The sequence below is a fragment of the Magnolia sinica genome, chromosome 17 (genome assembly GCF_029962835.1).
Source record: "Magnolia sinica isolate HGM2019 chromosome 17, MsV1, whole genome shotgun sequence".
Taxonomy (NCBI): domain Eukaryota; kingdom Viridiplantae; phylum Streptophyta; class Magnoliopsida; order Magnoliales; family Magnoliaceae; genus Magnolia; species Magnolia sinica.
This window is the reverse complement of record NC_080589.1, coordinates 55,575,186-55,719,364: the sequence shown is the minus strand read 5'-3', so window position 1 is coordinate 55,719,364 and position 144,179 is coordinate 55,575,186. Positions and strand designations below refer to the sequence as shown.

Here is a 144,179-nt window from a genome sequence, read left to right as displayed (position 1 = left end):
TATAAATTTTAGGTTGGGGTCCAGTGAGATTAGATGGATCTAATCAATGTTTTTCTTAGTTTTTGAGAAAAAATTAAAAAAAAAAAAAATTCAAATGTGTTGTTTCAAAACTCTTTTGGAAAGGAACATTCTGTGTAATTTTGATATATGTTGAGTATTATGATAAAATATAGAATAGTCTTTGAAACTCTAAAGTTTAGTTATTAGTAAATTTTTTATTAAGTTATCATAATTAATGGATTAATAGAAAGTTTAAACATCAATTAAGTCTAGTTTACAATTCACATCTAACTCATGTTCTGTGTAGTTACTTATATTATTAGTTTTAGCCTGATGATTATTTTAAAGTGAGTAGGAACCAAGTCTAAAAATCTTTATCTACCTAAAGTGTTAAAAGAAGAAAATGAATCAGCTAAAAAATAATTAAATCAAAATTGACTACCTATAGTATGAGTATAAAGAATAAATTAATGAAAAAAAAAAAGAAAAAAAAATGAAAATAGGTAAAAGCCGTCGATATAAAATCAAAAGCTGAAAAATAGGTGCAAAGAAGATAAGATCGGAATTAGTACTTGTGTTGATCTGTCCACTTTATAGTAATGAGCATAGCTAAGATTATGAAAAATAAGTTAACGTCTCGGAATTGTAAGTTGGAATCACTAAGCACACTAGGAACTTAATACTTGATCCATTCAATTGATTAATTGATAAAATATGACTTAATTTATTTGTTTACTAATGATATTAGAATCTAGATTATCAAGTTCTATTCTTATGTCCTTGACTTAACTCATATGTATAAGATTGTGTAGAAAAATGTTTTTTAAGGAAATGTTAGAATTTAAAACTTTTGAAGATTAGTGTTTGCATGTTTTGCTTAGGACTCGAAAAATGCTGGTTAGGGGGTGTATTGAGTATGAATTATTACATTCTCCCCTTTTATACCTTGGTTTTATGAACATGAAGGTGCTTAATTGATCTAATTACACTTATTTCCTTTTTCGAAGTAATTCCGAGAGCTAATGAGAAACAGACGCTTAAGACGATGATTTGATACTCAAAAATTACCAAGATGAAGAAAGGATCCCTGGAAGACAATATTGAAGAATTCAAAAGTTCAAGATACAAAAAAACCAAGCGAAGAAGGAAGAAATTTGAAGCTGCAAAAGTGTAGAAAATCAGACTATTGAAATTGATAGTTCGATGCCATCGAAGTAAGTTCAATCCCATCAAGAAATTCCAGCAAAACTTTATTTTATTTTTTTACTGGACATATCTGAGTACTCTTCAATGCCATTGAAGAGGTGTTCAATGCCATCGAAGGTGTGTTCGATCCCATCAAAGACAACTTAATGACATCGATGAATTCTACAATTACAGAGTTTGGTTGCTAAACATTTTTTAGCGATGTTCGATGCCATTGAAGGAAATTCGATGGCATCAAAGGAGCATACAAATTTTGAAAAGTTGGTTGCTGGTCAATGCACAAAACCATTCGATGGGACTTCGATGCTGTCGAAGCTCCCATCAAAGGTGCAATCAGTGCGAAAATTGACGCAGTTTCGAAGTTTATCTAGTGTAAGCTTATATATTAGGATATTTTTAGGATTTTAGTGGAGAAGGGAGATAGAAAGGAATTGTGAAGCTTCAAGGACTTCTTTCTCCTTTTCATATTTGTCGGTTATAATAATTTTCATGTTTTTATTCAAGAGTTTTAGTTTAATTGTGTATTTGGTTGGTTGAATTTCTTAGTTAGAGTTAAAAGGTGAAGCTTGTATTTGTTTTAATGTTTATTTCACTTTGATTCAAGTTATGAAGATTACATATTTAATTGTTCATGAATTTTGGTGTGAATGAAGAAGTATTTTATATTTTACTTTAATCCATTGTTGACTCCGGGCACTGTGGACGCTTAGAAAATATCTGAATATGTTCTTCTATATTTTGCAATTGTTAAATCTATAAAGTTCATTGATTTACCATTGACTACAGGCATGGTAGATGCTTTTAATTTCTAGCGATTATAACATTAAGGTAGTTACATGGTAAACCAATCCAACAAATGTTCAGATTCTGTTTCAATAAATATATGATGTTTTAATCGCTCCATTATCCGGCTGGATAGATTAGTACTTCGATTCCAGTTGCATTATATTTAATTGAATCTAGTAAAATAGCATTAAAATGGCTATAAGTGGATCCTTGGCGCTCTAACACTTTAAAATTGACAGTTTACTTCATAAACAACTTTTAGATTTAGTTAAATCTCTAGTTCTAATTCTAAGTAGTTCATAAAATCACACATCTAAACAGTCTCAGTGGTTCGACCTCGGTCTTATCAAGTTATTACTACTTTGTAGGCCTGCACTTAGTGTCAAGTGAATAATTGACTTAGAAGCCTTACAGTTAATTACATTGCTTAGTTTAAATTGCATATTAGTTTCAGTAAGCAATTGTATTTTAGAGGTGAAAATATTATTTATTCTTAATCACCCTCTATGACACCCCTCTAAGACATAACCTTCATTCCTTAGCTACGCCAAGATTCCGCACGTAGTTATGGTATCCTATTCCATGCAATTTTAATAAAAATAAATGACATATTATCTTCTTTTGAGTTTTTTATTTACCTTTCTAGATTAACATATTTCAAATTCATGTCTAGATCAACTAAATACCCATTTGAGTCGTCTATACGCACTCAATCACATTAGAAGACTGTCTCCTTGAAGTTAATATAGTTCAACTCAAGTATTTTTTTGACAATGCCGTAATAAGTGACTTTTTTATCCATTAGATCAGTATCCCTAATATTTACCTTTAAATTAGCTACAACCTTTATAAAGTGAGACCTCAGAGTTTTTTGTCGATGAGTTCATATTTCATATTTTAATGTAAAAAAAAAAAAAAAATCATTAATCACTTAGGCATTGCATGAAATGACATTAACTTGGGGCCATCACTAAGCTACTTTGTGATAAAGGTATTGGATTTGTTTTGTAAATTTTTTTTGACCCATGAAACGTAATTTATTAGCTTTTCTAATTGTGAAGTGGCCTTTTGATTATATACCCTTGATGTGTGGCTTTGAAGGTTATGTCTTTGAATTTATTTCTAATATTTATTGTGAAACATTATATGAATGCTCTTTAGAGTATTGAATATACACAGGTGTACGTGTAAATTTAATACAATAACCAAGATTAGAAGACTTCCTGATCTACATAAACCATCTCGCATGTAATGTATGAAATACATTATTGCTTCTTCCATGAGATATCATTCGGTAAGAGAACCCTCTAAAAATGTTTGATTCACTACATATCGTTTATAACTCTTCATCATCCTGATACAACTCATGAAAATCAGATTATGTTTAAAAGGATTCATGAAATATTAATGTGTTTTATTAAATTACCACTTAAAAGGATACATCCATCGATATCTGACAGGTCTGCACATGAGTGCCTCCTCCTCTAAGTGCACAAAGGCGGGTATCATGAAAATAAAAAATGTAGGAGGAAACTATTTTTCAAAGACATATTATTTTCGTAATGTGTTTTTTCATAATTTACATTTTCCTACGGATTATAACTTTAAAAAAAAAAGACATTAAAAAATATTGAAAGTTACCGAATAATGACACCCAATGGCTTTTGTTGCCGTGTCTTTTAAGCATGCATTGATAATATCGGTAGCAGTTATTGCATCAGGATGTAGTAATCATGTGACTTTATATTTTTTTTTTATTGAAGTTTGTGCAAACTTATATTATGTTTCTAGTTTAAATTCTACTCACAAAAACTTTCAAATTATACAAGGTTTTATGGATAAATTCTTTCTCCACTTAAGATAGTCATAATGAGCTTTGGGTAAAACCTCAACGCTATTAATGGTCATTTGTAATGCGTCAAATTTCAAGGCCTGAGTTTGGTACTTTGGCTTTGAAATCCCGAGTATTAATTTAAGAAAAAGCACACATATGTGTACTTTCTTACATTCGACATAATCACATTAACATTTACATAAACATCAAAATATAAGTAAACCACACATTGGGTTAAGTTCCAATCAACATCACGAAAAATCTAAATGTTCACCAATATAACTTATACAAACCAAATAGTTCAGTTCATCAAATCTAATGAAGGGAAAACTAATGTTTAGAGGAGAGTGAGTTGAATGCGCTAGATTAGTAGTATGTTGGAATGAAACTTGCTCCATTTTCTTTATGTATGATTTGGAGTTATTATAGTTGAGACACTTGGAATTGTGAATGTTTTAAAGTATTTGGTTGACTAATGATTTAATAAAACCTCAAATGGGTGAGTTGAAGTATAGTGAATGATATTTTATGAAGATTAAAGACATGTGGGTAGCGTGTTTATAAATTCTTTTGATTATTGATATATGTAAATGGTGGATGTGATGAAAACTTAGAATACAAATACTTGTATGCCTCTAATCAAATGAAGTGACTCATTAATTTAAGTACACTTAGTGTACGAGTCATGAACCATAATTCGGGTCTGAGGGTGCACACTCTTAATCAAAATTGTAGGGCATGACACTTATGGAGCTTAGAATTATGCCTACGTTAATTAAAATAATTTATCAATTTAAATAAATAACGCACAAAGGTCCAATTTCATTAACTAAACAAGATCCAACTAATTGAGCAACTACTCTATGAGGTGAATATGAAATATTAATTATGTGTGTGCTGCAAATTAAGTGCCTAGAATACAATATATACATGCATCCATAATAAACCATTCAAACAAAAGCATAATATAAATGCAACCACATAAGCAATCATAAATACAACGATGTATAGTGGTTCAGTTAAATATCTACTCCACTCCCGATGAAACATTATCCTCGAGTGTACCAGGTTTCACTATCTCGATGTTTTTTGTAAAGGGTGAGCTCTCAGTCGCCGGGGGGGTTGAATAGAACTATGCCAATTTAAAAATAAAGAACTAAAAGATTAAATAAATTAGAATTAATTAGAGATTTCAATTGTAATAGTATTGAGAAATTGATTCAAATCTTGTTCAAAGGACAACCTTACACCAAAAACAGATGTTTTAAGTAGGACAACTTGATTTCTTGAACGCAGTAAGTATCAAGATCGTAAACTAAAACAAGAGGCAAGGGAAGAAAGCTATCTATTACAAGTATTCACCACATGTACATGAAAAAATTACAATTATTCAACACATATAATTACATACATCATTCACCACAAAACGCCAAGAGTTATAGTGGTTTGGTATGTACACCAACTGTTCTCAAACAACCACACCGACTCCACTCCCAATAATCACAACCCACGTGATATTGGCATTCACTAATAATTAAGGTTTTCTCAGGTTCACTTTAAAACTTATACAGTTGTGTTTTCAAATGGGCTATCACAATCAAAGCCCCACGCTGAGATTTTCTGGCTATCTTAGTCAAAACTAATACAGAGATTTTTTTTAGATATCTTAAGAAATTAAAAATGAATAAAGAATACTTATCTTTTTCTGAAAACGCTCTTTGATGTAATCCATAGAACCGCTTTGCTTGACGTATAGATGTTCAATGTCTAATAAACATAATAAAGGGTTATAGGTTCTAAATAGATTTTAAATTAACTCAAACCTTGGGTTACTTGTTTGAATTCCTTAGATCTCAGAAAGTAGAGATTAAGGAATTACAAAAATAAAGATTAAGGAATTACAAAAATAAAAAGCTATTAAAAGATCTAAAATTACCGAGCTATAGCTTAAAAATGACGGGGACTTTTCTCTCTCAAAGTGAAGGCTTTTTTGTGGCTTTTATGAATGAATTCGGAGTGAGAAATGACTTCTATTTATAGGATGAAAATCGGTTCCTTCGATTGGTCTAAGGTCTCCTTCGATCGGTCGAAGAATCAACCAAATTTTAAATTTTGGGTGCGATCAGATAAAACCGTCCTTCGATTGGTCGAGGGGCTTGCTCGAGTGGCCTACTTGACTGGTCAAGTGGTCGAGGGAGCATAAATTCAGTTGCTGGAGTTCGAGTTGAGCTCCCTTTAACTGGTTGAGGATGTGTCCATGACTGGTCGAGAACCCTGCTCGACTGGTAGAGGAACTACTAAAAAAAAAAAAATCTGATTTTTGAGTTTGAATCTTGGATTGGTCGAAGTATTTCTTTGATTGGTCAAACCAGTGCATGAACTAGTCGAACTTAGGCTTGGACTAGTCAAATCAAAGTATAAAAACCTGTGAATGATTAGCATATGAAAGGACGTAAGTCTAAGGTCTTTCTAGGGTTGGTTATACCTGAAATTATTAGACATTGAAGTATATACCTTGAAATTACTACTTGAATCTTCAGTAGCGTTCAGTGGATCTTCTACTTGAAGTGGACTTGTAGTTATAACTTGATCTTGAACTTGAAGTGAAGTAGAACTCAACGTTGAAGTACTTTCTTCATGTCTTGCACATTCCAATTTCATGTGTTGATCTTGAAGGTGAACTTTCCATCTTGATTCACATGAATAAATCATACTATAAGCTGTTTTGTCTTATCGAAATTTGACAAATAAAGGTGTTTTATACATCATAGCACTTACAGTTTCAATAAGTTTACCAATAACCTTTAAAATAATTTTTAATAGGTTCACCAAAAACCTTTGATCATAAATAAGAACCTACATGTATGCACCTGTGTTGGTGGAATATGTACATACCCATGTTAGTGGACCATGTTTCCACCCGTATCATGGCTCCAGCGGAGACTTAATTGGTTTTCTATCAGTTCACCAATAACCTCTAAGGTCCTAATCGATGGACTTTTGTACACTCCCACCGGAGGAGGTCTTACATAAGGACTTACACGTTTACACCCATGTCGGTGGCCTACGTACACACTCATATCCGATGGCGATATAGTCCTACATAAGGACCTATGCAAGTTTAGGTTACAAACTTTGTACTCAATCTTATATAAGAAAATAGTATGTGGACTCTAAAATAATAATCTACTTGTTGGATTGAGCCTCATAATACACCTTCTTGAGATGCATTTTCTTTTCTTGAATCTACTTCTCTTTTGCTATCCCGATCTTTGATGTTGATCTTGAGGGGGGGAGGGGAGGGAGGGAAGGGGGGTGAATAGGACTATGTCAAATAAAAAATTTACTTAACTAAATATTCACCCAACATTACTAGTAAGCATGTCAAACTATAATAATAGATAGATAATGCAGCCTGCTAGCAGGCTGCGCGTTAGGAATCAATTATTAAATGGTGGAAATCAATGTAGATGATGTGATGTTATGTTCAACACTCCAGACTGTCCAAATTCTGGGTCGAATGATCCACGGATCATATCACCAAAAATCACAGCGGTTAGAGAATATGAAGGATCTGTTTTTATCTATTTCTATGTCGGGCCACTTACTGTTTTTTCTAACTCTTCATTTGATGGCCACCTTCAAACTCTTCATTTGTTAGCCACCAAATAGAGGGTTATGATCATTCAATGTGGCCCATGATTTGGACGGTCAAGATTAATTTGAGTATGATTGCTAGTATAGGGCGGATGGACTCTCAAAATGGTCCACTGATATTTGATTTGGATACTTACTGTCAAGCTCAAGTGCATTCAATGCAGACCAAACTGATGATGGAGCTGCGTGGTCCACTGTAACCTACCTTTGTTGAGGTGACCAACATCATTGATGACCTCGTTGGCCTCTTCAATGGATAGCCAAGATGGCCCACTCCTCTTTCTACAGCTTTCAATGGCTTTGGATTCAAAACTAAGTTGCCACGGTCCCTTTCAATCCGACCATATTGATTTTTCGCTCCTCGCTCTAGTCTCACAGGCTTGATCAGAAAAATCAAAACCACTTTGTGCAATGTACTTCATCACCATTTTCGTTTCTCAATTCCAAGACATCACTGCAACAATGGGCCCATGTAACGCCCCGGTTTTCAGGGCCCGAGTATATGACCCGTGTCCTAGAAACCCGAGTGTTAACTTTAAAGGATGGTCAAAATCGAGTGTACATTTTTTTTTCCTTCATCAGAGTAAGCAAATGAGCGTAGTGTGGACAAATCGACATAAAGGAAAATTTTATTATCATTCAAATTTACAAGAAGCTGCCCATAATGACTTATACAAACCAATGTCTCCAAAATTAACAAATACAAGAATTTCATAATCTAATACATGAAAAATAATAGAAAGCATATAAATATAAGCCGCAAGATCACACAACTCCTCCAAGCATACAGTCAAGCATTCCTGGTGATCGTACCCTACTTCTTATCAAGTCTGAACGTGCATATCACTTAAGCCACCTGTACTACCTGTACGGTTGTATATTTGATGGATGAGTGGCCAACTCAGTGTGAATTCCCCTCAAGATTACACACTGCCGCATTAGGTAAGAAATAGTATAAAACATCCAGACAACCAAAACAGAGTAAATGCAGTCTTATTAGGTGCATGGATGCATGAATGCAATCATCGACCCGGGTAAATCATCCGGACGGTCGGTGCCCCAGGAAAAATATCCAGACAGGCAATGGGGTCGTCACCCAAAGATGTGAGTGGTCATCAGCGCAACACGCAGCGTAATCGTATGGGCATGAGTGATCCAAGTCATCATCATAAATCGATCGGCTGGTCATTAGCGCAACTCGCAGCGTAATCGTATGGGCATAATGATCCAAGCCGTCGTAATATGCTATGCATGCATGATTAGCCAAGTCATTATTAGTCCATTTACAACCAGCCAATTTAGATAAGCTCAAAGGTCATTGCGGGGAGCACATGGCCCAGCGTAGGCCGACAGCTCGGGCATAGTGTCCCATTACCACCATCCCCGGCTCATGAGGCTACCATCTTAGGATGTTTAATGGAAACCCGTCGACTAGTGGCCAATCATATTACAGTATATGGGGCTTACCATCGCATGGTTACACAGTATAAAACCTCGAACCCATATAGGGAAAATATCAGAACAAAGCCACATAGGGCGATATCAATCAAGCCACATAGGGCAATTATAAAAATAGGCCTCATAGGGCGAGTGTCAAAACCATGCGATAAAAGACCATCCTTGAAAACCATTGGACACAACAACCCTGGATGGTAGGCCCACATCAATGATCCATTTAGACCACCACTCAATAACCACTAAGTCGAAGGTCCATTTTAATCACAACCAGTCGGGTTACATCCCAAGTATGGGTGTACATTTATAGGTGGGGGTTTTCCACTAATGTACCAGTTTAAAGTCTATAAGCAATACACAAATAATCCACAGGCATGAACAAATATACAGGATGAACATTAAGCAGGTAATATAACAATTCAATTTCCACCAGCTAACACATGTGATTATAAGAGAGAGATATCAATTATAATTTTTAATAAAAACTATAACTTAAGCTAATGAGAAGATGGAAAGCTCAAGGGGAAGAATCATCACCTTATGTTTTGAATCGCCTTCTAGTGTCGCTAAGTGCTTGCGCCCTTAGAATTATATCCTACCACAAATCATGAACTTGTATAATTAGGTCAAAGTTCTAATCACTCCTAAGGTTTAAGATCATAACCTAGGGTTAACTTTTAGGGTTTTAATGTAGAGTTAGGGTTTTCATCTTAGGGTTTAGTTATAGGCTTTAGATTCTAGGATTTATTATGCCAATTGATTGTACGATTAACCATAATTATACAAATATTAATATTCATAAAGATCGCCATTGATACTAGCGATATATGATTATTATTAGCTAACATGAAACTAATAACCATTGTGATGAAAATGCGTGGTACACTCTTAATATCAATGCTAACCTTTAATAATGATAACATGAAACATTAATATTTTACAATTTGTAATTTATCTATAGTAGTTAACATTAGTATAGGTAATTCATAAATGGTTATTCATATATAATATTAATAATTCTAATAAAAATGATAACAGTGCATTGAAACAAGTCCGAAAAGGGGGAGAGCATGTTGACTTACCTTGTTGACTTGGTTCGAGTCGAGTTGACTCGGCTCCACTTAACCGCCACCTTCCCTCATTCTTCTTCCCTCTTCCTTCCTTTCATTTCTTTCTCCCTTCCTATTTTCTTTCTCTTCTCCCTTTCGCTAAAAGATGTCCAGCGATGGACTCAATAAAACACGGGCTAACTCGACCTAGTGACTCATCGAGTTGACCTAGGAGCAAAGCATCCCATGCTCACTCTCTTTCTCTCTCTTTTTGTACTTCTTCTTCTTCCCATTTTTTTTCTCTCTCCAAACCTAATGTCCAGCAAGGTGGCTAGGTTAAACCAGACCCAACTTACTCAACCCAGGCTAGCCCCATGGCCGACTCGACCCAGCTGACTCAGCGAGTCAACCCATAACTCAAGCCAAACCTCTCCCTTCCTCTTTCCCTCTTTTTTTTTTTTTTTTTTCACATTTCCTTCTTCTTCTCCCTAACTCTTTTTTTCCCTATCTCTCTCCCTTTCCCTAGACTTCCCCCAAAACCTGAAATGAACTAAACCCAGCTAGCAACTCGCACCAGCGAGTCAGGGGTTGACGACTCGGATGGCTAGGTCGAGCTCCCAAACTCAACCCATTTCCTTCTTCTCTCATTCTCACTCTTCTTCTTTTTTTCATCTACCAAGGCCAGCAGCATCACTGGACGATCCAACTCATCCCGGCCTGAACCGAACTCGGCAGCGAGTCAGGTCGACTGGGTGCTGTACAAGGAGCATAGGCAGTAATGCAGCAAGGCAGCCCTACTCCTCGTACTCATCCTTTCTTCCTCCTCTCTATTCCTTTCTTCCTTTCTTCTTCCCTCACTGGGAATGCCCATCAACCAGCCTAGACCGGACCAGACCCGCACCCAATCTTGGCAGCGAGTCGGGCTCTTAAGTCCGACCCATTATCAGTGGTTGCATAATGGCTCCCACTACTCTTCCTCACCTTTCTGTTTCTCTGTTGTTCCAGAGATCTGATAGACCCCAAGGCTCAAACCGAGAAGCTTCACAGCTCATCCACAGCTCAGCTAGTATAGCAGGGAGGAGGCGGCTCCAACGAGGAAGAAGAAGCTGCCATTAATGGCAGATCTCAAACGGATGCTTCCACCTCCGATCGGCTCCTTTCAGAAGGTCCGTATGGACCCCTAAGAGCGTACACACATGTATTTTTGAAGCTTGGGAGAGGCCTGGCTAGTGGGTTCGCAGCTGGAAGTTTTTGGTGATTTTTTCTAGGTTTTCTGCAAAAAGGCAGGGAAGCTCCCATTACATTCGATCCTTTCCTCCCTTATAACGTTACCTTAAGCTATCAGAGACCGTCGGATTAAATCGGAAGGCTCGGATGTAATCCCACCATCTGGTTTTCTAAAACTGTGGGGAGAGAGCTATGCCGGTTTTCATACGGGAGCCCTAATCCGCTCAGCTGGGACGGACGGCTGAGATTTCCCTTAATGAACGGCTGAGGTTGAGGGAGAGGAGTTCACGCGGATCGCCCTGCTGGCGCATGGAAAGTAGTTTCCGTTTTTGGAAACTGATGTGTTTGTAGGGATGGTTTGCAGTGAAGATAGTGTGTCCATGTGTGCAAGAAAATCTGTAATGACCGTTGGGTTTTGGTCAGGAGGAGTTCCCTGATACGATGGACGGTTTGGATTAGAGATCCGACTTCATTTGGTGGGCCACCGATCAAAATCTCAAGGACATCATCCGTCCGTTGCCGTCGCTGAAGGAAGGAGAGGAAATTTCTCCTTTGAGAAGGCTCGGTCAAGGCAATTTTGACTGCCTTTGTGGGTACGGTGCACAACGAGTGCATCCACTGTGGTGCACAAGCGATGCGGGTGTGGGGTCCATCGTGATGATTGTGAAAAATCTACTCCGTCCATTCCATTTGGGAGTCCCCAGGCAGGGCTCGGGATCAAAGATCAGGCCGATGAATGTCTAGGTGGGGCCCACAGCTTGATTTGTAGTCCTAATGGTGGTTTTCCGTCAATCTAGTGGTCGGATGATTCCGAAATTGGACGTCAACGGTTAAAAGGGTCTTAATGGGCCATTTGTAAGGCTTTTGTCATATATTACTAACTGATACTAATATTAATATAATTTTTTATTATTTTTATATCTTACTTATAATTGCAATATTTAAAATCTCATACATATATATAAATATAATTTTAATATTAACATACCACTAATTACATGCTGCTGTTCACACATTCATTAATATACATAATTCTTAATATACAATATTATATTTAATTAAAACTATATTTGTATTTAATAATATTGTTAAATATAAAATTTCATTAAAATATCTAATGATTTTTGTATACATACGGATATAAAAATATTCACTGCTACATTATTATTTAAAGTTTGATTTTACGTTGTGAAATTATTTTTCATTGTGTTTATTTAATATAATATTATTTTCATAATGCCTTATATACATTAAATACATATGCATCATTTTAGCATGGAATTTTAAATCTTTACAAAGTATATACACTTCATAGTGTATATATATTTAGGTTGTATTATTCTTTGTATTTATATTAAATTAAATTACATGGTAACACTCGAGTACTAGAAAGTACGGGGTGTTACAGCCCAGCTATCAGAACAAGCTCTCAATGCAATTGGAAAAGTACTCTAAAGATATGCAGGTGTCTTCATTTTTCAATGTTGCACACGTGTAAGATCCAAGCTTCCCATTTCAGTGGGCCATAATCTTTACATGCCCCACAAAAATTTCAGGCCATTCCTTTCACCATCAGGTGGCCCACAGTGCAGTGAACAAATGGACGGCTGTGAAAGTCAGCCAATGGTCCATGTTGGATGTACATGGGGAAACGGTTGACAGCCAACTGGGATGATTCTTGGTTGACAAAAAAAATCATTAATCAGGACGACGCGATTAACCATAAGTAAACTCTGTGGGCCCACCATGATGTATGTGTTTTATCCATGCCGTCCATCCATTTTGAGGTCATTTTAGGGCATGAGCCCAAAATTGAAGCATATCCAAAGCTCAAGTGTACCACACTAATGGAAAAAGTAGGAATTGAATATACATTGAAAACTTCTCAAGGAACATGAAAGTTTTGGATGAAGCTGATATTTGTATTTTTCGTTGGTCCACGTGGACGGCATTATCCCCACTTTCCTGTGGTGTCGTCCACTTGACCTTTGGATATGCTTCAGTTTCCAGCCCATGTCCTAAATTGCGATGGAAAAACAGATGGAGGGCATGGATACTGACACATACATCACAGTAGGCTCCACAAAGTTTACATGCACTCCACGAGCCATGTCCCATTAATAATTAATAATCATTTATCAACATTAATAGGTGCATTTAATTCTATACACTCATTGTTGCCTAAGCAAATGATAATTTCTCTAATCCTCTACCAAACAGTAACAATCATCATCAAAATAGATATTATCAGTATAATTATCACTAACAGTATAATTAATCAAGATAACTATATATTCTTAGAGTTCATCTTTGCATAAGTTGCAGCCATACGGGCCCACATGCAAAGATGGTTGGATTATCGAAGGCTTCCATCTTCTGGCCACAACTGTGGTGGACCATCAATCTTCTTCCCGCTGATCTGTAGAGCGAAATGATGTTACTGTCATTAAGATGAAAATTATCTTTTAGTGGTCCACATCTAACTCTACACAACTCCAAGAAGATGGACGGATCCAATAATCAAACCATCTTTGCATATGGGCCCATGAGGCAATCTCTTATGGAAACCAAGTGGGCCACTTGGGGTAAACGAACTCAATTCTCACATGATCATCAAATATACACGTATAAAAGGCAATGTCCACAGCTTACCTCTACACACTTCATCTTTGCGAATGCAAATTGCAAAGCAGTGGAACTAGAAATAACGTATAATGATTCTTTTCAGGTTTTTTGGTGTAGGGAACGGAGTCTTTTATGGAGCAAAGGACTGTTCTATACTACCCTTATAAAGAGCTGGCCATGGGGTTGAAGGATCTATACTGCATGATGAAGTTTTGGCTACAAAAGCTCCACGTGGAAGATTCTGCACCATGGGAGGAAATTGGGCCCAGCAATTAATATTCGCTTGACCTTTTGTGCCCTTGTCAAGTCCTAGTGCTCCACCCATGAATAAATGTCCCAAGGGATCTTGTGCTCTAGTCTTTTCTTTCTTTACTTCTTCAATGTTGGATTTTAGATTGGAGACAGAACTCTTGTCGATTTAGAAGGTAGAATGAAGAAAAAGGAGAGTGCCCTTCCCTTGAATTCCTCTTTCTGGGATTCTCATCCTAAAGTTGATGAGGTTCCATAGCCTCACACACACATCCACACGCTGCATGCGCATGAAATTGGCGTAGCTGATCAGAACCATCCGTGCAGTGGGCCTCATTGCAAAGATGAGTGGGAAGAAAAGTCAGACCGGCCCGATGATCGGGTGGGTCCACCATCAATTGATTTTGGTTGGGTTTGCCACCGCACATCACGGAGTGGGCCTAGTTTTTGCAACAGGTTGACCCAGGGAAGGATGTGTAGAGGTCAAACACCGTCTTCCTCAAAGATAACTACTTTGAATTCATAGAGTTTCTTTAGACTCCTCACAGAGATGCCTCAAGTCCACGAGAAAAAAGTAGAAATTAATTTTAGAAATTTGAAATAAATTTATTGATGATTAAAAATGAGTTTAAAACTCTTTAAATAAGGCTATGAACCCTAAAGAGAAGTTTTAGAATCATACTATAACAAAAACTCCTAAAAATCATGATTTACTATAAATAGTAAACTTACTATTTATAAACAGTCATGATTTCGACTAGTGCTCAGGATTCTCAGCCAAAAATAGTAAGTGTGAACCATGATGTTCCCCTAACTATTCTAAGCACTTTCATGTTGGATGCAACTCCTAAAGCCCAATGGATGGTGAGTTAGACTCAAACTAGAGCTTACTATAAACAGTAAAAATGAAATTAAAGCGGGAATTCAACCGCTGATTTGATGGTATTTCACAAATTCGGCATGGACAACCCAGCATAGCGGGGTTGGGTGGCTAAAGTAGCTTGTCCTACCCAAAATCATATATGGTATGTACGATAGCTCATTCCAGTTTGTGAGATACATCCGTTTTAAGTTCTGACGGTCCGGATCACCTCCGGCTCTGATCGAGCCTTTTCTGGTCCATCTTCACCATGAAACTGTCTGCGACCCACTCTACATCACGGATCCAGCAACATTTTGCATGGATTAGATGTCCCACACACCCGGCGATCTTTTGCAGCCATGGAAATGTCTTTTTTAGGCTAAGAACCAGCTTTCAAGCTTCGCCTAATATCATCATCACCAGTACTACTCTTTATTATCTCTGCTATTGTTGTTGTCATAACTAATGCAGTGGTGGGACATGAACAAATTCTGATTGCCATTATCATCGGCATCGTTGTCATCATTATTACTGCTGAAATAGTTTTTGGTTTATTGTCATTTCCGCGGCGCAATGTTGCTGCTGTCGGCAAATATTTCATATTAGGAAAAAGCAGATTCTCATAGATGAAGATTAAAGAGGTGATATGTACTTCACGTGATCAACATGCATCTTGCGTGGAATCTGATTGATTCATCAGGTAGGGCCAACTTCAAGTAAAGGTTGGCAAGCTCACAACTTGACGGACGTTGGATTGCCTGTGAAAGCCTATGTGAGGAACTTCCTGCAATGGGAAACTGGGTGGGGCTGACCGCGGTGCTTGTCTGAATACCTTGTTCATTCTTTTTGCATGATCATGGTAAGATATGGGCTAAAAAATGAGGTAGATCCAAAACTCAAGTGGGCTGAATGACAGGAAACAGTGACGATTGAACATCCACTGTTGAAAGATTTGTGGGGCCACAAAAGTTTTGGATCAGCCTATTATTTTTGTGTTTTCAGTACATCCCAATAGGAATGAACTTGTGAACAGTACGGATTTACATATAAACATCATGGTAGACCTTAAGGAGGTTTCAATGGTAAGCATTTCCTTGCACACTTTTTCCTGTTGTGCAGCCTACTTGAGTTTTGGATTTACTTCATTTTTGAGCCTATATCCTAACATGATCGGCCAAAAAAAGTGAATTTCTCTCAAGCACCACGGTGGGCCCTACCTAGCTTTCCATTAATGAAAGTTATGTGAAAAGATTTGGCATGCAATCCACCTCCCAACTTGACAACTTGACAACTTGTCAAATTGTCCTTCTTGTCATTCTTGAAGGTGGATTGGTTCCACCTGCAGGTTATATATCACATTAAAAAAAAAAAAAAAAAAAAACCATTTACACTCAGAAAAGGGTAGTCCTACCTTGCTCCTCAAGGAGAAGTTAATCTAACTATACAAATCATGAAAAAAAAATGACATAAGCAAAGGAATTTTAGGGCTTGTAAATTAATATACCTATACAAAAAAAAAAGAAGAACAAAACAATCAAAAGAACTTTATGACATATTTTTTAACTAAAATAAAAGGAAATAAACAATTATTAAAAATTATTTATTTAGTGACATCAGCTATATTTCGCCAGAATAATGGCATCAATTATATTATTTGGTTTATCAAGATAAAAATATAATGATAGCAATTTTATGTTACTTCAATTCAAAATTAACACGAAAATAAATTGATATTGGTGTTTGGATTATAGTTTTAATTGTACATAATACAATATAAATTTGTAATGATTATAAATTTCTTTACTTACCTCCTATTATATTAGCATTTGATCTCGAAATATGTGTTATAATAAATATTTAAAAAATAATGTGAAATATATAGTAATTATAATTCATTTGGATTAATTTACCAAGAAAATTGGAGAAACAAATAAGACCTTAATTAGCTCAATCATGGTATTGGTCCCTCTTCTAACAAAAATTCCAATTCTGTGAATGGATGAAATTTGCTAGCAACTTTTAGTTCTATCGCTGTTGTTGCTGCTTATGCTAGAAGATCCAACACGCAATTTTAATTGGATTATAACTTGTGGTCCACCTAGTCAATAACTAGCAACCTTTCATATCATCCAATCAATCCAATAGTTTTTTTTTTCCCCTTCTCTTTTAACAAAACTCAGATTTCATTAAAGAGGCAAATTACAGAGAGGACGTTCAGGCAGAGACCAGGGACAAAAGGGCTGGCTTGCCTATGATATCCTATACAATTGGGACCTATTTAGCTTCCTACTAGAACTCACACGGGGCTTTTTCTAGCAGAAATCTACCTCTAGTCAACCTAGGGAGCTCAGAAATCTCAGAGAAGGACCGACCCTCATTGGACCCACTGCCCAGTTTGGCCAAGCTCAGAGAAATCATTCCAATAGTTTGGGCTCACCATAAGTTGTCTTATGCAAAAATCAGCCTCACTCCTTTATTGAGTGAACAGACTTATATTTTGCTATTTATCAATGGTTGTACATTGTTTTCTTTGGTGTGGACCACCGGATGAGTAAATGGGGCCAACTTTTCTACCAGATGATCCTTGTGAAGGGGGCAAGCCATTGAAAGGGTTGAATGTCACATTACTTAATAGGTTGGAAGTTATCTGCTGGGTAGACCATGACTTGTGGTACAACTGGTTAGACTTATGACCCTCTCATTAGGTGGGAGATGGTGTGGGCCTACAAACAGGGAGAGATGAAAACATGAGGAATACCATCAGCAGCTATAATCATTGCTACCAGTTTTAGAAAAATAAATGTCCCAACGGATCTTACACTCTTTCCTTTCTTTCCTTTCGTTGGCTTCTTTCCACTTTTACTTTTTGGGAGAATCTGATTTTAGAGCGGGGACAAAAACCTGGTCATTTTGACAAAGTAGAATGGAAAAAGGAGTGTGCACTCTTGAATTCCCCTCTCTGGGATTCTCATCTTAAGCTGAGAGGATTCGTAGCCCCACAAACACCTCTACACGCAGCATGCGGTGAATCTGGCGCATATGTGGCTGATCAGAGCCATCCGTTCAGTGCGCCTTATTGGATAGATGAGTGGGAAGAAAAGTGATGTAGAGCGGATCAAGGATAATTTCATGGCCAAGATGGACCAGAAAAGTCCTGATCGGAGACGGATATGATCTGGACCATCAGAACTTAAAACGGACGTATCTCGTAAACAGGAATAAGTTATCGAATGTAAAATATATGATTTTGGGTAGGACGGCCGGGTTGCACAAGCCGAATTTGTGAAATACCATCAGATCAATGGTCATTCCCTGTTTTAATTCGATTTTTACTATAAATGGTAAGTTTTAGTTTTATTATAACTTTTCATTTGTTTGGGCTTTAGGAGTTGCGCCCAACATGAAAAGTACTTATAATAATTAGGAGAATAGCCTGGTGAAGCCAAATAGGACACTTACTATTTTTGGTTGAAAACCTTGCGCACTAGTAGATGTCATGACTGTCTATAAATAGTAAGTTGCGCGAATTCTAGGAGTTTTAGTTATAGTTTGATTCAGAAATTTCTTCCATTGCTTAGTATCCTTATTTAAAGGGTTGTGAACTTGTTTATTTGAATCATTAATCAATTTTGAATTTTATAGAATTTATTTTTTATTTTCTTGTTCTTTTTCTCGTGGATTCGAGAAGTCTTTATGAGGAGTCTAGAGAAGTTTCATGGATTCGGAACAATTATCCCCTTGGGAAGATGGTGCTTGACCTCACGTCCTTCCCTGCATTAAAAAGTCGGACAGGCTGGATGATCAGGTAGGTTTGAACCGCAGGTTGAGTGTGCATCATTAGCAAGTTCTTTAAAAGCTTTAATTATTTTTGGTTAGGTTGTCGTCGCTCATCACTAGGTTGGCCTAATTTTTGCAACAGGCATTCTGCCTGATGACCTTTTGCATGTGGCATGTTACATCCCGAATTTTCATGGTCAGAATTTATACTCATGCTTGAGAAAATTGAGTGTTAATAATTGAATGAATTGGATGCTTCGAAATTGCGCCCTATTTTTTTTTTCCATTTAAATTGCATGTAGGTACATTCACGATGGTAACCATTCACGGGAGTAAATCAACTGTATTTATCATTCCATTAGAGTAAAAGAATTCAATAATTTATCAAATGCCCCCTCAATGGAAGTTTATTACATTATTAAGTTTGCAGCGGAAATATAAAACTAAATCATAAAACTATTTTCTTATTCATTCAGTATAATCTTCCATAGGGAGATAGTTTCTAAGTCTTCAATAGGTACATCACCTGCATCATCTGTACGGTTGGAGAAGGTCAATACCCTACTTATAATGGTGGTTATCCTTTAAGATTAATAATAATTCAAAAGATTCACAAAATATTCAAGACTTAGAAGATTCTAAAACTTTTCTAGTAACAAAAAAAGTGAGTTTAAAAGCCAATCATGTTCAACAGAAAACAATTTCCCGGTCTAAAAGTTGAAATATTCCAATCCAGATTTAGGATGTACCCTATCCACAATGGGTCCATCAAACAAACGGTTTCGATCACTGAAACACATCGCAACATTCATAAAATCTTGAACAAGGCCCTGTGATTCCCTGAGAAAGCATCCGAGAATGAAAGCATTATTAATTTCTAGTAAATGAATTATTTCATTGACTTAACCTAAATTCTAGATTTCTTGGATCAGCTGGTGTGGTTATAACGTGCGTGAACCACAGGTTGAAACTAATTGGGTAGACAGCAGAACCATCCTACAGAACGGTGGACCCAATTGACTGGACCTTCGGATTAAAATAAACTGGCAATTAAAATTACTTAGATTGAGAATTTGGTAGAATGGGTTGCACTCGACCATTTGTGATTCGACTTTATAGGCCTGTTTTTACGAGGAATCTGCCTATCGCTGTTGGTGGGTCATTTCAATCTTTTCAATAATGCTTTTTTCAGAGCCAGTGGATTCAGTGACCAGACGCGTATCATGCGCAGTAGAGATTGAAAATAATCATTGGGTAGGACTTTCAACGGAAGCGGATTGGCTGGTGTACCATACACCAGCTATATAGATGATGGGTTGACGTCAGTAAGTTCTGTGGGTCCCATTACGAGGTATGTGTTATATCCCATTCGGTGAGCTCGTTGTAGCGCTTGAACCTAAAAATAAGACAGATATAAAGATCAAGTGGACTACACTGCCTTTTGCAGTGGAGGATTGGACGTCTACCATTGAAACCTTTTGGGATCATAGAAGTTTTGGTTCAATACGATATTTGTTTCTCCTTTTCATCCGGGTCTTTGTGGTCTTTGAAATGTATCTCCACTGGTATTTGTGGTGTGGCCCATTTGAGCTTGTATACCATTCATTTTTTGGCTCACACTTTAAAATGATCTCTACAAATGGATAAACGGTGTGGATATGATAAATTCATTATTTTGGGGCCATGTAACTTTGATCTCCTTTTAAGGCCCTTTTCCTTGCACAACACATTCCCACACTAGCTATATTGTTGGGTGTGGTACACCAGCCAAGTTGAAAGGGAAGCGGATTGGCCGGTGTACCACACACCAGCGGTCTAGTTGGTCCTGTGAGTGTTATCACGAGGTATATGTTATATCAAAACCGTCCATCCATTTAGTGAACTCATCATAGGGCTTGACCAGAAAAATTAAATAGATCTGATGATCAAGTGGACCTCACTGCATAAAGCAGTGGGGGATTGAATGTCTACCATTGAAACCATTTTGGGGGTCACAGGAGTTTCGTATCGATATAATGTTTGTTTTTCCTCTTCATTTAGGTCTTTGTGACATTATGAACATGTTGAATGGAAAAGAAACTTTATGGTGGGACCTGCAAATGTTTTAACATTGAAAATCATTATTCCTACTGCTATTCGTGGTGTATTCTAGTTGAGCTTTGGATATGGTTCATTTTTTTTGAGAGAAATTGACCACCGTAAATGCCTGCTTTTACCCGGTGTCTTTTGTAAGACCTCTCAAACTAACTTTCCCATACTAAACTACCTATTCTGTCCTGCATGAAAATACCCATGCTTTTCAAACTCATTATTTGGCACCAATTTGCCTCTCTCCATTTCTACAAAAAACCCTTTCTCTAGATGAAAATATCTCTCCCTTGCATCGCACCATCCTCTCCACTTCTGCAAAACCCCTTTATTTGGATGGAAATACCCTTATATTGGATTGCACCCTCTTCATACATCAACATTTTCTGGATTTTTTGAAAATGGTCCATCAACTAAAGAAAGTACGCACCACAGGTATATTTTAATATATTGCTTTAAATTGAGTAAATATTTTGTGGGCCATTGAACTATTGGATGAAGCTTGCATATGGGTTTTCGGTTCATCCATGTATACATCATCCTATGAACATGATGGATTACAAATAAAACATCATTATGGGGCCCAACAAGGTTTCAAGGGTAGAATCACTATTTCTTGTGATATGATCCACTTGATATTTGGATATGCTACAATTTTTGGCTCAAACCCTTGAATTAGATGGAAAAATGGATGAACGTCGTGAATAGTTCACATACATTCAAGGCAGGCACAACTCAGTTAACTCAGTATGATAAGAGCGTACTGAGCAATCTGATTTTCAATTTGTGAGAGTTCTCCGTCCATTTGACCTACTTCTCGGCAATATGCTCGAGTCATTGCCGACATTGCCAGTGCATGATTGGTGAAATTCACTAACATTTCCATAGATTCATGTAATGTAATGGTAAATTTTATGAACCAATCGGTCAATTTCATGAACTGCTGGGTCAACTTCACCGAAGTACTCGTTGAATTTCATGTGAAGCTCCTTCAATTATGTGTTAGGCTAGTTCAATTTCATTTAAAGTTCATTTAAATTCATGTTAGCCTCGCTCAAATTCAAGTTAGCCTCTCTCAATTTCATGTTTCCCTCACTCAATTTCATGTTTCCCTCGCTCAATTTCTAGTTTGTCTCGCTGAATTTCTAGGTTGCCTCGCTTAATTTTCAGCTTGCCTTGCTCAATTTTAAGTTTGCCACGCTCAATTTCTAGTTTGCCTCACTTAATTTCTAGTTTGACTAGCTCAATTTCTAGTTTGCCTCGTCAAATTTCTAGGTAGTCTCGCTTAATTTTAAGTTTGCCTCGCTCAATTTCATGTTTGCCTCGCTGAATTTTCAATTTGCCTCGTTGAATTTCTAAGTTGCCTCACTCAATTTTCAGCTTGCCTCCCTCAATTTCTAATTTGCCTTGCTCAATTTTCAGTTTGTCTCGCTCAATTTCTAATTTGCCTCTCTGAATTTCTAGTTTGCCGCGCTCAATTTTCAGTTTGCCTGGCTCAATTTCTAGTTTGTCTAGCTCAATTTCTAGGTTGTTTCACTCAATTTTTAATTTGACTCACTTAATTTTCAGTTTGCCTCGCTCAATTTTATAGTTTACCTCGCTATATTTCTAAGTTGCCTTACTCAATTTTCGGTTTGCCTTACTCAATTTCTAGGTTGCCTTGCTCAATTTTCAGTTTGCCTCACTCAACTTCTAGTTTGTCTACCTCAATTTTTAGTTTGTCTCGCTCAATTCCTAGTTTGCCTCGCTGAATTTCTAAGTTGCCTTGCTCAATTTTCAGTTTGCCTCGTTCAATTTTCTAGTTTGCCTCGCTGAATTTCTAAGTTGCCTCGCTCAATTTTTGATTTGCCGTGCTCAATTTTCAGTATACCTTGCTCTATTTCTATTTTGTCACGCTAAATTTTTAGTTTGCGTAACTTAATTTTCAGTTTACCTCGCTTAATTTTCTAGTTTGCCTCACTAAATTTCTAGATTGCCTCGCTCAATTTTTAGTTTGCCTTGCTTAATTTCTAATTTACCACGCTAAATTTCTAGTTTGCGTCCCTCAATTTTCAATTTGCTTCATTTAATTTCTAGTTTGCCTCGCTCAATTTTCTAGTTTGCCTCACTGAATTTCTAGGTTGCCTCGGTCAATTTTTAGTTAGCCTCGATCAATTTTTAGTTTGCCTCGCTAAATTTCTAGTTTGCCTCGCTAAATTTCTGGTTTGCCTCACTGAATTTCTGGTTTGCCTCGTTGAATTTCTAGTTTGCCTTGATCAATTTCTAGTTTGCCTCGCTCAATTTTCGGCTTGCCTCGCTTAATTTTCAGTTTGCCTCGATCAATTCCTAGTTTGCCTCGCTGAATTTCTAGTTTGCCTCCCTCAATTTTCAGCTTGTCTCGCTTAATTTCTAGTTTTACTTGCTCAATTTCTAGTTTGTCTCACTGCATTTCTAGTTTGCCTCGCTCAATTTTCGAATTTAACTCGCTGAATATCTGGTTTGCCTCGCTCAATTTTCAATTTTCCTCGTTCAATTTTTAGTTTGCCTTGCTCAATTTCTAGCTTGCCTCGCTTAATTTCTAGCTTGCCTCGCTAAATTTTCAATTTGCCTCGCTCAATTCCTAGTTTGCCTCACTGAATTTTCATGCTTTCCTTGCTAAATTTCTAGTTTGACTTGCTCAATTTCTACTTTATTCTTGCTGAAATTTCAGCTTGCCTCACTTAAATTCCAACTTCCCTCGCTCGATTCCATGTTTCCCTTGCTGAATTTTCAGCTTGCCTCGCTCGATTTTATGTTTCCCTCGCTGAATTTTCAGTTTGCCTCGCTCTATTTCATGTCTCTCTCGCTCAATTTCTAGTTTGCCTTGCTCAATTTTCAGTTTGCCTTGCTCAATTTCCCTTGATGCTCGCTGAATTACATGTTTGCCTCGTTGAATTGCATGTTTGCCTCGCTCAATTTAATGTTTGTCTCGATCAATTTCATGCTTGCGTTACTTAATTTCACTTGAGTCATATTCGATTTCATCTGAAGCTCACTCAAATTAAAAGTGCTTGATTGTTTTTAATTATGTCTGATTTTTTACACTATGATTCACTAAATATCTAGTAAACTTTATTTTTAATATAGTTTGCAATTCATATTTGTAGGTGAATTTCTAGTTTGCCTCGCTAAATTTTCAGCTTGCCTCGCTGAATTTCTAGTTTGCCTTGCTGAATTACCAGCTTGCCTCGTTGAATTTCCAGTTCGCCTTACTCAATTTCTAGTTTGCATCGCTCAATTTCTAGTTCACCTCACTCAATTTCCATTTCGCCTCGTTGAATTTCCAGTTTGCCTCACTGAATTTTTTGTTTGCTTCGCTCAATTTCTTATTTGCCTTACTGAATTTCCAATTTGCCTTACTGAATTTCAACTTGCCTTGCTCAATTTTCAGCTTGCCTCGCTGAATTTTCAGTTTTCTACATGATTGAATTTTATATTTGCCTCGCTGAATTTCTAGTTTGCCCCGCTGAAATTACAGTTTACCTCGCTGAATTTTCAGTTTGCCTCGTTGAATTTTCAGAGAGTGACTCCTGGTACTGAACTGGCTTGGGTCCTACTGAATCGAAATCAACTCAGACAAGTTGTGGGTGACTTGGAGAGAAACTCGTGGTATTGAACCAGATCAGGTCTATTGAATCCAAATCAACTCATGGGAGTCTCATCAAACTCTTTTGAGTCATAAAACCAAGGTGCTAAGAAACATAAACGGCTTGCATTTTCATTGTTGGGATATTATGTAACTCTTGAAAGCCAAGAAGTAATATCATGAAATAAAACAGTGGAAGGTCCCAAGGACATGATTAAAGTTTCCTACAATGAAGCTTCAATCACACTCTCAATATCCTCTAATCCATTGATCTCTTGCATGGTATTCATCAACTCTTCTAGTGCATGGATGCCTCTAGTGCTCTCAAATGTGCTACTATTCTCCTCCTGATCTTGTGAAGACTCAGAAGTAATGTCCCTCTTTTGTGTAGCAATAAAAGTTGTCCCTCGCTAAATTTCTAGTTTGCCTCACTGAATTTCATGTTTACCTCATTGAATTTCCAGTTTACCTCGCTCAATTTCTAGTTTGCCTCGTTTAATTTCATGTTAGCCTCGCTCAATCTAATTGTCTCGCTTAATTTCCAGTTTGCCTTGCTCAATTTCATGCTAGCCTCGCTCAATTTCCTGTGAGGCTCGTTGAGTTTCAACCCTAACCAAACACAATTACAACACAACACAACCCAAATTGATGTTGGCTCAGTAGGGTTCGGGACAAACTGAACCCAAGTTGCAGTCCTATTTCCTACAAGATAAGACAAACAATAATATAAATTTGATAGAAGATTATTATGAAATCAAGTGATGTAACCTTTGAGGCTCATTGAATTTCATGTTAGCCTCGCTCAATTTTCCTTGAAGCTCGTTGAATTTCATGTTATCCCCACTCAATTTCCTTTTAGGCTCATTGAATTTCATGTTAGGGTTGCTTAATTTTATGTTAGGCTTGTTTAATTTGACATTAGGCTCGCTCAATTATCCATAGTTGTATGGACTTTTCGTTACAGAAGTTATGGCTACGGTTTAGATCCGTAGGCATAGAACTCATAGCTACGTATCTATTGGAGCGATGGCTACGCTACTAAAGGCTAAGGTTATAATCCATAGCCATAGATATTTAGCACAACCCTTGGCCTTTTTCTAGTATTGGACGGTACCACCGTGATATCCATGGTGCCGCTGTGGACAAGACAAAGTTCCACAGTGGCACCGTGAATGCAAGGGTATTTTCGAGTATATATGTCTACAAACCTATTGAAGCAATGGCTACACTATCAATGTCTATGGTTATAACCCGTAGCTATAAAGCTATGACATTTAGCCCTTTTTTAGGTGTTGGACGGTATGCCATGGTGGACAAGACAAAGTTCCACGGTGCTACCGATTAATGCAAGGATATTTTCAAGTATATCTTAAGATGGTGTGTTTGTACATTAAAGTTTAGTCTTAGAAGTAAAGTTTGGGAGCGTGTACAAAAGCTGCCGGGTGAAAAGTGGGGTTTACAGTGGTAAAAATCTCTTTTTTTGGATAATGACGTAAAATGATTTTGAAAAATGGATGAAAGGTGTGGATATAATAAATATATCATTTCGGGCTATGTAACCTTGATCTCCTTTGAACCGCTCGTGCATCTCGGAGCTCGGGGAGCGTCAGCGCTCGTCTCACACGACATCATACCCACACCATCTATTCGATCGCTTGCCAATCCGCTTCCCGTTGAACAGGCCTTCGTAAAAAACCATAAGCCTAGATGATTCTCACCTTTAAATTGGTGGCATACAAAAATAGGAAGTGGATTGGATGGTGTACCACACACCGGCAACCTTGGCAGGTGTGGCTACGTGTCGTAATGAAGAAGCTGAGGCTCCTCGAGATCCAAGTTATATGAACAAAATTACATGGGCCTCAAAATGATGCATCTATTATATCCACACCGTTAATCCATTTGGAAAGATCATTTTAGATCATGAGACCAAAAATGAGTTAAATGGAAAGCTCAAGTGGACCACACCACAAATATCAGTAGGGATAAAGATTCTCGCCGTTAAAACATTCATAGGACCCACCATAACATTTATTTTTCATCCAATCTTGTCATAGAGTCACACAAATCTGGATGAAGAAGAAAAACAAATATCATATTAATCCAAAACTTCTGTAACCCCAAAAGAATTTCAATGGTAGACGTCCAATCCCTACTTCTTGCAGTATGGTCCACTTGATCGTTGGATCTGTCTTATGTCTGGCTGAAGCCTTACAATGAGGTCGCCAAATTTGGGGATAGTTTGGATATAACAGTTACCTCATGATGGGACCCACAAAACTTGGCGACGTCAACACTCCAAGGCACCGAGGTGAATTGGCTGGTGTACCACACACCACCGACCTGGCTGATGTCAGTAAGTGTCCTGCGAAGACGAACGCTCCTCCAGCTCTGAGTTGTATGAACGGTTCACAGGAGACCAAAGTTAGATGGCCCCACAATGATGTATTTATTATATCCATACTGTTATTTCATTTGCCAAGATTATTTTAGAGCATGAGCCAAAAATAAGTCATATCCAAAGCTCAAGTGGACCACACCACAAATAGCAGTGGGGAGAATGATTCTCACCGTTAAAATATTTACAGGGCTCAGCATCATGTTTATTTTCCATCCAATCTATTCATAAGGTCACACAGTCCCCGATGAAGTGGAAAGACATATCATATTGATCCAAAACTTCCGTGACTCCCAAAAGGGTTTCAATGGTAGACGTTTAATCCCCCACTGCTTTCTGTAGTGTGGTCCACTTGATATTTGGATCTCTTTTATGTTTTAAGACAAGCTCACCAAAGGGATGGACGGTTTGGATATAGCACATACCTCATGATAGGACTCACAAAACTTGGTAGTTTTGTGATGCCAACACACCACCAGATCAGTGGTGTGTGGTACACCAGCCAAGGCACTCAGGTCTGTCTGGTCTGGGTTTAAAGTGTAAGTGCTAGGCAAATAAGTAATGATGATTTATTTTAAAAATTCATCTCATCCACTTCCACACCATGTTGATAGCTAGGGCTGTTTGCTAATAAGGAGGGCAAAAAACCAAATACTAAAATCTACGGAACCCACCATTACCCACATTGTCCATCCATTTTAGCACCTTATTTTAGAGCATGAGCACAAAAATGAGGCAGATCCATGACGCAAGTGAACCACACCAGTCCATCCATTCTAACACTTTATTTTAGGGCATGAGCACAAAAATGAGGAAGCTCCAAAATGCAAGTTGACCACACCATAAGAAACCAGGGGAATTGATTTTCTACTGTTTAAAACTTCTTGTGAACCACAAAAGTTTTGAGTCAAGCTGATATTTGTGTTTTTCCATGTCTGTGTGACCGTATGAACAAGTTGGATGACATGCACATCAATACGAGCTTTAGGAAGGTTTCATATTTCAATAATGGACGTCATTATTCCCTTTTTCCCAATGATGTGGTCTAGTTAAGTTTATGATCTGCCTCAATTTTGAGCTCATGCCCTAAAATGAGCTGGTAAAACAGATGAATAACATATATCAGACACATAAATCGCAGTGGGACCTACTGATTTTACTCATGCAATCTGTTCGAGTTAGTTGCATGCAAACCTGTTTTTCACGCATCATTAACACTAGTTTGGAAATTTAGTCGTTGTTAATTTACCATAATGTACAGTGGAAAATGGAAAAATAAACAGGCCTGGAGAGAAGGTCCATTCGCCATGATGGTCCAACCAAAGCATTTTTTATTTTTTATTTTTTCATTTATGGACCCATAGGGGCGGAGCCCACATGATACCTGGTTCAGATAACCAGACAACCGACACAAGTGCTATGTACAATGTACCCCTAGAGTTTGGGCTCGGATATGACGACCCACTTGAAACATACGAGGTCATGAAGATGATCACACGAAATGTCAGGACACTGCACTGATCATTAGGCAGGCCACAGGTACATGTGAAATGTGGATCATTGACAGATTTTTATCCAACGGTCCATTTTTATTTATTTATTATTATTATTTTTTTAATACTTGTGGCCCATTTAATAGATTGACTAGCATGTTTTCCCTGCATCTTTGTTAAAGTTCTCACAGTGGAGGCCACCTTATGCAGCGCTCAGGTGTCCCACACACTTGTTAGGTTGGCATGTGTAATGCATGTGAAGGTGCGTATGGAGAGAGACCCTTTTTTTTTTTTTTTTTTTCCCCGGAACGTGTGGGCTACCAACCTGAAATTTTATAAATATAATCCAAAATATACATCCAAGCACAAAGGGCAGAAGAAAAAAAGAACTGATATACATTACAAAATGAACCTGATATACAAAACAATGGTGGAAGGAAAGCCACAACCCTTGCCCGAAAGGAGCCTATGCTTCCAGTGCTGTTGATACACAGTCTCCAATGCCAACATTATCTATAGATACACAGTCGCTAGCTAACTTCTCCGGATGCTCACATTATCTATTGATAAACAGTCCCTTTATAACTTCTCTAGGCAGTTCTTCCTTCTCCCTCACACCCTTCTGCTCAACTCCCCGTTCCCAATAGAGGCCAGGCCATCAACTGCCTGCCGTATTAATTGCACTCCCTGTAGATTTGATTGGCCTGGTGATTACGGTCCCTTAATTAGCTCACCTTTAATCTCTTCCATTATATGCCAAATCTTTCTTATGTAGTCTATGACTACCTTACGTCTGACTCCACGATGACACTATGTGGGCCCTTGAAATGCAAAATCCAATCTTCCTATTTAAGGATACGGAAGTTTTGCACGTGTAAGTATACGAGTGATCATCCACCCATGCATCTGATTCTGTTTATATAATCATGTATTTCTTAGTGACATAACTATCTATCAAACAATCCATCTGTTAATCTACCCAATTAAACTCTTCATGTAACTGTTTAGACTCATCATTTATCCAGAGTCATGCTCCCCTGCGCACCTACGCACGTGTGCGCACCTTTGCACACATACCATGGGTGTCTAATCTGAACGGTCCATGTGATGCGGAATCCCATGAAATCCCATGTGACAAAATTTCACCCTGATCTAAAATTCTGATGGGCCATAGCGAAGAGAAATGAAAATCAAGGGAGGAAACTGTTTTTATTTTTCATGGCCCATCAAAGTTTTAGATCAAAGTAAAACTTGGTCTCGGGGGGTTTCACGAGGTGCTGCTTCACATGAATAGTTCAGATTTTGGATCAACTTCACGTATGATGGGTTCTCAAAAAAGTTCGTATGTAGTACATACGAACTGGTTCGCAGGTGAGCGTATATATCTAGTCTAACGTACATTTATTCAAACCGAACATGAATCTATCCATCCAACAATTTATTCCTTTAATTGATATTGAATCAACCCTCTGGTGTTGCTAATTCAATCAAACTAGGCCACACGTGTTAGCGAGGGCCTGGATTGGTTGTTCGTGTGAGGATAAGATTCGTGGGAGTGCTAGAGTCTACTTGACTCAAAGGTTTTGAATGAATAGCTGGTGTGCATCGTGTCGAGATGGACAAATTGGAGACTGGACCAGGATTCATTTATCCTCTCAAGCACTTATTTGCGCTCCATTAAGTCAATTTGTGAAAGGATAGGGGTTAGCCCTTCGAAATGAGTTCTTTTTACCTTCTAACAATAGATGTGACTCTACAACCCTAATGAGGAGACCTTTGTCAATATTTTCCTACACCAGGTTTCTGAACACGATGCAATTCGTAGTCAAATGTGTCATGGTGCCATGCCATTTGAAGAAGATGCCATTTTTGAGTACTTCAGCAGATTGCATTTTCTGATGGGCTGGGAGCTTGATAAATTCTCTCTAGCAGGGTATTGAATATCTCCTTGGCTTTGGAGATATCAAAAGTATATCAGATCCAAGACTCACTTACGCCCTTCCTTGTGCTTGTTGTGGTCGAGGCTCTGTACTCGACCTTTTTTAGGGTTGGACATTCGCATGGGCACGTACCGATTATTTTGGCCACGACTGCCTTATAACAAGCATCATAATCTTTGCATAGTCATGCAGGTATAATATCCGCAATGGCCAACTTATAATTTGGGTCACGATAGAACATGCCCTTGGATGCGTTCATTAGTTGTTGCTCCTCCCGAAGTATTCGCTTGTACCTAGTAGCCTTGGTTAAAAAGTCAAATAGGTCACCAAAGTATAACCCTTTGAACTTCTTACGAAACTCAAAGCCAAAAACTTCAAGGGCGAGCCGAGCGAACTCCTCCTCAAGTAGGAGGATTAGGCAGTGGTTTCTAGCCACCTTAAATTGGGTGATAAATTGTTTGGTCATTTCCTCCAACAATTGTCTTAGCCTGGAAATGTCAGCCATGGAAATTTCTAGTTCAATACGATGGAATTGCATATGAAACTGTTCTTCCATCTCGGCCCAGGTCTGAATTGAATTGGCTGGTAGGTTTATGTACCAAGTGAAGCCAGCTCTTCTCAAAGAGTTCTCAAACAACCTAATATTCAGAAAGTTGTTATAGGATGCTTCACCACATTATATGGTAAATTGGTCGATGTGTTCAATCGTTAAGGTCTCACTATCCCCTGAGAATAGGTGAACTCAGGGAACCAGAAGCGTGGGCGTGCCAGAGTCTACTCGGCTCAAAGGTTTTGATTGAATCGCCGGTGTCCCCCATATAGAGATAGACGAATGGGAGATTGGATCAGGATCTAATTATCCTCTCAACCACCGGTTTGTGCTCCGTTCAAGAGATTTATGAAAGGGTAGGGGTTAGCCCTTCCGAATGAGTTCTTTTTTCCTTGTGACAATAGACGTGAGTCTACAGCCCTAAGAAAATTTTCTTTTGCCAGTCTTTAGGTTTGTATGCCTCTCAAATGAACATTAATGTATAAATAAATGAAGTTAAACTAAACAATGTCCACTTTATTGATTTTTAAAATGTATGATCCATTAGAATCAACAAAGTAATAATCAACCAGAAACATCAATGAAATAAATCATAGATAAATATCTGATTTGTCTATCGGAATAGACGATCCAGGCGGGTGGTTAGCAAGATGTGACTGGATTGGTATGAATAATTGAATAAAACTCAATTAAACATGATCTTACAACTTAAGGTTGAGGAAATTTATTACTTCTACTCCTAAGGTACTATAGCGGGAGTCATTATGCAGTAGCTATCTATGCTAGACCAGGCTAAACTAAGGAAAATAAATGTAAAGTAGATAGATGTATTTGGCATGGAGCCTCGAGCTCTTCTTTGTTTGCTCCTTTTATAGCTTTTTAAGTCGATGAAACTCCTCGTTGGGCTTCCTTGTTGCTTCTAGATCTTTTGCACTTACGACGCAGTTCTGGATATGGGAATCTTCTTAATTGATCTGGAACTTGTGGCTTGCAATGGAAGGAAAGGATTATAATTAGATATGGACTCGTTAATTAGCTTCTCGTATCTCCTTCTCATAGTTGACCCTTCACAAAGATGTTCATGGCCTACTAGACTTCAGGTTTGCAACTACCAAAATTTCTCTGATAAAGACAACTAGACTAAAATTTATGAACCTCATGGGCTAGACATGTACCTATCATGGTCACTCAACATCTCTGTTGATGGCCAACCTTGTTAACTTCAAGGTGTTGGATGGTCTAGATCAAATCACCTCATGCATTTAACCATCCATAAGGTGATGGTTTGGAGTGAGGTGGGTTTAGACACCTGATATTGATTTGTCATTGAGCTAGGTTGGATCTAGTTCTCCCATTCTCTTAATTCCAATTAATGTATGGAATGAGCAACCTGATCGAACCAATGTGTCTGTCTTTCCCGACTTAGGTCCGAACTAGAGCTGGATTGGCTTGACATAGGTCCGATCAAATAATTTTCATAACCTCCTCGAGTTTCACTAGTTTTCCAAATGTCTTTGGAAAGAACTTCCTTTTTTGGAAGGATTGTGAGAGATGGCCTCACCGAGAATATCATCATTAGATTTGTGACTAAATCTATTCCATCGGCAAGCCTTTTATAGCCATGCCAAGTATGTTGCCTTATAAATGAGTACATTGATAGTGGTCATGTACCATGTGACAATTCATCCCGCTAAATGCATGTATAAGGCTTTGTGTTATCGCATTAACAATAGAATGTATAATGCGAATACGTCTTATATGTATGCCAAACATGTATTGTCACCACGTGGCTATTTCCTAATGGACCACGTTAGGGCGTTGAAAATGGGTGTAAACACCATTTAATTAATAGTTAAAATTTATTTTGATATTTTTGTATTTTAAGTTTATTTACTATATTACCACTTAAACGTACTTTACCACTAATTTTTTAGAAGTCCCATAAAATAATATATTAACAGTTTAATAATCTTTTTATCCATTTGTTAGTGCACTGATTTGCGTACCTATTTGTCAATCACATGTGTCTTTGTGTCAGTGAGTCAGTTGAGCACTTCAAAGCTGAAGACCAAAGACAAATAACGACAAAAAACATCAAGGACTCAAGAAACAAGTAAATTGAGGTGCTCTAGTGACCCTAATCTTAGATCTAAATAACCTAGCCTCTAAATGATCCTAACCTTTATAGGTAAACCTTGATTAATGATCACATAACCTAAGAGCCTTAATGAAAACTGATAAGTTAGGGTAAAAGAGGTGCAAAGCTATTGTAAAAATACTAGCCCAAAACGACAATTTTCAAGTGCAGCTTGATCTGATCAACAGATTGTTGATGCCTCTCGATCAGACCCTTCGATCGATCAAAGCTTAGGGCTCAATTTATCGAAGATGTCCAGAGATGTCCAGTAACCAACTGCCTATTTTCTGAATTTTCTTGATCCCATCGAGGGACCTTAGATCCCATCGAAGGGTCTCTTGATCAATTAAAGGCATCGCTCGATCGATCAAAGGTGTTGATTTCTATCCATTTTTTTTACCATTGGAACTTGAATCCTTTATATAAAGCACTCAGACCTTGGGCAGATGAATAGTTTTTGAGTGCGTGACTATCCCAACACTTCTAGGCTCTCACCCAAAGAGATTTAATTTATCTTGCATGTATTTAATCACTCTCATGAGCATTCCAAGCTTCTTATGAAGATGATCTTGTTTTCTTGCATTCTTTAGAAGATAGACATCAATCTAATAGGTAAACCCTTTCTCTTTCAAACCTCTAGAATGCCCGTCTAGGTAAATCTCTATTTGGAAACCAACTAAACCTTTAGTTGTAAGATATTCAACCAAACCACTCCCATTACCTTAGTAGACTCATTGGAGCATCAAGTGCAAGGTAGTCGATATAAGGAAATAGAAAAAGATTTGCTTCAAAGATCAATGGAGCATAAGAGAATCTGATTAAACCATGGGAGAGCATCTATCAAGCATATCAAGAAGGTTTTACAAAGGGGTTGAATCTCGCAAGTTGTTAATTGTAAGAGTCTACATACTCTTTCCTTTTGTAGGATTGAGTATAGAGTTTATGACCAAAACTTGCGTAGGTTCTTGTGTAGGAGCGTATCACCATCCACACGAGTGAGTATGTGTGTAAGTCTTTGTGTAAGCCTACAACAAGAGTATACATTTGTTAAATCCTTTTGTAGGCCTTTAATGGAAGTGTACATGTGTTAAGTCCTTGTATAAGTCTTCGAAGGGAGTGTACATTTTTAAGACCTTACATAGGGCTCTGGTTGGAGTGTATGCTTGTAAAGGTTAAGGGTGAACCTATTGAAAACTCCTAAGATAGTAAATATTGGTACATTCAAGGAGAGTGCGTCTGTTAGGAGTGGAGTAGGGAAATTGATCGAACCACTATATATGCTTGTTTATGTGATTGTCATTTGAGCACAATATTGTTCATACTTATTTATTTGATTATTTAAATTATATGTATGCTTGAATTGGATTGTATGCTAGACACTTAACTTGCAGAGCATACACAAGCCCACTATCACCTATAGATTAGTAGTTTGATTGGTATATCATTTGTAGTCTATATGATTAGACCCACTTAGCTTCGAAGCCCAAGTGTTAATTTGCCGTATTAGTTTTTATTGGTAAATATATTTAATTAGAAATTTTTTTTAAAGTAGTCCTATTCACACCCCTCTAAGACTTAGTCATAATTTTATAGCTCTTAAAAGCTTTCGCATGCGCCATGGTAGACTATTCCACATAATTTCACACACATGTGCCTAACCTATAGTCCATTTGGTGATCAAACCAGTCGATCATACTAAACCAAATACAATAACATTATATCCGTTAATATATATATATATATATATATATATATATATATATATATATATATATATATATATATATATATATATATATATATATATTCAAAATTTTATTCCATTAATTTTATTCATCACCTATGTATATGTCTAACATAAAATTAAGTGGTTATCTAATATGATAACACGACATGTAGAAGCTTAGAATTATGGCTAAGTCCTAGAGGGGGGTGAGTTGGACCACCTAAAATTATTTACCAATTAATGTAACTTAAGCCATAAGGCTAATTGGGTCAAAAATCATAGACTTCACATGATTTAATTATATATGCAAAGTAGACTATGAAGTGAGATAGAAATATCAATTATGTGTCCTCTAAATTAATCAACTAGCATATAATATATTCATGGATTTATACTTGTAGCGCCTCGCTTTCATGCAATGATTATACGCACACCTAGACATATATATCCACGTCATAAGGAACACAATGAAAAATTAAACATAATGAATTGATATAAATGGTAAAAGTAATTAAATTTCAGGGATGAAATTTTGTTTAAGGGAGATAAATTGTAACACCCCAAACTTTTCAATACTCGAGTATTAAAAGTTCTCGAGTGTTACCATGAAATTTAACTTAGTATATACATGTGTACGATACCAATCTAGTTATCCTAACCTTAAATCTATTCTCCAACATGAATCTGACCATTGGGAATAATCTTCATCCAAAGATCAAGCCACTCGATTGTCGATTTTGGGACGGGACCTTCTATCATATAGTTTAATATATGTACATTCCATTAATTAATTTGGTGAATAAGTCTTTATTCATAATAATTTAGATATAATTTCTTTTATAAGAATTGCTTAGAAATATGCCTATAATCATGTAGAATTATTAGATTTTCTAAAACTCTTAAATTATCAATAATTATGAAAATGCCATTAAATTAGACCCTTAAATTCCATATCACATAATTCCCATGATCCGTTTCATGTAAAATTTTATATCATGCCTATTTATTATAAATTAACTATACACATCGAATTTCAACCTTTAGATAATTGTAAAAGTGACCCAATTGATAAATTAGCCCGTAACTGTTGATTTTGGTGTTTATCAAGTGAAGAAACCTCGCGGGTAATCATAGTAGGATATTTCCCTTTATATGAATGACTTGGATTACCCATAATATGGACTAAGTGTGAAATATGAAGAACCCACCTTGATAGGTTTTTCCTTAGGCGCGAAGTTATCCTTTCAAGGCTTACCAACTCCTTATAAATCTGAATCTTCAAATTTAACTACTTATTGCCATCCATCGTAACTCAAATTTAGACCACAGTTTGGTTTCATATAATTATGATGTTATACAAAATTTAGACCCCGATCTATAATCGTACACCATTGAATGTGGAAGCCAATTCCTTCATTTTAACGCAAAAAGTGAAATTTTAAATCTAGGCCTTTTCCACCATCAATCAATCCCCAAATTTTTTTTAATTGTTTACTTATCTTGATTACACATTCCCTCTAAAATCGAGTCCTAATTATTAAGCATGAACCTTTAATTTAGATCAAGTCCATTTTGGCACCCATTAGGAGAGTTTTGAAGATAATCTAACCTAAGACTCGGATCTGCTTCATTTTTTGGACCCATGGCCCAACATGACCCCGTAAAACCAATGAAGGGAGTGGATTTATCGACAACTCATCGTAGTGGACCCCACTTATTTTGTACAACCAAACGGAAGGTGTAACTTTCGCACGCTATAATGACGCACGAGAATTCGTGCTCGACAGAAATCCCTCACAAAACTCCTCACCGACTATTCATGTGGCCCACTTGGAGGTCAGATCTACTTCGAAATCGGACCCATGTGCCAGCGTGACATGCCAAAACAGATGAAAGGTGTGGATCTTCTAACAAGATCATCAGGACCCCACCTATAACAGCCGAAACGCAAAAGATCCCGTACGCCACGTCATCTTCCAGAGAAAACTCCAACCGCAAGAAATCCTCCACTGAAGCCCTCTGACGCAACTCCTCTACCAAATCCCAACCATCCAAACATCACCTGTGAGAATTTCAACTCCAACGGGGAACCAGGAACATTCGCCTGTTACAACATCCGAGAGAAGTGCGCACAGAAGTTTTTTCCATCCAAGAACTTTGGCCACAGAAGATGCTTCAGATCTGGACCGTTCAACCTCTAGTGAAAGGGATTCTGACCCCAATATGGAATTCTACAGGAGTCAAGGAAAAACTGAATGAGATGCAAACGGCATTGCGTAAGCACCACTTCGCATGACACTTTCAACGTGCGAGCAATGGAAGAAGGATCTACAAAAGATCTAACTTATAAAACCTCCTCTTTCCGACCCTGGAGAGAGCATACGGTCAAGAAAGAAAGAGAATGAAAAGAGAGTGAGAGAAAGAGAGGAAACAACAATGTTAATGCAACTCGGGGCTAGCCTCCTTCCATCAGAAATCTTTTCCAAATGATTGTATAAACTCCACACATCAATCGTCTAGCAAAAGCAAGAGAATAGAGAGAAAAGGGGAGAGAGAGAGAGAGAGAGAGAGAGAGAGAGAGAGAGAGAGGAGGCATTGTGCATAGGTGACTCACCGAGTCACCAAACGAGTTCGGATTGAGTTATGCTTGCACAACACCGTTGAGGTAAGTTGTTCCATTTGTTTCTTTTCCTATAACCTTCAATAGATTATAAATCCCGAGTCCAAATTGTTAATTTGGAAGAACAAACATTTGTAGTTGTTTTTCAAGCTGAGTGGAACATAGTTGACTTCACAGACGTATTCACTAGACTAGTTTTGTCAAGTTGAACGATGATGCTAATAAAGATAGGTCACCTTCTTACGTGACAACTTATGTTAAAATTCTAAATTAGAATGATTAATTGTTTAACCTAGATGTGGGAGAAATATGAAACCCTAGATCTTAAGCCAAATCCTGTTATTCAATCTTACTTATGTAAGAAAGATAATAGAATGATTAACCATCCAAATTGTTAAAAACTAGGCTAAAATTCAAATCCTATGGCGTATACTTATACTCGAGGAAGAAACAACGTTAGAGGTGAGGGTTTTATCTCCTTTAAATTTTACATCCAAATTGATTTGTCTACATTTTCCTTGCATATTTTCACTATTGTTTATCTTCACTCTGTGAATCATTGATACATAATTCAAATCACTATATTAGTATCTCGCACGCAAGTATTATGTTGGAAATCCCATTTCTAGCGATCAAATATTTATCGTGGACATAATGCGTTATGGGTAGCAGCCCTCTTAGTTGGTACGTAATTCCGTAGGTTGGTTGGCATGGTGCACAATCGATGTAAGTAAATCATCATACGTGTTACATAACTTCTTGGGATTGGATGTCGCAAATAGTTGCTCCATGAATACATCGTGTCACGTAAATCCCTTAATCTCCTTGTTGTGTTGCCTTGAGATGTTCGTGAAAATCCACATTAACGTGGGACACAGTGAATCTCTGTAGTGTGAGAATGCGTGCGAGTAGGATATCTTGAATTACCTTTCACATTGTGACCATGATCGTTGAGTGTGATGAAATGCACATACTTTGTTATGTATGCATGTCATATAGAATGTTTGCACATATTGATACCCCTTGTATATGTGGAGTATGAGATGTATCGATACCTTTTCAATATCCTTGTGAATCATTTTATTATTGTAAAATTTAAAGGAATGACCATCACTATGAGTAGGGCGTTGACCCTCTCCAACCGTACAAATGATGCAGGTGATGTACAAATTGAAGACCTAGAGGACCATCTCCCGATGGAAAATTATACTCAATGAATAGGAAAATAGTTTTATGATCTAGTTTTATATTTCCGCTGCAAACTTGATAATGTAATAAGCTCCCATTGAAAGGGTATTTGATAATTTATTAAAATCTTCAACTCTGATGAAATAATAAATACAGTCGATTTTATTCTCATGAATGGAACTGGATGTGATCTAAATGAAATATATATATATATATATATATAGTGCAATTTTTAAAGTATCTGATTCATTCAATTATTAACACCTAAGCACGAGTATAAACTCTGGCCATGAAAATTCAGGATGTTACAATAATAAACAAATTAATCATAAGTATAAATAGATTTTCATACATATAAACAATCGCAAACAAAATAATGTATAGTGGTTGGGCTAAATCCCTACTCTACTCCTAGATGACGAACTCAAAATCAAGCTTTCTGGATTTCACTATCTCAATGGTTTTCTATAATTCACTATTAACCTTTACAATAATTTTCTATATGTTCACCACAAACCTTTATGGTTTGGACCTATGTACATTCTCACTAGAATATCATACAAAAACTACATACACTCCCATCGGAGGCTCACACAGAGACTTACGAAGGTTTTCTATAGGCTAACTAATAACCTTTACGTATACACCTACTGGTGGCTCACATAAAGACCTATAAAGGTTTTTTTTATAGGCTTACCAATAACTTACATGTACACACCCATGTTGGTGACTCACACAGAGACTTAGTCGACTTTAGGTTTTAAATTCTATACTTAAATCTACACAAGAATTGAGTATCCAAATGCCTCTCAAATAAACTCTTACTAGTTTGGATGAGCCCGTTATAACGTTGGTCTTGAGATGCTTGATCAACTTTGATATGGCTTCTCTTTAGCTCCCCTAATCAACTACCTCGTAATGATGTCCTTATGAGGATGCCAAGGTAATGAGAGAGATATGTTGGTTGAATCTCCCATAACTAATGAGATAATTGGTTTTAATTAGGGAATCACCTAGATGGGTATTCTAGATGATGATAGATATAAGGATTTACATACAGGATTAGTGTCCAGTCTCTAAAGAATACAAGAGAACATGTACATGTTCAAATCAAGCTTAGAATGCTCATTAGAGTGATGAATCACAAGGAAAATGACATGAATCTTTTTGGATTAGAGCCTACAGGTAGTGAAAATGAGTTATAAGCATAGAGGCTCTTTAAACCAAAAAAAAAAAAAAAACCCCCATCTATTTTCCTAAGGTCTAAGTGCCCATTTTATTAGAAAATGGCTCCATCAGATCTACAACGCTGGTTGTTCAGTCAAACCTAAGTAGGTTCGGTTTGACCGAAAATAGCTAAGGCAGGGTTAGTTTCAACCAAAATTGGCAGGGAGGTTCGAACTTAAGCCATACCAAAGTTTCGAACCAAAGTTCCTTAGGTTAGAATAACTTTACACAAAAATTCTCAGGTCAAATAAAAAATGTTCAAAATTTGTTGATTGCTTGTTGTACTCTTTTGGTCATTTTAGAACGGGCCAAAATTGGTCTAGGTCGAACTGAAATTTGCTAGAACACCTCTAAATCTTAGTTGAACTTGTTGTTCACACCCCAAGTGCAGGGTTGTGATGTAGTAATAAACTCGGTAAGACCGAGGTCGAATCCACAGGGACTGATACCTGTACGTTATCTGAAACCAAGAAGAACTAGAGCTAGTCGAAGATGCGATCGAAAACAAATAGAATTTAGGAAATAATTGTGGAATGATTATCTAAAACTTAAGTAACTCAGAGGAAGGAAACTAGGGATTCAGAGGATCCACTTGTAAAGATCAGGGAAATCTTATGCTCGTATATGGAATTCAAACTGAACTTACTTGATTTGGTTTTCAAGAGATGAAAAGTATATGAATTAGAATGGATTCCATCATCTAACCATGCCCAGGGGACAGAGCAAACAACAGGATTAGACTAATTACCAACCAATCAACAATGTATGAAGATCAGGAAGGGTACTGTCATCCTACCATGCCCATGGGACAATGATGAACAACAGGGGTTCCTGACTTCATAAACATAAAAAGGAAAAAAAAAATACTCAAAGCCATTGCAGATCTATCGTAATTTCAGTCACAACACATCATTAATAACTGAAAGTATTCCTTTAATTAAACGAAAACCAAATTCAGTTCATGAATTGAAATCAAATTAAAGACATATGAATAAAATCCCCCATTTCACTACAAGCTTCACCTCTTAGCCCTAGCTAAGAGGTTTAGCTACACATGATTGGCCTAAACCCCAAAGCAAATAGAAAATAAAAAGAGAAAGAAAAGGACAAGAAGGAAAGAAATAAAAATAACAGGAAACGAAAGAAGAAACAAAAAAACTTCACTCTCTCTCTCCAATCTTCTAGCTTCGTCCCCTGCCCTCTGGTTCAATCCTTCTCCAGCTTTTCTTCCTTCCTCTTTTTTTGCTCTTTTTCCCTTCTTTCTTATAGCCCCAGCGCCCTAGAGACCTCGTTTGATGTTCTGCTGTAGGTGGAATTCCTTACGCAGCAGCGTGCGCAAGCAAAGATTGCGGACCGAGCTTCGTTGTTGGTGGGGCCCACGATCAGTGTTGCGTGAAGAATCCAGTCCGTCCACTGGATTGTGCACGAAAAACCAGTCAGACATGACCGCTTCTACTCTAGTTTGGTGCAACCAATCAGGCTTTCAACTGTACCGTTTATTCTTGCGTTTACATGAGATTTGCCTGTGTGGGCATGCATTGAAGCAAAAGGAAATCTTGGCTGGGGTCATCCCCATCCCCTGGAGCCTGTGTACGGTCCAGATGGACCATACAATCAATGGTGGTGGCCCACGGAAGGCCGGACACGCGAACGCACGTCCCTGCGTAAACAGGGACTGCGTAACTCTTACGCTGTGATGATGGCGGGCCTCCATTCCCTGTCTATTTAGTAAATCCACGCCGTCCAATGTTTTCTTCGCGAAAAACCGGTCGGACGTGATCAGTTTCTATCTTGTTTCAATGTGGCCCACGTTATCTTTCAAGTCACCGTCCGTTTTCTGTTTGGACGATCAAAACCCAATCTCCGATTACATTGTAAAATTTCTCCATCTAGGCCCGAGTGGCATGAGCCATATGATTCTCCTGGACGGTCCGGATTTGTCATCTGGAGAGCGAGTGGGGCCCACTGATGAAAAACGGACGGCTGCTGTTGGTCCGCTGTTGCCGCGGGAGAGGAAGACGGGTCAGCCCGTCTTTGACCGGGCTGACCGTCCGGTGCACGGCTGGTGCACTTCAATTCATGTGCACACACTATACATGTAGGTCCTACGGAGATGTTTGTGACACATCTGCTCCGTCCATCCTCTTTAGAACCTCATTTACGGGGTTCAGAATAAAATTGAGACATATCCAAAGATCTGGTGGGCCCCAAATCATGATTTTAGCGGCTGATCTGTCCGTTGGGACACTTGCAGGGGGATCCAATGGCTGAAATTTGACATGTACGGTTTGTTTTTGGTTTTTAAGCCATATGTGAAGTTTCGAACCGAACGGATGGTAGAAACCCTGTGATCTTGCATTCTGGCTGACTTTCAGGCCGTTTGAGCTTTGGTTTCTTGATTTTTCCGGGTCCCTGATGTGTAATCTTGTTGATCTTGGATCTCTAGAGTCCATCCCATGCTTTGGTGTCATTAGAGCGTTAAGTCCATGCTTTAAGCACCCTTTTCGGTCCAGGCTCGTACAAACACTCTGCATTACAAACACGATTAATCAGGCCATCACACGGTATCATGCGTGTAAATCTATGCAACAACTGGGTCTGATATGCAATATTTGACCCTCAACACTTGTTCAAATTAATTCATAAGACTTGTGATAATAAAATAATTATTTTCTATTAAATCTAATTATCTAGAGGTGGGTTATTTTGGAACTAAAGGAGTTTTTAGGGCTAGGTTCACCAAAGCACCTCAATTTTCATGTATCTTTAAGCCTTGATGCTGCAAGTCTTCAAGTCTTTGTTTGTCTCAAGCTTCAAATGGGGGCTCAACTAACTTAAAATGCACAAACTCACATTATTGATTAATCAAGGTACTTGGCTGCCATAAAATTTACATTCTAATAACTCCTCATATGTTTACCATGAAATTACACGTGGTGGTAGGCCACATGCTATGCACGGAAGCTTGACAGAGCTTAGAATGAAGGCTATATCAAGCCTTTTAAACATACATTTACTTACTTAAACTAATTTTCAATTAAAACTAAGTAAAGCAATTAACTCTAAGGCTTTCAAGCTATTATAGGATCCAATAACATATACTACAATAGATGCAACATGCTAAGCAACTAGTCTATAAATGATAGTTGCATGTGTGTGTGGGATGTGGTAACTATCAACTCCTAGCATTTATCTAATAATGCATACATATAATTCATCAATCAATCACATAAGCATAATTACACAAGTGCTCAAATAAAAATTTCAAACAGAAGCATATATGTATAGTGTTCAGTTTCCATACTCTACTCCCGGTGGATGCGCTCAACCCACGACTGTACCAGATTTCATTATCGGAGTTTTTAAATCAGGTTCATCTCTAACCTTTACAATCTTATACAAGGTCCGGTTCCTTCGGAGACTTACTTGATTTTCTATAGGCTAACCAAGAGCCTTAGTCCTAGTCCAAGGACCTATGTTTACTCACACTGGAGCCTCCCATGGAGACTAACATATATATACCCATGTCCAATAAATTTAACCCTACATAAGAGAGCATAGGTCCTACACGAGAACCTATCAATTTTGGGTCACAAACTCTTACCATCAATCCTATACAACGAAAGAAATTATTGACTCATACAAGACACTTACTTTTCAAATTGAGCCCATTTGACACGCTATCTTGGGTTGCTTGATCGATGCTTGCTTGTACTCTAATCAACTACCCTTTTTCTCCCTTGATCGTTGATGCCGATGCATTGTCAGTGCTTTAGCTCTAAAATTAAACACCTTTCATGTGATGCTCCTTTGTGGTGACCAAAGTGATGAAAGGTTGGGTGAATCTCCTACAACTAATGAAATATTGTAATCCTAAGGGATTCACTTAGATGGGTGTTTTAAATAATTTAGATAATGGGTATACTAATAAGATTGGGTATAATCTTTAGAAAATTGTAGAAATTAAATTTATCTTGAACATTTATGTTGTAATCCTCGTTAAAGTGGTAAAGCTCAAGAAGATGAATGAAATCTCATGGGATTAAACGCTTGGGATGTGGAATATAAGTGGAGATTCTCTTAAGCTTCTATTGCACCAAAAACCCATTAAACTGCCCAATGACCAGATGTTCTATATAAACAAATCGAGTTTTAACGGTTGTAAGATGAGAAGAAACAGTTAGTCTCCAGTCGGACCGAATAGTGCTTTAGTTACACCAAATTAGAGAGCAAAAACCGTTGGATAGATTTTGGCACTTTCGGTTGCATCAAATAGGTCTTCGATCGGACCAAACATGGTCTTCGATCGGACCAAATGTGGCATTTAGTTGTAGCCGAATTACCTAGATTTCTATTATAGCATGTTTTCTTGTTTTAACCAATTTCAGTTGGACCAAAGTAGGGTTTGATGAGACCAAAAGTTCTTGAAATTTTGGAGTTTTTTCAGCAACTAGGGTTCTCTAAAGCCAATCTAATTATATTCAATTTAGGCTCCTAAGGGTAAGGGATTATCAATAAAAGGTTTTCCTATTAGCATTAAGATTATCTATAGGTTTAGGTTATTTTGAGTCAAGGGTTAGGGTCAACAAAGTACCTTATATACATGTTTTTAGCTCCTTGATACTTCATGTCGATTTGTATCTTCAGTCTTCAGCTTTTAAGGGCTCAACTGACTCTCTAATACAATGATTCATGTGATTGATAAATAAGGTGCACAAATTATTGTACTAACAATCTCCCCCTTTATCAATTACGTGACAAAAACCTAATGTAGATCATATCATATTTCATACCAATGACATATTAAAACAACAAAAAATATTACATATCAAATATAAATGATTTACAACTTGATATACTAAGACATGTAACACTTGCAATGCTCCCCATAATTGCTTCCCTTATCTTCATCAATCCTTAAAGAAAACAAACAAATCCTACAAAACAGAATTCATTATTTTGGTAGGACTTGATCTTTCTCCCCCCTTTTGTTAGTATTTGAAAAAGCGTTAATTTCAATAGATATATACTAATAAAAACATAATCCTGAAAAAACTCTATAAGTCATACGTGTTATTATAAGCATATACTAATAAGGGATTAACGGGTGCATATAAATATTAAAACATGGAGAGTGCATATTATGGACATTCAAAGGATATACCAATTGAATTATAAGGGCCTAATTACACAGACTATATAGATGCAATATGCTAAGCAATTAGTCTATAAATTACAGTGTACATGTGTGTGTTGGATGTGCTAACTATCAACTCCTACTATTCATCTAATCATGCATATATATAATTCATCCATCAATTATTAAGTGTAAAATATTGCACATTTCTCCCTTATTATGCATTAGTTTTATAGGCATAGGTGTGCTAAATTGATCTAATTATATGTTTTTCTCTATATAAGGTGATTTGAAGAGCTAAGATGAAAATGATAATTAAAGCGGTGATTTAATGCTCGAAGAATGAGCAAGTGAAGGATTGGAGATTTCGAGATCATTAATGAAGAATTCATGTGCCAAAGATCTAAGAAAAGAAAGTGAAAAGGAGAGATAAATGATTGAAAAATCACACAGTTCATTAACAGAAATAACAAACTGGTTAGTCCCACCTAAGGTTGGTTCGGTCTGACCGAAAGTGCATAGAAAAGTTTAGGGAGAAATTGTGATTTGCAATCTTAATTCGGTTACAACCGAACTTAATTCGGTTTGACCTTTTAGTTAATCGAAGGAGGGTTCAGTCCGACTTGAGGGAGATAGACTTTATAAGAGTTTTGGGGAAATTTGGCTACACCCGAGAGGTAATTTGATATGACCGAAGTGATGATTGTCTGCAATTGAAAGTTATCGTTAGTGTGACTGAAGCATAAAAAAAAAAAGAGGAAATTTTTAAATCGGTGCAAAGTTGGTGTGAACTTTTTTTTATTTAAATGGGTGATTTAGGCTCTTCTAAGTACAATTTAGGGATTGGGAGACAGAGCAAGGAGTAGCGGAGCGACTACGTAGCCTTTGATCTTCACAAATATTTTAGTTTTAAGTTCCTTTTCATGTCTTTTATAGAGTTTAGTTCAACTATGATTATGGTTAGTTATCTCTTAGCATGGGCTAAGAGGTGAACCTTGTAGTAATTTTTAATATTCTAGTTTACTTTGATTCAAGTTATTGGTTTGAATGTTAAATAAATCATTGATATTGGTTTGAATAAAGTTTTAGTTTTAGTTTACTTTGATTCATTGTTGACTCCGGGTACTTTGGATGCTCGGGAACGCTAAGATTAATGGCTTATATATTTTGTAAGGGATTAATTGATAAAATCCATTAATCTATCGTAGATTAATTAAGGGACCCAAACTCAGAAATTGGGCTCACAAAATTCTCGATCGCTGGATCTGGCTCCGACAGCCTCTGTAGTGTCCCATTCTCGGCTCCCGACACCCATACACCAAATTTCGATCCTGTGATCCTACAAGGAGGATTTCAAACATGATTTGATTCATAATAAGCATAACCATACGCATAGCTCATAAACAATAACCACAAGAACACTATTACAAAATCCACTATGATAAAAAACTTTGAGTAAAATGCGTATGAAAGGGAAATATAAGATAATGAAAATAACAGAAACTCCAGAATCTCGACTACACACTCCAACTGTGGCGAGGCTATGGTTGCGTCTAGGTGTCACCTTTACGCATTAATCATGCATAAGCTTATAACAAGCTTAAAGGGTGGTGTAAGTATGTACGTAGTATGAACGTGCTCAAAATGCAATGCCCAGGTAATATGGAATCATGTTGATGGCTACATGAATACAAATTAGCCGTATTAAGGCTATGCCGTGCAAGATATGAATGCTATCGGGTATATTAAGGCTATACGATGTGAGATGCAACTCATGTATGTCAATCCTCATCCAAATCCACATATTAATACAGCTCATCAATTATCAGTAAAGTTCTCATTTTGGATAATCACCGGGGCTATTACACTCTACGCCAGCTTGCCGCCCATATCCGAACGCACAACTAGGTGAGTGGAAGAGATCTCACAATCCACCTGCCAATATCGGGCCCGGCTCGTCGATAGCGGACCTATTCCTCAAGCTGGTCAAACTCAACTTAGAAATTACTCACTCACTCAGGCGGGTAAAGTCACACCCCTTTCCAACCGACTACGACACAGTGGGAGACACGGCCTACTGATATACGGCCCTCGTGCGCTCATGCATCCACTCAGTCTCGACGTTGGAGTCATTCTCTAGTACTATCAGGTTTAGAAATTTTCACCCAAGGACATATATGGCACCCCGATGCTAGAAACAGTATTTTTGGTATCCAATCTGACCATCCACGATGTGTCTGTGGAGGCTATTACCTTGATGTTGCTAGGGCATACAGTAATCACAATCACACAAATGCAAAGTGTATGAGTCATGCAGTCCAATCATGCATCAATCCTGCGCATGCTGTATGCTCATGTGAGATAACCCCACCTATCAGGGAGTCCCATAAACCACCTACACTATGGCATATGCAATGGCCAGTTACATCTCATAACAAACATACAAAGGATGCGTATGGGCATGTATCGTGATGCTATGCTGTTACAAACTCATAATCGGCAACGGTATCCGGTATCGGTGTGTGGCACCGATAATCGGCATTGATAATCAACCTTGACGCAAGGCGGGGTCCATAGATGGACAGCCGATGATGGATCAATTAAAATCAATGGGGCCCAAGCGTTTAAGTTAACCCACGAGAGAATGATGAGAATGGGCCTAATAAGGTACAATGAAAGGTCACAATGTAGACGTCCAACCATCATTGCCCATTAATGTGGACCTTTAACCAACATTGCTCCCAAGGAATGACCCACATAGGGCCAAACATACAGTGGACCTACGGCCTCGCACTAGGGCCTAGTATACATCATCATGGGCCTCAATTGCATCAAATGGACCGATCAAATGGGCCGAATAAAAAAGGGGCCTATTCAAATAGGCCGAATCAAATGGGTCGATGCAAATGGGTTGAACCAAAAGGGCTGATTCAAATGGGCCGAATCAATGGGTCAGGTCGAATGGACCGAGTCAAATGGGCCGATTTGAATGGGTCGATTCGAATAGGCCGAGTCAATGGGCCGAATCAAATGGGCTGAGTCAATGAGTCGAATGGGCCGATTCAAATGGACCGAATCGAATAGGCCGATCAACACAATTCATCGTATTAGAACATTATCAAAAAAGGAACCATTTCCAAAGGATCATCTAGACCATACCACCATTGGCAGTGGTGATAATGATTTTTTTTTTTTTCTTTTTACAGTTAAATCTTTCAATGGGCCCCACCATAGTATTTATTTCCATCCGGTCTGTTCATAAGGTCACAAGGACCTGTGCTAAGAGGACAAACAAATATCAGATTGGTCCAAAACTGCTGTAACCCAAAGGGTTTCGCGTTCAAAACCCTCCCTGTAGTGTGGTCCACCTGATAACTGGATCTGACTTAATTCCAGGCTCAAGCCTTGAGACAAACTTGCCAAATGGATGGACTGCTAGATGTAGCATATCCATAATGGACAGACGGCTGGCCAAATGGATGGATGGCTGAATGTAGCACATCCATCATGGTGCGGTCGCTGACCGTCCAGCAGATGGACGGCCAGACAGTGCCAAGAGGATGGACGGTTGGATAGACCGTATACATTAGGGTGGCGTCCACGTACGTGGCCCACCATAGGTTTGAATCTGCTACAAATTTTTTTATATTATATATTTTTTTTGTCTCAGGCCCTTGACGACCTCGTCATCTGGATAGACAGTTTGGATGTACCACATGTACATCATGGGAGGGCCCTATCCTGGCTGGACGGTAGGGACCCCACACGTGTGGCTGGGTCCCACCGTCCAGCAAACGGACGGACGGTGGGGATTTCTCCAGCCCACGATAGTGGGTAGCTGCCAAGATGGGTGGGTCCCACGTAGTGCACACCCCCAATGTGTGTGTGTGTGTCTGTATATATATATATATATATAGGGAAAAGGTACTATGCGCTCGACGTCACGAGTCCGTCCCATGAGGTCGAGCTGTGTGGGCCCCACCGTGATGCGTTTCGAACATCTAACCCATCAGTCAGATGCACCATTCCATCAAGAGCCTAGGTCTCAAAAATCAAGTCAATCCGTGACTTGTGTGGGCCACACCACATACAGAAGTGAGGAGGGTCCGTGCACCATTAAAACATTCATAATCCGTTTTTTGGGCCCACCGAGATGTGGTTTGCAAATCTAGCCCATCCATTATGTGTGTCCCACTTGCATGAGGGTTCAGACCAAGTTTCAGCAGCATTGAAAACTCCGGTGGGCCCCACCAAGTGCTTTTATATGTTTTAACGGTGTTTCACATGATTTTAGATGGTATGGCCCACCTGAGTTCCGTATACGGCTGATTTTTGGGATATCCCATAATTTAGAGGGTACCCATCAAATGCACGGTGTTGATGGTTGACACGCATCACGGTGGGGCCCACATAGCTCGACCTCATGGGAGCTAATCGTGAGGTCGAGCGCATAGTACCTTTTCCCATATATATATATATATATATATATATAAAATTTTAAAATAAATCCTGTAATGTCTAGAGGCTGGACGACCATCTACTGGACGGTTTGGATGCTCAGATACAACATTAAGGTGGGTCCCATCCCACATGTGCTACATAAGGTGGGTCCCATCCCACACGTGTAGCACATGTGGGGTGGGCCCCACACGTCCACAGAGAAATGGATGGATGGTGTAAGGTTTAACACACATCATGGTGGGATCAGTAAAAACTTGTTGACGTCTATCCAGCTAGGTGTGAGGTGCTCCACCTGATCATCAGATCTGCTCCAACCATTGTGATTTCAGGTGGGTCCACACGCCTCATCGTCATCATCACCATACAAGGAGAGAGAGAGAGAGAGAGAGAGAGAGAGAGAGAGAGAGAGACCCCGCCACTATGGGCCCCTCATAATTACAACACATACATCATAATGGGTTCCACCTATAAGTGGGCCCTCAAATGTAAATCGACGGTAGATCACCTACTTATTGGCCTTCTTCTTGCTCCCTTAGCCTCCTTAGTTCCTATGCTCAACTTTTGATGGTGGGGATAAGAGGTTGGGTGGTAGAGAAGTGGGTCACACTTGGCTTGCTATTGGAGGGGTTGGACGTTTGGAATTTTTTGTGGCTTGGAAAATGAGTTTGAGAAATGAGAGAGGGAGAGGTAATAGATTGATAAGAGATGGGTGTTGTAAGGAAAGGGGATGGAGAGGTATGGGTGTGTTTGAAGTTTTGTAAAAGGGGGATGGGTAGGGGAGAGAGAGAGTTGACTTGTGGAAAAAGGAGGGATGGGTGTGGTACTTGAGGTATGGAGTGTACTTGACTTGATTGATTAATTGATTGATGAGACATGTTGTAGAGATTTTCTTAAAATTCGTAACGAGCGATGTTTTCTTCGAAATGAACGCGGGCCCACATCTCTTGGCCCAAGTACCAGATCGGTGTGCGAGTCACGGCGTTGGAACCGTGATGACGGCGCGGTTGCTTAGGTACAAGTTTCGAGTCGAGTCGACTCTGATATGTAAGACTCCACTTAGGTTCGCACACAAACGTCGGATACAGGTCGAGGGTTGCCAGAATTCGACCGGGAGGACCGCGAAAGCCTACGGAATGGTACGGTCAAGGATACGGGTCTTACACTTTGAATTCCATTCGATTTATACTTTGGTACTTCATGTGAGAACTGAATCAATTAAAATTCAAATCTATTTTAGTTTGTGAATGATGAATTAACTGCTCTATTATCTGGCTGGATAGGATAGAACTTCGATTATAGTTAAGTTATCTAATTGAATAATGTGAATTAGGCATTCAGAATGGCTAAAAGTGGATCCTTGACACTTTAGTTTTTTTCTTCTATTATTTCTCCTCTTTAATTTACCCAATTACATCATTACAATTTCTAATCCAATTCTATAGTTAATTTTAGATTTAATTTTAGTTCTAAAGTGTTTTAGAGAACATAAAAATATAAGTCCCTGAGGATTCGATCTCAGTCTCATTGAGTTAAAACTACATCACAACCCTGCACTTGGGGTTGTCATCCTTTTAAATCGATCAAGTTTTTGGTGTGGTTGTTAAGGACTTAGGCCATGTTTTTTCTGAAATACCTTAGGGTTAGAATTTTTTTAGAAGTGGGATTAGTTTTCTCCAAGTTTTTAAGTTAGGGTTTTCCCACAATTCTAGATACTAACATTGTCACTTTTCCCTTCCCACTGGTTTCCTTTGCCACCCCAATACAATATAGGCTTGGCATAACAGTAGTTTTTATGAACGACTGGATAATTACGTACGTGAGAGAAAGATCTTCTTGGTTAAGTCCCTCGGAACATGTGGCATAAATTCTAGCTCTTTGGAATCGGAGTGGGAGAGTGCCTTTAAACATATGGGGGGGAGCGGTCAGAGGTGGTAGTCCAGGGAGGTGTCAGAGAGTGAGTGGTGTACGTACAACAAAAAAAAAAAATCCTAGCTTTCCTTCTAGAGGAAGACGGGATTGGAATCTGGTGTAGTTTTCACCTATGATAACCATGGCTTTAGTGCTTAGTTGTTCATTGTTTCATAAGTGCTGGCTTACTACTTGATAAGGTTGTTGTGTGTCTATCAATGTATACTAAATCATCAGTGTGTGTGTGTGGCCTAGCCCCAGAATGACTTGTTTATAGTCGGCATTCCTAACTAGTAGCGTAGCAGGAGCCAAGTGACTTCCTTTATTATAGCATAGTTAGCTTTCTCTTTCAGCATAAAAGCCTATCTCTCATAGCTGGATGGAGCAACTCTATTCACTTAGATGTATGGGGACTGGCCCAACTTGACACTTGACGTATCTGGATACCAGTTGCTCTTTATTGATGATCACTCTTAGTCCATGTGTATCTACTTCCTTAAGTAGACATCTTTACTATTGATGTACTTTAAAGTGTTTAAAACCATGGTTGAAAATCAGTTTTAACGATGTATTTCTATTAAAGTACTTCGCTCTTCTTCTCGGGTGAAATATATATATATATATATATATATATGTCCAATGAATTCTAAATGAAAAAACAAAAATGGGATTTGACATCAGAGATCATGCTCATATACTCCAAAACGGGAGTATACCTAGAATTGTTAATTGGGTATTATTCTTCTAACCCTCTTGCTTTAGTTTATCTCAAAATTCTTATTTCGTTGTAGAAGATTTATTTCATAGTAGAAGTAGGTTTAGGGTTAGAATTAGGTTTTGAGTTGTTTATGTCCAAATTGGTTTGTGATAACACTCTTCATCTCTTAAGTGACTGAGGACTAGTTGAAGGATTGCTTATTCATTGCCATGTTACATAATACCTAAGATCCTCTAGATTAGTCAAGAACATGACTGAGAATCAAACTCATCAACAAGATGAGAATGTTGTGCACAATGGTCCTCCAACTAGAACCCTACATGATTATTTATAACCAGGTAGGACGAGCACCCCTTCTTGCATAAGTTTTCCACATAATGCAAGGAGCGTGGACTTTAAACAGAAAGTGATCCAACTACTTCTGAAAGTCTATGGACTAGATTCTGAGAGTCTATATCTATATCTCAAAGAGTTTGATGGGATTGTAGCCACCCCACACTTTAACAACGTGTTAGATGATACCCTAAGACTAAAATTATTCCCTTTTTCATTGAAGGAGAAGGCCAAGTGATGGATTCACTCCTAATTAAGGCCGGGATCGATTGGGACATGGGCTAAGATGACTCGAGAGTTCTTTAAAAAATTCTTCCCAGTTCGTAAGAGTAACACCCTTAGAAGGGCCATCATGAACCTCTCACAAAAAGAGGAGGAAACCTTCTTCCGATGTTGGGATATGTTTAAGGATCATCTAAGTGCTTGCCCACATCATGGCTACAAAATTTGGTGGCTCATAATTTTTTTCTATGATGGACTGACTTCACCCATGCACCAATTAGTAGAAATTATGTGCAATGAGGAGTTCATGAATAAGGATCCTGATGACGCGTAGGACTACTTTGACATGTTAGTTGAAAACACCCAATCTTAGGATACTTCAGCCAAGTTGACCCATCCCAAGTCGACTCAAACTAGGAAAATAGGGAATTTACATCTTAAGGGAAGAAGACGATGTCGATGCTAGGGTGGCTAGCCTCATAAGAAATGTCGAGGCCATGGAATTGAAGAATGTGGAAGCAGTCACACCCGAGGAGACTATTAAAACTCTTTGCGGTATTTGCGCAAGTAACATACACTAAACATGAATGTCCTACAATTCGTGTGTTCCAAGAGTTGTTATATGAACAATCTAATGCCATGAGCAATCTCAAACACATACAATTCTAGTTGACAGAACCACCAGAATCTCAGTTGGAGGAATGGACCAACGTCCAATGCTGATAAAAATACTTAAGGATGTCTACCTTCGATCCTTATCTTGTTTTTAACACCAAAGATGACCGAAAAGGATCCGTTGTAGAAGTTCATGAACGATTAAGAGGATCCGTTTCAGGTGAGTGATCCCAACATCTTTCCTCACCATTGTTATTAAAAATAGTTATGTGATTGCTTTGTTTACTATATTCTTTTTTATGGATTGCTTTGCTAAATTGTTTAAACTTAAACAATATTGTTGAATCATGATGATATATGCGATTACTTTTAATATGACATATCAATCACTCTCATGCATCCACAACATGCATAGCATTCCTGCGTTGATTCCCTAGGGGCACTTCCTGAAAAAATTGTATGTACTTACAACACTGGGGGACTTAGGAGACAATCCTTGAATGCCCACAATGTTTGAATGCCTATCAAGATGGTGGAAGCCTACCCTAGAAGGGAAGATATGCATTGATGGAATCAAACTCAAACAACTAGATTCATCAACCCACTTGATGCATTTACGCATTCATACATTGCATAATATTCGTGCATTCCTGTTTTAATTATGATATGCATGAACCATGATGGGTCACTCACTGAGCTTGGACAGCTAACCTATATTGATGGAAAAACTGTACAAATAATGTTGAAGATGAAGCAGTTACCTAATTCCTAAGGCAGGAGTCTGAACTAGTGGATGATCCAAAAGGGTAGCGGCCCTATCTTGAAGAGGAACTGAATGCGCTAATTTAGTAGCTTATGGGATGAAACTAACATTAATTCTTCTAGTTTTGCTGGAATTCAAAATTGATTCAAGTGTGAACGTCTAATTTTGTTGACTATAATTGAATAAAGCCCCAAATGGGTGGGCTGTAGTACGATGATTCAAAATTTTTGAAGATACAACTATATATGAAATGAATGATTTTGAGTTTTTTAATTAGTTGATGTGTATGAATGTTTCGTATAGGTTGAACGGTTTGAATAATTGAACGTGAAATGTCTTAACGAGTGTTTGAGTTTGTGAACTTAGAATATATTTAAATTATGCCCCTCAAAAAATAGTATGAATACTCAGTTTAAGTACACATTGTGTAAAAGTTATAGTCGATAACTTGGGTATAAGAGTACACACTCTATATTCGCGGGGCGTGACACTTAAAATTCCTTTTAAGAAAAGACATTCCTTTTTATGTTTTCTAGGCTTTCTAGCTCAAGGTGTTGTCTCTTTATTAATAGCATCCTTGGACCATTATATCAAAATCAAATGATGCTCCATTCACTGAGAGACCATAATTCATAATTGAGTGGTCACCAACAATCATGAAAGGCAACATATTTTTATTTATTTTTTCCGATTTCATATATGAGAAATCCAACTTCTTTTTTTCTTTTATTTTGGAAAAACTCAATATCCTTCGTTCAATCTATCCAGGCATGAGTCACCTTGCATTTCTCTACAAATTATAAGAATGCACTTCCATCAGTTGGAGACTCAACATGAATACCGGTCACCGCAGATGCTTGTTGTGGAGAGCCCTTACCAAACTGTCCAATTAGCTCATCGAAAAAATCATCTTCCACAGCAATGCCATTATTTTGTTGGGTTAATGCTGATGGTCCGCTTTCACTCTTGGATTTCAAACTTTTGCTAATCTCAGCTTGGTAGGCGGCATTCCTCTTCTCCATCGCTACGAATTGCTGCAATGATTTTAAGGTTGCATCATCGATCTTTTGTTTAGTTCCCAACGCCAAGCTTACCTGGTGGGCTGATGATTTGTCGCAATGTTGTGGCAAGGACGAGCTCAGCTTCTTCAAATATGACCGGTACTTCTACATTCAAGTAAAGAAATCTCAGGTACACTGGCCAGATAACAAAAATGAAATAATGAGCATTTGTTGATAGATGAAATAATCAGTGTGTGTGATAGATACTCCATGCACTTTAAATAATCAGTGTGTGCGATAGATGCTCCACATACTAAGTGCATGGGAACCTTCCCATGCACATAGTTGCATTTGGGTTTGTAGTCAGTTACATTATCAATCTGGACTTTGCATATGGTCCACCCCATTCCCAATAGACGACGTTGAAAAAATCACATCCGTTGGATCATTCCAATGACAGGATCGATATAATGAAAATGGATGGTCCATATCATTTATCACAAAATGGATCCAATTTTAAATCGTCACCATTTTGTAAGGCTCACCTTGGGTTGCTTACGGTTCAGTTGCAACGTAGTGATGGATTCGATCACCATCTTCCTCAAGGGATAATTATTTGGAATCCACATAGCTTCTCTGGACTCCTCATAGAGGTTCCTCGAATCCACGAGGGAAAATAAAAAAAATAGAAATAAATTCTAATAAATTCATAAATAAATTGATTGATGATAAAAATGAATTCACAATCCTTTAAATAGTGATATCAAACTATGAAGAAGTTTCAGAATCAAACTCCAACTCAACCTCCCTAAAAAAAGTGACTTACTATAAATAGTAAAATTATTATTTATATATGATCATGATTTCTACTAGACTTCATCATTTTCAGCCAAAAATAGTAAGTGTCCAATGCGTAACCATGTTATTCTCTTAATTTTTCTAAGCCCTTTTCATTTTGTGCACGACTCCTAAAGCTCAAAGGATCAAGAGTTATGATCAAACTAAAACTTACTATAAAATAGTAAAAATGAAATTAAATGGATCAAGAGTTATGATGTAATCTCACAAATCCGGCATGTGGGAAACCCGGCATGGCAAGGTTGGTTGGCTAAAGTAGTTTCTCCTACCCATGTCATATATGGTGTATTGAATAAATCATTTTGGTTTGCAAGATATGCCTGCTTTAAGGTTCCGACGGTCCTCATCACTTTCACCTCCAATTGGGCCTTCTTTGGTCCATCTTGGCCATGAAAGTGTCCGCAACCCGCTCTACATCAAGTTGTGAACAATCTTGTTCTAAATATGATGTGAGCGATCCCATATATGGCCAAGAAAATGGATGATTATATGAAGAAAGACCCTCCTATAGACAGTCGGTTAAAGTAACCGAACGGTGTGTTTTTTGGGTTGTGCCACGAATTGAAAGACTCACCAAATTCAATGTCCAGAGACCATCCAATAACTGCGGGCAGAATGTGAAAAAACGTGATTCTTTAGGGCCACTCACAAATTTCAACGGATTGGAAATGCGGAAATTCCTCAAAATTAAAGAAATTGCAATGGTACACTTCCAATCTAGTTTGGTAAAAGGGGCACCCATGGAATACAACTTGGTTATGGTTTTTGTCCGGCAGGCCCACGTGTTTCTAGATAGAGGATGTATTTCTATAATTATTTTTGGATGGAGGAAAATTAAAATGAGAATGTGGAAAACTAAGATTTCTCTAGCTAGAATGGAGATTTGTAGTATCAACAACACTTTAGATGGTTTTTGGGAGTGATTTTTGTAGGAAATGATTAAGGAAACGAAAATGGGAAAGCATGGTTTTTGCTTAATGTCAATTTTATACTTTTTATTTATTTATTTATTTATTGTTTGGATTTGTGGAATCTAAAAGATAAATTTGGAAGGAAAAACATTATATTGGAGAAAATTAATGTCGAAGAATCCTAAAAGAACCACTTTTATTATTATTTTTTTAACATTCATGATATACACAAAAATGTGATAGGTAAATGGAAAAAAAAAAAAGAAAAAAAGGAGTCAGAGCTAGCTATCTTAAAGAACGTAGAAATCTTGTTTCAAAATCACCATTTTTTAAGGAAAGCATGGAAATGAAAATTGATTTCATACCTGATTTTTCTTAATTGAAATGAAAAATAAAAATAAAAACATATTTGAGGAAATCAATTTTATGGAAAAGATCATTCCATCGATCCAAACAAGCTAAGATAATTTGTTTTCACAGTAAGAATATGCTTTGTAACAACTCGGGAAAGGATAATGTATTCCAGATTGCTTTTTTCACAATGAGGAAGTATCCGCTTATTTTGTTCTTTACTGTTTTTCTGCATATTGTGCCACGCTGAATATCTTTCAGATCCAACTACATTACGATGATTCATATGGTTTGATTTCCTGGCATAAAAGTAAATGGGTCGCTCTCAATTGATGGTTGGATACGAGAATTCAATGGTCCACATTAAATGGGAAAACTGTTAGGATATATGGAGACCGATCATAAGAGGTGTACAATTCATCGAAAGGCCAATTTCATAATTTTACATGAAATTTTTATGTAAATTTTAATTTATTTGGGGTAGTATATATGATGTCGTGGGAAAGAGAGTTGTAATCTGTTTCTTCGTTTTTTTTGCCTTTTGGCATAGTAGATTGGTGTGAATCCATGGTCATACTAAAAGGAACTATATAAATTTTTGTTCATGTTTTGCCTCCTTTTCTGCTTTCTTTTAATTCTGATATGATTGTGTAGATCTTTCTCCCAACAAAAACTCCAGGGTCAAATCATCTATTCAGAATGACTTTTAGACCATGGTCCATCCATACTGCCCAAAAGATGGTTGAACCGCCCCATCTGGCTATGCACGACCATAATAATTCCCAATAGTAGACTACTATTCATACCGCCGAATGATTTGCATGCATGGACTCATTTTTCATATTTAGAGCAGAAATAGTACAAAACTATACTTACCATTCACATTCAAAGCATATAAATGGGTGCATGAAAATCAATAAATAAATAAAGTATAAATATCTGCTCTTTCATAGGAGAACCACAAGGACATACCAAGAAAGAAATGAGGACTACCTGCAAATGACTTGCAACGTGCTCTCTTGTGAGTTGCTCGACTTTCATGGTCTCTAAGATTTTCTTCGGAACAGTTTCTGCAAGAACAACGTTAGTAAATAGGACCTCTTCCATTGTTTCTTCTCTTTGTAGGACATGCCAATCAAGACATAGCAACCCTTGAAGAGGGAGAAAAGATCTAGCCCAACCCAGTGTACCAGATTTTATCTCCCACTTTATATACCATACACAAGGCATATCCTTATCATTCCAACCTTTTGTTCCTCATGAGATGTCATAAGTAGACCATAGATAAAAAACTACAGTAATTAGATGATGCAGTCCGCTCTGAGGACAGTTGTTCTCCATGATTGATTGTTGAGCAACTCATGATAATGACCCTCGTAGGCCCAAGTTTTCAACTCATCATTCACGGATCATTAATTCTAACCCTAGATGATGTTGATTGTTTTTGCGTAGGGTGGGCCACTATGGCAGCCCTAGATGATGTTGATTGTTTTTGCGTAGGGTGGGCCACTATGGCAGGTTCCACTTGAGGAGTCCTATAGCTAAGTGACTCCCACGTGTACATAGTTTGATTGGAGAATTCTATCCTTGTTTTTAATTGTTTAGATAGAGTTAACTCTCAACTACTTCTATAAATAGGAACACCTCTGATGGTGAAAGGCACGCACAACTATACGTATAAAAACCCTATGCTTTACTAGACCCAGATTTCCTATCTTACTTAGGCATCGGAGGATCTCCTGCTCTAGTCAGGGGCTCCTTTATCTTCTTCGAGTACCTAGATTATGGTGACCCTAGCAGGGGACCCTCCTATGTCTAAGTCAGACGAGAAAAGGCTTAGATGATGGTGATCTTGATGTCTATTTTTGGGCTACCAAATGATGGCAAGACCACATGAAATTGGTCCCATTTGGAAGCACAGTTCATGTACATGCCATTTGAATAAGTTTGGCTGATTTTTATAAAGGTGAATATGGCTATAATAGGTTACCAGGTATTTTAGTCATTTTTTAAAGTTCTACTAAAATTGATGGCTAGATTTAAATATAATGAATAGTTAGGATTATAATAGGATTTCTTTCCATTTTAGAAAAGTATGACCCCCACCATTGGAAACTTCTTTTGGGGGGGCCTACTATGTGGGGAACCTGTTGTGAGGACAATGTGCCCTGCACGCTGTGCAGCGGCAGCAGGTCCCACGCGCTTCCCCCCGGCCCTACCTATGTATGTATTTTATATTCACAGCATCCATCTGTTGTGAACCCGATGGGTCCATCAGGCTGTATGGGTTTTATCCACTCCGTCCATTAAGTGGACCAGATGGCAGGAAGCAACAATGGACATGATGTCCACCATTAAAACTTTCCCCGGGCCCTCTTTGTTGCCCCAGGCCCACCCAGGGCACGAGCCCAAAAGTGAGGCAGATCCAGGGGTATAGTGGACCCCACTACTTCAAAACAAAGGAAAAAGTTAAAAATATAAGAATATAAGAGAGCAAAAGCAGTGGGCTGTGGGACCCCACAGTTGGAACCTCGCTTGATCCACCGTAATGTATGTAGCCCCACCAGTTGGGAACGGTGGGGATGATGATGCCAACCGTTGAAACCTACCTGGGGTCCAGCTAGTGGGCCCCATAGCTGGGAATGATGATCCATGGGTTTTTACCACACCGTCCAGCCGTTTTGGCTGAGGTAGGGGCCCAACTGGATGTATACTTTGTACATCCAAATGGCTCATCCAGTGGGTCCTACTGCTATAGAGAGAAATAGGGACGATGACACTACCCGTTGAAGCTCCCTGGGCTACCGTGTTGTGGGATTTTTTTGTGTATCATTAAACTCATCAATGGGCCCCACAAGTTGTAATGCTCTGGAATTTTTGTCGTAATAGTTTAAGTTCATTGTATTGCTTGTTATGTATATTTTTCCTTAATTAATGAGAATTTTAATTTATTTGATGAATAATTCTTTATCGTGAAGATTTAGGTATGGGTACTTTAGCAAGAATTGCTTGGAAACGTGCTTAGAATAATTTATAATTATTAGATTTTTCAAAAGTCTCTGATTATAAATAACTACGAAAATGTCATTAATCTAGACATTAGATTTCCATATCACATGGTTCCCATGATCCATATGACTTGAAATATTATCTCATGCCTATCTATCATAAATTAATTATATACGTCAAATTTCAGCCATTGGATCGTAATAAAAGTTGCTCAATTGTCAAATCAGACCCTTAACCCATAATTTCAGTGTCCATCGAGTGAGGAAAGTTCTTCAGTAATTGTTGAATATTTTCCGTTATTTGAATGACTTGTATTTCTCCTAATATGGACCAAATATGAGATAGGAATGCCTCACCTTGATAGGACTTTCCATAAGTTTCAAGTTATTCGTTTTAAGTTTGCCAAATCTTTTCAAATTTGAACATTCTTATTTACCCACTTTTTACCGCCAATCGCAACTCAAATTTGGACTACATTTTGATATCATATGAGTACAAGATTATACAAATTTTAGATCCCAAACTATAATTTTACATTGTTGAACAATGACCGCCTTAAAACTAGTTCCTTTATTTTGATGCAATAGTTGAGATTCCAGATTTAGGCATTTCTCACTTTCGATCAACTATCAAATTTTTTTCAATTTTTTGTCTATCGTGACTATGCATTTCTTCCAATTTTAGGCCTTGATCATCAAGTGTGTACCCTGAAATCGAGAGTAAGTTTATTTTGGCACCTACCATGTCATTTTTTAAGATTGGCCAATCTAAGTTTTAGACCACCAAGAAAATTATGTATCCCTACTCTATTCGATGACTTAAATATCATGAATAGATTAGAATTGGATAAAGATCGCCCGAACCAAGAGAATTAGAAACCCACATGAAGTAAGATGAGATACAAGCCAATCACGCCCTGTTGAGATGTGGAGCCACATCTGGGGGCCACTTGACCAGTCGAGTGCCCTGCTCGACCAGTCGAGTGGCCCATTCGACCAGACGTGGATTGACTCGACTCATTTTTCAGTGAGTTAGGATTTTGGATTTTCGAGGTGCTGGACCAGTCGTGGGATGTGCTCGACTGGTTGAGGGTGATGCTTGATTAGTCGAAGACTCCACACGACCAGTCGATCTTACGTAGATTTGAGTCCGGATTTGATACGGACTATGGAAATTTGAGTTGATTTTCGCAGATGTGTGAAAGGGAAGATGCCTAAACTATAAATAAGTGTCCCTGGGGCTTTTCTAGGGTATGAAAAATAATTTTAAGGTGTGGGCAAAGGGTTTGCCTTGTAATCTTCATTTTTCTTCATAGTGGAAGTTTGCATCCGTGGTTTTTTACCCTTGTTGGGGGTTTTTCCACATATATATTGTCTTGTGGTTTGTTTGGAATGCATTGATTCTGTTTCTAGTCTATATTTCTTCTTGTTTATCGCTTGTGGGTGAGACAGGAGATTGGATCTCGGTTCACTGCGTTGTTGCCGTGCTACGCAGCAACTGGTATCAGAGCTATTAGTTTAGTTTTATTGGAAGCGATGACAGAAGAATGAAAGACTAGAATTGAGAAGTTTGATGGTTCAAACTTTGCCTTCTGGAAGATGCAGATAGAGGATTATCTGTATCAGAAGGACCTCTATATTCCTCTAGGAGGAAAAGAGAATAAACCAGAAAGGATGACAGATGATAAATAGTTTTTATTAGATCGGAAGGCTTTAGGAACCATCCGACTCTCTTTGTCTAAGAGCGTCGCCTTCAATATATTGAAGATGAAAACTGCAAAAGAATTAATGGAAACCCTAGCCACCATGTATGAAAAGCCATCAGCGTCCAACAAGGTTTATGTTATGAAACAACTATTCAACATGAAGATGTCAGATAGTGGGAGCATGGATGAACATCTAAACGAGTTCAATACAGTCACAAGCCAATTGAAATCCATTGACATTATTTTTTAAGATGAGGTTAGGGCATTATTGATCTTATTTAGTCTGTCAGACAGTTGGGATGGTTTGGTGATTGCTATGAGCAATTCTTCAAGGTCGACAAAGCTAAAATTTGATGATGTGACCAGTCTAATTCTCAGCAAAGAATCTAGAAGAAAGGCATCATAAGTTTCAAGGGATTTAGGGAATGCTCTAAACGTTGAAGGAAGAGGAAGATCGCTGAACAAAGGAGGCAATAAACACGAACGTTCTAAGTCGAGGAAGAAGTCCAAGGGACCGAAAGACAAAGACGGGTGTTGACATTGCGACAAGAAAGGGCACATGAAACGTGATTGCAGGGCGCTCAAGAAACAAGAAGGAAGCTTTCAAGGCGGGAAGGATTCAGTGAATCTACCTGAGGAGAGTGACACAAAGGCATTGATCTTGTCTGTTGATGCGAGGAATGAGTCTTGGGTTATAGACTCGGGTACTTCGTTTCATGCCACTTCATGTAAGAAAGTTTTGCGTAATTATGTATCAGGTGACTTCGGGATAGTCTACCTGGGTGATGATGAGCCATGTAGTATTGTTGGAAAGGGAGACGTTCATATAAATCAGAAAGACGGAACGACTTTGAAATTGAAGGATGTCAGACATGTACCGAGTTTGAAATGGAACTTGATCTTAGTGGGGTAGTTGGCCAATACCGGTTATGTGACGATATTCACCAGTGATTCTTGGAAGATCACAAAAAGTGCCTTGGTGATATCTTAAGGCAAGAATGAAGGTACTTTATACGTGACTGCAGGATCGTATAGTTCACTCGCAATTGCATCAACTGGAGTGAATGGGCAGTTATGACATCAGAGGTTGGGATATATGAGTGAGAAATGGATGAAAGTGCTATTGTCAAAAGGGAAGCTACCAGGGTTGAAGTCTATTGACTTGGAATTCTGTGAGGACTGCGTGTATGACAAATAGAAGAAGGTAAGTTTCAAGAAGATAGGACGCGCTCCAAAGACGCATCTATTGGAGCTTGAAGACACTGATGTGTGGGAACCGGCACAGGTATTATCTCTTGGTGGTTCACGTTATTTTGTTTCTTTTATTAATGATGCTAGTAGAAAACTGTGAGTCTATTTCTTAAAGCATAAATCTAATATATTTGATATATTTAAGAAGTGAAAAGTTATGATAGAAAACGAGATAGGTAAAACAGTAAAATGTCTTAGATCAGATAATGGGGGAGAGTATTGTGATAAGAAATTTGAGGAGTATTGTGCAGCAAATGGAATCAAACATTAGAAAACGATTCCAGGGACACCACAGCAAAATAGTGTAGTTGAGCACATTAACAAGATCATCTTTAAGCGCGCCAAGAGCATGAGGTTACATGCAGGGTTGCCCAAGACCTTTTGGGCAGATGCTGTGAATATTGCCGCATATCTCATCAATAGAAATCCCTTAGTACCATTAGATGGTGAGCTACCAGAAGAAACGTATACTAGAAAAGAAGTGAACCTTTTACATCTCAGAGTGTTCGGTTGCACTTTATATGTTTACATTGATGCAGAGCATACAAACAAGCTGGATGCGAAGTCCAGGAGGTGCACATTTATAGGCAACGGGCAGCATGATTTTAGCTATAGGTTTTGGGATACAGAAAACAGGAAAATCATCAGAAGTAATGACGTAATCTTCAATGAAAAAGTGATGCATAAGGACAGTGTGCAGGAAAATAAAGCCGATGAGAAAGAATTTGTAGAGTTGGAAGAGTTACCAGACACGAGTGTTACAGTACCACAGGATGATCATGCACAGGAGCCTTATAAGGCAGAGTGACAGACACCGGTTGTGAGGAGGTCCACTCGAGAGAGGAGACTCATACATTATCTACTGCTGACAGATAATGGTGAATCAGAGTGTTTTGAAGAGGCATTACAGTCGGCTACATGAGTTAAGTGGGAGCAGGCCATGGATAATGAGATGGACTCTCTTGAGTCTAATCATACATGGGAGCTAGTTACTCTACCCAAGGGTAAGAAAGTTGTTCATAACAAGTGGGTTTACAGATTGAAGGAGGAACATGATGATTCGAAAGGGTACAAGGCTAGACTGGTTGTGATAGGGTTTCAACAAAAGTCAGGTATCGATTTTACTAAAATATTTTCACCGGTAGTGAAAATGTCTACGATTCGCATGGTCTTGAGTATAGTGGCTGCAGAGGACTTACATCTAGAGCAGCTAGATGTTAAGAAAGCCTTTCTTCATGGGGACCTCGAAGAAGAGATAAATATGCATCAGCCGACAGGATACGTGGCATAAGGAAAGGAGAACAAGTTGTGCAGACTGAAGAAAAGTTTATATGGCCTGAAGCAGGCCCCGAGGCGGTGGTATAAGAAGTTCGACAGTTTCATGTCGGGAAACGGTTTCAGGAGATGTCATGCAGACTACTGTTGCTATTTGAAGAAGTTTGATACGTCATATATCATCCTTCTTCTATATGTTGATGATATGCTTGTGGCCGGTTCAAGCATGAAAGACATCTCAGATCTTAAAAGACAACTGTTTAGAGAATTTACTATGAAGGATTTAGGAGCTGTAAAATAAATCCTAGGTATGAGGATAAAGCGTGATATGAAAAATAAGAAAATAATTTTGTCACAGGCAGAGTACATAGTCAAGGTACTTGATCGATTCAATATGGGAGGTGCTAAACCAATTAGCACACCATTATCCAACCACTTCATGCTATTTAAGGAGTAAGGTGCAAAGACGCGGGAGAAACGAGACTACATGGCTAAAGTTTCATACGCGTCAGCTATTGAGAGTCTTATGTATGTTATGGTAAGCACGAGGCCAGACATTACTCAAGCAGTGGGAGTTGTTAACAGGTTCATGATCAACCCCGGGAATAAACATTGGGAAGTTGTGAAGTGGATCCTTAAATACCTGGTAGGTACTAAGGATATAGGGTTGTGTTATGGAGGATCGAAAATCAAGCTACAAGGTTACATGGATTCAAATTTGATAGGAGATATCGACAACAGAAGAAGCACTACAGGTTATGTTTTTTCTCTGGGTAGTGCTGCAGTCAATTGGGTTTCTCAGTTACAGAAGATAGTATCTATCAGTATAACAGAAGCAAAATATGTTGCGGCTATAGAAGCGTACAAGGAGATGGTGTGGATGCAAGGTTTCATGGAAGAGTTGGGTAAGAAGCAAGCGGATTGCAAGCTGTACAGTGACAGTCAAAGTCCAATACACTTGGCTAAGAATTCAGCCTTTCATTCAAGGACCAAGCATATTGACATCAGATATCACTTCATATGTTTTTTACTAAAAGATGGATTGATTACTCTAGAGAAGATTCATACAAGTGAGAATCCTGTGGATATGCTGACCAAAGTGGTCACATGGGAGAAGTTGAAGCTCTATTCAGCTTTGATTAGTCTTCAGGCTTGAAGACGGGGAGGTGATGTACTCCAGATGTAGAAGAGGGTGGTTTATATTGATGTATCTCTAAGTGTGAGATTGTTGAGATGTGGAGCCACATTTGGGGGCCGCTCAACCGGTTGAGTGGCCCACCCGCTCAGTCGTGGACTGGCTCGACTCATTTTTCAGTAAGTTAAAATTTTGAATTTTTGAGGTGCTCGACTAGTCATGGGATGTGCTTGACTGGTCGAGGGTGCCACTCGATTGGTCGAGGACTCCGCACAACCAGTCGAGCATATGCAGATTTGAGTCCGGATTTGATACGGACTGCGAAAATTTGAGTCGATTTTTGGAAAGGTACGAAAGGAAAGTTGCCTAAACTATAAATAGGTGTCCCTAGGGCTTTTTTATGGTATGAGAAATAATTCTAAGTTATGGACAAAGGGTTTTCTCTGTACTTTCAAGGGAGATGTTAGTATATTGCCTTGTAATCTTTATTTTTCTTCATAGTGGAAGTTTGCATCCGTGGTTTTTTACCCTTGTTAGGGTTTTTCCACATATATCTTGTCTTGTGGTTTGTTTAGAATGCTTTGATTCTATTTTTAGTCTATATTTCTTCTTATTTATTGTTTGTGGGTGAGACTGGAGATTGGATCTTGGTTCACTGCGTTGTTGGTGTGCTACACAACACACCCACCTCACTTATAAATGGGAGTTGTGAGCCCTTTTCTCCACGTAACCCACATGCAAAAATGCCCTCATGCCAGCCCTAAAATGAGAGAGAGAGAGAGAGAGAGAGAGAGAGAGAGAGAGAGAGAGCAGACCGTTTCATCCTAACCTATGTGCTCTCCAAGGTTCGTGTAGGTGTCGTTTTCTTCGAGGATTTTTAATTAGGGTTTCAAATTTGGCAAAGGTAGGGAATTCCTTAAAGTTTAGACACAATTCTAGCCTAGGTTTTTCAAATTCTACATCTAGGTTTTTCAATGATGATTAATGTCTGTTTTAATTACAAAACCCTTAATTTATTTTTTTAAAAAGCATGATATATTGTTGGAATTTTTGTGAATATTCAACATGATGTATTTTGAGACGCTTGGAGATGGAATCATGTAAACATGAGCATGTGGAAACTATCTGGAAACTATAAGGAAACTATGCTTGTTTTCATGGATATTATGTTATGATGATGAACATGGCACGACCATGTGTCATTTGGACATGGAAATATGTATTTGGATGTTATGTAAAAGGAAGCCCCCTTCCCCATGTGTTGAAAATATGGTTAAAAAAAAGTGGAAACCCATAATGGTTATATTGATATATTCTTAGGAATATCATGTGTATGGTTTATATGGAGGATCCAATTGTTGGATGTGGTTTACCTATGGTGGATCCATGAATAATTGATGTGGAGTATGGGCCATGTGTAGCATCATGACTAAGGTGTGTATGTCACTCCATGATTGACTATTATTCGAGAGTAACAACTACTTTAGGGTGTGGTGGACCTTGGGATGGGGAAGAGAGCAACCTATTGAGTGTAGGCATTGGTGAACTGGAATAATTAAAGGATGAAACTTCTCATGCGTTTATTGGCATCTGACTTAGTGGATCAAACCCTACGGGTGTTAAAATTGAAGGGTAACAAGGATTCCCGCTTCTAGTTGTAGACTATCTAAGGGAAGGGTGACAAGGATTTCTGCTTCTCGTAGTTAGGTCTATGGAAATATGAAGGGTAACGGGGATTCCCGCTTCACATAACTCTGGTGACTAGTTGCTAGTAAGTGAGGAGAAGGGTAACAAGGATTTTCGCTTTAGCGTCTTATGTAGTCAGGGTGCCTTCATCAGAGCATGCATATCATGCATTGCATTAATCAATATTCTTCTCATGATGGTTTTCTTTGACTAATTATGAGCTATTATTGTGATCATCTTTGAGAGGTACCCTCACTGTGTTGAATCTAGGCAGCTTATTCCTCTTGTTGGACAAACAATTGTTGGTGAGGCATGTGAATATCCAATAAAGAAATTTGAGCATCAAGATGAGGAATATGAATTATCATGGCAATAAATGGTAGATGATAAGGCTAGAGCTGCCTGAGAGACATCTACTTGTATTTATTTGCATTCATAGGAATTAGTTTGATTTTATTTTGTTAAAGATGTAATAATGTCCTCAATGGGAGGATAAAGTTTAAACTTATGTTTGATTGATTGTGGACTTTGTGTTGATGCCTAGATTAGAACTATTAATAGAATAAGATTATATTTCTATCAATTATGCTAAGAAAGCTATGCGAATGTAAATTGATGTGAATTGGAGGAAAATGCGGAATAATATCCTTAACATATTCAAGTTAACACATGTGAACTTGGCTCATCGTTTTATCCACGAGAGCCGAAATCTTAGGGCATATAAACGATATTAGAGCATAAAACGGGATCTTGGATATAAGCCAAACCTTGTTGCTTAATAAACTAATCCTAGAGTTTAAGACACTGGATTAGTGACAAAACACCTAAGTGCGTCCCTAAATTCTGTGTTAAATGATGATTGAACTTAAAAACTTACATTTATGTTTTCCCTTAAACTTGTAGGATAGTCATTGAATGTAGTAACTTGATTTTTAGGGCTTTAGAAAAGAAATTCATGTTCAACTTATCGTTTTTGGGGCTCTCATATATTCTACATGTTTACACCAATATGCTCATGGTTTAGAATAGGTTATAATAGCTGAAAACCTTGGATTCTTAATTTTCCTAGAAGTTTCTATCATAGGATATATATTTTGACTTATCTGTAAAGATTCTAATGGATAGTACCTGAATCAAAGTAGGAAATTTTTGAAAAAATTTCTGGACATCCCTCACCTAACCCTTAACTAAATTATGAGACTTTTTGGATGAGTTAATAATTAAAAAAAAAAACCCAATAGTGGCTAAAGTTTGGTGAAAGATTATGTTGACTTGCAGCAAATTTTGACCTTAAGTAGGGCAAAACGTAGGTTGTCTATTGAATTTAATTCTATAGAAATTTAGGGATGTTGCCCAACTAATCATTGACCTACATTTTAAATTTCTAAAACATCAGTTATCTAAGTTGGAAGATAAACTTTTGGGAGCGCTCGTAAACCATGAGTTCCAGAATTTGTGCTATCCTAGTCCCTTAGCATGATAATCCCTTGAATCCCCTTGTTTATGCTAAGATTTGCATGTTAGCACCCTTATAAGTGTTTCTTTAATGCCCATTCATATGTCTTGTTGAATTTTAGGCCCCACTTCATTAATTTATACGAATTCTTATAAATATAGGATGTTACCTACTACCTTCTACTTCAATCTTTTGCATATTAGATGACAATAGTGAGGTAGACATATAGGTAACCTTAAGGTGTAGGGATTGAGCCACCTAGAATCTAATAAGAGCTAGGTTATGGCATCCTCAACATCATCTATCTGTTAAGCCTCATTGTATCTTTCACTATTTGGGGATCATAAAAGGCATCTAATTCATTTAATTATCCGCTCGTGTATATCCATCTCTTCACTTGATTATTTGATCATGCCCTGTCTAGATCAATGGCCTTTGATTTTTGTTGAGGGTCAAATATTGCATATCAGACCCAGTTGTTGCATAGATTTACACGCATGATACCGTGTGATGGCCTGATTAATCGTGTTTGTAATGCAGAGTGTTTGTACGAGCCTGGACCGAAAAGGGTGCTTAAAGCATGGACTTAACGCTCTAATGACACCAAAGCATGGGATGGACTCTAGAGATCCAAGATCAACAAGATTACACATCAGGGACCCGGAAAAATCAAGAAACCAAAGCTCAAACGGCCTGAAAGTCAGCCAGAATGCAAGATCACAGGGTTTCTACCATCCGTTCGGTTCGAAACTTCACATATGGCTTAAAAACCAAAAACAAACCGTACATGTCAAATTTCAGCCATTGGATCCCCCTGCAAGTGTCCCAACGGACAGATCAGCCGCTAAAATCATGATTTGGGGCCCACCAGATCTTTGGATATGTCTCAATTTTATTCTGAACCCCGTAAATGAGGTTCTAAAGAGGATGGACGGAGCAGATGTGTCACAAACATCTCCGTAGGACCTACATGTATAGTGTGTGCACATGAATTGAAGTGCACCAGCCGTGCACCGGACGGTCAGCCCGGTCAAAGACGGGCTGACCCGTCTTCCTCTCCCGCGGCAACAGCGGACCAACAGCAGCTGTCCGTTTTTCATCAGTGGGCCCCACTCGCTCTCCAGATGACAAATCCGGACCGTCCAGGAGAATCATATGGCTCATGCCACTCGGGCCTAGATGGAGAAATTTTACAATGTAATCGGAGATTGGGTTTTGATCGTCCAAACAGAAAACGGACGGTGACTTGAAAGATAACGTGGGCCACATTGAAACAAGATAGAAACTGATCACGTCCGACCGGTTTTTCGTGAAGAAAACATTGGACGGCGTGAATTTACTAAATAGACAAGGAATGGAGGCCCGCCATCATCACAGCGTAAGAGTTACGCAGTCCCTGTTTACGCAGGGACGTGCGTTCGCGTGTCTGGCCTTCCGTGGGCCACCACCATTGATTGTATGGTCCATCTGGACCGTACACAGGCTCCAGGGGATGGGGATGACCCCAGCCAAGATTTCCTTTTGCTTCAATGCATGCCCACACAGGCAAATCTCATGTAAACGCAAGAATAAACGGTACAGTTGAAAGCCTGATTGGTTGCACTAAACTAGAGTAGAAGCGGTCATGTCTGACTGGTTTTTCGTGCACAATCCAGTGGACGGACTGGATTCTTCACGCAACACTGATCGTGGGCCCCACCAACAACGAAGCTCGGTCCGCAATCTTTGCTTGCGCACGCTGCTGCGTAAGGAATTCCACCTACAGCAGAACATCAAACGAGGTCTCTAGGGCGCTGGGGCTATAAGAAAGAAGGGAAAAAGAGCAAAAAAGGGAAGAAAGGCTGGAGAAGGATTGAACCAGAGGGCAGGGGACGAAGCTAGAAGATTGGAGAGAGAGAGTGAAGTTTTTTTTTTCTTCTTTCGTTTCCTGTTATTTTATTTCTTTCCTTCTTGTCCTTTTCTTTCTCTTTTTATTTTCTATTTGCTTTGGGGTTTAGGCCAATCATGTGTAGCTAAACCTCTTAGCTAGGGCTAAGAGGTGAAGCTTGTAGTGAAATGGGGGATTTTATTCATATGCCTTTAATTTGATTTCAATTCATGAACTAAATTTGGTTTTCGTTTAATTAAAGGAATACTTTCAGTTATTAATGGTGTGTTGTGACTGAAATTACGATAGATCTGCAATGGCTTTGAGTATTTCTTCTTCCTTTTTATGTTTATGAAGTCAGGAACCCCTGTTGTTCATCATTGTCCCATGGGCATGGTAGGATGACAGTACCCTTCCTGATCTTCATACATTGTTGATTGGTTGGTAATTAGTCTAATCCTGTTGTTTGCTCTGTCCCCTGGGCATGGTTAGATGATGGAATCCATTCTAATTCATATACTTTTCATCTCTTGAAAACCAAATCAAGTAAGTTCAGTTTGAACTCCATATACGAGCATAAGATCTCCCTGATCTTTACAAGTGGATCCTCTGAATCCCTAGTTTCCTTCCTCTGAGTTACTTAAGTTTTAGATAATCATTCCGCAATTATTTCCTAAATTCTATTTGTTTTCGATCGCATCTTCGACTAGCTCTAGTTCTTCTTGGTTTCAGATAACGTACAGGTATCAGTCCCTGTGGATTCGACCTCGGTCTTACCGAGTTTATTACTACATCACAACCCTGCACTTGGGGTGTGAACAAGTTTTTGGCGCCGTTGCCGGGGACTGACGGCTACGATTTTCTGAAATTAATTGGTTTTTGGATTAGTTTAAGATTAGGATTTTATTAACCTTAGTTTTTATTTATTTATTTATTTATTTGAGTTCAAAACTAACTTGTTTCCTGTTTTATAGGATCTGGACATAAGTTTCTCAAATGGTAATTCCTTCCTAATCTCTCTACTTTTTCATATTTTTAGAATTTAGGTTATTTCTTTCCCTTCTTAGAAATTAACTCTCTATTTTTGTTTTATTTTAGTAACTTTCTAATTCTAACACTTTTAGAAACTAATTTTGTTTCCTAATTTATTTTTCGAATATTTGTTTAGGAACTAACCTTCTTGTTTTGTAGGCCTTTAAGATAGAAATCTCTAATTCGGTACACTCCTTCCCTACTTTCTATTTTTCAACTCTCTTTTAGTAATTTACTTTCTAGTATAAGACTTTCCTAGTTTATTTTAGAAGTTTCCACTTTCTTTTAGAATCTAACTTATGTTATTTTGCAGGTCTTTAACTTAGGACTCCAATTTGGTAATTTCTTTCCAACTCTCCCTTTCTTTTTAGATTTTCATTTCCTTTCTTAGGATTAGGCTTTGAATTAGTTGAGGGTTGTGAGTGTTTCATGCCCAAGTGGGCCCATGACAACACTCGACGTCTCTTGACTAAAGGAGGATTGGTGGAGGGGTTGACTATCCATCGCAGGACTAGACACCGCTCAGAATCCCCTGAGTTAACTGAGGTTATGGCTGAAGACCAACCTCCTCCACTTCCACCCAGGGTGGAGGATACCCAAGATGAGAATGAGGTGCAACAGGCACCCCCGCCTCGTACTTTACGAGATTATCTACAACCGGCGGGAGTGAGTATGCCCTCATGCATGATTTTTCCTGAAAATACAGGACAAATGGACATCAAGCCAGGAGTTATCCAACTCCTGCCCAAATTCCATGGACTTGAATCAGAAAGTCCATATTTACATTTGAAAGAGTTCGATGAGATTATAGCTACATTATGTTTTCCTAATGTATCTGAGGATACAATTAGGCTGAAACTCTTTCCTTTTTCCTTAAAAGAGAAAGCTAAGACGTGGTTACATTCACTACGTCCTAGATCCATTGGCACATGGAACGATATGCAGAGGGAATTCATAAAAAAATTCTTCCCACATCATAAAACGATTACCCTCAGAAAAGCGATCATGAACTTTGCCCAAAAGGAAGATGAAACATTCTTCCAATGTTGGGAAAGGTTCAAAGATTTGGTCAGTTCATGCCCACAACACGGATTTGAAACGTGGCGCATTACAAATTTTTTCTATGATGGACTGACATCTTCCATGCGCCAAATGGTCGAGACAATGTGTAATGGAGAGTTCATTAATAAAGATGTCGACGAGGTATGGGACTACCTCGACAGTTTGGCTGAAAAAACACAATCTTGGGACTATTACCCAAAGTCGAACACCACGTCTAGGCCGACTCAATTAAAGGAGAAAGGTGGATTATATCTCTTGAAAGAAGAGGATGATCTCAAGTGTAAAGTGACTACGCTCATAAGGAAAGTTGAGGCCATGGAAGGAAAGAAGGATAAGGTCAATGAAATTGTTTGCGGCATCTGTGATTGCAACATTCACACAACTAAAAACTATCTTACAATACCTGCCTTTCGAGGAGTGTTGAATGAACAAGCCAATGCCGTAAATAATTATCAAAGACCTTTTACTGGACCTAACTCTAACACATACAATCCTGGCTGGAAAAATCATCCAAACTTCAGTTGGAGAAATGGACAAACGGCGACTCCTCCAGGTTTCTTCAATCAAAATCCAAATCAAGTGAAACCTCAAGAGGAACCGGTTCAAAATCCCATACAAGAACTGGCTCAGGCAATGCGGGGAATTACAGATTTTATGCAAAAGATAGATTCTCGTATGACGGTTATAGAAAAGGGGATGCTTCCTGCACAACCTATCCCGAATCCTAAACCGCAGTACGAGAATAATGATCCCAGCTCTTCAAATCAGATGGGGCATGCTAAATCCATCACCACTCTTAGGAGTGGAAAGATCATTGATAAAACTCTTCCGGTTAGGCCCGAAAAGCCTCAAGAACCAGAAGAGGACAACAATGATGGATCCAGTGATGCCCCACAAAAAGTAGAACCGGAACTTCTAGAGAAGCCAGTTGCTCCATTCCCCCAACGGTTGGTTTCATCAAAACCTCTCTCTAACTCTCAGGATATCTAAGAGGTGTTGAAACAGGTGAAAGTCAACATTCCTCTGCTTGATGTCGTTAAACAGATACCTTTATATGCCAAATTCCTAAAAGACTTATGCACGACCAAGCGACGGAAAATTATTCAAAAGAAAATCTTCTTGACTGAGAAAGTGAGTGCCATCCTGAAGCAAGACGTGCCGCAGAAATTCAAGGATCCCGGTAGCCCAACCATATCATGTGTAATCGGGAACCATCGAATTGATCACGCACTTCTTGACTTAGGAGCGAGCGTCAATTTGATTCCCTACTCGGTATACAAACAGTTAGGTTTGGGTGAATTAAAACCCACCCTAACTACACTACAACTTGCTGATCGCTCTGTTCGTGTACCAAGAGGGATAATTGAGGATGTGTTAGTCCAGGTCGATAGATTTTACTACCCTGTAGACTTTATCATCCTGGACACCGAACCCATCAATAACATGAGCACTCAGATTCCCGTCATTCTTGGTCGCCCATTCCTCGCCACGTCAAATGCAATTATCAATTGCAGGAATGGTATCATGACTATGTCTTTTGGAAATTTGACATTGGAGTCAAACATTTTTTTCAATAATGGCAGCAACGCAGAGGATGATGACGATTTCCACGACATTAACATGATTGACTCTTTCGTGGAAGATACGACACCTCTAACCTTATCCTCCGACCATCTAGAGACGTGCCTGGCCCACTCCCATGATTTTGATGATGACATGATTAGGGAGACGTGCGCCTTGCTTGATACTGCACCGGTACTTGAAGTTAACCGATGGAGGCCACAATTTGAAGAATTACCACAAACTGATGTAGTGCCTCTACCGTCTAATCTCAAGCCGCCGAAGCTTGACCTAAAACCTTTGCCCTCTGATTTGAAATATGCCTATTTAGGTCAGGATGAGACATACCCGGTGGTGATCTCTGCCCACCTGGAGAAAGAACAGGAGAGTATGCTCATATCTACTCTCATTGAACATAAAGGAGCCCTGGGATGGACGATAGCAGACCTCAAGGGAATCGATCCCTCGATTTGTACTCACCGCATATATCTTGAGGATAATGCAAAAACCGCTCGGCAACCACAACGTAGACTAAATCCAAACATGAAGGAAGTGGTTAAAGCCGAGGTTCTTAAACTATTAGATGTGGGTATTATATACCCTATATCTGATAGTCAATGGGTGAGTCCAACTCAAGTGGTCCCTAAGAAGTCCGGAATCACCATCGTAGCCAATGCTAATAATGAACTCGTGCCAACTAGAGTCACTACTGGTTGGAGAATGTGCATTGACTACGGAAAGTTGAATGCTGTCATAAGGAAGGACCACTTTCCTTTGCCCTTCATTGATCAAATTTTGGAAAGGCTAGCTGGTCATTCCTATTCTGATTTCTTGACGGGTATTCGGGCTATAACCAGATAGAGATAGCCCCTGAAGACCAGGAAAAGACCACATTTACATGTCCCTACGGCACCTTTGCTTACCGAAGGATGCCATTCGGACTATGTAATGCCCCTGCCACCTTTCAGCGATGTATGCTTAGTATCTTTTCTGATATGGTAGGGCAATATCTAGAGGTCTTCATGGACGACTTCTCTGTTTACGGTCCATCTTTCAGCAAGTGCCTGGAAAGCCTTAAATGTGTGCTGAAAAGATGTGAAGAAAAGAAATTGGTACTTAATTGGGAGAAGTGCCATTTTATGGTTCAGAAGGGAATTGTCCTTGGGCATATCATCTCGTCCAAAGGAATCGAGGTAGATAAGGAAAAAATCGATCTTATCTCTAACCTACCTCCACCTAAGAACATCAGAGACGTGCGATCCTTCTTAGGACACGCAGGATTTTACAGGCGATTCATAAAGGACTTTAGTCTTCTTTCTCGTCCTTTATGTAATCTTCTTCAAAAGGATGTTCCGTACGAGTGGACTGAGCAGTGCCAGGAAGCTTTCACCAAGCTTAAGGGCACGTTAACCACTGCACCTATCATGCAGCCACCCGACTGGAGCCTTCCTTTTGAGCTTATGTGCGACGCTTCTGATTATGCTCTTGGAGCGGTCCTAGGCCAGAGAAAAGATAAGAAGCCCTACGTCATTCATTACGCGAGTAGGACTCTAAATCCTGCCCAGGTGAACTACTCGACTACGGAAAAGGAACTCTTAGCCGTAGTGTTCGCCTTGGACAAATTTAGGTCCTACCTGATCGGATCCAAGATCATTATCTATACAAATCATGCGGCACTGAAGTATCTTCTTTCTAAGAATGATTCTAAGCCCCGCTTGATACGATAGATCCTTCTACTCTAAGAATTTGATTTGGAAATTAAAGATAAAAAGGGAGTAGAGAACGTAGTGGCCGATCACCTTTCTCGCCTTAATACCTCTGATTCCCTTGAGGCGACCCATATCAATGATATGTTCCCTGAGGAACAATTGTTTAGAGTCTCCCATTCACCTTGGTTCGCTAATATTGCTAATTTTCTTATCACAGGTTCTATACTAACACATTGGACTGCGCAAGATAAGAAGAAATTCTTTACCAAGGTGTGCAACTTTTTTTGGGACGATCCATATTTATTTAAATATTGCCCAGATTAAATCTTAAGGAGATGTATGCCAGACGATGAGCATTAGAGTGTCATCTCCTTCTGTCACTCAGAGGCCCGTGGTGGTCACTTTTCGCTAAAAAGACCACGGCCAAGATTCTACGGTGTGGCTTTATCGGCCCACTATGTTTAGGGACACTCATGAGTTTTGCAAAGCTTGTGAGCGTTGTCGAAAATTGGGAGCATTGTACCGTCGAAATATGATGCCTTTGAATCCCATTCTTATCATTGAAGCATTTGATTCGGGGCATCGATTTCATGGGACCATTCCCCAATCGTTTGGGAATCTGTATATTTTGCTCGCCGTGGATTATGTCACTAAATGGGTCGAAGCGATTCCGTGTCGAAAGAATGACCATCGCACGGTCATTAAATTCCTAAAAGAAAACATCCTTTCTCGATTCAGAACGCCTCGAGCCATCATTAGTGATGGGGGCTCACACTTTTGTAATAAACCATTTAAGAGCTTAATGAAGAAATACGGTATCTCTCATAAGGTGAGCACCCCATACCATCCTCAGACAAGTGGACAAGCTGAGATTCCAATAGGGAGATCAAACACATTCTGGAGAAAACGGTTAACCCAGATCGTAAGGATTGGTCAATCCGATTGACCGATGCCTTATGGGCATACCGTACTGCATTTAAAACTCCTATTGGAATGTCTCCCTTTAGACTTGTCTATGGGAAGGCTTGTCACTTGCCTGTGGAGCTGGAACATAAAGCGTACTGGGCGATCAAAAATCTTAATTTCAATCTGGACAACGCTGGCTCGCTACGCAAACTTCAATTGAATGAACTTGAAGAAATCCGGAATGATGCGTACGATAATTCGAGAATTTACAAGGACAAGATGAAAGCATTTCATGACCAACACATTTTGCGAAAATCATTCACGCCTGGTCAGAAGGTCCTTTTGTACAATTCTCGATTACATCTCTTTCCGGGTAAGCTTCGATCTCGTTGGACCGGTCCTTACATTGTTGTTACTGTTTTTCCTCATGAGGCCGTTGAGATAAGAGATCCCGACAATGGCAAGGAGTTTAAAGTCAATGGACATCGATTGAAACCATTTGTCGAGAAATTTGATTCAGAGGACATGTCCATGCCTCTGGCTGATCCTGTTTACCAGGATTAATCTCCTAGTCTGATGGAGGTATAGGTAAGTTTCCTGTTTTCTTATTGATTAATTCATGGTCCATTCTTGTCTAGTTGAAGACGTTAAACTTAGCGCTCCTAGGACGCAACCCAAATTTTCATTCCATTTCACTTTTCTCATTCATTAGTTCAATGTTTATGGGTAACATTACTGCAAACCCTCACAAGACTACAACTCGTCCACTAGGGGTAACCTAGGGGTTTAAAGGCTTGTTGCATGCGCTAAATGCAATCGAGAGCACCTGCGAAAGTGGTATAGGTAGGATTTTATTTTTGTTAGTTTTGTGTCACTTTCTCTCTCGTGCTGACCGGATTCCATGCTGCGATCTCTTGGAAAGTCTCTCACGATTCATCATCCAGGTACTATCTTCCCTTCACTTTTTCTTTACTTTTGTCCTATGCGCATTCCATACTCATATCCTTTACATTGAGGACAATGTAGCTTTTAAGTTGGGGGTGAGAGATTAGGTTACCTAATCAGTGTTTTTTTCATCTTGAGCAAAAAGTGTGAAAATTTTTAAAATGTTTTCTGAACATTCTTGTGAATTCGAAGTGATTTTGATGGCCATCTTGGATTTAGAATTACAAGATAAGTGAATGTTGGTGATTTACTACTCTTGGATTCAGTTGCTCGTTAGATTTCACAGTTAAGTTTGAATCATTAATCCATGATTAGAAGTTGTAAACATTGATTGAGTCATGATTTCACATGTCACATCTCGCTTACACATTAAGATTTCAGTTTGAAACTGAAGGGTTAATTTGGTAATCACTGAGCATGACAAAAACCAGCCTAAAAGATTTGGCCATCAGAGTATAAAAAAAAAAAGAGAACTGCACCATGGGTTTGCTCCCTATAGGTGAGGATCTGATCCCTCTTCTTGGCGTTACTTCTAATAAAAAGATCAAAAATTAAAAGAATAAAAGGATAATGTGTAAGCCAAGTTGAGTTATCGTGATTTCTCTTAGTTGTTACCAATGATATCCTTAAATATCGAGGTGAATCTTAATGTTGACAAGTCGAGATTAGACTATACATCCATAGATCTCAATGGGTAGAATTTTTCTAATTAATGGAATAATACTTTGAACTTGATTATGAAGTTTACCATGTGCTGGAGTCTAGGAGAAAGTAATATCCATCAGTCATGAATCTAAAAAATAAAAAATAAAAAAAAATGAATCTTAGAATTCTCGTATCTGGGTTTTTCAAAATATCACTCGGTTTTACAGGAATTGTTCTGTAATTCTCAACTTATTTTTCGCATACTTTGCTCGGGACTAGCAAAATGCTGGTTGGGGGTTGTGTTGAGGGTCAAATATTGCATATCAGACCCAGTTGTTGCATAGATTTACACGCATGATACCGTGTGATGGCCTGATTAATCGTGTTTGTAATGCAGAGTGTTTGTACGAGCCTGGACCGAAAAGGGTGCTTAAAGCATGGACTTAACGCTCTAATGACACCAAAGCATGGGATGGACTCTAGAGATCCAAGATCAACAAGATTACACATCAGGGACCCGGAAAAATCAAGAAACCAAAGCTCAAACGGCCTGAAAGTCAGCCAGAATGCAAGATCACAGGGTTTCTACCATCCGTTCGGTTCGAAACTTCACATATGGCTTAAAAACCAAAAACAAACCGTACATGTCAAATTTCAGCCATTGGATCCCCCTGCAAGTGTCCCAACGGACAGATCAGCCGCTAAAATCATGATTTGGGGCCCACCAGATCTTTGGATATGTCTCAATTTTATTCTGAACCCCGTAAATGAGGTTCTAAAGAGGATGGACGGAGCAGATGTGTCACAAACATCTCCGTAGGACCTACATGTATAGTGTGTGCACATGAATTGAAGTGCAGCCGTGCACCGGACGGTCAGCCCGGTCAAAGACGGGCTGACCCGTCTTCCTCTCCCGCGGCAACAGCGGACCAACAACAGCTGTCCGTTTTTCATCAGTGGGCCCCACTCGCTCTCCAGATGACAAATCCGGACCGTCCAGGAGAATCATATGGCTCATGCCACTCGGGCCTAGATGGAGAAATTTTACAATGTAATCGGAGATTGGGTTTTGATCGTCCAAACAGAAAACGGACGGTGACTTGAAAGATAACGTGGGCCACATTGAAACAAGATAGAAACTGATCACGTCCGACCGGTTTTTCGCGAAGAAAACATTGGACGGCGTGGATTTACTAAATAGACAGGGAATGGAGGCCCGCCATCATCACAGCGTAAGAGTTACGCAGTCCCTGTTTACGCAGGGACGTGCGTTCGCGTGTCCGGCCTTCCGTGGGCCACCACCATTGATTGTATGGTCCATCTGGACCGTACACAGGCTCCAGGGGATGGGGATGACCCCAGCCAGATTTCCTTTTGCTTCAATGCATGCCCACACAGGCAAATCTCATGTAAACGCAAGAATAAACGGTACAGTTGAAAGCCTGATTGGTTGCACCAAACTAGAGTAGAAGCGGTCATGTCTGACTGGTTTTTCGTGCACAATCCAGTGGACGGACTGGATTCTTCACGCAACACTGATCGTGGGCCCCACCAACAACGAAGCTCGGTCCGCAATCTTTGCTTGCGCACGCTGCTGCGTAAGGAATTCCACCTACAGCAGAACATCAAACGAGGTCTCTAGGGCGCTGGGGCTATAAGAAAGAAGGGAAAAAGAGCAAAAAAGGGAAGAAAGGCTGGAGAAGGATTGAACCAGAGGGCAGGGGACGAAGCTAGAAGATTGGAGAGAGAGAGTGAAGTTTTTTTTTTCTTCTTTCGTTTCCTGTTATTTTATTTCTTTCCTTCTTGTCCTTTTCTTTCTCTTTTTATTTTCTATTTGCTTTGGGGTTTAGGCCAATCATGTGTAGCTAAACCTCTTAGCTAGGGCTAAGAGGTGAAGCTTGTAGTGAAATGGGGGATTTTATTCATATGCCTTTAATTTGATTTCAATTCATGAACTGAATTTGGTTTTCGTTTAATTAAAGGAATACTTTCAGTTATTAATGGTGTGTTGTGACTGAAATTACGATAGATCTGCAATGGCTTTGAGTATTTCTTCTTCCTTTTTATGTTTATGAAGTCAGGAACCCCTGTTGTTCATCATTGTCCCATGGGCATGGTAGGATGACAGTACCCTTCCCGATCTTCATACATTGTTGATTGGTTGGTAATTAGTCTAATCCCGTTGTTTGCTCTGTCCCCTGGGCATGGTTAGATGATGGAATCCATTCTAATTCATATACTTTTCATCTCTTGAAAACCAAATCAAGTAAGTTCAGTTTGAACTCCATATACGAGCATAAGATCTCCCTGATCTTTACAAGTGGATCCTCTGAATCCCTAGTTTCCTTCCTCTGAGTTACTTAAGTTTTAGATAATCATTCCGCAATTATTTCCTAAATTCTATTTGTTTTCGATCGCATCTTCGACTAGCTCTAGTTCTTCTTGGTTTCAGATAACGTACAGGTATCAGTCCCTGTGGATTCGACCTCGGTCTTACCGAGTTTATTACTACATCACAACCCTGCACTTGGGGTGTGAACAATTTTATAATCCAAACATCAGTAATATCGTATCGCTAAAATTTTCTATCCATCTCATCATTTAATCAACATCTCACTCATACATCTGATCAATCGAACATGTATATAACCACATTTGAACCATTCCTTTTGAATCTCATGATCGATTATCTTAGTATTAAGCCAACATCATTGGTAATTATTTATCCCTAAATTAACCTTCTAAATCACTTGATTAGAAGAAAATCTCTTAGTTTGAACATATGATTAGAGAACAGACCTCTATGGTAGGTTGTTACCCTAAACCGAGTAAGAGACTTTAAGAGTGGTGCCTTTACTAACACCAAGACTTATCTCCATTTTGTGGATATAAAGTTTAATTGAGAATCATGGCAATATAATTTGACAAGTTAGATGACCATAGGATGGATGATAGCATTTGTGGATTAGGGTTACAATTTTTCTAAACTTTAAGTCCTTGTACATTATCTTCTTTGGATGGTGCATTTCTTTATAGAGTACCGCTTAAGAGAAATAGAATTTTTCCAAGAAGACTAATTGATGATAAGAAGGTTAAGTGATTGATTATGCTTTGATGATCCATAGCCAAATGTCGAGCAATGAAAGAATCAGAGTTCATAGTGAAAGCATGTTAGGTTGGAAAATAGGAAGCTTGAAGAACTAATTTTTTAAGGGGGGTGGAGTGTAATAACCTTGAATTTTGATAGATACCGGAGTGGATCAAAGATAATTAAAGGTAAGAAATAAATCGTGAACATGTGTTTTAAATTTCAAGAATAGTAGTTCACTTGCTAAATCCAATATTAAAGCATTTTTTTTGGACATTCTTATTATGCACCTCATAGTTAGGAAGATATTGATGAGAAAAGTTAAAAGGATTAAAAAATTTGTAAGTCATTCCCCTAGTTAAAGTCCTTCGATCGTTCTATAAAAATGAGGAAGCGAAGTAGGAGAGTAAGGTTAACATGAGAGAGAAATACACACAGCTTTTTTAAACTTTGGGGATGAAGTTTTCTTTCAAGGGGGGTGGCTTATAACGCCTCAGATTTTTCCATAATAGCTTAAGTTCATCGTATTGCTCATTATGTGTATTTTTTCTTAATTAATGTGAATTTTAACTTATTTGGTGAATAACTATTTATCCGTGATGATTTAGATATGGGTTCTTTTGCAATAATTTCTTATAAACATTCCTATAACCATGTAGAATCATTATATTTTTCAAAACTCTCAAATAAAAAAATAATTATGAAAATGCTATTAACCTATTCTCTTATTTCTAGATCACATAGTTCCCATGATCTGTTTGACTAAAAGATTTATTCTATACCTATATTCTATAAATTAACCATACACATCGAATTTCAGTCCTTGAATCATAGTAAAAGTGGCACAATTGCCATATCAGCCCTTTAAACCTTGATTTTAATGTCCATCGAATGAGGAAAGTTCGTGGGTAGAGTCGAATATTTCACATCATATGAATGACTTGAATCACCCCATAATATAGACCAAATGTGAGATAGGAATGACTTACCATGATAAGTCCTTCCTTAAGCGGCAAGTTAATTATCTATGTTAAACTTAACAAATCTTTACAATTTGGACCATCATATTTACCCACTTATCACCATCATTTGCATCTCGAATTTGGACCACACTTTGGATTCATATAACTACAAGACCATACAAAATTTAGAGCCCAATCTATGATCCAACACCGTTGAATGATTACTGCCTTAAAGCCATATCCTTAATTTTGATGTAATATGTGAGATTTCAGATTTAGACCTTTCCCACCATCAATCAACTAAAAAATTTAAACCAATTGTTTTTCTATTATAAATACACATTTCTTTTGATTTTGGCCCATGATCAGCAAACATGGATGTTTTATAAATCGAGATCAAGTTCGTTTTGGCATTCACCAAACCATTTTTCAAGATCAACCAACCAAAGTTTAGGATCATCAAGAAAATTATGTATCTTAATTTTATTCGACGACTTAAACATTATGAATGGATTATAATTGAAAAAAAAATTCTAAAAGCTATGAGAATTAGAAACTCACAAGAAGTGGGATGCGATACAAGCCACTTACGCCCACCTCCCTTATAAAATGGGAGCGTGTGCCCCTTTCTACCCATAACCCACCGCCCTCATGCTAGCCCTAATGTGTGTGTGTGTGTGTGTGTGTGTGTGTGTGTGTGTGAGAGAGAGAGAGAGAGAGAGAGAGAGAGAGAGAGATGTACACCTAAGGAAGCCCCAATCTATCACAACCATCCATCATGTAGGCCCTTTCATCCTAGCCCGTGTGCTCTCCAAGGTTCATGTAGATTTTGTCTTCCTTAAGGATTTTCAACTAGGATTTTAACTTTGGCAAATGTGAGGAATCCCTTACAGCTTAGACACAATTCTAGCCTAGGTTTTTTAAATTCTACATCTAGGTTTTTTTTTATGATGATTGATGTTTGAAGAACGGACGTGGACCCTACCCTACTGGATGTCATCCTTCATTTAGTTTCCCATGAGGTGAATGCCCACCTATTAGCCCCTCCTTCTATTCGAGAAGTTCATCAGGTAGTCCTATCCATGCCTAAGGATGGTGCTCCTGGCCCAGACGGCTTCCTTGCTAGTTTTTATGCTTCCTGCTGGGATATCGTCGGCCAAGATCTTCTCAAGGCGACATCTTTCTTCTTTCAAGGAGGGGATCTGCTTAGGGCCATTTTGGCTTCCCTCATCTACATGGTTCTGAAATCGGCAGCCCCAAAGAAGTTTTTTGATTTTTGTCCTATAAGCCTCTGCAATTGCTTGTATAAGATCTTCTCCAAAATCTTGTCTGCTAGGCTGAGTGAAGTGCTGCCCTCTTTGATCTCCTTAGAGCAAGGCACCTTTGTCTAGGGCCGATCTATGGTAGAGAACATTGTGCCAGCCTAGGAGTTGGTCAGGGAGATTAACAGAAAAACACGAGGGAGAAACAGTCCTTAACCTGGACATGGAAAAAGGCTATGATAGCTAGATTGGAGGTTCTTGAAGCTAGTGCTTTTGAAATTTGATTTCAGCTTTGCTTAGGTGAACCTAATTGAGAGATGTTGGGATAATGTCTGGTTCTTGGTGCTAGTTAATGGAGAGGCGGCAGGTTTTTTCAAATCCTCGAGAGGCATCCGCTAAGGAGACCCTCTCTCCCCTAGTCTCTTCATCCTGGCGGCAGAAGTTTTGAGTAGAGGGCTAAAAAATCTGGTTGATCACAGCCTGTGTTAGCCGTTCAAGATCAGGCAGGGTTGTCCATCTGTGCCTCACCTTCTTTATGCAGATGGCAATCTTCTTTTCTTCAACAGGGGCCAAGCATCTCTCCGTGTGGTTAAGAGTTTCTTGGCCTCTTACCAGGCAGCTTCAGGCCAAAAAATCAATTCTAGGAAGAGTGCTTTTTTCTGTTCTTGCAAGCTTCCTCCGTCTAGAGTTAGATCAATTGAAAGTCTTCTTGGGTTCTCTAAATCCGTAACTGGGATGACATATCTGGGAGTTCCCTTGGCTTTTGGAACGCTGAATAGAGGAGCGCTCCAATCATTGATTGAGAGGGTAGAAGTCTGTATTTTAGGGTGGCAGGCCCATTTCCTATCACAAGCAGGAAGAGTTGTCCTAGTACAACACGTTCTAGGAAGTATCCCGGTGCATACGATGTCGGCATGTCCCATTCCCTCCTAGGTTCTGTCCTCCCTTGAAATTAGCTTTGCAAATTTTCTTTGGGGATGGGCTGATGGTAAAAGAAAGCGCCATTGGCGGGGCCGGAATTCGATTGTGAAGACGAAGTAAGGAGGGTTAGGTATTAGAAAGTTAGAAGAATTTATGTCAGCTCTCAGGCTTAAGCTAGGCTGGTTGTTTAAATTTAAGGCCGATTCCAGCTTGTGGAGTAAGTTTATAAATGCCAAATATGGCCAGGCCCTCTCCCCCATAGGATCGAGATGCCCGGCTACTGTTGCCTCCCCTTTATGGAAAAGGATCTCCAAGCTGCTACCTATCTTGGACAGGAATGTCCAATGGATTCTCGGTCAGGGAGAGTGTAGTTTCTGGCATGATAACTGGTTGGGGCAGGGTCCTTTGATTCTTCTGGCTGACATTCCAGTTCCAGACGGGCTGCTGGAGCTGAGGGTGAACCAAGCATTGGATTTGAGTGGGCCCATTCCCCCTAGCTCGGTTCTTGGTTTCCTCCCTCAAAGCATTATTGATTCAATTTTCCAGGCAAGATTCTGCCTCTCAGAAGGCCCCGATAGATGCATTTGGTCGATCACCCCCTCAGGTGAGTTCTCAGTTTGTATGGCCTGGAGGATCAACAGGGTCAGCAGCCCCCGTAGAGAATAGGCCCATTGGGTTTGGCACCCCAAACTCCCTCCCAAGATTTCCATGTTCGCTTGGCGTACTCTGTCTCGTGCTGTTCTAGTTGATGGGGCTGTTCAGCGGCGTGGTATTCAACTCACTACCAGGTGCGATTGTTGCTCGGCCACCTCGCCCTCGGGCCCTTCAGATGAGTCTATGCTCCACCTGTTGATCAATAGCAAGCTGGCGTCGTTCACTTTGAAGCATTTTGGTTGAACTTTCAATGTCCTAATCAGGTGGGCTCTCCATCAAGGCCAAGCTGAATTTTTAGTGGAACTCCCCTCCCCCGGATGGCCTCGCTTCCACTATGTTCATGGTCCTCCCTTGCCTGATTTTTTGAGAAATCTGGAGGGCTAGAAATTCTACAAGATTCGACAACAGTGCTCCATTTGCCCCAGTAGTTATTACTAACGTCAGAAGGTGGCTGATCCTTCTTTACCAATGGCTAGATAGGGCCCCCAGCGGTGATCTTGGCTCAGGTCCAGCTTTAGTTGCTACCCGACCCCGAGGTGATCTCGTCTAAGATCGTGAAGTAGATCAGGCCCCCTCAGGGCTGGTCCAAGTTAAATGTTGATGGGTCAACCAGGGGCAACCCGGGGCTGTCTGGCGGTGGAGGAATCTATAGGAATGATAGGGAGGCTTTCATATTTGCTTTCGCTGAAGGGTATGGGGTTGGTTCTAGTATTAATGCGAAACTTTGGGCAATTCATGATAGGCTTTCCATTAGTTTGGCTAATGGGCTTTCTAAGGTGGTGGTGGAATCAAATTCTCAGCTATTAGTGGATATTGTTACTAGAAGGGTCAAGCCAGGTTGGAAATGGAGCTACTGTCTTGCCAAAATAGACAGGCTAAAGATGAGAGGCCAGGTCCTCTTTGTCCATATCCTTAAGGAAGGTAATGAGCCCGCCGATGGCATAGCCCGCTTGGGTAGTGAGACCCAGTTGCATTCTTTGATCCGGGACCGTAGGGAGCTCTCGTCCTAGGTTAGAGGTCTTTTTTTTTTTTAGATTCGATGGGCCTGGGTGCGGTCAGGAAGATTTCTTTCAGGAGGAGCATTTGAAGGTGTCTCCAGAGCAGTCTGTTATGGGGTTGAGCGCTCCTTGGCTTGGTTTTTTTTTTGTCCGCCTTTTTCCTTCTTTCTTGTTGATCATGATAGGCTACTCCCAGGTCTTTTTTTCCTAGGAAAGCCCGAATGTCCAAATCCATGTATATTTCTCCAACTTGAATGAAGGTTTCCTTATAAAAAAAAATGTTTGTTTTAATTGTAAAATACTTGATTTATTTTCTGTTTAAACATGATATATTACTAAAATTTTTGTGAATATTCAACAAGATGTATGTTAAGACGGTTGGAGATGGAATCATGTATGTAAACATAAGCATGTGGAAACTATGTGGAAGCTATGAGGAAACTATGTTTGTTTTCATGGATATTATGATATGATAATTGACATGGCACGACCATGTGTTGTTTGAAAATGGACATATGTATTTGGACACTACATTAAAGAAAGCCCCTTTCTCCATGTGTTGAAAGCATGATTTGCAAAAGTGGAAACCCATAAGGGTTATATTGATTTATTATTGGGAATACGATGTGTATAGTTTATGTGAAGGATCCAATTGTTGGATGTGGCTTATCTGTGATGGATCTATTAATGATTGATGTGGAGTATGAGCTATGTGTAGCATCATGATTAGGGTGTATACATCCCTCTATAATTGGCCATCATGGGAGGGTAACAACTACTCTAAGGTGTGGTGGACCTTCGAATGGGGAAGGGAATAACCTATTATGTAGGCATTGTTAAACTAGTTGTATGTTAAATCGGAATAATTAAAGGATAGAACTAATCATGCATTCACTAGGATTCGACTTAGTGGTTTAACCCCTTTGGGTGTTACAATGGAAGGGTAATGAGGATTCCTGCTTCCAGTTGTGTACTATTTAAGGGAAGGGTAACGAGGATTCCCTCTTCTCTTAGTTGGGTTTATAGAGATGTGAAGGGTAAAGGGGATTCCTATATTACATAACTTTAGTGACTAGTGGCTAGTAAGCGCATGGAAAGGGTAACGAGGATTCCCGCTTCACTGTCTTACGTAGTCAATGTGTCTTTATCATAGCATGCATATAATTCATTGCATTCATCAGGATTCTTCTCATAGATGTTTTTCGTTGATTAATTATGAGCTATTATTGTGATAATCTTTGAGAGATGTCTTCACAGAATTAAACCTAGGCAACTTATTCATCTTATTGGACAAACAACCATAGGTGATGCAAGTGATAATCAAATAAAGGAAGTTGAGCCTCAAGATGAGGAATATGAAGGATCATGGTAGCAAATGGTAGTTGATAAGGTTAGAGCCACCTAAAAGATATCTACTTTTGTTTGTTTGCTTTTCTAAGAATTAGTTTGGCTTTATTTTGTTAAAGATATAATAATGCTCTCAATGGAAGGACAAACTTTAAACTTATGTTTGATTGATTATGGACTTTTTGTTGATGCATAAATTAAAACTATTAATGGAATAAGATTTTATTTCTATCGATTATGCTAGGAAAGTCATGCGAATGTAAATTGATGTGAATGAAAGGAATATGCTGGATAATATCCTTGACATATTCAAGTTAACGCCTAAGAACTCAACCCAACGTGTTATCCACGAGAGCCAAAATCTTAGGGCATTACCCAAGTGGGACCCAAATAGGTGGTAGATCTAATGGTCAGGCAACCCTACCGCTGCAAACAGTGAGGACTGGAGGCCCCACAATTGAAAACATTGTAAGGCCCCTCATAATGTTTATTGGCCATCGACCTACGATGGGGCCCGTTGTGGACCCCGTGCAATGTTTATATGATAGTCATACCATGCATAAGGTCATTTTAACATGGATTAAGGGAAACCACAAATATCTGATGGGCCCACAATGTTGGGGACCCACTAGATTGGGACCCATTATAAGATTCATATGTCATCCACACCAATCATGAGGCCTTCCTACTAGGCAAACCAAAACACAAATATTAGCTTGGTCTACTCTTTAATATTCCACTATGCATGTGGACATGTTATATAGGGATAGTCGAGCCCACTTTGATGTATGTATTGTATATCCATGTTGTCGATGGGCAGCATGGCCACCTTAAATGTATTTATTATATATACAAGTTGTCCGTTGGTAGCAGGTCCACCCTCATATATGTATTGTATGCCCACATTGTCCTTTGGGCAGTGAGACCACTTTGTACATCTGCTCTACCCATTGGACAATGGACCCACTAAGAATCTGTTGTTAACAGATGTTTTAAATATGAGGAAATTCGACTAGTCCGAGAAAGTTCGGGTGAAAATCCAACAATAATTTATTCTGAAACTTCCAAGAAATTTGACTAGTCGAGGACAAGTTCGACTAGTCGAAGTATCCTTTAACTAGCTCGAGCTCTGGTTCAACTAGTCAGAGGTTATGCAAATTGTGCACGGACTGCGTAAATTTGAGGCAATTTCCAGATTATTCCAAATCCGTGCGAAAATTGGAGCTCCCTAACTATAAATAAGAGTTCCTAGGGTGCTCCTAGAGTGATTCTAAGATATTCTAAGGTTTCTTAAACTATTCCAGAGGTTTTCAAAATAGTTCTAGGGTTTCAAAGTGTGTAGCAAAAGGTGAGATTCGAGGTTATTCGAATCGGATAAGTCCTTTCTCTGTAATTTATGCTTTAATAGTGGATTTCTATTGCTTTGTGTCGTGGTTTTTTCCCGAAAGGGTTCTCCATGTTAAATTGTTATGTTCTCTTTGTGTTTGCTTGGTACTTTTGGATTGCAATCCTAGATTCATCTTTGTGTGATTTCGCCATTTATCCCAAGAAGTGGTATTAAAGAAATCGTTGGGGCACAGATTTGAATCTGCAGAATTAGAATCAATGGGAAGCACTAAGTATGATATTAAGAAGTACTCAGGAAAAAATAACTTTGAGTTATGGAATATCAAGATGATCAGATCCTTAAATAAGCAAGGTGAGGATGGTGCTCTTGAGGAGAGAAAGTCTACTATGAATGATGATAAATGGAATACTCTTGATAAGAAGGCCTTATCCTCGATCCGTCTATGTCTCACAACTGAGGTCTTCTATAATGTTTTGAGGGAGAAAACTGTAGCTGGTTTATGGGTGAAGTTAGAGGATATTTATGCTAAAAAGTCGCTGAGAATCGCCTACACTTGAAGCTACAGTTGTTGATCTTCAGATTGACAAAGGGTGGAGATGTAAAGACCCACATCAGTAATTTTAATAAACTTACAAATTGTTGGACATGGAGGAAGTGATCAAAGATGAAGATCACGCATGTATATTGTTGAATACTCTGCCACTATTGTATGAGTCATTTAGGGACTTATTGCACACCGAAAATAAAATCCTAAGTGTGGACACCATTATCTCAGCGCTTCAAGGGAAGGTCATGAGAAAGATGAAGGGTGGATTGGGGTCATCTTCTGATGTACTATTTACAAGGGGAAGAAATACTGAGTGACGTATAGGATCGTTAAGACCTAGATCCAAATTTGAGGGCAATGGCAAAGGAAAACTAAAGTGCTGGAACTGTGGGATGAATGAACACATGAAGAAGGATTGAACAAATCCTAGAGCGAAGAAAGAAAACTCAAAAGATTCTTCCACGAAGGCCAATGTTGTCACATCTAATGAAGAAACAAGTGGAGGTGATGTTCTGTCTGTGTCAATGGTCGGACACTTGCATGAAAATCTTAGAGATGAGTAGATCCTTAACACAGGAGCATCATATCACATGACTCCTCATCGGAGTTGGTTCGTTAGTTACAATGAATGCGATGGTGGACAGGTCTTTATTAGCAATGACAGTGCCTGTAATGTTATGCCTATTAGTACGGTGAGCATCAAGATGTTTGATGGGATGGAGCATACCTTGACTAATGTCAAGCATGTTCCTAATATGAAGAAAAGTCTAATTTCTCCCGATACACTCGAGGTTGCAGGGTGTAAGTACACTAGTATTAATGGTATCGTTAAAGTTTCAAAAGGGACACTCGTGGTTATGAGAGTGTAAAGGTACGGAAACCTTTATAGGTTGATCGGGAGCGCTTTAACAGGTGGAGTGGCAGTGGCTTTGCAGATTCCATGTCTGTACATATGTGGCATGCTCATCTGGGCCACATGAGCGAGCATGAAGGTACGATCTGATCATTGTTTGATTCTAGCTTTTAAGAATTTTGATTTAAATATATATGAGCATTGTATATATGGTAAACAATCTATATTATCATTTAAATATGGAAAACATGAATATAAGGGAGTTCTTGATTATGTGCACTCTGACGTATGGGGGTCATCGCCAGAGGTTTCCATTCAGGGATCGTCATGGTTTGTTTCATTCATTAACGACTACTCCAGAAAAGTTTGAGTTTACTTCATAAAACATAAATACGAAGTTTTCATAATATTCAAACAATGGAAAGTAATGGTGGAAAAACATTCAGGGCAAAAAATAAAAGTTTTAAGGACTGACAATAGTGGAGAATTCACCTTCACTGAGTTTGATGCATATTGCAAAGATGAAGGGATCATTAGGCACAACACAGTATGCCACACGCTTGAACAAAACGGTGTGACTGAGCGGATGAATCAGACTCTCTTAGAGAGGCCCAATGCATGTTAAGTAATTCTGCGTTGGGCAAGGACTTATGGACTGAGGCCGTTAACGCGGCTTGCAGCTTGGTGAACCGATCCCTGTCTACGACAATTGAATGTAAAATCCCAGAGGAAGTATGGAGTGGTTGTAAGCTGGACTACTCAGATTTGCACAAGTTTGGTTGTGAGGCTTACTCTCATGTACCGTCAGTTGAGAGAGAAATGCTAGATCATAGAATCAAAAAGTACATCTTTGTTGGCTATGGTATTGGTGTGAAAGATTACAAGTTATTAGACAAAGTCACACGCAAGGTTAATACTAGCCATGACGACAGGTTCGATGAAAGCTCTCTATTCTACAAGAATGATCAGGAAGGTGGCTATGGATAATGAGATGTACTCGTTACACAAAAACCACACATGGGAGCTAGTGGAACTTCCAGTGGGTCGAAAAATGATCGGATGCAAGTGGTTATTCAAAAGGAAATAGGATAGATACAAAACGAAGCTGGTAGCGAATGGGTATGCTCAGAGAAAAGGAATCGACTTCACAGAGATATTCGCGTTGGTGGTTAAGTAAGTATTCATCATATTCGTGTTGACACTAGTTGCCTAATACGATCTCGAGCTGAAACAGATGGATGTCAAGACTGCATTCTTGTACGGGGAGTTGGAAGAATAGATCTACATGAAGTAACCAAAGTGCTACGAAGTTAAAGGGGCAGAGGAAAAATTTTACAAGTTAATAAGGTCGTTGTATGGCTTGAAACGGTCGCCTAGGTAGTGGTATAATAAATTTGATTCTTTCATGATGAGTCAAAAGTTTACTTAGAGTGAATACGATTACTATCTCTATTACAAGACACCAAGGGATGACAAGTTCATCATCCTAGTATTGTATGTTGATGATATGTTGATCGTCAGTCATGATATGTCAGAAATCAATGTAATGAAGACTCGGTTATCAAGGAAATTCGAGATGAAAGATATGGGGGCTGTAAAGAGGGTTCTCGGCATAGATATTTATAGAGACAAGAATAGTATCAGGCTTTATTTATCATATGTAAAATACCTTGAAAAGGTACTGATCAAGTATGAGATGAACCAGGCAAAGCCGGTAAGCGTTCCCCACGTGGCTTACTTCAAACTTTCCTCAGAACAATATCCTAAATCAATTGAGGAAAATCAGGTTATATATTATATGCCTTATTCAAATGCGGTTGGTGGTTTAATGTATATCATGGTTTGTACGAGACCAGATATTTCACAGGCAGTCGGTGTTATGAGCAGATATATGTCAAACCTTAGTAAACAATATTAGGAAGCGGTGAAATGGATATTTCGATACATTCGATGTATAAAAGACTACATCTTAACTTTTGGGAAGAGAAGGACAAAGTTGGTAGGCTATGCAAATTCAGACTACATAGGCAGTGTGGACTCTAAGAAGTTGACTTCTGGTTACTCGTTTGTGCTAGCGGGTGGAGCAATTAGTTGAATGTCAAAGTTTCAGTCTATGGTAGTTCTTTCCACGACCGAAGTAGAGTATATGGCAGTGACACAAGTATTTAAGGAAGGTGTTTAGTTGAGAGGCATGATAAATCAGTTGGAGCTTCAACAGGAAGCCGTGCCGGTTAATTGTGATAGTGAAAGCGCTATAGATTTAGCTAAAATTTTCATTTATCACTCTCGTACTAAACACAATGATGTTCGTTACCACTTTATCCGACAGGTGCTTGAAAAATAATGTGTAACTCTGGAGAAGATTCATACCAGCATGAATCCAGCAGACATGCTCACTAAGGTCGTTCCTACAGAGAAGTTCAAGTTCTGTTCAACTTCTTTGGGCTTGGCGATGGTGTAAAAGGAAGATAGAGTTTGCATGAGAAGCAATGATTGAAGCTATGATGTGATGCAGAGATAAGAGAAGAGGTCAAGAAGCTACACGTCTAAAGATTGAAGACATGGTGGAGATTGTTGTTAATAGATGTCTTAAATCTGACGAAATTCGACCAGCATGAGAATGTTCGGATAAAAATTCAGCAATAATTTATTTTAGAACTTCTGAGAAATTCGACCAGTCAAAGGACAAGTTTTACTAGTCGAAGTGTCCTTTGACTAGTCCGAGCTTTGGTTCGACTGGTTGTACGTAGATTGTGCGCAGACTGCATAAATTTGATGTGATTTTCGGATTATTCCAAGTCAGTGCAAAAGTTGGAGTTCCCTAACTATAAATAGGAGTTCCTAGGGTGCTTGTAGAGTGATTCTAAGATATTCTAAGGTTTCCTAAACTATTTTAGAGGTTTTTTAAATAGTTCTAAGGTTTCAAAGGGTGTAGCAATGAGTGAAATTTGAGGTTGTTCGAATCGGGTAAGTTTGTTCTCTTTGTAATTTATGCTTTCATTGTGGATTTCTGTCGCTTTATACCATGATTTTTTCCCAAAAGGGTTTTCCATGTTAAATTGTTGTGTTCTCTTTGTGTTTGCCTGGTGCTTTTGGATTATAATCCTAGATTCATCTCTGTGTGATTCCACTATTTTTCCCAACAAAATCATATGAACTTATAGCATTGCGCAGCCGACCCACTCCACTTAGTAAAAATTTGATGTCGTGTGGTTCTTGAACCATGTGAACTTACGGCATTGTGTGGACCGCCTATTTAGTGAAATTGTGGAGATGTAGTCCATGAAAAATTAATTGAACTTGGGATTTTGTGTGATGCCCGAATCATGTGAATTTGTGAGATCACAAGGCCCACCAAACTACGTGAACTCATGATATTACGAGGCCGACCAATATTAATTTAATGTGAAATGTTTGGGTGGCCACCTAAGTATGTAAATTGTGATTTCAAGTGGGCCATCTAACCATGTAAATTTGTGACTTTTGTAAGACCCCTTAGTTATATGCAAATGTGATGTATTTGTGGTTGCTCAACCATGTGATCATGTGGTGTGTTATGGGGAAAATATACCGACCTACCATCAACTGGCCAGGTCAAGTATTCTAATAGCAACAGGCACGACCCAGCTATCCAACACTCGCCTCTCCGCCAACTAGGAAGAAAGCTCAACCTCTCAGCATCAAGTCTAGCCTAACCCCAACATTAGGCTAAGACCGACCCCAGCGAATATGCGAGTTTGACCTTAGCAGGCCAGAGGACCATCTGAAAGAAATCACCCACCTCGGGTCGATTAGGCTCGCCACCTCCAATAACAACGTGACCTTAAGAGAACCAGGCTCGACCACCTCAAGTCGGCCGAGCTTGACCTAACCAACGTCCAGTCGGCCCGCGATTCGCACTAAAGATCGAGAGAACTATCTCCGACACGATTCTTCTCAATATCCTAGCCAAAAATCTAGAGGAACCATCGCGCGTAAACTCAGAATCCTACTAGGATTATGTTCCAGCCAAAACAGGGACGAACTCCCTCTATGCCACCACCTCTCCCCACCTATAAATGAGAACATCCCCAAAGATAAGAGGTACACACAATCTCTAGCCCTAAACCCTCAACACTCAACTAAACCCAGATTCCTGACTTAAGCATCGGAGGGTCCCCGACACGATCCAAGGTCTGCTTTGTTTGTTCTTTGTGCAGGTTCACCAGCCAGGGAAGGCTAACCAGATTTATACATCAACATGGTGCATGATTGGCCACCTTATTGTATAAAACTATGATGGCAATGTGGTTGTTAAACCGTGTGGTCATGTGATACGAGAATGGCCACTCAACCATATGAAATTATAAGGTACTTGTAGCCACTCAATTATGTGATCATGTGATGCATAGATGGCCACTCAATCATATGGTATTTGATGTATTTGTGGTCACTTAACCACGTGATGATAAGAAGTGTGAATGCCTAATCAATCATGTGCAATTGCAATGCAAGCATGGCAATTTGGTTATGTGAGGGATCGTGGTAGCCAAGAAGCCACTCAATCATGTGGAATGGTGGCATATGTGACCGTAAATACTCATAAAAATCTTTGGATATCATGGTTCGACACTTGGACTTGTATGAAATTGGTATTATGATAAATGCATGCCTTATCTTATGCTTGGGTTGGAATCGACGGTGATGGTGGATAGAGTCCACTAGAGGTGTTTCACTCTTCTATGAAGATGGAAAACCTATATACAGAAAACTTATCAATGAGATTAATTTGTGGAATACTTGGAATTATGTTATGAAGCATGGCATTATCTTTCTAGAATGTAACATGTATCATGATAAATCATCCACTTGCATGGTATGCGGTGGTGGGTGGGTGGATGTATGTGGTACTTAGGTTGGAATGTGATGATTGGGAAGAAAGCATGGAAGGGGGGATAACATATGTCCGCTTGTTGTCCGGTACCTAGTATTGGGGTCCCCCACCAGTCGGTTCGAACCTAGGTGATAATCCCAGGTGTGATACCCCTGCTGACAAGGACATGTGGGAAAGAGGTGTGACGAGCTTACTTTTTTTTTTTTTTCACTCAGTCCACCCATCCCCGGCAGTAAGGTGAATGGTAGTAATGAATCTGAGGTGTGACGAGCTTACTTCATGGTGGATCGAGTTAGGTTGATGTAATTATAAATGGGATTCCCCAGCTACCAATGTCAGTTAGGGCATGAAGAAATTTGTCTTTCAACCGGGTAGTCTTAGTAGGAGGAACATGACTCAGATTCATTACTACCACTCACCTTACTGCCGAGGACAGGTAGACTGAGTATAAGCCAACCGGACGGCCTAGGTATGATGCCCTACTACCGAAGACGGGTGGAAGTAGATGTGATGGGCCCACTAGTGGGTCTGATTGGGGATGGCATGCTTTGGATTTATACGTAATGCTCCACTTCCAAGGATGGGTGGTGCTACCCAAGGAATCTTTGTTTATAATTTTTATTGTGCGTGTGTGTGAAATGTGCGAAACATATGTCGAGATGGGCCTTGCATTTATATATCATTTCTGCATTACACACACACACACACACACACACACACACTGCTTCATTTGATATTTGTATCTTAGTTGATGTATATGATGATATGTCTTAAGTTGTGGTGGTGTAGAGAGGTACACCTACTTGTCTCTTTAATCTTATCCAAGGTTTTATATGTTTCAAGGAACTCTAATGAACAATGTTAGGCAAGCATATACGGTAAGGGTTCTTCGTATATAGACTAGGGTCTTCTTTTCGAAAAATAATGAATATAATGTGAGGATATATATATATATATATATATATATATTGAAAAAAAGGGATGTATTTATATGACATAGATTAATAAATATATAATGTTATGTTTTAAGCTATGTTATGATACCTAGCTAGAATTGGGATGTGTTGGAATAAAAAATGGGGACACTACCGATAATTGTACAAAAATATAAATAAAATTCACCCTCTTGTTACGCCCCCAAGAGCAGAGTCAATGGGTCGGATGCCATGTTTCGAGGCATTACATAAAAAGGATTTTTCGGTACATAAAATATATAATGAGTTATGGTTTGTTTTATTCTTCATCTAAAAATGCATAACTTGTAGGCTATTCAGATAATGATTGAGGATGAGCCTTAGATTTTAAAATTTTTTTTAAAAAAAAAAAAAAAAAAAAAAGAAAAAGAAAAAAACACACACACATTTGGTTTTGTATTTTACATAGAAGACACTACCTTTCACATGCAAATAAATAAATAAATAAATAAATAAAAAACAATCGTTTATTACTCTTTCCTCATGTGAAGACAAATATATAGCCACATTATTGGAAGTGCGCCATGTGATTTGGTTAGGGAATCTTCCAAAAGAAATTTAAATGCATTAAGAGGAGTCTACAAAGAACTACATTGGCAATAAATGTTCAATTGCCTTTTTTTAAAATTAAAAAAAAAGAAAAAAGAAAAAAAGAGCCATGAAATTCATTACGGAGAGAAATTTACAGCCATTCAAGAGGGTCCCTACAAAAAGGAAGAGGACCACTCCTATTGACATTCGATTCTACTTAATCTAAGAGCACATGAAGACAATGAGACTAAGCTTATTTTCGTGAAGTCATAAGATCAAGTTGTTAAAAATTTCACGAAACCCTTCAAAGCTAACATCTCCAATAAGTTAACAAATATACTTAGAGTAGTAAAAGGAAGAAAATTATGTTTAAAGGAGATTTTTAAGAAATAAACCTAATTTTTGTAATTGTAAGTTATTATTATTAGTGAATTACTTGTTATGAAAATGTTCAAAAAAGGACAAAACTAAAAGTCTCAAGATAGTGTATTAAAAGGTTCATAGAGTTAAATTCATATGAAAATATCTATATTAGTTAAGATAGGTAAGGCGATATGGTATCGGTTCCAATACTATTGTGAAAGCCTAGGTTGTTTTAGATGGGCTAAACATATGTTCTTCTCTCGGGTTGTCTAATATAATGGTTAAAACGGACTCCAATCTCACTGCGGACTCGACCAACAACCCGCAGGGACTTATCCCTTGGAAAATCTGGTATCAAATGGGGGCTATTCAACTCAATCGGTAGACTATGAACCTCAATTTTAATCATATATTCAGGGAAGGGAACTCTGTTGTTGATGCTCTGGCGAGAATGGCCAGTGAGGGACAACTGGACTTTATTTACAGAACTTGTCCAGAGTTGCCGCGGTCAATCAAGGGAGCACTGGTCCTAGATATCGCAGGGATAGCCCCCCCTACAACGTTTGTTACGGGCTGGTTTCTGTGGTTCTGTTGTCCTTTTTTTGTGTTGTTGGTCTATATGATAGGCTAGGTCCGGATCCTTTTTGTTGGGACCAGCCCGAATGGTTGTAAAGATCGTTTGTCTGTTTCTTGCTTCATCAATAAAGCTCAGATGGAATGATTTCCACCTCTTCCCTCAAAAAAGGAAAAAAAAAAAAGTAGGTAAAAATTCATGAAAATACATGCAAGAGATTCACTATAATGTATTGAAGTTAGAAATACTTAATATAAGTAAAATTCATCCACCATTTTCTTTACAGTCCCTCTTCTTTTTGTCTCATTTCTTGTTGATGCGGACATCAGTGGTGCGCCCTTTAGAGTGTACCAGACGAGGAGGTGTCGCTGACATAGTACCAGAGCGGATAAGTTGATGTGAATGGACGACGGGTCTACCAGACTCACTTTCTAATGCACTACAAGTGCAAGAGCGGCATGACTGCACCCTGACCATAGATCCATGGGTCAGATTTCACACCTTACCACATGTGTGTTCACCCTGACCATAGATCCATGGGTCGGATTTCACACCCTAAAACATGGGTGTTTTAGTTTTAGACTTTTTCATTATTTTTCTTGTTTCAGGAGTTTTATTGCAACTTTCTTTATTTTTCATCTTTTTGTTATTTTTTTAATTTTTATTAGCTTTAGTGCACTTTTACTTTTTCCATAGCTTATATTTACGTTGTGAGGAACCCTATTTTTGTTAACAATTCGTCTATTTTCTTCCTTATTATTCAAGAGATGAGGGTTTTAAGATTGGCCCTTGGGTGTTGAGGATTCCACCCCGATTTTAGGTTTTCCTCTTTCTAAGATCTTCGAGGTGCATGAAAAGATAAGAATCATCCTCCTCCTTTTCTTTTGATAACAAAGGACCTATACCTTTTTCATCTCGAACCCCTCATCCTTCACCCCTTTCATTTCTCTCTGGATACCCATTTCTAGTTCGAACGGAAAAGAGGGATGGTTAGTCAGTAGAATCAGATACAAGCTTACTCATGGACTGACTATTGCTAGATCTGAAATATCCTTATATCCTGATGTTCTCCATTTTTAATGTTTACATGATCTTACGCTAAAGGGTATAATCCTAATGAAATAATCTAATCTTTGTGTTGAGATTTATCTAACCCCTTTATTTGGATACAGTTAGTTAATTGGTGTATTTATTTGAATATTCTTTAACCTGATTATACATGCATCTAGGGTTAGGTTATCACATGTCCCTACATCACTTGCTTATGTAAGAGTGTGAGAGTGTCAAAGGCCTCTTTGCATACAACATAGTGGCATCTGAGTTTAAGATTCATAAATGATGAATGAGATGATGCCATTTTAAGTTTCTTGTCTCATCAAAGACAATTATGAGAATTAGAGTATCCAATTGAAAGCATTGCTTCACTCACAAGATGTGTGGGAGATCATTGAGAAAGGGTACATCGAGCCTTAAGATAAAGTTGCGTTATCCCAAAAATAATAATAATAATAATAATAAAATAACAAATAAAAAATGGACTCTATGAGATGCAAGAAAGAGATACAAGAAGGCTCCCTTCCTCTTCCATCAAGGAATGGGTGAGACTATCGTATGTGACACCACCTTAATGCAACCATGGAGTATTCTACAAAATTTGTATAAAAGAACTGAAAAAGTGGAAAAAAAAAATGTGTATCCAAACTCTTAAAGGTGAATATGAAGCTTTACATATGAAAGAGATAGAATTAGTTTTAGATTATTCTTTAAGTGTTTGGTTATTGTAAATTAATTACGAAGAAATGAGGAAGCTTTGGATGAAATTCAGTTGGTAGAGAAAATCCTATGGTCTTTAGATCTAAAGTTTAGCTATGTTTTAGTAACCATTGGAGAATCGAAAGACATAAATTCCATTACTGTTATCAACTCAAGGGATCTTTGCGAGCTCATGAAGAAAAAATTAACAAGAAGCAAGAGCCATTGGAGAAAGTACTTTAAACAAAGGTTAGATAGGAAGATAACTAAGAGTATTTTAAAAGTCAAAGAGGTCGAGGATGAGGCCATGGCCGAGGAAGAGGAAGAGGAGGAAGCATCTACCACTTTTAAGAAAAAATTTAAAATTCTCATCCTACAAGAGGACGTGGAAGAGAAAATTTCTAAAACCCATGGTTTGAAATTAAGATCGCATGGCAAATTTCAAGTTCAATATTTTTTTATGTAAAAAATATGTTTACTATTCTTGAGAATGTAAAAATCATACTAACCATGTTAAAGAGGAATCTAATTTATTTGAAAGGAATAAAAATGAAGAGTCAATCATATTGTTTGCTTATAAAGGTGATGAAAGTGAGTGCAAAACACGTAGTATCTTGATAATGGGGCAAGGAACCACATGTGTGGGAGGAGTATGTTCATCAAGCTAGATGAATCAATAAGAAGAGGGCATGTCACCTTTGGAGACTCATCTAAAATTTCGGTAAAAGGGATAGTTAAAATTTTAATTCATCTCAAAATTAAAAAAATCATTAATATATCTTTAATGTTTATTACGTGCCGGATATAGAAAACAATATATTTAGTTTCAAAAAACTCTTGAAAATGTCATGATATTCATATGAAAAACCATAGTATTTTAATAAGAGACCAAAGAATTAATTTGATTGTTATTATGACTATGACAAAAAATAAAAATAAAAATAGATGTTCTTATTGAATATCCAAAGTGATGTTGCAAGATGTTTATATTCTTATTTGAAATAACCTTCATGGATTTCACACTTAAGATTTAGGTATTTTAATTTTAGAAGGTTGAAGCTATTATCTAAGAAAAAGGTGGTGAAGGAATTTTCATTAGTTGATCACATGGATCAGTTATGTGACGGTTGCCATCCTGACAATATTTTTCAAGAATCTTTCCAAAAGAGGCATTAAAAAGAGTTACGAAGCCGCTCCACTCATTCATATGGAAGTATGCAGGCCGATCACTCCTTCCTTGGTAAGAACAACTATGTTCTCATTTAGTTGATGATTTTAGTATTTATAAATAATAATAATAATAATAATAATAATAATAATGAAAAAGAAAAAACAAACTTGAGTTTATATCTTCAAACAAAAATCTATGGTGTTTGGTGCTTTTAAGAAATTTAAGGCATTTGTTGAAAAAAAAAAAAGTGAATTACATATTAAGCCCACAAATCTAATAGAGGATCCGAATTCACATCAACATAATTTGAAGCAGATGGTGAAGTGCATAGGATTCACCTTCCTTTTTTGGTTCTATACATGCATCAACGATACTAGGTGAAGAGTAAAAGCATGCCTAAAGAACTTTAGGTGGATGTGCATGCAGTTTATCGAGTGAACCGTTCGCTTACAAGAAGTGTATGGATCAAAAAACCACTAGGAGCATGTATGGTGGAAGAAATTTGTGCGTTTCACATTTGTGGGTCTTTGGAAGCTTCGCTTTTGCGCCAGATAAAAAAAGGTCCAAGCTAAACGATAAGAGTGCAAATTATATCTTCATTAGCTATGATGATAGCTTCAATGGGTACAAGTTTTATGACCAATTAGAAGTAGAGATGTTGACATCGATGAAGAAGGCACGTGTGATTAGACTACAAAAGAAGAAGAAAATGACATCTTTCCTCTAAATGAGATAATCAAGTGACAAGCATGCTCACTACTTCGCCTCCATCTACAACTTTATCCACTCATGGTGAGTCATTGTCACCATCTTCATCGAAAGAAAGTTCAAGTGAAAGGCCAAGACGCATGAGCGCATATGGGAGATTATGAAGTAACAAAAAATAAAAAATAAAAATTTTCATTATTTTCTCTTTGATAATTGTAAATCAGTAAGCTTTGTAGATATATACCATGCAAGACAAGAATTAAAAGAAAGCCATGGACAAAGAAATCAATGTAAGTAAAATGAATAGTACATGAGAATTAGCCACTTTACCAAATGGGCAAAGAACAATTTGAGTGAAATGGGTGTACAAGGCAAAGAGCAATTGGAGTGAAATGAATGTACAAGGCAAAGAGAAATTGGTGTAAAATGGGAATTAGCTACTCTACCAGAGAGGCAACGACCAATTGGAGTGAAATGGGTGTACAAGGTAAATAAGAATGCAAAAGATAAAGTTAAAAGACAAAATTCAAGATTGGTGGCAAAAAGGAACAACCAATGACCCAAAATTACTATGATGAGATATTTGTTCCTATTGTTCGCTTAGAAACTATAAGATTGATAAATTCTTTAGCCATAATAAATAAATAAATAATATTTTAAATCGGTGTGAAGCTCATCTTCTTGAAAGGTTATCTCAAATAAGATGTTTATGTAAAGCAACCATTGGGTTATGTTAGAAAATGGCATGAAATTAAAGTGTTAAGATTGAAAAAAAAAATTATGAAAAAAATAATCTTATATGGCTTGAAGCATGCACCATGGTCATGGAATAATAGAATCAATCAACATGTCCTTTACACTAAGGTGAATGGAAATAGATGTATTACTTGTTTTCTTGTACTTAAACGACTTGTTTTAAATAGAAAATGATCCAAATATCTTCAAGGAGTTCTAGGATTTTTTAGTTTGAGAATTTAAAATGATGGGCATGGGCCTCATCTCTTACTTAGCATGGAAGTGAAACAAATTGATGAATGAATTTCTATATCTAAAAAAGGCTACATAATTTCTTAAGAGATTCAATATGGACAATTACAAGTTGGTAACTATAACCATGCATGGCTTGTGGTCTTAAATTGACCAAGTATAATGAACAAAAAAAGGTAGATTCTACACTCTTTAGAACTTAGTTGGAAGCCTTTGATACTTGACGTGTATAAGACTGAATATTCTCTATGGAATTGAGCTAGTGAATCAATATATGAAAATACTAAAATCTTTTCATATTAAGGTGGCTAAGAAGATTATTTGGTGTGCGTGTGTGTGTGTGTGTATTGTTTTTTTTTTTCACAAAATGATAGAGGCCCAATCTTGGGGCCCGCCAGCTTCATTGAAAACGAGAGAAATTTACAGCCTGAGACTAATTCGGGCAAAGTCGACACGTGAACAAAGGCTCACCTATCGTAAGCTATACACGAGACCTACCAAAGAGGAAGCAAACAATAAAAACCCCCTCAAAAGACAACGAGAATGGGGCAAGCGGGCAGCCACCCTAATTGACCTCCTGCGCTAGTCTGATAGAGCCAAGGCCCTCACGCTCTAGCAAAACGAGGCCCCTAATGAGAATAGGGAGATCGCGAAGCTGCCTCCAAAAAAACATCATTTGGCGCTCACTAGCCAGACGGGCCAAACCATCGGCCAAGCCATTTCCCTTACGGCAGATCAACTTTATCACTATATTACCTCTCGACATAAGGGATCTGATCCTATTGACCCAGTAAGAGTGATGTCAAGAGAGCGCCGATCTCCCAGTCAGCATGTCAACTGTCACTTTGGAGTTTGACTCGATTTCGATGCTAGAGAAGCTAGAATTGAGGGCCAGCTGAAAACTGTCATGCACAACAAGTAACTCCGCATGATTGTTGGAGCCGACTCCATAAGGCGACCCGAACACAAACAGGAAAGTTCCTTGGTCATTTCTGATGATGCCTCCTCCCCCTGATGCCCCTGGATTGTCCCTGGACGAGCCATCAACATTGAGTTTCACCCAGTTAGCAGGCGATCTGGCCCATGAAACAACTTCTACCAACCTGTGGCGGGGGATTTCCTGATTGCCACCAACAAGAGTGGTAAGCGGCCTCCTTGAGAACAGGATGCCAGGCCATTGCGATAGCCAATGGAGCCACCAGCTAACTCTAGTGATGGAGACTGCAGGGATCATTGGCCTATGATCAAATCTGGCCCTATTTCTTGCTAACCAAATTTCTCATAGGATACAACAGGCCGCGAATCTTCCCGGTTGGGCCGAGCCAACACCCATGGCGGTTGTGGACCACCAATGTCTCAACCTGGAGAGGATAGAGTGGTTGGGAAGAATGACAATCCCGAAGACACAGCCAAAATGGGCTCAAATTGCCGATGCCAGCCCGCTGGAGAGGAACAGGGTGCTCTATCGTCTCAGAAGAGGGCCTAGATTGCTCGCTATTCTCGCAGCACTCACACGTAGATGTCAAGGCCACTCCTTTATCCTGAACTCGGCTGTCCATTGGCACATATATATATCTCCTGCGAACCATCCTACAGGATACCTTGTTGCGGTCTAATTCCCACTGCAAGAGACCCTTGTAAGGGCGCACATTGGCCAACTGATGTTGAAATTGTGGCCCCACTATAATATATGTTTTGTATCCATGCCATCCATCCATATGGAGAGATCATTTTAGGGTGAAATCTAAAGAATGAGTGACATCCAAAGCTCCAGTGGACCCCACTATAGAAAAGTGGGGAGAGTGACGCCGCCGTCAAAAACTTCTAAAAGCCATAAAAAGTTTTCGGTCAAGATTATATTTATATTTTCCCTTCTTTAAAAATGGATGAACAGAGTGGATGAAACATATACATCATGGTGGGGCCCATAGAGCACCGACTACCAGCCACACTAATCTGTATGGGGAAATCAGATTGCGTACTGAGTTACTCAGGATGCTTTTATTGTACTGAGTAAACAAAGTTGAGCCACGTTGAATGTATGTGGTCTATCTAGACCGTCCATCTGTTTTTCCATCTAATTTAAGGGGTTGAGCCCAAAATTTATGCATATCCAAAGATCAAGTGGATCATACCACTAGAAACAATGGGGATAATGATTCCACCGTTGAAACCTTTCTAGACCCCACAGTGATGTTTATTTTTCATCCAACCTATTCATAAGATCATACAGACATGGATGAAGGGAAAAACCAAATATAAGCTTGATCCAAGACTCCTGTGGCCCTCCAAATATTTTTCAATGGTAGACATTCAATTCAGTTGTTTCCTATGGTGTGGTCCATTTGAACATTGGATATATCTCATTTTTTGGTTTAAGTATTAAAATTATCTATTAAAATGTATGAATGGAGTGGATAAAATAAATAAACCATGGTAGACCTCACAGAGTTTACTCAGTACGCTAAGCGTATTGAGTTACTCACCACGCAATCCGCTTCCTAACATGGGACCTCACTCTACGGAGGTGATGTCACCAAGCTCTGTGGAGCCCACTATGATGTATGGGTTGTATCCACAATGTGCATCCATTTGGAGATATTATTTTAAGCCATGAGCCAGAGAATGAGGTAGATCTAATGCTTTAGTGGACCCCACCACAAAAAAAACAACAGGAAGATTGATGCCCACCGTTGAAACCTTTATAAGGCCCACCATGATTATTTTTTTTCAAAATCCAACCTATTCAAAAGTTAACAAAGACATTAAAGAAGGGAAAATATAAATATAGGCTTGATCGAAAACTTTTTGTCGCCTTTAGAAGTTTTTAATGGTGACATCACTCTCCTCACTGTTTTCTGTAGTGGGGTCCACTAGAGCTTTGGATGTCACTCATTCTTTGGATTTCACCCTAAAATGATCTCTTCAGATGGATGGATAGTGTGGATACAAAACATATATCATGGTGGGGCCACAAATTCAGTAGCAGTGTGCCCACACAAGGGTCTCTTGCGGTGCGAATTGGACCGCACCAAGGTATCCTGCAGTATGGTTCGCAGGAGACCATTACTCTCTCTCTCTCTCTCTCTCTCTCTCTCTCTATATATATATATATATATATATATATATATATATATATAGAGAGAGAGAGAGAGAGAGAGTTGGTCTCCTGTGAACCGTACTGCATGAGACTTCTTGCGCACTAAGGCGGGCTTACTTAGATGATATTTGTGTTTCCTTTCATCCAAGTCTGGATAACCTAATCAACAAGTTGGATATCAAATAAACATTATAGTGGATGTACAACTTGGATAAAATACATAGATCATTGTGGAGGCCACGAGCACAGCCAGTAGTAAGGACAGTATTGGCACGATTAACATGCGTAATGGAATCCATGTCCTGCTAATCCTGCCATTCTATGCTAATGAGGTGGGTGATAAAAATTTATCTGTAGGAATCAAACATCAGCATGATCCATAATTTAGGTAGGGCACATTAATGGAAATAGTGTAGGAGGATGATTACCATCTAAATTAATTCACCTGTTGTAGCCCACATAAATCATATATGTGCCTCATTTTCTATAACCATGCATTAATATTCATGAGACAGATAATAGTTGGAGTAAATGTAACGGTGGGCCCTTAAAAAATTCAATCATAAGAATTTCCTTCTCCCACTTTTTCCTTAATGTAGCCCACCTAAATCATGATTCCAACTGGGTTTTGAATTATGTGGCTAAATTTTCATCATAGACCTTGTGGTCGGAGTGGATTTCATGTAAGTATTGTGGTGGGGGGCCACCCCTACCTTACAGTCTCGTAATCTTGCCTTAGTGTGCACGAAGTCTCCTATGATACGGTTTACAGGAGACCACACACACACACACACACACACATATATACAAAGAGAGAGAGAGTATGTATAGAGTATGCGAACCATACCGCAAGGAATTTATGTGCGAGCCTTCATGTAAGCCGTAGGATGAGGAGAGCAGCTGGGATTCAACTGCATTGAGAGATGGAGTCTTGAAAAAAAGACTCTCTCCTACACTCATGGAGACACTCTTGGAATTGATTTCAGGCAAAAGCCTTTGGTTGGAAGATCCTGTGCAAGGATTCTGTGTGGGGCCCAATATGATGTTTGTGATAAATCTAACCCATTCATTCATTTTTCAAAATCTTTTTAGTACATGTGACCAAAAATGAGGAGGATACAAAAAATAAATGGGGCACATGAGAGGAAACAATGAGGATTTAGTGACCACCGTTGAAACATTCATATGGCTACAAAAGTTTTGTATCGGCTTATGTTCCTAGTGTTTTCATTTCATCTCATTGAAAATGACATTATAAACGGTTTGGATGGAATATAAACATTAAGGTGGAACCTACGAAGATTTCAACGGTAAGCATTCCTTTTCCCACTGCTTCATCTCTAATGGCTCACTTGAATTTTGCATCCTCCTCATTTTTGGTATAATGTCCTAAAATGATATCTAAAAATGAATATATGGGTTGGATTTCACACAAGGATCATAGTGAGCCCCACACAAAATCCTTATGCAAATATTCATGTGAAAGGCTTTATCAGTAAATATGCGTTCTCGGGTTTGGGAAACGGACTGGGTACTCCCCTGCCAACAGCCAATGAGAGGTGGTCGGTGCTATGTGGGCCCCGCCATGATGTATGTTTTTCATTTATGTCGTCCATCTGTTTTTCCATCTAATTTAAGGGGTTGAGCCCAGAATTGAAACATATCCAAATATCAAGTGGATCATGCCAGGGTATAAAGTGAGGATAATGATTTCCACTGTTGAAACCTTGTTAGGCCCCATAGTGATGTTTATTTGTCATCCAACCTATTCATAAGATCATACAGACATGGATGAACGGAAAACAAAAATATAGGCTTGATCCAAAACTTATGTGGCCCCCAAGAAATTTTCAACATTAGAAGTTCAATTCAGTTGTTTCATGTGGTGTGGTCCATTTGAACATTGTATATACTTTGTTTTGGGGATCAAGCCATAAAATTATTTGGGAAAATGGATGGACGGAGAAGATAAAATACATAAATCATGGCGGACCTCACACAGTTTACTCTATAAGCTAAGCAATCCCCTTCCGTCTAGGAGGGAAGCGGATTGGCTGGTGTACCACACACTAGCTATATAGATGGTGTAGATACGTGTTGCACGAAGACAAGCACCGACCCTCCTCAAGCTCTAAGTTGTACTAACGGTTCAAAGGAGATCAAAGTTACATGGCCCCACAATGATTTATTTATTATATCTACACCGTTCATCCACTTTTCGAGATCAATTTAGACAATTAAACAAAAAAATGAATCATATCCAAAGCTCAAATAGATTACACCAAAAATAGCAGCGAGGACAATGATATTCACGGTTAAAAAAATTGTAAGGCCTACCATAACGGTTATTTTCCATCCAATCTATTAATAAGATCACAAATACATAGATGAAGAGGAAAAACAAATTGCATATTGATCAGAAACTTCTGTGACCCCCAAAAGGATTTCAATGGTAGACGTTCAATCCGCAACTGCTTTTTACAGTGTGGTCCACTTGCTCTTTATATTTGTCTTATCTTTTGGTTCAAGCCTTAAGACAAGCTTGCCAAATGGATGGACGTTTTGGATATAACACACACCTCCTAATGGGACCGACAGAACTTGTTGACGTTAATACACCAACTATATAGCTGGTGTGTGGTACACCAACCAATCCGCTTGAGAAATTTCCTACTGTACCACCCATTTATGGCCCATTCCTCTTTTTAAGCCCACTTATTTTTAGTTCCCAAGAATAAGCCCCAACTGTACGGACAACTTTTCATACATATCGAAGAGTATTCGATACATATCGAAGGTGATTTTTCCCTATGGCTACGGATTACAACCTTAGCTATAGATGTAGTCCGTTGCAGTCTATGCCTTTTTTTTTCTTCTTCTTTTTTTTTTTCTTTTTTTTTACATGGAGAACTTTATTCTACCTACATTTTTCTCTAATACATATTTATATAAATATGTATATATAAGCATATAAAAAAAAAATTCTCTCTTTTTTTTTTTTCATTTCTTTCTTTATTCACTTAACAAGAATATCTTCTAAACCAAAATTAGTTACATGACATACCCTATATGATTTTGGGGTAGGAGAAGCTACTTTAGCCAGCCAACCTGGTTATTTTCCAAGATTCCATCAGGTCGATGGTCGAAAATCCATTTCATTCACTTCGCAAGCAATTTCAATCAATTCGCAGTCAATTTCATTCATTTCATTTACTTCGCAATCAATTCCATGCATTTCACGGTCAATCCCGGTGATTCCCCTTCACTTCACAGTCAATTCCATGCATTTCACGGTCAATTCCCTTCACTTCATGATCAATTCCGTGCATTTCACGGTCAATTCCCTTCATTTCACGATCAATTCCATGCATTTCATGGTCAATTCCGACGATTCCCCTTCACTTAACGGTCAATTCAATTCATTTCACGGTCAATTCCCTTCACTTCATGGTCAATCTCGTGCATTTCACGGTTAATTCCCTTCATTTCACGGTCAATTCCATGCATTTCATGGTCAATTCCGGCGATTCCCCTTCACTTCACGGTCAATTCAACTCATTTCACGGTCAATTCCCTTCACTTCATGGTCAATTCCGTGCATTTCACGATCAATTCCCTTCACTTCATGGTCAATTCCATGCATTTCACTCCATTCACTCCCTTACACTCAAATACACATCCGTACTCATCTCTACCATCCCTATTCCCTTAAAAACACGTCCGAACTCATCTCTTCCATCCTTATTCCTTCTTTTCTCCCATTTTCTTTATTAAATCTCCATCCTACTATCACATTACATCTTCCATATTCCATTCTACTAAAGGCTACCTGTATTCATTTTTTGAGAGGATGTGAATGCATTGATAAACGTGAAATGTTGTAGGCTTTTCTCCGAAGAACTTGTTTCACATCAACGTTGGGATTGACCGTGAAATGATAAAATTGACCGTGACGTGAAGGGAATTTACCGTGAAATGCATGGAATTGACCGTGAAGTGAAGGGAATTAACCATGAAATGCATAGAATTGACCGTGAAGTGAAGGGGAATCACCGGGATTGACCGTGAAATGCATGGAATTGACTGTGAAGTGAAGGGGAATCGCCGGGATTGACCGTGAAGTGCATGGAATTGACCATGAAATGAATGGAAATGACCGTGAAGTGAAAGGAATTGACCGTGAAATGCATGAAATTGACCGTGAAGTGAAAGCAATTGACCGTGAAATGCATGGAATGACCATGAAGTGAAGCCAATTGGCCGTGAAATACATGGAAATGACCGTGAAGTGAAGCGAATTGATCGTGAAGTGAAGCGAATTGACCGTGAAATGCATTGAAATGACCGTGAAGTAAAGGGAATTGACCATGAAATGCATGGAATTGACCGTGAAGTGAAGCGAATTGACCATGAAATGCATGGAAATGACCGTGAAGTGAAGCGAATTGACTGTGAAATGCATGGAATTGACCGTGAAGTGAAGGGAATTGACCGTGAAATGTATTCAAATGACCGTGCAGTAAAGAGAATTTACTGTGAAATGCATGGAATTGATAGTGAAGTGAAGCGAATTGACCGTGAAATGCATGAAAATGACTGTGAAGTGAAGCGAATTGACCGTGAAATGCATTGAATTGACTGTGAAGTAAAGGGAATTGACCGTGAAATGCATGGAATTGACCGTGAAGTGAAGGGAATTGACCGTGAAATGCATTGAAATGACCGTGAAGTAAAGGGAATTGACCGTGAAATGCATGGAATTGACCGTGAAATGCATGGAATTGACCTTGAAGTGAAGCGAATTGACCATGAAATGCATTGAATTGACCATTAAGTAAAGGGAATTGACCGTGAAATGCATGAAATTGGCCATGAAGTGAAGGGAATTGACCTTGGAATGCATTGAAATGACCGTGAAGTAAAGGGAATTGACCATGAAATGCATGGAATTGACCGTGAAGTGAAGCAAATTGACCATAAAATGCATGGAAATGACCGTGAAGTGAAGGGAATTGACCTTGAAATGCATGGAATTGACCGTGAAGTGAAGGGAATTCACCGAAATTCACCGCAAAATGCATGGAATTAATCATGAAGTTAATGAAATTTATTATGAACTGATTGAAATTGACTGTGAAGTGAATGAAATTGACCACGAAGTGAATGAAATTGACCGCGAACTGATTGAAATTTACCGTGAAGTGAATGAAATGGATTTTCAACTATCGACCTAATGGAATCTTGTAAAATAACTAAGTTGCTTGGCTAAATTAGCTTCTCCTACCCCAAAATCATATATGGTACGTTAAGTAACTCATTCTAGTTTAAGAGATATGCTTGTTAAATGAATAGAGAAATATATGAATTAAAAGATAGAAAAATATTTTTATATACTTATATATACATATTTACATAATTATGTATTCGAGAAAAATGTAAGGGGGGAAAAGTTCTCCTTGTAAAAAAAAAAAAACGCAGTAGTCTGGCCATTTTTTTTCTGTGGAATCTCCGTTACTTTTGTGGGTCCCATCATGAGGTCTGTGTTATATCCAAACTGTCCATCTATTTGGCGAGCTCATATTAGGGCTTGAGACAAAAAATCAGATAGATCTAACTATCAAGTGGACCACACTGTAAACGGCAGTGGGGAATTAAACGTCTACCATTGAAACCCTTTTAAGGGTTACAAAAGTTTTGGATCATTATAAAATTTATTTTTCCTCTTCATCCAGGTCTTTGTGACCTTATAAATAGATTGGATGGAAAATAAATGTTATGGTGGGCCCTACAAAATTTTTAACGGTGAAAATCAATTTTCCCGCTGCTCTGTGGTGTAGTCCAATTGATCTTTGGATATGATTTTTTTTTTTTGGATAATGCTCCGAAATGATCTTGAAATATGGATGAACGTTGTGGATATAATAAATACATAACTGTGGGGCCCATCTAACTTTGATCTCTTTTGAACCATTCGTACGACTCGGAGTTTGAGGAGCGTCAGTGCTTGTCTTTGAGCACAAGCCGATCCGCTTCTGGAAGGAAAAAAGCAAGGGCATTTTCAACCTAAGAAAAGTTGTCTGTACACTGGGGCTTATTCTTAGGAGCTAAAAATAAGTGGGCTTAAAAAGGGGAATGGGCCATAAATGGGTCGTACAGTTGGAAATTTCTTAATCGGCTTCTATCTTAGAGTGGGACGCGGATTACCTAATGAGAGGTTGAGTAGCTGAAGTCACGTCACCAAGTTCCGTGGGTCTCACCATGATGTATGTATTATATCTACACTGTCCATCCATTTTGAGAGATCATCTTATAGCATTATCCAAAGAATGAGGCAGATCAAAAGCTCTAGTAGACCCCACCACAGAAAAAAGTGGGGGGAGTGATGCCACGGTTAAAATCATCCTAAGGCCCACTGTACTATTTATTTGAAATCCAATTTGTTGATTAGGTCATATAGACCCATATGAAGGGAAAAAACAAAGATCAGCTTGATCCAAAATTTTTATGGCCCCCAAAAAAAAATTAATGGTTAACGTCCATTCAAAATTGTTTCTTCTTATGTGGTCCACTTGAGATTGGGATATACCCCATTTTTGGTCTCATACCATAAAATGATCTAAAAAAATGGATAGACAGCATAGATGAAACGCATACATCATGGTGGGGCCCACATAGCACCGACCACCCCCATTGGCCGATGGCGGGGGAGTGGCCAGTCCATTTCCCAAACCCAGGGGATACGAATTTCCTGCTAAAGCCTTTCCCATGAAGATCCCGCAAAAGGATTTTATGTGGGGCCCACTGTGATCTTTGTGTGAAATCTAACCCGTCCATTTGTTTTTAGACATCATTTTAGGACATTATACCAAAAATGAGAAGGATCCAAAATTCAAGTGGGTCATATAAGATGAAACAGTGGGGAAAGGAATGCTTACCATTGAAACCTTTGTAGGCTCCACCTTGGTGTTTATATTCCATCCAAACCGTTTATAAGGTCATTTTCACTGAGATGAAATGAAAACACCAGGAACACAAACCGATACAAAACTTTTGTAGCCATATGAATGTTTCAACGGTGGTCACTAAATCCCCACTATTTCCTCTCATGTGGCCCATTTAATTTTTGGATCCTCCTCATTTTTTGTCGCATGTCCTAAAATGATTTCAAAAAATAGATGGACGGGTTGGATTATCACAAACATCATAGTGGGCTCCACACAGAATCCTTGCACAACGGCGAAAGGCTTTGGCGTGAAATCAATTCCAAAGTGAGTGCAGGAGAGAGTCTTTTTTTTAAGACTCTCCCTCTCTCGATGCAGTTGAATCCCAACTGCTTTCCTCATCTTACGGCTATATGAAGGCTCACACATAAATTCCTTGCGGTATGGCTCGCAGGAGACCATTACTCTATATATATGTGTGTGTGTGTGTGTGTGTGTGTGTGTGTGGAAATGGAAATGGTTCTATGCGGTTCCCATGAGCTCAAGTTCTGTGGGTCCCACCGTGATGTGTGTCGAACATCTACCCCATCAGTCAGATGCACCATCCCATGGTGGGCCATGAGCTTAAAAATCAAGTCAATCCATGACTTGGGTGGGCCACACCACATACAAAAGTTAAGAGGGGTTACCCTCCCATTAAAACATTCATAATCATTTGTTGGGTCCACCAAGATGTGGTTCACAAATCCAACCATCCATTATGTGTGTCCCACTTGGATGAGGGGTCAAACCAAGTTTCAGATGCATACAAATTTTAGGTGGGCCCCCCCAAGTGATTTTATATGTTTTAGGCATGTCTTTACATGATTTTAGATGGTATGGCTCACCTGATTGCGGTATATAGCAGATTTTTGGAATATCCCATAATTTAAAGGGACCCATCAAATGCACGGTGTTGATGTTCGACACGCATCATAGTGGGGCCCACACAGCTTGACCTCATGAGAAGTTCCCATGAGCTCGACCGCATAGAACCATTCCCCCACACCCACACCAACCCCCCCCCCCCCCACACACACACACAGATATATATATATGGAACTTCTCATGAGGTTAAGTTGTGTGGGCCCCACCGTGATATGTGTCGGACATCAATACCATGCATTTGATGGGTGCCATTTAGGTTATGGGATATCGCAAAAATCAGCCGATACTCAGGTGGGTCATACCATCTAAAATCATGTGAAGGCATGCCTAAAATATATAAAAGCACTTGGTGGGGCCCACCTGAGTTTTGGATGCCGCTAAAACTTGGTCTGACCCATCATCCCAATGGGACACACACAATGGATGGGCTAGATTTTTTAACCCCATCTTAGTGGGCCCAATAAATGATTATGAATGTGAGGTAAGAGTCCTTCGTCTCCATTATCACGATACATATGTTATATAATATATATTTAAAAATAAAAAAAATAAAAAAAACAACTATTCATGCTGAAGACGTCTAGCAAGCCACGTCTCTCAAAGACTATAGCAACTACACTCCATTGCTATCCTATATGAGATTGGATTGAGTACACGCTCTTATCTTATTGATCAGTAAACTCAACTGGGCCCACCATGAATGTATGTGGTTTATCCACACCGTTTTTTCAGCTCATTTAAGGGGTTGAGCCCAAAATTGAAGCATATCCAAAGCTTAAGTAGATTATACCACAGGACAAATTTGGAATAATGATTTCCACCATTGAAACTTTTTTAGGCCCCACAGTGATTTATATTTGTCATCCAAAATGTTCATAAGATTATACAGACATGGATGAAGGGAAAAGGCAAATATAAGCTTGATCCAAAACTTCTGTGACCCCCAAGAAATTTTCAATGGTAGAAGTTCAATTAATATTGTTTCCTATGGTGTGGTCCATTTAAGCTTTGGATAAGCTTTAATTTTTGTCACATGCATTAAAATTATCTGATAAAATGGATGGACAGAGTGGATAAAATATATAAATCATGGTGAACCTCACAGAGTTTACTCACTACGCTAAGTGTACTGAGTTACTTAGTACGCAATCCACTTCCTAGTAAAACATCAACCCATCCATCACCATCCACTGTCTGTGAAGCGAACACATGCATGATCTGGGCCATTCACCTGCTAGCCAAGAAACCATCAACAATCCATATTCTTCACGGGTTCTGTCCTGTCTTGCAGACCACAAGGATAATTGATCTGCTCCATTTCTTAAACTCTATCCTAACAAGACCCAACAAATCACATGAACGTATATGATTTCACCAAAAACCACCATGCCGGACCCTACGTGATCAAACAACTCGAGGCAACTGGCTGCACCAATTGTGTTCTAAACAAAGTTCCATATTACCTCACCAAAATGGAAATATTCATTCCTACTCCACCTGGGATTCTTCCGTGAATCCTAGAGAAGATTTCTCCAATAATCCCAACCATTCATGCTGATCTAGGGATCAAGATTCATGAGGATTCCGATTGATGGAAAACGGCCGCACGTAACATTATCTCCTTCCGCTTTTCTTTTACAAACTGAAATTTTAAACTAAAGATCACAATCATCAATACAAATCTTCTTGTAACCTCTAGGTGATTTACAAATCCCAAAGCACATTATAGAACCAATTATAGCAATCTTAATGTCCTATTTTCTCTACCTATTGCGGCATAGCACAAAAACTACCCGAAACGAATCTTCCATGAACCTTGACCTTTGATTTGTGGACTCATAAGCACGATGGGACCTATCCAAGACGTCCACAAGAAACAACTCAAAGAAATATGTCCCTAGACAAAATCTACCATTAAAACCAACTCATCTTCCTCACTAACACTATCAACCACTGATTCTTAAGAACATTCTATCTTACCATCCAAACCGTACATGAAGTGGGCCACCAAATCTTCTTTTAATCCCACAAGGACACTCAAATGCTTTCCATGCAGATAGGATTTGAAACAGAGATCAAAATAATGTCTAATCAAGTTTTCGGTGCAAAATCATAAACCGTGTAATCCAATACAACTCCTTCGAGATTTTTCCTCCAACACCAATTTCGGAAATCCTATAAAAACGTAGGCTATCTAAGATAATTGTGAAGGGAAAACTCATAACACCATGAGTAAAAGAAAAACGCATAGAAACAAAGAGAGAGAAATAAGAAAACCTTAAGTCACTTTGATTTATCCTTTAAGATCTATGTAATGAATGAATTGAATTGGATTGACCACATGTTCATCGCATCGACCTATTGATGCATATGTGGCAAAATCTCTTGCTATAGAGATTGGTGTGGGATCATCTAGTTTTTTTTTTTTTGTTTTTTTTATTTTATTTTATTTTAAGGTGGACTCTTGCCACGATTTCATTAATCACAAAATTTAACAGCCCTTCAGGAGGGGCCCAACAAAAGGAGGGCCACACCTATCATATATTTCTAACTAAGCTATGGAACCAAAACCAAAAAGGGAAACAAAAAAAGACTAAATCAAAACTGTCCTTAGGGACCCTAGCCCGACCCTATCTAGGAAGAGTAGACCCCGCACCTACATAGGAAGAGAGGTCGTATTGAGATGGAGGGAAGTTGACTGGCTGGCACTGCCTACACGGGCCATGCTATCTGCCGGTCCGTTGCCTTCTCTGTGGATATGATTGAAGGCAAAGGAACCCATCTGCTGCAGGTGATTGATCCTGGCAAGCCATGAACCCTACCGCCAGGGGATCTTGGTTTTCTTTGCGAGAAGATCCACCACAATTAATTCTAGAATCTGATTCCACAACGACCTTTTTCAGCCCTCTTTCCAGGCATATTACCAGCCCATCATAGATCACGCGCAACTCAGCTAGATTATTGGGACCCACTTCGTAGCCCGTGGCGAAGGCGAAGATGAAGTCCCCGTTGCCTTTTTTGCAAATGCCTCCTCCGCCTGAAATACCTGGATTCCCTCTCGCCGAACCGTCTACATTTAGCTTGACCCAACCAGGAGGAGGGGTCTTCCATTTGATGATAACAGAACCGGCTCTGCGGAGCCCCCCATGCCAAGAACCAGGATTGATACTTCTACTGATCTGATCGCTGCTCATGCCGAGATGAAAGTCCTCACCAATTACCAGGTTAGCCCACCATATAATTCAGCGAACGCTGAAGTATCTCCAAATAGAGGAAGCCTGATCGCCGAGCAAGAAAAAGTGGTTGATGGACTCTATGCCCGGATTTGGAGAGGACGCATTGTTACAGCACTGACATTTGGAAGCTAGCACAATCCCTCTGGATTGGACCCTTTCATCTACTGGAGTTGCCCCCTGAAGCAATCGCCAGATGAAAACAGAGAATTTTGGGGGCAATTGTTTGTACCAGATCCAGTTGGCCCACCTCGCTACAGGGGAAGTGGCTCTGCTAACCTTCCAGGCTGACTTGAGGGTGAAAGCTCCGAGGGGTCGTGGGGTCAGAAGCACTCGGCTCTATCACCTGAGATAACGAAACCTCCTTGAAATATGGTGTCTAGGGCCTCTTGAGGAAGGTAGGAAAACGCACAAGATGGAGGGAGAGGGCCAGCTGTGCTAAGAAAATCCTTCACCTACAGATCTTTCAGGGCCTCTGGAATGGATCTGTCCACAAGCTGCTGGAGGGGCCCCAACCCAAACCAATTACATGTCCAAAGGTTGAGATCGCCCCTACCCACCTGTCATTGTACATTGTTTGACAAGAAAGGGAGGAAACCTCTAATTTTTGTCCAAGTGGGAGAGGACTGAACTAGCGATGAGATTGGTGCGTCACTCTTAAGGTCCCTGGGATGTTTGGCTCGCATGAGAGATGCCCATGGTCCAACGTTAGCACCGAATTTTGTGATCCAGGCCAGCTTCAACCGAAGGGCAGCCATAACCTCCTTCAATCTTCTAATGCCCAACCCACCTTCTTCAATAGGTCTAGCGATCTTCTTCCACGCAATCCATGGTAATTTACTTTTACCTTCAGCCCAACCCCAAAAGAATTTTGCAAAGCTGCGCTTAAGGGTAGCTGTTACCTGACTTGGAACGTGCATCGCTGCCATGATGTGGATAGGGATGCTCCCTAGCACCTGTCTGATAAGAGTCAATCTCCCTGCCTGCGATAACTATCTACTTTGCCAGCCACCAACTCTCATGTTTACCTTGTCAATCAAAAATTGAAAATCAACTATTTTGATTCTGCCTCTCTTAAGAGGTGCACCTAGATAAAGAAGACCGTATATGGCTTTGGAGAAGCCCAGCAAGCGCTCTATGTTTCTGATTCTTCCTAGTTGCATTTTGTTGGAACAAATGAAGCAACTTTTACTATTATTAATCTTCTGGCCTGATGCTGACTGAAAAGATTCTAGGAATATCTTGGCTGCGCTGAGTGTCACCCGACTCCCGTTAAGAAAAACAAGAATATCATCTGCGTATAGCAGATGAGAAATGAGGGGACTCCCACGTTGAAACTTGAAAGGTTGACACCACCCTCGAGTAACAACTTCCGAGAGGCTGATGGAAAAGGCTTCCATCGCAAGGATGAATAGTGCTGGGGAGAGCGGGTCTCCCTGTCTCAAGCCTCTCGACGACTTAAAGAATCCTTCCGGTTCCCCATTGATTAGGATTGAGAACTAGTTGTTTTCCCAACATGATTCCATTAGAGAGACCCATCTGTCATTGAAACCGAGCTTGCAAAGGACCTGTTTCAGAAAATTCCAATTCACCCTGTCGTAGGCTTTCTCCAGGTCTATTTTGAGGATGATGTTTCCTCCTCAGACTTTTCTGTTTATCTCTCGCATCACCTCCTGGGCCAGCGATATATTTTTCGCGATTGATCTACCTTGAATGAATGTACCTTATTCATGGGAAATAAGCTTCGGCAGCAATTTACTTAAACTAGCAGCCAGAAATTTTGTCAGGATTTTGTAAATGACATTGCAGAGGCTAATACGATGGAAGTCCAAAAACATTTCAGCTGTCAGGGACTTTGGGATAAGGCAGATCAATGTAGCAGTAAAAGCTCTAGGAAGGGGGCCCCTGACAAACATGTCAAGCACTGCTTTATGAATGTCGCTGCCCACTATTTGCCAGCAATCTGCGAAAAAGGCCGCTGAGAATCTGTCCGGGCCTGGGGCCCCATCTTTTGGGATGGAGAAAACTGTCGTGTGGACTTCCGCTAGGGAGGGAGCCTGCAGGAGAGCGGCATTATCCTGTTGATCCAGATGTTGTGGAATGTTGCGGATAATATCTGACTACCACGAGACTGGATCTGACTGAAAGAGATTTTCAAAATACTCCACTACTGCAGCTTTAAGAGCTTCTTGACTGGGAATGCTGATACCTTCTTCGGTTTTAATAGAGGAGATCGCGACTTGTCTGATTTTTTCTCTAGCAAAAGTGTGGAAATACCTGGTGTTCCTATCTCCTTCATTCAGCCAGGCGTTCCTAGCTTTTTGTTTTCAGAAAACTTCTTCCATACGTTCCAATTAATCTAGTTTCTGCCTGGCCTCCAAACTCTCCTGAATTAGGCCCTCATTGAGATTGGATTGCATTCTGTTATCTAGGATTTCCATCTCTTCCTCCACCCTGTTGACCTGATGGAATATGTTACCGCAAACTTCTTTATTCCAAACCTTCAGTGGTGCACTCTCTTTCCCAGGCCTTCTTGATCAGCTAGTGGAAGGAGTCATGGAGAGTCCACATTCTGAGGAATCTGAACGGTCTGACTAAGGGCTGGAGATGGCTTGGGAAGGACAGCCGAAGAGGAGCATGGTCGGACTTGACGCAGGGGAGATGTTCCACTCTAAACATCGGGAAAGAAGCAGCCCATCTATCATTGAAGAGGATCCTGTCTAGCTGGCCCACACCCGCGCATTCCCCAAGCGATTGTTACACCAGGTAAATTTGTTACCCACAAATCCTGCATCTAGAAGACCGGAGTCATGAATTGCTTCCGCAAAATTATTCATGCTAGGTCTGTCAGGATCACAGTATCCCGGTCTTTCATCTAACTGAGCAACAGCATTGAAGTCTCCTCCTACCGCCCAAGGCCCTTGAATGTTCCTGCTAAGAGCCACCATCTCACTCCAGAGGGATATTCTCTGAATTTTACAGCAACGAGCATACACAATAGAAAGGCAGATTGGGTCGCTTTGGGGCTGCAAAGACAAACTCAATGACAACATTTGATTAGAAGAGGAAAGGATGGAAACATTCAACTGGTTATGGAAAAGGACCCAGATTTTCCCCCCTGCTTTGCCATTAGAGACCAAGGAATGGAATCCAATTTTTAAACATGTGACCACCCTTCTTTCCTCCTTCAACATTGGTTCCAGAATAGCAACTAGGCAGGGATTGAACTTCCTGACCAGTTTTTTTAAGGAAGACATGATGGGTGCATTCCCCACTCCACGGGCATTTCAAATGAGGGCTTTATCCATCCGTAACACAACCAGAATTCATTGTCCTCCGCTTCAACCTGCGAAGTCTGCTATACCAAATTCCGTCTGATTGAATGTTGAAGGGGGCTCTGTTGGAGGTATTTCTGCTTTTCTTATCAGTTAGAGGTTGAGCCTGCAATTTCAAAGTAGGCCCGCTAACCACTCTCTCTAACTGGTCTACAGTCTCCTGAGAGCTCAGATTAGGCCGAGGGCTCTTGGTTTGGGGATCTTGAGAGAAATACGGAGACAAATCCACTGCAATTTGTCCCTGTCTATCTTTTGCATTATAATCCCGGCCTACGCCCTTCCATCTGGTCCTCTTCCTAAATTCGGAAGTATCCACCATCGCCTTGATCTTTAGCTTATCTTCTGAGTTGTGCTAAGGTTTAATGGGTGAGCCACCAACTGATCTTGCTCTCATTTTCCTGTGGAAATACTTGGGATTTACACGAAAGTAATCCTCTCTCAATGGGGAATGGAGGTTGGGGATATCTGGAGTAACTATTAAAGGCCTGAGGTCTGAAGAATTGTCTAAAGGTTTCTGGACCCCATAGGGAACTGAGAACTCTGGACTAATTGGTAACTGAAGAGAGAGGTGCTAAAGGTTAGGGGGAGTTTGGTCACAGCGATGTGCTTGGTTACTCTGTAATGGGTGTTGAAGGTCTGAAGGGTGACCCGCTTTGAACGAGAGGGGGACTGTAGGTTTAGGAGAGGTAGATAGCAACAGTGATGAGGGAATGGGGGCCACTGGGACATATTCCAGTAGAAGAATGGGTTTGGGGAACACATCCTAGGGGGTGGGGGGGCTGTGAAAATCCTCCTAGGTTGAAGGGATATCAGGGAGTTGAAGGGCCTCTGACTCAGGTTCACAGGTTAGGAGGGGCTAGATGATAAGAAGAGAGGATTGCATTGGGGCTATGGGGTGGGGTAAAGCTAGGGGTGTGGGGTCATCGATGAGAGTGGGGTTATATATGGGATTGGTATCAAGACGGGTGGACGATCTATGAGTGAAGATTGTGATTGGGAGGTTGGAAGGGGACTTTTCACAAACAGATGGTGTGTTAGAAGAACAGGGCTCTTTAACTCTATGGAAGGCTTTCGTGACCCAAGCTTTGGTTGACTCTGGCATTGAGGGCTTAGGCTGGGGAGGGACAACGTGACGTCCTGAGGGGTTCCAATCTTCCAGCATTCCAATGATGGGAAAGGCTCTGCCACTTACCATAAGCTTTCTGGGCATGTGAATGTTTAGGTCTGGGAAGAGCTTAATCCTAACTCGAGCAAAGGCTTGGAAGACGCCTAGATTTGCCACGCTATCGATCTCCTTCACCTCACCAAATGATTTCGCTAGGTTTTCTATCGTAGCAGGGAACCAAGCGTGGGAAGGGATGCTAAATAGACGTATCCACTGACCTTGACTAAGGATCTCCGTACCCGGTGACCAAGTCGCCACTTCCGATAACCCCATGTTCCTGTGTAGAGTGCGATCCGCTGCGAAAGTTGCCATCTCCTCTCATGATTGGAATCTTATCAGAAACTAGTTGGGAGAGGTTCTGGTGAAGTCCACCTGAAGGTTAGCGAGGGATGACTTGCGGAAATTGTCTATAAAGTAAAGGATTGAAATAGTATCCTCTACTACCTTCGCAGTTAAAGCCAAGGATAGGGCCAGCTGCAGTCTCTGCACCTCTCTGCTGTCAGTTTCGACCGTGAACGGGTTAGGCATAGTAATAGCTGGTTCTGAGATTGAGGTTGGGCCACAGGAATCACCCAAACTTGAATGGAGCGATCGTTTTGCCATATCCAAGTAGGGTTTGTCTCTTTGCATCTGCGATTACCGAAATATGGGGGTTTTAAGCTCTGGTTTGGGGGTGCCCTTTTGGCCCTTCGTCCTAGCAATGTAGACCACTCTCCCATCTATTCTTCTCCCGTTTGGGCATTAAATGGCATTAAAAGCATCTGGCTCGTAAGAGAAACGGATGAATTTGAATCCCCTAGACCGGTTTAGGTCTCGATCTCAAGGTATGAAGATATCCGACAGTTTTCCAAACCGCCCGAAGATCCGAAGGAGATCATCCTCTATTGTGTCATATGTGAGGTTTGCCATAAAAATGGAGAAAGGGGACGACGAGCCTCGAGCTCTCCTAGAAGGAACCCGCTCCCATGGATACTCACACTCCCGCTCTTCCATGCATTAGATCATCTAGTTGAATTAGATTAGATCCATGCTTACTACATGATTCCAAAGGCCAAGATATATCAAGGCCTCAAAATTTGGAATGATCTTACGGGTTCATGGGCCACACCGATCAAATTAAATTGTAATCATTCCCTTGTATATTTGCTAATTCAATGGATTTTTAGATACATCAAATCTGATCTATGCCATACAAATAGACTCCGAATTAGATCAATTCATAATTTTATTTACATTATTCATTAGGGATCCTAGATTTAGACATGTACGATTTTCGATGGATTTACCTCTACCAAGTACAGGTGAGTGATCCCAACCCGTTTGCTCTCCACTGTACTTAAAGTAGTTGTTTGATTGATATGTTGAGTGTATTTCTTTGTATTGATTGTTTTATTGTATCTGTTTAAGTTTGGAATTCTATTGATATAATATGATGATATATGTGACAACATGCTAATATGATGCATCGATCATTCTCATTCATTCATGTCATGCATAGTGCACCTGTGCTAACTCTTGTGGGCACACATCGGAATACCTATAAGTACTTACAGTACCGGGTGACCTAGGGGACCATCCCTGGATGCTTACAATATGTGAAAGTCTACCAAGATGGTGGAAGCCCACCCCAAAAAGGTGGAGATGCGGGTTGATGGAATCCAACTCAAGCAAGTGGATGGATCTACCCATGCATTCACGCATCCATACATCTCATAACATCCATGCAAATTTATAATTAATGATGAATTATATTTATGTACAAATAGATGTAATAAAGAAATCAAACCCCTAAACAATAAATATATAAATAATTAATTAATCCAATGGAATAAGTTCATCTTCTGCCACATACGACCATTGGTCCCATGTTTCATCCGGAAATCGGTCCTCATTTTCCATCACTTAGTTCAAATTTCCTATTTCATTCTTCTCTGTACGGTTTAATTACTATTTTTATTTTAATGAAGTTTCAAATGAGTGGACTCAAATGATGTGGTTTTGAATATATGATGATGAAAATTATAAGAATGTAACACAAATATGGATGAATAGATGAAATTTGGATATGAACTTAGAATTCAGTAAATTGTGCCTCTAGATAACTGTATGAAGAAGGAATTAAGTACACTCAGTGTACGAGTCATAAGCCGAAACTCAAGTCTGAGAGTGCACACTCCGTATCTGAATTTGGGGGCGTGACAGTAATAAACATATCAACAGTTACTTCCACTTTATTCTAGAGTATGTGAAGAATAAGGAGATCGAGCTTAGTATTATCTAATCATAAGATCAAGTTGTTGACATTTTTACAAAACTCTTCAAAGTCGCATCTTTAACAAGTTAACGAATATACGGAACAGTTTGTGAAAGAAAATTAGGTTTAAATAAGGGTATTAAAAAAAATTTATAATGGTACAAGTGTATAAGAATATTATTATAACGGAATTAATTATTGTGAAAATGTTCAGAAAAAGACAGCTTGAAATTTCAAGAGGTGTATTTGAAGGTTCTTAAATTAAATTCGTATGAAATTATCTATGGTAATTTGGGTAAGTAGAAAGTAATTAAATATAAGAAGAGAAGTTCATAGAAATGTCCCCAAATGCCTATATATACATGTTAGAGCTTAATTGTGATGTATCAAGTAATTAAAATGTTTAATATAAGTAAGAAATATTTAATACAATTGACAGTCTTCCAACATTTTTTTTTTCAGGTTATTTTTCCTCTTTTCTCATTTTTCGATTGTGCAGAAGTATGAGAGTGTCAAATGCCTCTTTGCAAACAACATATATAGATAATATAACCTACTAAGGTGTTCATTAGGCACTATTTATTAAATGGTGGAAACCAATCTAGACTCCAGGTGATGTCATATTCAACACTACAGGCTATCCAAATTGTGGGCCAATCTTAAACAGAGCATATCACCCAAAAACACAGTTGTTAGACAATCTAAAGATCTGTTTTTTGCCGTGCGTGTCAATTTTGTCCTACTAACTGTTTCTTCTTACTCTTCATTCGTTGGCCACCAAATGGAGAGTTATTATCATTCTATCATAGTGGTTTCTAGGTGATGCTCATCTCAATGTGGCCCATGATTTGTACAGTCAGGATTAATTTACATTTTGCTTTCTTGTGTATGGAAGATGGAGTGCCCACCTTGGTCCACTGATATTTGATCTGGATACTTACTCTCAATCCCAAGTGCATTCACTGCACAGACGAACTGATGATGGAGCTGCTTCGTCCAATGTAACCTAGCTTTCTTGAGGCCACGAACATCACTGATGACTTCTTCAGCCACTTCCATAGATAGTGAAGATGGCCCACTCCTCTTTCTAGAGCTTTCAACTGCTTTAGAGCCTGAACTTTTCAATCCGTCCGTCGAACTCGTCACTGTAGTCCCTTTCAATCCATCCATGGATTGTTCTCTCCTTGCTTTACGTAACACGTGTTGCCATATATTTTTCAGCTCCTTGAGTCTCAGAGGCTTGATCAGAAAATCACAAGCACCATGGACAATGTATTTCATCACGATGTTCGTTTCTCCGTTCCACGACATCACTGTAACAATGGGCCATCTATCACAACAAGCTCTGAATTCAGTTGGGAAAATACTGTAAAGATAGACAAGCCTATTCATGTGCCAATGTTGCACATGTGTGAATCCAAGGTTCCCATTCAGTGGGCCACAATCTTTAGATGGCACACCACCAATTTCAGGCCGTTACACAATACAGTAAACAAATGGATGGGTGGGAAAAGTCAGGTCAATGGTCCATCATGGATGTACATGGTGTAGCACATCAGCAATGGAACCTACCTAATGGATGGATTGGATCTTAAACGTGTACCACGTTGGCTGTGGAACGATGTATGGAGATTAAGCTATACATGCGGTGTTGGGTTAGCAAATCACGAAGGAAACGTTGATTTTGGGTAAAACACGACCTCGTATAAAAATTTGCATGTCTGGTCATCTGCATGCATCGCGAGGAGAGAAAAGCTTACAGAAAAGAACGATTGCTTTGGAACCGTGCATCTGCTGGGGGTACAAAAATCACCTTGACTGGATGATCTTGACCATCTGTTGGTGTCAGTAAAATGGATGGTTGAAAGTATAATAACCAACTCCCACACCCAATGTGATGGTTAAGATCATCTACTCAGTTCAATTACAGAACCTTGGTTCACCAGCCGTGTTGATCATAAGGAAATGGGCGGTTCTGATCATCCACTCATCACTGCAAGTGGGCCATCCAGAGACCTGATCCTGGTTTGGCTTGGTGACCATGGCACACAGAAAAGGAGCTCAAAAATGTTACTAGGGACAGAAGTGCAACATGTTGGGGTTATGTTTTTATTCTTCTTTATTATTTTTATTTTATTTTTTCCTTTGATTATCAAAATATCAAAGTTTTTATTATTGTTTGTTGTTCTCCTATTGTTGGGGTGATCCAAACCATACTAGGGATGGGAGCCGTGGAAATGATGTCCTACATAAGATATCTTTACCATCCATACAAGGGTGTGGAAACATGGATCGTTGTCTATAACCACCATCTACACAGAAATGAAAGATATAGGATCCATGGATTCTCTAAACATCGTTCATCAATGGCGGGACATACTGGATGAATGGTCGGATCACCGCGCAGGCCATAAACAAGTGGCAAGTAGAATTGTTAAGAAGAGAAAGAAGACTTACTCACAACAGGGATATCAAGCTGAAGAGCAAGAACTTTCAAGACAAGGAAACCCTCTTCATTCGGTAAGAGAACGTCACTGATAGCTATGTCGAATCTCTGTCGATCTTCTACTGCCAAAGATATCGCTTCTGCCGCCAGTCTGCAACTAGTCACTGAAAGAGCAACAAGATCAGTGATCAAAAGTACATGATCCACGTGTAATACTATGAAGTACTAGGGAACAGCCCATCTCATTTGAATCAAACGGATTATTGTTTTCGAACACATGAGTTGCTAAAACAATGTAAAAACAAGGATGCTATGAAAATTTCATGAATTTCAATTTCGTTAGAAGGGAGAATTTTCTATGATTTCTAGTGACTTAACTAAAATAAAATTCATTTTGGCAGTTGCAATATTTCATCAATGAAACAACAAAAACCTAAGAATTCCTGAAAATATTACAAGTCCTTTCATTCACCATCCTAATGGACGGACAGTTAAAATATTACACCATTAGACAAAAATCAAATAGCACATGCAATTGCATGTGTGCTTGTTTGGGTGCAGAAAACAAGAGTAACATCTAAGCAATAGGTGCTTCAGGCCACAAGCCACTCCATTGAAGATCTGAGCCCTTGGTATTGCCCAAAGAGCCTTAGAAGCTATAAGAGTACTACTAGAATCTCTTATAGGTGGCACATGAAGATCATTAATCACTAATCATCATCTATCAAAGTTAAAACCTGCATTTAATTCTGTGCACTTATTATCACCTGAGCAAAAGATAATCGCCCTAAATAACATACCCTTGTAGTTGCACTGCTGCAGCAGATGTTGTATGAGAAGGAGAGAGAGAGGATCGCTCTCCACGACCAGTACCCGCAGCCCAGATGGCCAGATGTCATGGCTCATCATCGTCTAACAGTATCAATCATCATCAAAAATAATATTATTAGTATAATCATCACTAACAGTTGGAACAAAACAGTAAAATAACCATCTTACTATTAATCATTTTTAACCAAGATAACTATTCTAAGAGCTTGTCTTGAATAAGTCGCAGCCACTTCAGCTCACCAACATGCACCACCCCATGGGGGCCCACATGCAAGATGGTTGGATGATCGAAGACTGTCATCTTCTCGCCACTACTGTGGATGGATGATCAATCTACTTCCCATTGATCTGTTGAACCAAATGATGATTACTATCATTAAGATGAAAATTATCTTTTAGTGGTCGCCATTCAGCTGTACACATTGATGCTCAGATCCATCTGTTCGGCACAAGTTTTGCACCTTAGCCAATCTAAACTAGATCGAAGAAGATGGATGGCTCCAATAATCAAACTGTTTTTGCATGCGGGCCCGCAAAGCGATTCATTATCGATGGCTCCAAGTGGGCTACTTGGGGTAAATGAACTCAATTCTGACGTGATCATTAAATACACACATCAAAGGCAATGTGCAGAGCTTACCTCCCCACACATCATCTTTGCAAATGCAAATTGCAAAGCAGTGGAACGAGAAAATGAAGAAAAGAAGGGAAAAAGAAGGGTGCTAAATAATAATAATAATAACTGTAATAACGGTATAATAGATATGATCCTTTTCAGGTTTTGTATATAGGGAATGAATGGAGTGTTTTATGAGGAAACAGCTGTTCTGTCTTACCTTTATAAAGAGCTGGCCTGGGGTCTGAAGGATCTACACTGCATAAAGAAATTGTGGCTACCGTGGCTCCACGTGGAAGATTCTACAATGCAGAATGAAATTGAGGCTAGCAGTCGTCCGCCAGCCCTTTAATGTCGCTGTTGGATCCTAGTGCTGGTCGACCCAGGAATAAATGTCCTTGGGGATCTTGTGCTTCTTTTTTTTTTTTTTTTTTTGTTTTTATTTTTGTTTTTGTTTTTAACATCTTTCGCTTCTAAAGACGTCTCTTTGATTTTATATATGAGACTGACCTTAGACACATGAGAAAGTAGTTCCTTTGGTGGAAAAAAAGGAGTATGCAATTGCAAATTGCAAATCAGTGGAACGAGAAAATAAAAACCGAAGGGAAAAAGAAGGGTGCTTAGTGACTTTGGCCAAGGGCTTTGATTGCAATGACTTTGCCCAAGGGCTTTGATTGCAGCTACGGTGAATTTGGTATGTTCTCTACCCATGGGCAGAGGTCTTGTAATATTGACACCCCACTGTGCAGAGGGCTAAGGGCCCAGTCACGGGGGTCAACTGCTTAGGCGGTCGCCGCGGTATTGCAGCGAAATGTTGGCACTTGTCACACTTCTTTGTATATTGGTTTGCGTCGTTGTGGATGGTTGATCAATCATACCATTGTTGAATCAGTTTGTAGGCCAGTACTCTCCAACCTAAATGGTTGCCACAGATGCCTTTGTGAACTTTTTTCATGACGTATTCGGCCTCGTCTAGTCATAGACATCTCAGGTATGGTAACGAGAAGCCCATTTTATAGAGTACATCTCCCATCATGATGTACCGAGCTGATTTATTCCTAACCTTGCGGGCCTCGAGTTTGTCTTTGGGCAACTTGCCTTCCTACAGGTAGCATATGATCAGGTCCATCCCCAGCTCGGCATTTGACTTATCGGGTGAGTGTCGTTCTTATCGGGCTAGCAAATGCTCAGGTCAGGTAGGAACTCAATCGGTACAATCTGAGCAAAATTGTCATCCATTGCCGCGGCCAGCTTGTTGAGGGCGTCTGCTTTAGAGTTTTCTGTCCTAAGGACTAGAATGACCTCTCACTTGTCAAATTTGCTGAGTAGTTCTCGCACTTTCTGCAGGTAGGTGATCATTTTATCTCCTCTGGCTTGATATTTCATGGCAACTTGCTTGATTATCAGTTGGGAGTCACTATAGATCTTCAGAACTCGAACTTTCATTGCTTTGGCTAACTTGAGCCCGGTGAGGAGTCCTTCGTACTCTGCTTCATTGTTAGAAGCTGGAAATTGGAACCACATAGCATATTCCACATCGGTCTGGTCGGGCACTACAAGGATCAGACCGATGCCAGTTCCCTTTGAATTTGACGACCCGTCAACGTAGAGGGTCTACTCCTCTGGGTTGTTTTCCTGCTCATCATTCATCCCGTGTAGGGGTGGGGAAAGTGAACTTGGCGATGAAGTCGGTAACGGCTTGGCCCTTAATCGCGACTCAGGGTTGGTATACAACGTCAAACTCCCCCAAGCTCGATCGCCCATTTCGTCAATCATCCTGACACTTCTGGCTTTTGGAGCACTTGTTGAAGAGGCTAGTCGATAGCAAAGATGATGGTGTGGGCCTAGAAGTATGGACGGATACGTTGAGATAATATAATAACCGCTATCGCTAATTTTTCTATGGCGGGGTATCGCGTCTCGGCCTACAGCATAGCTTTGCTGACATAGTATACTGAAAGTTGCTTGCTCTCGACTTCGCGTATCAGAGATGAGCTAACTATTATAGTAGAAAGTGCTAAGTATTGTAATAGTGTTTCCCTGAGTTCGAGCTTAGAGAGCGGCGAAGGAGACCCCATATATTCTTTGAGCTGTTGGAATGCTTGTTCGTAGCCATCTGTCCAAGTTGGCTTTGTATTTCTTTTCAATTTCTTGAAGAATGGTAGGCATCTGTCTGTAGCTCTAGAGACGAATCTATTCAGAGCTTATATCCTGCCTATGAGGCGTTGGATTTCTTTTGTGGTTCTCAGGGAGTTCATCTCTAGAAGTGCTTAGATCTTTTCAGGGTTTGCCTCTATTCCCCTTCAATTGACTAGGAAGCCGAGAAACTTTCTCGAGTTGACGCCGAACACACACTTGTTTGGGTTTAATTTCATTTAGTATTTTCTTGAGATTGCAAACATCTCCTCCAGGTCTACCACATGATTTGTCGTTTTAATACTCTTGACCGACATGTCATCGACGTAGATCTCCATCTTACTTCTGATCTGATTGGCGAACATTTTGTTGACAATGCGCTAATAAGTCACTCCAGTGTTCTGTGGCCCAAAGGGCATGACCATGTAACAATAAAGCCCTCTGTCGATGACAAAGGTTGTTTTCAGCTTGTCATGCTTATGCATGGTGATTTGATTATATCCTGAGTATGCATCCATGAAACTGATAAGCTCGTGCCCGGCAATGTTATTTACCAACTGATCGATCCTTGAGAGGGAAAATTTTCCTTCGGCCATTCCTTGTTTAGGTCAGTATAGTTGACGCACACTAGCCATTTGCCATTAGTCTTCTTTACCAACACGACATTCACCAACTAGTTGGGGTATAGATTTCTTTGATGAATCCTACTATAAGGAGCTTGTTGACCTCTTCACCAATGGTTGCGTATCGTTCCAGATCGAACGCATGCCACTTCTGTCTCAGCGGCTTGTGGTCGAGGTCAACGTTCAATCGATAGACCATTACCTCTGAATTGATGCCAGGCATATCTTGGTGGGACCAAGCAAAGACATCAACGTGTTGCCTCAATAAGTCAACGATCCTAATTTGCAACTCTGGCTGCAGGTCGGGTCACTCTCGCAGAGCGGTATTGGCACGAGATCTTTAACTGGTGTTCCCCTCTCAGTAGATTCCCCAAGGGATCTAAGGAGGTGATGTGCATCACTTGTTATTGCTGAACTTTCGCTCTAAGTACTATTGAGTAACATTGTCGAGCTTCATGTTGATCACCCCTGATTTATTTGACACCATGCTTGGTTAAGAACTTCATTGCTAGGTGATAAGTGGACACCACTGCCCTCATGGTGTTGAGGGATGGTTTTCTTAGAATGACATTATATACTAATGGGCAGTCTACCACGAGGAAGTCGACCATGGTGCTTAACTAATGGATGCCTTCACCGGCAGTCACAGGTAGAAGGATACTTTCCTCAGAGGTTACTTTTTCCTCGATGAAACTGAATAAAGGAGTCCGGACAGGTCGCAATCTAGATCTCCAAACCCCTATCTTGTCGAAAGTGGTAGCTAACAGAATATTAGTCAAACTACCGGTGTTAACCAATATTCAGTGCACTTTCTGATTTGCCACGGTCATGGTGACTACCAAGGGATTGTCATGTGGATGGTGGAGCCCTTGAGCATCTTTGTAACGCTCCGAATTTCAGAGGTGGAGTAGGAACTCGGCTCCCAAATTTTCGGGTGCCATTTGTGCCCTAATGGGCTTCAGATTTCAATTACAGTTGGATTATTTCATAAGCAATGGAAAGTTTAGCAAACCATGAAGCATAAGTGAATCGCAAACAGTAATAAGTGCCGTTAAACACATAAAATATCCAAAATCCAATCACAAGTAAATCAAGGACAAGGATCTAGTCCCACCCATACAAATATCTCAAAATGATTAGGGCTCTGGCCCATACCCTGCGATCATCTATACATAGCTAAAAGGAGCCATCAAAGGTCTGGTAATATGCCAGCTCCTCCTCTTCGTCCACGCTGGCACCCTCCAGTGCATCTAGCTCCATCATCTCTACATCTATGACAAGTTCTGGTTGGTGTTTTAAAGCACCGTCCTAGAGTGGGAGTGAGTAGCTAACTCAGTGATACCATTAACAATAAGTTACACAGATTATCATACCAAGAAAAATTTTAGTGAAATGCATACATTCACAAAATCCTAAATATCTGGTTAGTGCAGTTGTATGATTCAATGATATGATGCATGTTTCTCACCACAATACTCCCTTGAGCGACAAAATCTAACGATCATAAATGACCAATCACTCCCTCAGTGCAATCACGACTGTCAAATCGTCAAAATAACCTATGCAATGTAATGTAAATGTTAGCCAAGTTGATTAATTATGTTTATTCATCCAGCAATTTAGGAAAACCGAGACACCCTGACAGATCAATACCCTAATCCGATCGCGCGGCTCTGGCGGTCGTGACCGTATGGCTCTCGCGACCCATGGCCCGTTTGGGTTCGTCATTCCCAACACTAGAATCATACGAAGGTGGTTAAGATAGATAGAGTCTTTGCTCGCAGTCACTATGGGAGGCTCCTCAGCCTAGCGTAGGCCAACAGCCAGGGTATAGTGTCTTATACTTCCATACCCAGCTCACGAGGTATAGTTACTCACTGGTCACTATGGGAAGGCTCGTCACCCCAGTGTAGGCTGACAGCTCAGGCATACTGTCCCATACCACCATCCCCAGCTCATAAGTCTTATGGGCCGCAACTAATGGTTATCAGTGGACACGACGGGTGCAGGGTACCTTAGGTTCAAACAGGCATGTACAAACATAGTTAATGTACAAGGATGGCCACCCAGTTGACTATTTTTTTCCCACGAGATGGACCATGGGTTGTACGACCTGAGAGCAACATCTCGGGTAGTCCAACTACAGCCGACAACCCATGGTTCGTCTAGTCAGGCCAAACTTGCCCATGGGCCAACCCAACAGAAGGTTGCCCAAAGAAGTCCCGGTTGGCAGGCCGATCCGAAAGGGGCGTAATGTGTAATTATAGTCCATAGTGTACATTCAGCAAATTTAAGGACATTCCTAGCTAAGAGTTCCACAAATTTCAGCAATTCAATAATATAACCAGTTATGCATATAATCTACACATGTTAGTTACATGCAACAGAATTTGACCTATGAAATCAGCAGGATTGGGGATAATACACATGCAACTTCACAATTTTTCAAACAATTCAACAATGCATACATCAAGGAATTTGAAATTGAAATTCCTTTCCCAATTTAGGGAAATTTCATGCACAAGTTCACATTCAACAATGTCACACTAAAATCAGCAATATGCAAAGCAAAATCTCCACACATAATCACTAAGGTTTGCTCTAGGCATGATAACAGGCCACCTAAAGGTAATGGTCCGCACCTATTGTAGATTGGAGGCCCTTCGAGTCACTTTAGCGGCGTTGAGTCTGTAAATTTGATGTGTTGGGGCCCTATGCTAGAGGAATTGCATGTTAGGACACATAGATGCAGCCCTAGCTAAGAAAAATAGAGGAAAGCTTGAATTTGTTACCTTTTATCAACCACACTTTGCCTCTACGACGGTAAGGCCACGGTCTCCGGCGAATAGCGATGGTAGGAGAGGGGGATTACTTAATTTCCAACTCCCCTTCCTCTCTCACTCTCTCTCTCTCTCTCTTCTCTCCTCTCTCTCTCTCCTTTGCTCGAAATGTATTGAGGGAGAGGGATTTTGGGTGCTTTATAACTTGAAAATTTAATTAAATGACCCTAGGAACTCTCACTTTAATAAATATACCCCTAGTGGGCTGATTTCTGGTGTTTGGGGCTGTCCCAGTGGCCCCATGGCCCATCTATGTTATGGAATAGGTGTCCCATGATCTGATGAGGGGCTGTCCAAAATTTGGTGGCAAACAGATACGGAAATTTATCGCAAGGGTTAAATTTGCGATTAACGGTCACTATTCTTGATCAAGGGTCAGATTTGGCGGACGAGTATAGGAAAATATCTTCAACCTATAGTGCAAATTTGGATGAAGTCTAACAACTGAAATGGCATAATTTATTATCCTAAGTGGCGAGCTAATTGTTTTAAAAATTCAGATTTTAGGTTATTATCTAGGAGAGTTGTGTTTTACAAGCATCGGCTGGATGGCACAGATCATCCGTTTCGAGGCATGAGTCCATTGCTCACGATGGACCACAAGCCCAGTGAGATGGATATTACTTTATAATTTTAAAACTAGTAGCCTACTAACGAGCGGTCTAGAGCTTGTTTGGATAATCGTGGAATTTCTGGAGTAAATTAAATAGGGAGATTTCTTGGGCGCAGTTGTTGAGGTATGGATAAACTAAGTTTACAGTATGGCCTATTCAAAATTAGTGAAAATGGTAATTTGGTCATGATCACACTAAACCATCGGTTTTAAGCTAAAAGAGTTTGGGTTGATTTGGTTTATTAATTAAGGTCCGACCCATAGCTGGCTCAGGTTTAGGTAGATCTCTAATTTAGTTACGGTTTTTTGATTAGTCAGTGGAAGGTTGGTTAAATTTGGGCCCTATGTGAACAAATCATGGTACTAATCTTGATGTTTAAGTGATCGATTGGATTCATTGGTTTTCTACGGTTAATCAATCTTATTTGTATGGTTCTTTATCGGTACCACCCGCGTATAAGCTCATCTCGAGCGTCAAGGGTCAGTAAGTGACAACGTGAATAGTCATATTTTTAAAAAAAAATTAAGAATTTTTGATAATTCAAAATGGCGAAAATTCGGGGTGTTACAATCTTCCTCTATGAAGGTTAAGCTACATGAGCTCAGCTTTTGCTCTTTTGTAGTCTTACCGGTAAGGTAGATGTAATGCTCTTTGTCATTATAGCTCGTGATTCGAGCATGTGCTCAACAATCCCTATTTGAGTCTCCACCACTAGCTGGCCCCCCTAATATAGTGCATATTTTACCTGTCATTTCATTGTTGTTCTGATTGTCGTGTCGCTCTTCTTACCTGGATGGTCGGTCTTCCCTTCTTTTGTCGATGAACTCATGTAAATGCCCCTTCTGAATGAGGGACTCAATTTCTTCCTGAAGGTCGAAACAATCTGTCATGTTGTGACTGTGATGGCAGTGGATATGGCAGTATTTCCATTTGTCTCTCTTCTCGACGTCGGCTTTCATTTTGCTCAACCTTTTTAAGATCCTTTCATCACCTACCTCCATGAATACTTTCTCTGGTGTAGTATTCAAGGGAGTGCAGGAGCGAAAGTGACTTTTCGGTCAACGGTTGGTACGCTGGCCTTGATTTTGGTCGTCATCTCTCTTTCTCTTAGTATTGGGTGTGGAGGGCTCCCATTCTTCCTTTCGCTTCCTGTCTCTAGCCGAGCTATTTCCTCCTTGAGTAGCTCTCCATGAACTGAAGAGCTCCTCGACATAAGAATATTTTTTAGCTCAATTAAGTAGGTCGGCGAGGATAGTCAGGGGGTTCTTACCAATCGAGATGAGGAACTTCCATTGCTTAAGGCCAGCTATCATAGCGGCAAGAGCGATCTAATCAGAATAATTATCAACTTAAACTGCTTCTCCGTTAAAATAAATAATATAATCCCTTAGCAGATCATCCTCCCTCTGAGCAATCGTGAGGAGATGAGTTGACAGTTTTTTTCTATCTTTCCCACCGATGAACTGTGTGACGAAGATTTTGCTAAGTTGAGTGAAGGAGTTGATGAATTTTGGCTTTAATTGTCTGTACCAGTTCCATGTTGCTCCTGACATGGTCAGGGGAAACACTCTGCACATCATGGGCCTAAAAGCACCGTAAATTTCCATCCAAGCTCTGAAAGATTCCAAGTCCTCGGTCGAGTCTCCTAACCTTGAGTAATCGATGATTTGGGGCATCCGGAACCTAGACGATAACTATGATCTCATTATGTCATCGGTGAACGGGGGTTCGGCTTCCTCAAGCATAGCGTTGATGGAAGTTGGGGCTTTCGCTTGGCATGCTTGCTAGATATTGCTGAGCTGGTCTCAAATTTGCTTCATCTCTACCTCCCATAGGACCTCACTTTCTACAACAATCTCAGGAGCCTTCTCCTACCTCCTCTTTTCTACAGTGTGGCACATGTCAAGCTCAGTGAGCTTGGTTGTTCCTGTAGTTCGCGCGAGGACCTGCTTGTGTCATGTTGGTCAGTCTTTTACTGCACACAAATCGGGAGGTGCTTGCAAAGGTCGGGATTGCTCAGTTGTTGCCCCTACCGCCATGCCTTATTTAGGGAGGGGTTGTTTTTTTTTTCAATATCCGTATGATTCGATCGACATTTTTAATCAGGGCCTCAACTTAGTTTTATAGAGAGATGAGCCACCCTCCTCTATTCTAGGATCTCTACGCAATCATCGAGGAAGGGAAGTCAAGATGAAGGTCTAACTATAGCACCTGAGGGGCCTCAGGTTAATCTTCCGGTGTGAACACTGGCTCAGTAATGACAACCAAAGAATTTTTCCTCCATTTAGCCATTACTGGGTAGAGTAAAAGGCTGATGGGCTTTCTTGGTGTAAGAGGAACTTTTAGGGTGGCTTTGTTGTCATTCCCATAGACGGCGTCAAACTGTTGTCGCTTAAATCTAGTCAATCCTACTTCACCTCATGTGCTCCGCTGAGTATCTGTAAAGGGATGGAGAACAAGGAGACAACCGGGGTCCCGATTATAGCCAAGGACCCTCCGGTGCCTAAGTCGGGCGTATGGACTCACAGTAGGCATATTAGAATCGGAAGAGTTTATACGTACCTTTTTCCCATAGCTAGGGGTGTATTTATAGGTTTTCATGGGCAGTCTACATAACTGAGTGGATTTGTTAGATATGTTGGATGGGCCCGAATCGAAGTCGGAATCTAATTTCGGGAATATCTCCGATTTAGCCTCGATCAACATGATTCTCGGTTATAAACTCCTTTGATCGATCTTATCTTTGTACGTTGCAAGATTCTTTTCGGATATTCTAATTTCTAAGTCGAGGTTGGTATTCAAGGTTGATATCCGAGGTCGAGATTAGTATCCGAGATCAAGGTCAAGGTCAATACCCTAGGTTAAGGTCGATATCCAAGGTCGAGGTCAGTTCCTATCCTCGAAGTCGGGGTATAAGGTTGAGGTATATTTTGTTGCCTTGTCCCAGGTTAATCAGCTCGGACACTGACTCTCTGCTCAGCTCGTCTTACTTAATCATTAGGTCTTTCGGAGAGCTTGCTTGGATACCATTGTGGCGTCATGCCTCATACATTGGGTTATCTCGATTTTAGCCATATCAATCTTGAATTCCCCCCTCGGTCATTCTCATCCTATGTTGAGGATTTTCCGTAGCCCCACACACATCTACAGGCAGCATGCGCATGAAAATGGCATTTATGTCGCTGATCCGAGCCATCCATGCAGTGGGCCTCATTGCATAGATGGGAGGGAAGTAAAGTCAGACCAACCCGATGATCAAGTGGATCCGAACCCCACGTTGAGTGTGCATATTATTAGCTAAGTTCATTAAAATCAGCGAATGTTTTTCGCCGAGTTTGCCACCGCTTATCACTGGGTTCGCCTAGTTTTTACACGGGTAATCTGCTCGACCTTTTGCATGGATTAGATGTCCCATACACCTAGTGATCTTTCGCAGCATGGAAATGGCTCTTCCAGAATAAGAGCCATCTTTTAAGGTTAACATGAGTACCTTGTATCATCATCACCAGCGCCAATAGCATCTTCATCACTGTTATTAGGGTTATTTACAAATACCTGCCTATATTTTGGTTGATGTTTGAAAATATGCCTGCTTTAAAATATTTAAACTAATGTGCCTACCTTTTGAAAAGATGACGAAAAAATTGCTTATCCGACGTTCACAAAGGTAAAATGAAAACCGCTCTTATTTTGGCCCTAAAGCCATTGGATTTTTTACAATTTTACCTCATTCCTTGGGTGTGAGCGTGCAAAAGTGCCTATGGGCCCACCTTTATGCATGTGTGTGATCGACATCGTTCATCCGTTTTGCCATCTCGTTTTTGTCCATAAGCCCGAAAATAAAGTAAATTTGAATCACAGGTGGGCCCTAAGAATGTTTAAAGGGTGGGCAATCTTTGAACTGTAAAATGAATTTGCATGGAATGGTCCACTTGAGCATTGGATCTGCCTCATTTTTTGGGGTAATGTCCTTAAATGATATGGAAAAATGGATGGATAGTGTGAATTTTTCACAAATACCATAGTGGACCCCACCTAGCTTGCCACCCAAGGATGTGGAGCGGAGTAAGTACGCCTTGATAGTGGGGCCCATCTCGAAGCATGTATTGTATATCCACGCCGTCCAACCTTTTGATAAGATCACAAAAAATTGAATGAAAGGAAAACAAATATCAGCTTTATTCAAAATATTTATAGCGCTCAAGAAGTTTTTAAGGGTTAAACACCACTATTTCCTATGTTTTGTCAACCTGAGATTTGGATCTGCTTAATTTCTGAGCCCCTACCCAAAAATAATTTGGAAATATGGATGGACAAAGTGGATATACAATACATTCATCAAGGTTGGCCATATAGTCAGGCCGCACCGTGTTCGGCTAGACTGCATCACATGCAATCCACTCCCAGAGAGAGGACTTGGATTCGGTATGGTGAGTCCTCTAGTACCTACCTTAGTATTTGCCGATGATGTGGGCCCCACAATGATGTATGTATTTTATTCCCGCTTTCCATCCATTTTTCCATCTCATTTTAGGGCGTCATTAAAAAAAATGAGGCAGATCCAGATCTCACGTGGACCACACCACAGGAAACAGTGGTGATTTAGCGTCCACCATTAAAACCTTCCTGCTGGCCACATGAGTTTTGGATCAAGCCGATATTTATGTTTTCCTTTCATCCTGGTGTTTGTGACCTAATCAATAGGTTTGATGGAAAATAAACCTTACAATGGGCCCTAGGAAGTTTTCAATGGTGACCATTCAATTACCACTGTTTCTTGTGTTTTAGTCCATCTAAGATTTGGATCTACTTAATTTTTAGCTCACGCCACAAAATGGTTTGAAAATATGGATGGACGGTTTGGATATACAGTTGGTATATCAAGTTGGGCCCTACGTTCAGGGAAGCACCGTGATCGGTGAGACGGCCACACCTAATCCATTTCCCTCTCTCCAGAGCTGCCACCAAATACTGGCTGATGTGATGTGAGAAATCCACTCCGTCAAACCATTTTAGCATATCATATTAAGACATGAGACCAAATATCAGGTGGGCCTCGCGTCAGAAACAGTGGAATGAGGTTGCCCACCATTCAAACCTCCTGGGCTCTACCGTGATGCTTATGTGCAATTCAAACAATTTATAAAGGAGGTAAGTTTCGATGATGTACTAAAAGAATGGCAGGCTTTTGTAAATGACCCTTTTTATTATTACTTGTATTACTATTGCTATTATTTAGTCGTGGAAAGGAGCCATGAACTGTACAGCTTCTCTCTAGTAGTTATTTTTAAAGAAATACAATGACCCTGGCATGCATTTTGGCTGGCTTTCTCGATGTGCCGCTTGTCTCAGGCTCCCGTTAATTTGGTGTTTTGTGGGGCCATTAAAATCACTGTCCTTCTTCAATGTCGTTATCATAATCAATGCAGTCGTGGGACAAGAATAATTCTGATGGTACGAATAGGTTCTGATGACCGCTGTCATTGTCATATTATTGCTATGCAATAGTGTTTGGTTTATCATCTTGTTTTAAAAAAACAAATAAAACTTTACACACACGCCGTTAATTTGGTGTTTTGTGGGACTACTAAAATCACTGTCCTTCTTCGATGTTGTTGTCATAACCAATGCATGCAGTCTTCGGACATGAGTAATTCTGATGGCCATGAATAGGTTCTGATGGCGACCATCATTGTCATCATTATTGCTATGAAATGGTGTTTGATTTATCATTGTTGTTTATATATATATATATATATATATATATATATATATATATATATATATATATATATCAGCTTGAGAGAACTATACAGAATAATTACAGTACTCGGGCTGCCCTATCAGATAAGAATATCATTGCTGGTTTACCATTGCTGCTGCTTTTGACTTTTGTCCTTATATTCTCCTTGTATTCACTCGGAAAAAAGCGATTCTCGTTAAAGGTTGAAGATCTGACCTGAACGTCACATGATAACATTCATCATGTGTGGAGCTGAGTGATTCAGCAGGCAAGGCCAACCTCAAATAAGGGATGGCAAACTATCGGCTAACCGGCCGGATGAGTTCGGTAAGCCAGCAACTTCAACTATCCTAGCTATGATCTCAACCCTTCCATTACATAATGCTTTAGCCCACTGGATTTCATCCATCTGAACCTGCCTGCCGCATTCTGAAATCCGCCAGCCTGCTTGTAGTTCTATTTGTTTGCTTTTGGTTTACTTTTGGTCACATGTGACGTGTGCTGTTGTGCTGGAACCAATTGTACCGCTCGATTTGAACCGAACAGCTTGACCCCAAGCAAATACAGTGAGTGTGATCGCGATCGCATATAACCATAGCTTATTCTATCACTTGCAAGATAGTTATAGGATAATCAGACAATTATCAAGGGTGGGGTTCTTCTTTTGTAAACGGATTGCACCCTGCCTTTTATATTAATGGACTTTTGTATATAAGAAACAATCACATAAAAAGAAAATACTTACAGTCGACTATAAAGAGCTGCAAAATGCATTTATAAAAAAAGAATTGAGTGTATTAAAACCAGGAATAGTCCACCATAAAAGTGTAGACTTGTATTACAACTAAAGATTATCGCTATTGAATTGGATTATCGCTAGTCCTGGGATAGAGCTAAGTTATGATAATGAAAGGTAATTTGATTGGTTTGATTGGATTAGTATAAGACGTCTTGTTTTGTTAGATTCATTGCTATTTATAGATCTATTCCATGACTATCTCTCAGGTGTTTCTCTCTTCATTTAACAGTTATGGTAGCTAATTCGTCACCACATTGGTCTTCTAAATCCTTCATCTTCTTCTCGACATGTATTTTTTTTTTTTTTTTTTGCTCCACCACTTTTCACCTTTGGACTTCTCGCTTGTGCCTCGTCATCAGATGACATGTATCATCCCGATCAGTGCCAACTGTAATTCAATGAAAAGCGCTCCAAATATTTGTAAAGATCTTTCGTACGTTATATATTTCTCGTGCAATGACATATGTCCTTTTTTAATTGTTTATCTTAAGAATGGTTAGAAATAAGCTACATTGCCTCTCACTTCACTTTGCCTTTGGGCAAAAAGGTGAGAGCGATGATAGCTCATTGTTCAATACGATAAATGCAAGCGGTCGTCCTTCCACATGTCAATTCTCTACTGATTCTGCTCAACCGAGATGAAAACTCAATGGTGGTTCTGCTTCTTTTCTACAACCGTTATTGTGACATGTGGCACATTATCGTATCATATGAGAAGTCATGATTATCCTCTCATTAATGTACTTATACCTGACCGATATATTACACAATTTCGAATCATTTTTACCTTTCTATGACTCTTACTCTTCACGCTTCTCCTTTTTCTTTTTAATTTTTTGTAATCAACTATCACCGTTTCTTCTTCTTCTTCTTCTTTAGCTTATTATCAAGAAGATTTCATGAGAGAACTAAACGTTTTTCCTTCCGACATGGTTTTTGGTGACACTATTTTCAACATTCATGTTGAACTAAACAAATAATATCTTACCCTTAGCCCAACTCTTCATCCTGAAACTGCTCCTAAACATATCCAATCCATAGATCCATTCTTCTTTGATTGTCTAGGTGAAAAGCTTCTTCTTCGGTTTGACCCCCTTCCAGATCCCACTAATGCTTTCAAGTTCTCGAGATCCTAGCCGAGACCAATGAATGATTCGATCGTGTATCCAAAGAATATGGTAATACATGGCAACATGCTAGAATCTATGAATGTATCAGTCTATCCTTGTGTGAGTATACAACAAACACCTCTCTTTTTGCTACAACTTTAGCCTTCTCAAGCCAATCAACTAACACTTTCTATTTTGGATGTGGTCCCATGAACCCAATGATCATGGATATCTGCGCTTTTACCTATCTCTATCCTTTCGAAGATTTAGTCTATCCCAACTTCGCCCTAAATGAGGAGCATTACTTCGCCCTTCTAAATAAGAATGGCCAAGCTTTTTCTACTTTCTTATCCACTCAGTGCAAAGTCATGACATTGTTAATGACCAAGATCATACTGAATTTTTATTGATGTGGATTTGTCATTACTTGCTATATGTGAATATTGTTTAGATAACCAAAGAGTCTGTTCATCTAACCAAGGCGTTAGTTAGAGGACGACAATTAGCTCTTGCTCCATTCGTGCTCTGTCATGTGTATCGCAGCATGTTTGATGCAACAACTAAGGATTTTTATCATAAAAGAGGAACTCTTTAGCTTCTCCAGATATTGTTATATGAATACTTCCTCTCAACTCTTATAAATCGATATCATATTCACCATCCAGATTCTTTTACTTCCTTCGGCCATTAGAATAATTTTTATCCTAAAGCCTCCCATTCATTCACAGATTATATGATATATTTTGAATGTATCAAAGACATCAAACTTATTACCTAATAAATAGGTGACCAAATCAAGTATAATCATTAATGAGCATGATGAAATACTCATATACTTCTCTCTTTTATATTGAATGGGCCACACATGTTAATGTGTAGCAGCTTAAGGAGTTGAGTAATTTGATTCTTGTTTTCTTTCGGAAATGACATCATGATAATCTTCCCATGCAGACAGGTGTCACATGTGGGTAGAGGTTCACTTCGAACAACAAAAATAATCCAATCATTCAATAACCTCCTCAACCCATCCTCATTAGGATGAGGTTCACTTCAAACAACAAAAATAATCCCATCATTCAATAACCTCCTCAACCCGTCCTCATTAGGATGAGGTTCACTTCGAACAACAAAAATAATCCCAGCATTCAATAACCTCCTCAACCTGTCCTCATTAGGATGAGGTTCACTTCGAACAACAAAAACAATCCCATCATTCAGTAACCTCCTCAACCCATCCTCATTAGGATGACCTAGCAACAGGTGCAAAAAATAGATGGATGTATTTTCATCTCTTGCCCTCTTCCTAGATCCTGTCACCAAAGTATGCAATACATCAAGCTAAACTATGGGAGTTGGGCAGAAAGATACAATATACAATCCATCTCTAAGCTCACTAGATGCCTACCACCATCCCTTCATGGCAATGGCAAACTTCGACGGTCAACCCAAAAGTGAAGGTATGCTGTTGCTCAAACAGTATAGATATCGAAATCAGGTTTTTCCATAAAGATTGGCTATAAGAGCAATCACATAGGACTATTCTATTCTTACCACCCAACTTAAGAACCACACGGTCCACAACCTTGAGTCGAACTCTATTTTTCAACCCCATATAAATGAATTGCTCGTCCTCCTACAGCATATTGACCTTACTTACGAGTTCTACTAGTGAATTACGCACATACAAAGTTGCTCTTATGTCAATATACCATGAGTCATATACTGTGGAAACATAATTTGTATCCACACATTCAAGTCATTGCCGCTTGCCTACTGTGGAAATATAATTTGTATCCACACATTCAAGTCATTGCCACTTGACTAATGATCAGTATACATCTGCATAGGCCCAACACTCTCTCTAGATAAGACATCCTATAAGTTAACAAGGATTCTAAAGTGTCCTGTATAATTCATAATAAAAATAAAGGGTCGACAAGTAGGCTTTTAAGGAATCTGAATGGTAATTAATTCTTAGGTACATAGAAAGCACCTTATATGTCAGGAAAATAATATTTAAGTAATCTAGGTAGGGCTGAAAGTTGGGCGGGTTGGGTCAGGTTGGTGCTCAACCCTAGCCCAACCCAAGGTTGGTTGGAAATTCTCAACCCAAGCGGGCTCAGTCAGGTGGATACATGATAATATTTTTGTTATTACATTAGTCTATTATATTTCAATACACATCTTATTTTTTGTACCTATGATTTTATTAATTATTTATGTAATTATTTATCATAAAGAACTTCATTTTTTCTAAATAAACAACCTGAAATATAGGACAACTACTCTTTTAAAAGTCGTGTTGTGTAGCACGCAATCTATTTGGGAGAGAGAAATCCAGCATATCTTGTTAGCTTGGGTCATCAGAAATGATGTGGACTAGACCCAACGTCACTGGAATTTCCACTGCCTTCATAGAAAATCCGCACTCAATTACAATTTATAACTTATATATCAATCAGGCGCGAGACCTCAACCTGAGCCCAACCCAAGTTTTATCAGGTTGGTATTTGTATAGCCCAAGCCTGAGACCGAATCGAATACATCCTGCCCAAGCCCAACCCAATGTCGGGTCAGTTGGGTTGAACCCGCCCAACTTTCAGCCCTAAATCTATGTACTTAGGTCATATAATCAGCCCGTAACAATTTATTGGCTCCCACCATCAACAAGAAGCTAATGAACATCAGCCTGCACCAAACTATCATGTCAATGCATACAGATAGGTTTTGGGTCTCTGAAGTGTGCATTTAGGCTATCTTACCAATGCACGCCCAAGATAGAGAGATACCGTAATCACATCACATGACAAATGAAGTATTTGTAGGCATAATTGCAAGCTGATCACGCAGGGGAGGCAGAGGGTCGCATTTCTTGCGTTCAGGCGGTTACGGTCAGCCTTATGCATGAGGTGGTATTGGCCACCCGGAGAATGGATGGACATCCACACCCCCGCTCCGTAAGTTTGGATGTGCAAACACTCACTTCACCATCCACGCCCATTACATTTCGGGGGGCCAGGCTGGCCTGTCAGGTTTCGGGCCTAGCCCGCCTCAGGTTGGGTTTGGGCTGGGTTTGGGCTGGAGTATCGGGACTGAGAGCAGGGCTGGGGGTTAAAAACCGAGCCCATTTCTAAATAGGCTGGGCCTCTATACTCCAATCAACAAATACCAAATTCTGAGTCAAATTAGTCAGAGTTGGTGCCCTAGGCCAGCCGTACCTTTCTCATAGAGATGCTGAACCTACCCAGACAATCTGCGAATGGTTTCTATATATTCTCATTTGAGGGTTTGGTGACTTTGCTGGCAAAAGAAATCCTGCAAGTTCCAGACCATTC

General features: G+C 39.4%; 1 protein-coding gene and 1 non-coding gene across 2 annotated transcripts; both read right to left on the bottom strand.

The window, feature by feature from the left end:
- Positions 1-54,527: 54,527 nt before the first annotated feature.
- On the bottom strand, positions 54,528-127,140 carry LOC131231723 (two-component response regulator ARR1-like). The gene is made up of 6 exons (XM_058228025.1): positions 127,005-127,140; positions 126,334-126,445; positions 125,545-125,697; positions 124,029-124,400; positions 57,970-58,046; positions 54,528-55,021 (listed from the first exon to the last, which is right to left on the bottom strand). The coding sequence occupies exons 1-6, from the start codon at positions 127,017-127,019 to the stop codon at positions 54,653-54,655; spliced, it is 1,098 nt and encodes a 365-aa protein (XP_058084008.1). The 5' UTR covers positions 127,020-127,140; the 3' UTR covers positions 54,528-54,652.
- LOC131232184 (small nucleolar RNA R71) lies at positions 72,380-72,486 on the bottom strand. The gene has a single exon (XR_009164800.1). It is a non-coding gene; the product is annotated as a small nucleolar RNA R71 (small nucleolar RNA).
- Positions 127,141-144,179: the final 17,039 nt, after the last annotated feature.

Bases quoted from the DNA above. Each gene is read 5' to 3' on its own strand.
- LOC131231723 (XM_058228025.1), bottom strand. The intron at 125,698-126,333 runs GTATGTTATTTA...TTGCTCTTTCAG, and splicing joins GCAGCAGTGCAACTACAAGG to TGACTAGTTGCAGACTGGCG. The intron at 124,401-125,544 runs GTAAGTCTTCTT...CCATTGTTACAG, and splicing joins GCTTGATATCCCTGTTGTGA to TGATGTCGTGGAACGGAGAA.